The sequence below is a fragment of the Carettochelys insculpta genome, chromosome 1 (assembly GCF_033958435.1).
Source record: "Carettochelys insculpta isolate YL-2023 chromosome 1, ASM3395843v1, whole genome shotgun sequence".
NCBI classification, from domain to species: domain Eukaryota; kingdom Metazoa; phylum Chordata; order Testudines; family Carettochelyidae; genus Carettochelys; species Carettochelys insculpta.
In genome coordinates this window covers 181,559,595-181,703,773 of record NC_134137.1, presented here as the reverse complement: position 1 = coordinate 181,703,773, position 144,179 = coordinate 181,559,595, and the positions used below count along the sequence as shown (strand labels likewise).

General features: G+C 44.7%; 1 protein-coding gene across 1 annotated transcript; it reads left to right on the top strand.

Annotated features, from left to right (window-relative positions):
- The first annotated feature begins 37,941 nt into the window (after nucleotides 1-37,941).
- Nucleotides 37,942-130,242, top strand: HUNK (hormonally up-regulated Neu-associated kinase). The gene is made up of 10 exons (XM_074983447.1): nucleotides 37,942-38,347; nucleotides 67,653-67,945; nucleotides 84,892-84,947; nucleotides 99,587-99,722; nucleotides 101,623-101,750; nucleotides 107,987-108,122; nucleotides 114,265-114,433; nucleotides 115,326-115,409; nucleotides 123,507-123,687; nucleotides 126,122-130,242. The coding sequence occupies exons 1-10, from the start codon at nucleotides 38,090-38,092 to the stop codon at nucleotides 126,787-126,789; spliced, it is 2,109 nt and encodes a 702-aa protein (XP_074839548.1). The 5' UTR covers nucleotides 37,942-38,089; the 3' UTR covers nucleotides 126,790-130,242.
- The last annotated feature ends 13,937 nt before the right edge of the window (nucleotides 130,243-144,179 follow it).

Sequence of the window (144,179 nt, the reverse complement as noted above, 5' to 3'; positions counted from 1 at the left end):
TTTTGGCTGCTGAGCCTGAGTACAAGCCTGAATGAGAGACTCTTTGCTGCCCATCCTGACGAGGGCTGGGGGCAGTCTGTTATTCTGCCCTGATCACTGCCCCACACTCACATCTCCTGTCACCCCACTGATTCCCCATGTCAGGCAACCCCCAGAGACATAGTGATGCAGATTGGCTACTTGGTGGCTCAAAAGTAGAGAGTTCGCTCCCCACAGCAGACTACACCCAGCAATATAAGACTTAGGGGTATATTTTCACCTCAGTGGGTAGGATGTAACTTCAAGTTTCATTAACTGGAAATAGGCATGTCAAAGTGATCGTGTGCTCCTGAGGTGAATTTTTGAATTAGTGATGTAGCCTCTTACAAAATATGCGCAGATGGACTTAACTTTAAATAATACGTATTATGTGCATGTGAATTGACTTGTTCATTCAGGGTGACAGAAAAGACCTTACTATACAATGACAGCCCATATTTTTCCACAGGAAAACTCGAAAATGATCCACAGAAGTTCACACTTCCTTCTAGTGTACCATACATCTCACTTAGAAGGCCTATAAGCACAGGTGAGATGGTAGTCTCTGGGACTTTTGTGAGATTGTCAGTAGGGTGCCAATTATACTGGAATTGTTTTGAGGATAATTTTTTCAAAGCTGCTGGGTCACAAAGGCTACGTCTACACGTGAAGCCTACATCGAAGTAGCGTATTTCGATGTGGCGACATCGAAATAGGCTATTTCGATGAATAACGTCTACACGTCCTCCAGGGCTGGCAACGTCGATGTTGAACATCGACGTTGCGCAGCACCACATCAAAATAGGTGCTTCGAGGAAATGGCTACACGCCAAAGTAGCACACATCGAAATAAGGGTGCCAGGCACAGCTGCAGACAGGGTCACAGGGCGGACTCAACAGCAAGCCGCTCCCTTAAAGGGCCCCTCCCAGACACAGTTGCACTAAACAACACAAGATCCACAGAGCCGACAACTGGTTGCAGATCCTGTGCATGCAGCATGGATCCCCAGCTGCAGCAGCAGCAGCCAGAAGCCCTGGGCTAAGGGCTGCTGCACACGGTGACCATAGAGCCCCGCAGGGGCTGGAGAGAGAGCGTGTCTCAACCCCTCAGCTGATGGCCACCATGGCGGACCCCGCTATTTCGAAGTTGCGAGACGCGCAACGACTACACGGTCCCTACTTCGACGTTGAACGTCGAAGTAGGGCGCTATTCCCATCCCTTCATGGGGTTAGCGGCTTCGACGTCTCGCCGCCTAACGTCGATGTTAACATCGAAATAGCGCCCAACACGTGTAGCCGTGACGGGCGCTATTTCGAAGTTAGTGCCGCTACTTCGAAGTAGTGTGCACGTGTAGACACGGCTATAGGTACCTAAGTTACATTTTCAAAAGAAACATAAGTTCAGATTTTCAAAGCACCTAAAGATGTATTTAAGTGCCAAGTGGAATTTTAAGACGTGCCTTTCAATATGAGCGATGTGTCTAACCTGCTTATTTGCAGTTGAAAATCCCACTAGCCACCTATCTCCATCTTTAGGTACCAAAATGCCTTTGGAGAAACTTTGCTTATAGCACTCAATCCCACTGACTTTCAGTGAGACATGGACTCCTAAGTGCTTAGTGATTTAGAAAGTTTCCTTGAGGACACTTGAAACAAGATCACATGTACCACCAAATAGGCATTAAATAAGTACTAGTTTTTGGTAACTGGTAACTGGGGTCTGATTGAGTATTGCTTATGCTAAACAGATCCCTATATTAAAATACAAATTTTGAATATTCATGAAGTGCAGAACAGGACTCCTGCATTGTATTTGAGCAGGTATTTGGTGGAAGTGAAAGGCTCAATAATTCCTTTTCCTGTCACCTAAAGTATCCAGCTCCCCCGATCCTCCACTTCGGTCTCTAATGAAAATGTAGTCTTAATCTGGATTTTTCAGGATTTTGTTTACATTTTAAAATGAGTAATATTTATATATTTTGTCTTTTTATTTTGCAGTGTTTCGTCTTTTGAGATCTCACTGCAGCGATAGTATAGCAATATTTTGTTTTCTGTACCCACTCTGCAAGTTGCTAGGCAACTAAATACTAATACTAATTTGCATAACCCATTGTTTGGATTGTATTAATATGCAGTCATTACTGTGGTAATGCAGCCAATCACAAATAAGGATGTTATTCTGTACTATGCCCTTTTACTTTAAAATGAAGAAAAAAATTGCGTAGGGTCACTGACTCATAGCAAATGTATGTTTGTACAATATTTGTAAACATGGGGACTTTGCATCTAATGCAAGGAAATTAACTTTCTTTCTGAACTTTGAGTATATAACCCAGGGGTGGCCAACCAGTTAGGGGCAAAAAGCCATGGATAGAGTGCAAAGAGCCACAAGAACTATGTGGATAGAGTCCAAAGAACCATGTATTATCTATCTATTGATCGATCTATCAATGGATAGATAGATAGATAAAAATAAATATATAATAATTGGCTCAATGCTCTTCCCCTCCCCCTGAGCCAGGCACCCCCAGCCTCCTGCTCTAACCTAATCCCCCTCTCCTCAACCAGACCCAAGCAACCTTAGCCCCGCCCCCACTCTAACCCAATCCCACACCCCTCCCGCAAAGCCAGGAACCCCCAGTTCTCCTCCCCTCTCTAACTCGATGCCGGTGACTCATCAGAGCTGCCACTGCTGCTGCCATGTGCTACTCACGCCAAGTGGCGCATGGCTCTGAGGAGGAGTCACGTTTAATGGCTCAAAGAGCCACAGGCGGCTCAAGAAACACAGACTGGCCACCCCCGTGTTACCTGTACAACTTTCTTTATCCCTTCCACACTCAGGGATGCACACACAGCTTTACCTAATCTGTAGGGCTCAAGACATGGCCCTGTTAATTTAAAACCCCACTGTTACCCAATTCCTAGGCCTCAGTGCATAATTCCCTGCGAGTGTGCGGGATCTGTGCCACTGTAAAAGCCTTACATGGTAATATTCTTATTCTCTATTTATTTACAATTACCAAGAAAGCAGATAAGTATCAGGGGGTAGCCGAGTTAGTCTGTATCTTCAAAAACAACAAGAAGTCCTGTGGCACCTTATAGACTGACAGATATTTGGGAACATAAGCTTTTGTGGGCAAAGACCCGCTTCATCAGATGCATGAGTGGGAGCATTCCAGAGGAGAGTTTAAAGAGGGAGACTCAGTCAAGGGGAAGGCCAGAGCTAACAAGGTCTGTTCAGTCATGGAGGATGTGACCCATTATCAGCAGTTAATGTGGAGTTGTGAACATCAAGAGAGAAGAAATCAGGTCAGTTCAGTCAGGGAGGATGTAGCCCATTATCAGTAGCTAATGTGGAGGTGTGAAAGTTGAAGTACATTATTTCCTATGACTCACCTTTGTCCACATGATTGTTGGTAAGCTCAGTTCTAATAAAATTCTAATAGCATGATGAGGCATGATTTCATTTTACAAAAGCCACGTGGGGGCTTTCCACACATATTGTATTCATCTTTATGATTGATATTTCTGTTCTTCGATATCATTTCAATCAATTTGCCCGGTACTAAAGTTGGGCGTAGTGGCGTGTAACTAAGAGAATTGTCTTTTTTAAAAAATCAATTTACAGTTGAAACATCAGTCTGGGACAATTCCTCAGAAATGTCACCTACAAAGAATGGCTTAGGTGTGGCAACATCCCATATAGATTCTGCAGTGAAGACCTGTCAAGAATGAAAGCCTGTAAAGGATTATACCTAGAGATAGTGGGTTCTCTGTTGGCACATGGACAGGTGAGCCAATGGGAAGAGAGAGGGGGGGTTTTGAATTGAAGCGGTTACCTGTTGCTTCTCTGCAACACTCCCTGTGTGCTCTGTTAGCAACTCAATCATTCAGTGGCTCCAGCCACTTTTTGATAGGTTTCCTGCATCTACTGTATTTTCTGAATGCTGCAGACCCGAACTGACTGCTTACTCATTGAATGTGCCTTTAACTGCATTATACTACAGCTCTGCTTTATAATCCGTAGCTCTTCATGCCATGCTATTGTGTATTTCAAAAGCCTTCCCACTCCTTTTTAGAAGCTGTGTGGATAATGTTCAGCCAATTGTTTCTTCTGTAACATCATGGAGCAATTTCTATGACATTTCTTGAGAACTGGTGTTTTCTTTTCTGTGCTGTGCTAGCATTCCTTAACTAGCTGAAAGCAATCTGTTGATGACCAAGGATTTCTTTGCACAGGACTGGGAGAAGTAAATAGTGAACATATAATGATCTTAGCCTTCCTCTTTTCCTGTTCGAACCATGTTACCTCCAACACACACTACCATGCTGGGTTGTGGTATTTTAAGAAAAGAGAAAAGTAGCGGCTATGAACCTGTCATGAGAGAGATCCTAACAGGCCTGAAAGAAAAGCAAATATACTTAAAACTTGAAATTGAAATCTGAACTATGAGTCATTGCAAATGCAAAGCCATCTGATGCAGAATCCTGGAGCGACATTAGTACTGTAATCCAATAAGTGATGTTATTATACAGTGGGTGTGGCTACACTAGGAACTAACTTCGAAGTTAGGCACTACATCGAAGTAGCCAGCAGAGAGTCTACACACATTTTCCCTTACTTCGAAGTTAACTTCAAAGTAGGGAGCCCAACTTCAAAGTCCGTACTCCATTCCCGGGAATAGAGTAGTGCCCTACTTCGAAGATTATCTTTGAAGTGGGGTGTGTGGAGATGCTCAGCTTCAAAGCTGCTTACTTCAAAGTTGTACTTTGAAGTAAGCAACTTCGAAGTTATTTTTGTGGTGTAGACACAGCCAATAAGAGTAGTACATAGAATTCAAGTCTAGGCAACAGGTGTATCTTCTTTATCCTATTATGCACTTTAGGAGCTATATTTCACACCCTCTTAACAAAATCTTTTATTTCCTGTCTAATATTTGTCTTATGCTTAAACTGGAAAAAACTCTATTTCTACTGCACATTAAAATTATTAAAATCAGCACATGTACATGTCCCAAATCCTGCTTACTAGCTTCTTTGCTTTGTAGCTGGTAGCAAGGCTGCATGGTCTACTAAATATCCTTTTGTGCATAATACTGTTTAAGAATATTGGAAGACCTGCATTTATGGCTCAAAGAAATAATTATTTAAAATAGAGGGAAACCTTTTTAAGGGAGTAGGTATGGAACTGGATAACAGATTGTTTAGACTGTAAAAACTTTGGGGCAGAGACTTTTGTGTGTGTGACTGTATATGTGTGTGCTATAGAATTAGTTAGCACACGGAGGTCCTGTTTTTATGTGCTTCCACAGAAGGAAGGAAGAAATAAATAAATAACCCTAGCACCAGAGTGGTCTGTAGCAATAAAAAGCTAACCAGCAGAAAGGAACAGATTGGTTTCAATACAGATGCGAACTATGCAAAAAAAAAAAAATTCCCTGTTCTGGGCTCCCATGTTTCTGCTTCTCCTGCCGAACATGTCACAAGAAAGCCAAACCTGCATGAAAAGTGACCAGGACGCATGGTGCCTCTACTGTTCATGTGACAGTTATTCTGCAGCACGTGTGGATCCCCAAGACCTCTGACCTGAAGGGGAAGGTGGCAGAACCAAGACTTTGCCCTTCCTAAAGGTGTGGTCTGTGTGCTCGCCAGGCTAGAAGAGGGAGTTTACTAAGCGATTTGTGGAACAACCTTATCCTATTCGTAATTAGTGTACATGGGGCTGAGCAGCTCTTGAGTTGCTTTGGCCATTGGTTGTGCCAGAACCAGCTGGTCCTCAGAGGCCCTGAGGTTGGTGGAGGCTCCTTCTTACAGTGATCAAGGTCCTTCTGGCTGAAGGGGTGCAGTGAATGGGAGATATATATAGTGGGAGGGTTGACCCAAGGGTTTTCCAGTTGGGGACCCCACAGGGCAGATACTCAGTGCTATGAGCAACTGAATCAAATTTGAAGGGCAATCTCTGATGAGCCTCTGGCTGAGGAGCATGGGTGAGGCAGGCAGCTCTGAGGCACCCCACGTAGACTGGGCACAAAGTGCCAGCAGGAAAAACCACTGCAGCAGCTCACGTTGATTGGGCAGGTTGGACAGGAGATGGCTCATGCTGATTGGGCGGGAAACTCCCAGGCGGAAAGGGCAGAAGGCTGCTCACATTGATGGGGCAGGAGGTGCTGGGCAGGAAGCACAGGGTGGGTTGGGCAGGAGGTGGCTCATGCTGATTGGTCAGGAGGTGGTAAGTGAGAAGGGCAGGAGCTTATCCTGATTGTCAGGAGGCACTGGGCAGGAAAGGCAGGAGGCAGTTCATGCTGATTGATCAGGAGGCACTGAGTGGGATGGGCAGGACGCAGCTTGTACTGATTAGACAGGAGGTGCTGGGTGGGTAGGCCAGGAGGTGGCTTACACTCACTGGAAAGGTGTTGACAGGTAGGACGGAAGGAGGAGAGGCAGTGGGCTCTTTGGCTAGCAGTGAGTGCCCGGTGAGGGAAAGTGGGACTTGAGATAAGAAGGGCTGTACTAGAACCAGGTGATCCTCAGATCTTCTACTTGCCGAAAAGCGATGCCAGTAGCTCTGATTATGGCTGTTTAGGGTCTCATTACTGGCAAGAGTGCAAAGAATGGTGGAGCATGATGGGGGATGTCAGAGTGATGAGACGACAGTTTTGGTGAGGTCCTGGGACTGAGATGGAGTGCTGGGTGGAGCTGGGCATAACAGCGAATGAGATTCAGGCTGAAACAGTTTGCAGACAGGGGTGTATCCAGTTTGCAGGTGGGGTCCATAATGAGTCCTGGACAAAGACGAAATGGTTAGGCAGGCGCTTGTGAGCTGGACGAGAAAAGCCTCATGAGGCTGGTACTGACAGACCAGAATGTGCTGGGCAGGAGAAGCTCCGGCAGCTGGTGCTGACTGGGCAGGATGTTCTGGATGGTAAAACTGTCTGATGCCTCAAGCTCACTGGACTGGAGGTGCTGGGTGGGAAAAGCCTGAAGGGGCTGGAACTGACTGGGCAGATGGTATTGGGTGGGATGTGGGGGAAGCCTCAGGCAACTGGTGCTTACTGTGAAAGAGGTTTTCGGTAGGAAAAGCCTGGAGTTTGGGGGCTGGCACAGAAAGGACAGGAGGCTCTGGTCAGTAAAACCCTCAGGTACCTTGAGCTCACTGGGCAAGAGGAGCTGGGCAGGAAAAGCCTCTGGGGGGGTATTGCTGACAAGGCAGGAGGTGCTAGGTGGGAAGACCCTCATATGCCTTGAGCTCACTAGGTGGGAGAAGCCTCAGTAGCTGGTGCTGACTGGACAGGAGCTGCTGTGTGGGAAAACCCTCCATAGGATGGTGGTGACTGGGCAAGAGGCACTGGGAGACAAAAGCCTTATACGGCTGGTTCTGACAGCGCAGCAGGTGCCGGACAGGAAAATCTCAGGTGTCTTCTGCTGACAGGGCAGGATATACTGGGTGGGAAAAGCTTCAACCAGCACATGCTGACAGCAGCAGGCTCTGGGCAGGAAAAGCCTCAGGTGGATGGTCTGACTGGGCAGGAGGCGATGGGTGGGAAAAGCCTGAAGTAGCTGTCAGTGAAAGGGCAGGATGCTCTGGACAGTAAACACTGCAGATGCCTCGAGCTCAGTGGACAAGAGGCACTGAGCGGCAAAACCCTCAGATGGCTGGTGCTGATAGCATGAGGCACTGTGAGGGAAAACCCTGAGGGGTCTGGTGCTGACAAGACAGGAGGTTTAGGACAGGAAAAGCCTGATGGGTCTGGTGTTGAAAGGATGCATTTTTATCCCTCAATGCGTCTTTTACATATTGTTCATCCCTGCTACTAGTTTTTGGACAGCTTCTCTGTTTGTTTGTTTTTTTTTGTTCAGTGTAAAGTTAGAGCCTTTATTATGGTATTTTTAAACAAGTTGCCATGCAGCTTTGCAGGCAATTCATAGTCTTGAGACTGTTCTTTTAATTTCCATTTAACTATCTGTAATACAACGGGGTTTCTGGGCACAGCTAGAGAAATCAGTCCAGGGTACCTTTGCTTAAAACCTGGGCTTCTTACAGCCCCAGGCTGGGATTTCGCTCTCATTAAGGCAAATTCAACCAGCCACAACAGCACATCTGCAAGCCTCCTGACCAGCCAGAAGCCACACAAGCAAACCCACAGACTTCCCAGCTGCTGTACCAGCTCAGACCAACATCCCCCAATTTCAGGTGAGAGGCTTTTAAGCCTGTTTCACCTAACCCCACACAGATTCTTTCGGGCTCCAAAGGGTCCAGGTCACTATATACTTGGATCTTACTCAGATCACCACACTCACCAGTCCTTTAGATCTAAATACCTAAAGATTTATTAATAAAAAAATAAAGAACAAGGTTAGAAAGAATTGTTAAAGCAATACTTTACATACATCAATTTCTGTTATTGACTCAGACCAGTGATGTTATTTGCTGATTCTTAAAAGTCTCTGAAAGTCCGTTTTAGGTCACATAGTTTCAGTTACTTGAGCATTGTTGATCCAGCCTGCTGAGATCCACATGCTGGAGACAGGCACAGGAACCAAAAGACAAGAGATGCAAGATTGACGCTGTTAAGTCCACATCACCCTTTGTGTCCAGGGCCCAAGCCCTTTCCCCTTCCCATAATCTCTTGAGGGTCCATCCCCACCTGACTCAGGTGAGCTGTTGCGACAAAATGACATTGGACAAATCCCAGGAGACAGTCTGAAATTTCTGAAATGGGTCTGTTCCTTTGCCTCAGTCCAGGTCACCTGACCAGTGGTCTGCCTTCCATTGACAAGTCCCAAGCCTCTGGGATGTGGATTCAACTGCGCCTTTGTTCGGAGTCCATTCATTCTGGCTGGAGTGGCAATCACACCTCCCATTGTGAACCTTTGCACTAAAGCATTGCTATTACAACTACATGGCTAAAATCTATGACTTTACCTATCAACATGATACAGACATGTGATTAATGTACATAGATTCAAGGCATCATCAGCTTTCGTTAGACACCTCACATGGCCCCCCTAGCCCAATATTTGGTGCCAGTGGAGACACTGGGCACATACAATGGCTTCCATATCCAATATACAAATCCAGTCACTTGACAGTAGCATCCCCATTTTTGTATTTTTCCCCTATTAGAAGTTAAATGCTACTGTGTTAGGTCACCGGTATTTCCCTCTACAGCCACCCACAGGGATGTTAAAAGTAATGACATTGCAAGTACTGTTACTGAATTGTTCAGCAATATTCGTCTCTTGGACCAACTCCTGTGCCAAGTGGGGCCAGACCCTCTCGAGGAGGCACAACATTTCATAAGAGGGGTGCAGCACGACTGGCTGCTTGTTCTCAGGTTCACCCATCTCATTACGAATGTTAAAATACTTTTCTGTTTTTCCGTCTGTATATTCACATTTATTTACTGATTAATTAAGTTTTTACATTCTCCAGACTTACTTTGTTACAGGTACTGGAAGTGGGTTTTTTTCATATGAACCTAACAAAATTTCCATTGGTTTGGATTGCACTAGACAGGTTGGTGAGGGCCTGCTAATTTCAGAGATGTAACAAGTTTGCTCACCCCTGAGTTACAGGGCTAGCTGCTCCAATAGCACTCATTAATAGTTTAAAGTCTCAGGAAGCTGACACCTGACCCTTCTTAGCCCTGTCTTTCAAGATGGAAGCAGTTAATTATGGCAAAATAGTGGCAGGCTCCAGCTTACCTTAATCTCCCTCAGACACCAAGAAATTGTGTATGAAATGAAGTTGGAACTGGAAAATAGTGAAATGGCAATTCAATTAATTTATTTTTAAACACTCACCTTGGGTTTAGCACTGTATATGATTATTTTCTTTTAAATCTAGCCTGCCTTAGACCTTCGAAAGCTCCCCGTCCTCAATGATTGAGCTCACAACTCTGGGTTTACAAGGGCAGTGCTCTAGCCACTGAACTATTCCCTCCCCTTAACCGACACATGACAACTCAGCTTCAGAACTGAAGGCTTTATAATCTAGAGAGAAGCGTGAGAATTAAGAGTAGGAAATGTTTGGCATCTATAGAGTTGGATGAGATTAATAATAAGGAAAGGCCAAATACTAGTCCCCTCTTCTTAAGCAACCATTCATACATGTAGTAAACTGTAATCAGCACAGTCACTTTGGACACATTTTCTTTAGAAAAAGGAGTGATTCTAAAACTTCTCATGTCATGAGAGAGTAGACTGTATTAGAGCCATTACAATATTGGTTGGCCTGATATGCATTATATGTCAGAAATGTAAGGGAAATAGGAAAGTGCCTGCAAAAATGTATGCCATAACCACATTTCTGTGTCCCCGTGTCCACATTCTGTCCATATGGGTAGTGACTCTCATATTCACGTTAAAAGCTTCCTGTTTTTTCACGTTATATTGTTCTTTGTGAAAGGGAGGAGAGTAAAATGCAACCTATTCATTTTTTAAAAAATTAAAAAAACATTGAAAAAATGCTCAGGTGTGAGGACCAGGAAGATAAATGGGGCATCATCAAAGAGAGGGCCACTAGAGAAAAGGCAGTGGGGGCTCGAGTGTTTTGTGGCTGGCTGGGAATGTACTGCTGCCAACAGAATTATTCCTGCAGCCCAACATGCCTACAGCAAAAGCATGTCACTTGATCACTGACAGTGGTCTGCAGAGACCACTGACCAGAGGAAGACTGAAAGCAAGAAAGTGGGGGACACACAAGAAAGCCTTTATATAATCTCTTTTGATATAAACCATACTTCTTGTACATTACCATGATGATTTTTGTTAAATACATTTAAAATAAAATTTAAACAATGTATTTAAATGCAAATCCATTTTTCAGGTATTCAGCAGTGTGGAGCCTGCTGTATGGATGCATATATACCAGGTATATGAGATTGAAATCTTGGAATAGCTGTGTCAGTTGGACCAGTGTTCTGCATATCTCCCCTCTGTAGCTGGGGGCTTAAATCATATATCTTTACCCTACTGCTGGCGGCAAGTCAGAACCAGGCTGTATCTGCTTACTATCCTTAACACATTCTCCAAACCTAATTTTACCAAGCTAGGCCAGGGGTCAACAACCAAAATAGCAAGAAGCCATTTCTTTGCAAATTCAGTAAAAACTCAGTACTTCAAGAGCCGCAGTGCATGTGAATATGAGACGGTCCTTAATAAATAATGTCAAACCATACTTGTTCTAACCCCATTTTAAGAATAGCATGCACCCAATGATTTGTCATGTGATACATGTTTACTGCAGGACGTTCACAAACTTTTTACATATTCTATTTCCTCACACTTTACATGTGCATTGGTAGTGCTATTTTCCTGACTTTCACTCATGAACCTTCTCTCTCTCTCAATCTCTCTCTCTGTCTGGAGCACACTAGATTCTGAACAATTTTGTTTTTGAAATCACTGTGCAGCTGCTCTGATGCTTGGATAAAGCACTCTCATATATTCGCCATCCATGAACAGTTTTCCTCATTTTGCTATTTGTTGAATTGCCACAGAAGTAGCCACAATTATGCTACATGATGATTTCACCCATTTATTGAATGTGTTCTTAGTTTGCTTTGTGTAGCAGCCCCTCCTCGGCTTTTTTTCTGCCATCTCCAGCTGGATACTGTTTGGCAAAAGTAGTTTGTTTTTTTGAGAAAACGCCTCTCAAGGTTGCATTTTTTGTTGTTGGCAAAATTCTCATTGCAAATGAAACATAAAGGGAGCCCAGCTGAACTCGATATAAATGCAAAGGATTGGATCCATTCAGTTTGAAATTCTGTTTTCGTCTTCAGTTTCCCTCTCTTTTGAAGCCATTCCAACTCTACTTTAATTATGCCAATTTTACTTCACGTTTAATTTCAACTTTCTTTTTAAAAATGCATGGTGCCCTTCACAGCAGGAATGCCGCAAGCTTCCTTTTCCTTTTCAAAATTAAGACTTTAATAGCAATAGATTTGGTATCGTATTTCACAATGCCCTGCACATATTAAAGGGGGAGTTATCCAAGGTTTCAAGATCACATATTGTTTGCTATTTAGATATGATTGCACTAGTATGCTTTCAGGCATTCACCACTGATCATCAGGAGGTTTTTTTTTTTTTTTACTTTGTAATTATAACTATGGGACCCACAAAGAAGTCCTTAAAGAGACGCAGGATGCAAACCCCTGAGCTAGGTAAAATGCTAGGTTTCCCCTCCTCCCCCTTCCCGTCCCCCTTTTTAACAAAAAAACTCTCCATATTTTCCTCTCAGCACTCTGCATCAAAACCATTCAAATGATAGATTTGAAGCACAGGTGGTAAACCAGTTAGCGGTCAAGAGCCAAAATAGCTGTGGATAAAATACAAGTATGTACAAATATATTTATTTTTATGTATTTATAGATCTCGCACACAAAATATAGTGATAAAAATAACATTAATGGACATGAACCTGGAGAGGAAACTTTAAGCCTGCTCATCAGCTGGAATTAAGACTCCTCCCAGCCTCACACCCTGGTGATCCTGCACCCATCTGTCCTCAGGACGCACTCAGTCCTTCTGTTCACATGTCCTGCCAGAAGGGCTGCACCACAGACCCACGCAGCATCGCTCCCCCTCCCACAGCCCCCGCGCTGCTGCTCCTGCACTGGTGGAATAGGAAGTGAGGGGTGAGGTAGGGGCAGCAATTGCTGCGTCCCAGGGTGGTGACCCACCAGTGCCCCTCCAGCCCAGACTGCCCTGAGCACTAGCACAGTCACCCCCAGGAAGTGGGAGCCAGGACGGGGCTGGCAGCCTCGGAGCACACTGGGGAACAGCAAACCTCCTTCCACTCTGCACCTCCTTCCTCTCCCAACCTCATCCCTGTAGCTAAGGGGAGGCAGAGACAGCCTCCCCAGTAACAGTACCAGCACCACCATAGTTCCAGTGACTCGCTAGAGCAGCTGCTGCAGCTAGGGCTGCTGGGGCTGGAGGACTGCTTAGGAAGTATGTGGAAGGAGCCAGGCCAGCATGCAACTCCTCTGCTGGTAATGGGGAGAGGGAGATGTTGGTGTGAGGAGAAGAATGGGATAGGATGGGGAGAATGCAAGGGGGAGGCAGAGGACAGGAGTGAGTGATGGGCTGGGAAGGACAGTGCACCGTCATACAGTATGACTTTTCAGATATAAGAGACTTTCAGCATTAACAGGCACCCCTTTCCCCCTGTTATGAAATCCAGAAATCATATAAAAACAAGCCAACATTTATAATTTTAAAAAAACTCATGCTTTTTAAGCTGATCCCATGATTTTGGGAACCCTGGTAATTGTTGAATGCATGTGGCCAGCAGTGCTAGCTAGTGGTAATATGAGGCATCTTGCATGGACTGAGTGGCTGCAACAGAATGCTAAAGGAAGACATGCCACAGAGCAGCATTAGCGAAATATGGGGAAGGGTCCTGGAGGACTTACTGAACCCATCAGTTTTTGGGGTAAGCACCATGGAACTTTAAAGGCTGCTATGACCTCTGACTCAGGTATTTTTTGGGGTTCTTCAATTTCCAGCATTTTTCCATGAGAAGTGGTAAGCTTTTCACACTCTGTTTCGGTAAGGTGGTTTATTTAATGTAATTATCCTACTAGGGCTAAAAACAAAGTGAAAAAGTTTGCCATTAATTGTAGGCCGTGTCTACACGTGCACACTACTTTGAAGTAGCGGCACTAACTTTGAAATAGCGCCCGTCACGGCTACACGTGTTGGGCGCTATTTCGATGTTAACATCGACATTAGGTGGCAAGACGTCGAAGCTGCTAACCCCATGAGGGGATGGGAATAGTGCCCTACTTCGACGTTCAACGTCGAAGTAGGGACCGTGTAGTCGTTGCGCGTCCCGCAACTTTGAAATAGGGGGGTCCGCCATGGCGGCCATCAGCTGAGGGGTTGAGAGACGCTCTCTCTCCAGCCCCTGCGGGGCTCTATGGTCACCGTGTGCAGCAGCCCTTAGCCCAGGGCTTCTGGCTGCTGCTGCTGCAGCTGGGGATCCATGCTGCATGCACAGGGTCTGCAACCAGTTGTCGGCTCTGTGGATCTTGTGTTGTTTAGTGCAACTGTGTCTGGGAGGGGCCCTTTAAGGGAGAGGCTTGCTGTTGAGTCCGCCCTGTGACCCTGTGTGCAGCTGTGCCTGGCACCCTTATTTCGATGTGTGCTCCTTTGGCGTGTAGACGTTCCCTCGCAGCACCTATTTCGATGTGGTGCTGCACAACGTCGATGTTGAACATCGACGTTGCCAGCCCTGGAGGACATGTAGACGTTATTCATCGAAATAGCCTATTTCGATGTCGCCACATCAAAATAGGCTACTTCGATGTAGGCTTCACGTGTAGACGTAGCCGTAGAGTTTGGGCTTTCTGCTCAGGCAGCAGGTGTTCTCTTACCATAAGAGCAGTAGTTATTTCTAGCCTCAACTCTAGTTTGGCTGAGGAAGGATCTGTTAACATAGTTTCCTTCACTTTCCAAGGTGTTGTTTGCCTGCTTGATGCTTCCTCTGCATGGAAATAATTCATGTGAACCATTATCCCACCATAATCACTATTGCACATTCAGGTATCAGGAAGCACCAACACAGCATATGTGGTAAAAAATTTCAAAAGTACCTTAGTCACTTATAAGTCTAAGCCTCATTTTCAAAAGTTAGGTACTTAGGAGCCTCACTCGTATTGATTTTCCATGAGAGCAGATCTGAAGTGCTGATCACTTTTAAAAAGGGGGAATTAGGTGCTTCTGAAATTCTTATCTTATAGTTCCTGGGCTGGCACACAGGGATAGGCTCTAAGCAGATATTTCTGTTTATAAAAACAGCTCAATGCATTTCTTCATTGATGTTTGGAAGTCCAGAGAATAGCAACGGTAACTTCCAAGCCTGGGATACCCTATCACATATGAAGCCTGGTAGATTGCCCCTGTTTAGGTGGCCAGCAAGATACATTAGATAGTACTTATGTCTCTGTAGAATATTTAGCACTACAGCCTGACCTTGGGGCAGCCGCTTGCTGTACCAGCTGTTTTCCATTGTCACTGCTGCTGTACTGCCATCTGCTGAATTGGTTGCTGCTGCTGCAACTATATCGGAGAGGTAGCCGTGTTAGTCTGTATCTTCGAAAACACAAAGACGTCCTGTGGCACCTTATAGACTAACAGGTATTTTGGAGCATAAGCTTTTGTGGGCAAAGACCTGCTTCATCAGATGCAAGAATGTGGGGGGCGGAGCGGGTTTCAGAGGGGTACTTAAAGAGTGGAGTCCCAGTAAAAGGGAGGGCCAGAGCTGACAAGGTCTATTCAGTCAGGGTGGAAATGGCCCATTTTCAGTAGTATGTATCAAAAGAGAAAAAAACAAGTAAGATCAGACAGGTGAATGTCCCCCGTTGCAGCTGTGTACCCAGCCATTGAAGAAATGGTTATTGATTCTGCTGAGTCCAGTTTTCTGCCATCCATTTTAATGTCCATTCAACTTCCATGCTGCTAACACTTGGTGACTCTTTTCTCCTCTCTGCTAAGAGTGTTCAAAGGAAATCCTGCTCTTGTGCCATATGCACGAGAGAGGGCCCAGCAGCTGCATTGGAGACAAAAAGGGAGACGAGGTTAGATCTCTTTCCTGTAAAAAAGAGAGATACTCTAACAAAACGGTGTGAATGGGCTCCTTAGCCAGCAATGGGTAGGGGGGTAGCAACAGTGGCCAAGCATTCTAAATTGCTTATTGTCCCATAGTTTTTAATTTCTAGTGCCATTGGTTTCTCTAAAAACAGAATGGGATAATTACAGTATTTGAGAGTTTCTGGATCTCTGCAGAGAATAACATTCATGGCTACTACTTCAGTGAATATAATAATTTAAAAAAAAACAAAGAGAGATGGAGCACAGATGAGTGTAAATATTCTGCTGAGTAAGCCTCAAAGAGTGATGTTAATGTGTGGTTTTGGCCAGATCGTGCTGTAGTGAAATTCTGAGTAGGTTCACAGTCTTGCTGCTGCCACAGTGTGGCAGTCTTCGTCACTGATGCCAGAAAACTACAGTTAGAGTAGACTGGTGGCTGTATATAAAAGAAAATCATAAAACATTAAAAGATTCCTGTGCAGACCAAAATGTAACTTGACCATTACCAACTCTGAGCAGGATGCCAAGAAGCCCTGGGAAAAAGTGCTTTATACTGTGTTTCTGAGCTATTGTAAAAAAGTGATACATTAAGAAGGATTTCTGTACTGGGGAAAACTTTCAGCTATATCAAGCTTGCATCTAAATGAAGGAACCCAGGAGCACCACTGCATACAGTGCAGAATGCAGATACAATAAAGCCTCAATTTAACAGACCCTGATTTAAAAAACTTTGGAAACAACAGATGCTGTCTACCGCCCCTCCTCCCTACCCCCAAAATGCCAGTGACTCGCTGGAGCAGCTGCTGCAGCTAGGGCTGTCGGGGCTGGAGGACTGCTTAGGAAGTATGTGGAAGGAGCCAGGCCAGCATGCAACTTCTCTGCTGGTAACGGTTGAGAGGGAGATGCTGGTGCGAGGGGAAGAATGGGATAGGATGGGAAGACTGTAAGGGGGAGGCAGAGGACTGGAGTGAATGGTGGGCTGGGAAGGACAGTGTATCGTCATACAGTATGACCTTTCGGATATAAGAGACTTTCAGCATTGACGGGCCCCCCTTTCTCCCTGTTAGTCTGTTAAATCAAGGGTTTACTGTATCTTGTTTATTTAGTAACACTATCCACAGAGAGTACATTATGATTTTCCTCCAAACTGTATTTTGACTTCTTGCTTGGTTCTGGGAGCAATATTGGGTGCTGATTTTGACTGAAGATCCCCTATGTAGTTTGTGTTCTATTTACCTAAGGAACTGTCTCTCCCATTTTGGACAGTCATGACAGCTGAGACCAGTCAGGGTGCTTTTGTTGATGTGCCCGGCATCTGAAAATATGCAGACTGGAAGCAATTCTTTCTTCCTGGGGGATACTCAGCTCTGGAACTTACTTCTCCCATTGATCTCTGGACCACTAGGTCACAGTGTAAGGCCCATCTGTTTTCTCAGGACTTTGCCTAAGGAGCTGGCAGAAATGCTAATATTTAGCTGCTTTTTTGCGGGGAGAGGGGATGTGTTTAAGACCGACTTTGGTCAGTACATTATGTATCTTATTTTTAAACTATGTACATGTCCTCAGGGTGTCTGATAAATATATTTTAAAATAAAATCCTTTCACCTTACAGCTTTTTCACAACCATTTTGGTAGGTATGTTAGTTGTCCTGGTGCTGATTGCAGTTAGCCAAGAATTTTGATTCCTCCTAGAACAGGGGCTTTCAACCTGCAGCTCCAGAGCCACATGCAGCTCTTTAAGGACTTGGTTGTGGCTCCTGATGCTATAATTGCAAAGTAAAATATATTCCTCCTGATGATTTTTGATAGATGGTCAATATCTAAAATCCCAAAATGAAAAACTCATATCTAAATAAGATACAACATTGCCTTTTATCTTCATCACACACCTAGAGAGAGCAATGGACAAGACCAAGGAAGAGGTAGAAGGGATATCAGTGCATGGATGAGAATTAACCTGAGGTTTATGGATGATCTATTTATCATCGAGGAAGATGAAGAGAAGCTAGCAAAAATGGTGCAGGTGATAAACAAGGAAGGGAAGTGATATGGACTCATTATGAACATTGATAAAATGAAAACAATGGTATCTGGAGATAAGGAAATAGGAAGGAAGATCCTTGTAGATGGGATTGAACTAGAGAATATAGAGAAGTTCATGTATCTGCGGAGCAGCGTGACATATGATCTAGACTATAAGAAGTAAACAGTGACTAATGGCAAAAGCGAGAGCGATCTTTAAAGCAATGGATAAGATCGCAAAGCTTAGGAACTTAGGTACAAAGGAACTTAGGAACAAAGTTTAGCATCTTGATAATGTGTGTATTCAGCAGCATGTTGTACAGATGGGAGACATGGATGATAACAAAAGATTTGAAGAGAAAGATATTGATATTCAAGAGGAGTTGTTATACAAACATCCTGAGAATAGGATGGATGTAGAAGGTTACCAACGAGGAATTATATAGGAAGATAACAGCTGAAAGAGAACATACTACAGAAGGTTATAAAAGTTACAGCTATTTGAGCATATCTGCAGAATAAGCAATGAGCTAAAAGACAAGACCCTGGTAGCTGGCATAATGGAAAGTTTGCATAGGAGAGGCAGACCCCACAGAGAGTCAGTAGATGATATAATAGACTGGTGCGGAACTAGTGTACAGAAACTAAGCCACTCGGCACTGGACAGGGAAAAATGGAAGGAAATAGTGAGAGAGCCATCAGACACCAACAGGCACTTAGCCCATGGTTGTTGGTGATGGTGATCTCTAAATAGCAAACCATGGCTATGTCTATACTAGGCCAAAACTTCGAAATGGCCATGCAAATGGCCATTTCGAAGTTTACTAATGAAGCGCTGAAATACATATTCAGTGCCTCATTAGAATGCCGGCAGCTGAGCATATATCTGTGCATATATCAGCAGATAGGAATAAAGAGATTTCGAAGTTGCCGGGGTCCTTTCGAAAAGGAGCCCCATCTGGACAAGCTGCCTGGCAGCGAGCCATGTCAATTTCGAAGTGCCGCAGCTGCTGGCATTCTAATGAGGCGCTCAAATACATATTCAGCACCTCATTAGCATGCGGGAGGCTGCGGCACTTTGAAATTGACGTGGCTCGCCACCGAGTGGCTTGTCTAGACGGGGCTCCTTTTCTAAAGGACCCTGCCTACTTCGAAGTCCCCTTATTCCTATGAGCAGATGGGAATAAGGGGACTTCGAAGTAGGCGGGGTCCTTTCGAAAAGGAGCCCCATCTGTATGAGCTGTGCGGCAGCAAGCCGCATCAATTTCGAAGTGCCGCTGCTGCCCACATGCTAATGAGGCGCTGAATATGTATTTCAGCGCTTCATTAGTAAACTTCGAAATGGCCATTTGCATGGCCATTTCAAAGTTTTTGGCTAGTGTAGACGTAGCCAAAGTCTCTTGGGAATGTGGTGGATAGATTTATGCTCTCCTAACATCTTCAAGAGGAACACCAGATCACTGTGGCCCACCCTGAGAAGCTGTTACACACCCTTGGACATCTCATTTGTTTGCTTCCTCTGCTCTTCTTTTCATGCCTTCTATCATGTGACTAGTAGACACCCTACATGCTCGGCACAGCTTCCTTCCTGTGTGGTGTGTCTCCTTCATCAAACCATTTTTTAAAATATACTGTATTTCCACGGCTGGTCAGCTATGTCTCTGCCTGCTCCTTCTTTCATCCTCTGATGGTTTGCAAAACTACAGGGAATGGAGGCCAAAACTTTCCCCTTCTGCTTGCACAAAACCAGTAAGGATAATCTCGTCAATAAAGAAGTCAGGATATGGCCCCATATTTAACTTTATATTTTCAAAGCACCACGCATTCCTGTGTTATAAAAGTAATTAATAATAGTCCCCCACAATCATGTTTGTTAACTATAATTTATTAGGAACACAAACTGAATAGACCAAATCTCATTTAAATTAAACTATTTTAGCAGTTATATGAAACACATGGAAATGATTTATATTTTAAACTTTCCCTTACATTCTTTGTTAATAAGCCAGTGTCACTTGTAAAATATGGTTTCAAAGTATGCAAAGTCCTATGTGTCTGCAGAAATGTTCACATCTGAAAATCAAATGTGCACTTCATAATTGAATCCTTCTTCTCCAAATTTTTCTTGTTGTTTGAGTAGCTGGGAGAACTGCATTGAAAAATACAAGACTGCAGCAGGTTAACCGTGACTTGCAAATAAGATTGAACAATAATTGTGCGGCAAGTCTATCTGTAGACAAAGGAAGAGGCAGAGAAAATGTATTCGGTTTCAAAGCACCAAAATGAATTATCATATCTTAGAACAAGATTGAGTTTTAATTTCAAGGTCTATAATCTGATTAAAATTATAATGTGACTTTAAATAAGGGCTGGCAAAAAAACAGTCTGTGGGCTGAATCCGGCTCCACCAAGCCACTGGATCCAGCCCATGAACTCCCCCTTCCTCCACTTATTCTCCACATAACCCAAACCCTCTGCCCCACTTCCTGCACCCATACTCCTTCCCTGCACCCAGTCTCCTGCCCCAGGTCACAGCCACTTCCTTCATGCAAACTCCTTCCCAGACACCACACCCCTTCCTGCACCCCGTTGCCTTACTCCAAGCTCCTTTCTGCACCCAATTTACATCACAAACCCTGCATTCACCCCCATTACTATCACGGAAGAGTGCAGTTACCAACCACTTTCCGAATTCTTGGAGTGCTCCTCCCATCAAAAATTATTGCCCAGCCCTGTCCTAAATGCTCACTTAAGCCTGAATTTACTAATAGGATATTGCAGGATGGGGTTCGCTGCATGCCCTGTCTGTGCCCCCTGCACCCCATACGCCCGAGTGTGTGTCCCATAGAGTACTCACCAGAGGGTCCCTCCAAGAGGTCTGGAGATGCCCTGGACATCACCTCACAGGAGGGGCCCAGTGTCGGCGATGACCAGCATGCCCTGGCTGGAATTGGGCTCCAGCTCTGACCCTGGCAGGGTGCGTGGCTGCTCCTGCTTTAGCTCTGGTGGCAGTGGGAGGGGCCTCCTTGGCCACATCAATGGCTGCTGTGCTGAGGGCACTGTCCTCATCCTCCAAGAGCTGGTGGAGCTCAGCATAGAAGGGGAAGGTGGCCAGTCCTGCCCCTGACCTGTGCCATGTGTCCCAGGCCTGGATGTTCCCCTGCCTCAGCTCCTTGACCTTGGCCTGCACTTGCTCCAGGGTGCGGGCAGGATGTCCTCAGTCAGTCAGGGCTGCAGCAAAGCAGGCATACCCCAGAGTGTTGTGCCTCTTTGCAGAGGGGTCGAGGAGAATGGCCTGCTCAGCCCAGAGGCTCAGGAGGTCCTGCAGCTCCGGATGGGTCCAGGATGGGGCCCAGTGTTTGCTGCCCTGGAGTGGGTCCTAGGACTCCTCAGACTGGTCCCCTGAGGGCCCTGGAAGGTCTCAGGGTGGCTGGCTTTTGGCCATTGTGGAAAGCTCAGGTCTCAGTGACTGCAAGGGCGTGCGGGAGTGTAGGTCATGCCTCTGCTGCTTTCACAATCTCCACTTCCTGCCACAACATTTCCAGAGCTCCCTGAGCATTTAAGAGTGGCCAGATACAGAGAGTATAGAGCTGTGAATGTGGTGGATAGGGTTCCCCCTGGCCAGCTGGCCGGTGCCACGGAGAACTTACCTGTTGACAAAAGGCCCATCCTAGAATGTCCATATGGGTTTTGTTGTCAATAAAATCTGTTGAGAAAAGCGTTCTGCCTTGTGGGGAGAGGCAGAAGGCTGTCGACGAAAAGTGCTGCATTCTGTCAATTTACTGTCAACAGAACACATTTTCAGTGTGGTTGCTCCATGAGTTTTGTCAACAAACTCTCTAATGTAGACATAGCTTTGAACAAGGGTATTTCAAACTGACTCTTTATAAATACATCTTAGCAGGCATCAGAGGAACGATACATAAATATCTCAGAGAGCTGGAAGGGACCTCAAGAGGTCACTGAGTCCAGTCGCCTGCACTCACAGCAGGACCTTTCACCATCCCTGACACATTTAAAAAACAAAACCAAAAACCTAACCTGCTTCAGAACCTTTAGAGGGTCCCTCAAGGATTGAATTCATAACCCTGGGTTTACCAACACAATGAGCTAACCTATGAGCTCTCCCTCCCTTGCAGGCATTGCTCTATGATCATACAGTGATTCCATTATCTAATATTGCATGTCACTAAAGTACCAAAAGAGCTAAATTCTACATTTCTGTCTCCTTTAGGCAGAGTATGTGGATCAAAAATAACTCTGGTTCTACACCATGTACTTAGTATGTCACTGAGGAAGTGCCAATAAGTTGAGGAGTCTATCAACTTAAACTTTGACCAGAGATCAGAATTTAAATGCTGTAAAAACAAGGTTTTATAAAACCTAAGCCCAAACAAAAAGAGTTCCAGAACTGTTTTTACAATTCAAGAAAACTGTTGTTCCAAAACAAATAAACATTTCCCCTGCACTGTTTGAAACCCAAACAGTATGGCACTGAGAAGTTGAAAGAAAAATTAAAAAATGTCTTTATTGATTTTCATTGTCTATGCTGAAAAATAGAAGAGAACATAAACAATGACAACTGGACTTGAATTTCTTGCCTCTTTTAATTATATGTTAGCAATTTTAGTAAAAGTTAATTTGACTATGTCTCTAGTGTACTGAGGGGAATTGATGGCAAGTGGAGGATAAACAGATAGTGCATAGAAGAATTGAGAAAGGAAAATGAGCTTGGTATTCTCAGTGATAGAAAGGCTGGAGAAAGAGTAACAAGAAGTCCTGTGGCACCTTATAGACTAACAGATATTTTGGAACATAAGCTTTCGTGGGTAAAGACCCTCTTCGTCAGATGCATCTGACAAAGTGGGTCTTGATGCACGAAAGCTTATGCTCCAAAATATCTATTAGTCTATAAGGTGCCACAGGACTTCTTCTTGTTCTTGAAGATACAGACTAACACAGCTTCCTCTCTGATACTGGAGAAAGAATGTTTCAGGAAGGCTGAACGTACGATTAAAAATGGGAAAACAATGGCCATCAAAGAAAAAGCATGGGAGGAAGAGGGTACACACACACACACACAAACATGCAGGCGCACACACACTCACACACAGAAACACTCATCACATACACGCGTGCGCATGCACACACACACGGAAACACTCTTATCAAGAAAAGTATGAAGAGCAACAAATTGGAACTTCAAGATCTATGACCTCATGCCATGGACTTGAAGGAGTGAAGAAGAACGTGGGTACCTCTGCCCCCTTGTAAATGGGAAAAGGAATCAAGAAATAAAGTGACATGAGTGTCTCTTTAATAATACTTGGGTTAACATCTTAATCCCATTGAGGTCAATGGTTACATTTCTATAGGCCTAGGCAGGATTTTACTGCCTCCACTCCCAGGCTGAGATTCTCAAAGGGATTTAGGTATGTAGTTCCTTCACTCTCAGATCTCAAAGCACATTAGAAAAGGAAGTAAGCGCTATTCATGATATCTTGGGAATGTGAAGGCATATCTACACTGCAGTGTACGCTCAGTGTTAAGGAATTTGAATCTACAGACTGGGGGCTTGAGTGTCCACACTCTTTGGTAACTCTAGGATAGGTATTTTCAAGCCTGCACTCCACAGTGGGGCTTCAGCATCCCCCCAGCAGTATGCAGACCCAAATGTGGCACCATAGCCTGTTGTTTGTGGTTCAATGTGGCAGAACCAACACATTCTATTCCATCATTTTGGGCATGAACATTGCCAGCAACCAGAGCCATCCAGATGGAGGAGTCACCATTTTGAAGAACTTCCCTTCCTTGGGCTTTTGCTGGTTTTGAGAGGTTGGGTTTTTCAAACTACCCCAGGGCAATGGAGGGGATTCATGTGCCCATAGTTTTCCTTCCTCAGGAAGCAAATGAGAACAGTAAACCCTCGACATACATGCAGTCAAGTTGTTCATGTCCTGGTTAATGCAACTGCCCCCTGACAGGAGCAGTTTCCTGGTCTCCAGAGTGGCGGGAAGCTGGGAATCAGGTGGCAGCTTGCAGAGCTAGGAAACTGAGCAGGGCAACAGATCTGGTTTGTTTCCTGGCTCCAAGGAGCAGAGGGGAGCTGGGAGCCAGGCTGCCCCTGGTTCCCAGCTCCCCTCTCCTGGCTGCCATGCTCAGTTTACCCTCTCTGCAAGTGGAGGGGAGCTGGGAGCTAGACTGCTGCCCGATTCCAAGTTCCTTGCCACTTGTGCTGGTCAGTTTCCCAGGTCCTGCAAGCAGCAAGCGGTGGGAAGATGGAACCAAGCTGCCCCTACCACTCTGGAAGCCAGGAAACAGACCAGACCTGTTGGGTGGTCAGTTTCCTGGCTCCTGCAAGACCAATGGAGACAGGAACCAGGCTTCAGCCTGATTCCCATCTCCCCTTGACTTGTACAAAAATTTGAGCTAGGCGAGGGTTACAGAAATGCAACCCCTGCATAATTCGAGGGTTTATTGTACATGAACCACAAAAGGTACTCAATTATCATTCAGGCCATTGTGGATGATTTAAGGATGCTAGAATGGACTGCACTGGAAAGGTTCCTGATGCCTATGTTTTCCCTTGGTTCAAAGTTCACATTCATTGATAGGGTAGGAACATTATTCCCACCAAACAACATGGTCATACATGGAGTTGTTATTCTGAGTATCCCATTTACCCTCTTTTGCCTTTCCCTTTGAAACCACATCCTGATCTCTAAGGCTGTGGCAAAAGAAAGTCTAATTACACTTTCAGCAGGTGTAGAATGGTTGAGTCTATGTTTGGCAGATAGAAATCTCATTGGGATTCCAATGTTAATCAGTACTGTCTGCATTATTTTTGCTTGCTGTGCTCTGTGCAATCTTTGTGAAGCCAAGAATGAGCCATTTGTCCTTGAATTGCGTTATGACACTAGTGAATTGCTGAATCAGTACCTTTCGCCAGAAAGTACACCAATTACAACTGGAACAGGGTGCACCCAGGCAACAGACGTCAGTCCCATCCTATGGATTTGAATGGTCTGATGGAACAGGGAAAATATTATGGTTGTTAATGTTTTTGAACAACCATGTTTACAGAAAATGAGGTATTGGCACATCACACAATGAAATGGGAAGGGAAACTCTCACTGTACATAGTCAATAAGGGGGTACTGACTGTCTTAATTTTTTTATGTTAAATGGTATGACTATTACTGCAATGATGTTGGGGGAACTGTGCACTTACATTATTGACTGATGCACATAGAGGTACTGAGATATTGTGTTTGAGTACAACTCGCTAGTTGTGCCGTTCCTTTGTTTGTTTTCATTATTCAAAATACGTATGATAAGATGTGATGGAGATATGGTAATACATTTTCTTAATAACATAAAAGCTTTTAGTTTTCAAAAATAACCCTATTAATTTATTACCAGGCAGGCCAGCTGCCACTAGAACACTGAAACAAGAGTAAAAAAGCAGCTTTGCTATTTCTATAAAATAAAATACATAAACCAAACAGTGAATAGAGCAAGCAATGCTGTCCACAAATCCCCAAGTTTTGAGTGTGTACTCTTGCATGTTCTTCTTTCCCTTTCTTCTGTGTGTTTAGTGTGCACTTACCACTGCTGCATGGGTGTGGAGGCCTGCAGCAGGGGTCATGGGCTGCACAAGGGAGGGGCTCTGTGCAGGGGTGGATGCATATAGTGAGGAAGGGGGCCCCATAGGGCTAGAAGTAGGTGGGGGGCAGAAATCACTGCAGGAGTAGAAATATCCTGGGAGTAGATATACCCTGTCCTGCTCACGTTAAATCCCAGTGACACGGGCCACCAAAACATGGAACTAACCAAAGGCTTCTGGGCATACATCACAGGGTACTGTGGAGGCAGCTCAGGCTACAGTCAGGTGCAGCTGGAGCCTGTGTAATCCACACACCTAGGGGTGTGGTTCACTGACCCATGTAGTGGCACCTAGATCACTTAGAGAGAGAACAAAGGAGGTTTCTTGCCTTAGCTGAGTGGCTCAGACTGTAGGGGCTCCTGTACTAAGCTCCATAGATCTCAGGGTCAAGTCTGCCTGTGGGTGGTTACACCTGTACTCTTATGTCCATTAGCAAAAACAGCTATTCAACCCAGTCTTTCTGCTGCACTATGTTCTCCCTCAACTGATGTTCCTGCAACAGCAACGTGTGTGTGTCAGTTCCCAATGCTGCAATTCTGTCCTCAGGCTTTGGAGTCTGCCCGCGCCTCTCTACTTGCTTCTCCCCTTGCCATGAACCCTTCTGTTTGGTATTTCACATGTTTGTTGGCCCTATTCAGATTGTCAACCAGAAATACATCATGGAAAGTATTTCTCTTGGATTGGTCCAAAACTGTTTGGAGACCCAGGCTTCATGTATGTGTGATCCTCTGGGTACAATGGGCAGTAGAGCTAGGGGTGCCTGCAAGCAGACATAAAACAGAGCATTACTGTCTCAGTTATTTACAAATGGTTGAGTGCAAGGGCACAGGAAGAAAACCAAACCAAACAAAAAACCAACAACCCAATCCTTGTAGAATCTCAGAAAAAAAAATACTTTGCAAACTGAACTTCAGTGTATTGGGAGCAGAATGCTTCAGAACCCAGGGACACTGTGAACACAACTGGGTTATTCACAATGAAAAGAGAATGCGGAGTTAAATATCACATATTTGTTTAAAAATTGCAAACCACTCTGGGCTCTGGGGTAGGTGGGTGGTTGTGGCGTACTACATAAGCTTTCTCTATTATTTCAGGCATTCCATATGTTTAAGGACACAATTATTGTGGCTCTTGACTGGCAAAGAGAGACTTTATTCCTCAGCTTCTGGTGGCAAGCCAGCCATGTGTGCCACTGAAGTATTCAAACTTCTGGTGACTGAACAGCACAACTGTGAGTGGAGAGCTTTGGTCAGCAACTGCAGTGGCCATGGAGAATACACCCATTCCTAAAATGTGATCACCCATCTGGAGTTCCTGCTAGGGGAATATGTTTGCAGCTGCCAGCAACCAGGATTGGAGTACAATTCCTGGAGGAATCAGCCGGTTGTTCCATTAGCATCAACATGGATCAACTTCTCCCCATGGCTTCTCACAGAGCCTTTTATGACTGCATGCAAACACATGCGCTAATGTAGACTTGCAAAAAAACTCCTCAGCAACACCCCGCCCCCAGCATATTTTTGGGCTATATACAACTCCCCAGCTAATCTTGGACAAATGATTTTGTCATGCCGGGACTCTGTTTAGCTTAAACAATCTACATATATAAATGGACTCGTGTCAACCTCCTCCCTTCCATACCGTTCAGTGTTCACAGCTAGCTCATCGCAGTGTTGTGTTAGTATGGAGTAGCATATTAACAGGGAGGGCAAGATAAGGTTCTTATTTTTTAACTCCTCAGTACATTGTAACAAGAAAGTGCTATTTCTAATAAAAATTTTTACATTTCCCTGTTTCTATTTTGGATTTCATGGGGGTCAGAGGTGGGGGCTGCCAAAGTAACCGGTCATTAGTAGATACCTGCTTCTGCCTGTAGATGTCAGTAACTTGTGCATTGGCGCATAATCTGGAAATCCATCCCATTCCTGTATAATAAAACACACATGGAGCTAGAAATGTACCAGGCTTTGGCACACATGCTGTCTCTTCCTTTTGTGTTCTCAGTTCTGCGGGTGTGATTGTGGGATAGCGTTGTTAGACTTGATTCAGGGGGCATAGGACCAAGCTACATCCACACTGCAAAATAATAGAGTTTGGGCGTTAGTCCTAGCAGAATCCACATTTGGATCTACCCATCCTGCGGTGTGTTGGGGCCTGGACATAAATCAGACAGACCTCTGTGTAGACAGAAGTGGGGAGGTATGGGGTGATGCCTGGCTCTAAGCCTGGGCTTATATTGCAGTGTAGACATAGCCTGAGGCACAGATGGGCTACCTATTTTAGCCCAAGTCATAAAGACCCAATGGTAGGGTTGGAAATAGAATATAGGCATCCAGCTTACTGCTGCAGCCGCTACATAAAAATGCTTTGAATGCTGCTTTATAAGCGTAACAAAAAGAAGTAGCTATGAGATTAACGATAAAACTTTGTGCTGAGGCTGTCATGAGTTTTGACCCTGTAGAGAGGTCTGACCAATGCAGTTCCTTTTGCTGGACCGATGCCCAAATGGCTGACTTGTTCCTAGCTGTTACAAAGATCTCATAGTACTGGCTGAGGCATAGTGAACAGCAAGACTGAGTCTACATTAGCAAGCTCTTTCAGAAAACCAGGCCCTTTTTCAAAAGAACATGCAGCATGTCTACACACAAAATGCGCTTTTTTGATCTGAAATGGAAAGAATGTGGATCTTCTGCTGGAAGCCCTCTTCTGCTCCAGGATCAGAAAGAGTGCCTTCTTTTGAAAGCTTACTTAAACAAAAACATGTGAAGATGCTCCACAAGCCCTTTTTTCGAAAGAGCAGTCCGCATGGCACCGGCTTTTTTGATCCCTAGCCCTTTATTTCGAAAGAGCAGAGGGCTGTATGGACACTCTCTGTTGAAAGAACAGATTGATCTTTCAATCCACTTTTTGTGTGTGGACACGCTCTTTCAAAAGGCTATTTTTGGAAGAGATCTTCTGGAAGCACGTCTTTCGAAAGATTGCTGTAGTGTAGACGTAGCCCAAGACTTTACGATAACAAAGCTGGTGAAGAACAACACTGTCTGACTAAGTGAAGTTCCTTGCATTTGTGGATGAAACCTGGCTCTTACTTATATTTAGTATCTGATTACAGCTTTTTCAACCTCTGACTAGGGTGGTACCTGTGATTCATTAGTAATTTCAACAGTTAATCAGAAAATGTCATTACCTAGGACAACTACAGCTCAGACTGAAGCTCACAGGAGTTGAAGTTAAATTAAAGCACTGACAGAGGTAAATGCAGACTTGGATCCCAGCAATCCCCTTCATTCCTGGCTGCAACCTGATGGGCACTGATAGACAGGATAAAAACCAGAGAGAGGTGAGAGGCTTACCTGCTTAAAAAGAGACTTATGCTCTTTTAAGTCAACCAAGTTTAATAACACTTTGGCACAGTCACCAACCTCTTTCAGGGGTCCTCTCATTGTCTCTGCAACATCCATTTTAAATAAGTATTTTTGAAAGTTTAAATGACTGCATAGATTTAACATCTATTGAACTCTCTATCCACAGTGATCAAAACTACATTTGTGTTAGCTGTCCACATATATCTTTGTGTATATAAACACAGCAGCATGTGCTCCTCCCTCAGAGTGTCCCCCATTGGTCAGATGTGTGCCATCTGTTGAGTTCCTGATTAAGCCTGGGCTAATTTTCTTTTTGGCTGACTTCCCGCACCCCTCAGCCCCTAAATGCAGATTCAGGTAAAATGAAAGAAATACTTTGCAATTGCTTGTTGATTTTAGCAAAATGTTTCAATCAAAACAAGACAAAAATCGGAAATGTTGAGGCATTTCCAAAACAAAATGTTTTGATTTTTTAGGTTAGAGTCACAAGAGATTTAGGTGCCATTTACAGAACTGAGGAAGAATATGCTCTGGCCTAGTACTAAGGATATTCATTTGGTAGGCATAAGATCTAGCTTCTGGTTCCTGCTCTAGCATTGGTCTGTGGTAACTCAGGCAAGTATTCTAACCACTGGGCTAAAAGTCAGGAGGGAGGTTATTTATGCTCCACCAGGTCTGTGTGTGTAGCTCTTCATTGCCTTTGCCTGTGTTAAAATGTCTGAAACATGTACCAAAAAATGCAATTTTTCTGAAATTTCAATTCACTGAACATTCAGAGAGGCTTCAGTTTGACCCAAACTGGACTTGTTTTTTTTTCCCAGAACTGCCTGCAAATCAAACAATCAGTTATTTGGTTGGCTGTACTCCTGAGATATTCAGGTAAGTGGGTAGCTCTCATAATGCCTAGTGTCAGCTGGGAAGCAGTTTCTTAAGGCCACTTCCCTGAAGACAACAAGTCCCAAGGCCTTGTCTAACCTTGGGAACACTAGAGCGCTTTTGCTGGTATAGCTTATAACAGCAGCTCACATAACATGAGTTATGTGCCAAAAGCACTGTGCCAGCATAACCACATCCACACTAAGGCTTTTGCCAATACAAAAATGTCATCACAAAGCAGAGCTCCAGCCAGCATTGCTATACTGCATTAGTGTCTAATGTAGACCTGGCAGGAGTCATGGAAAACATCCCTCCTTCTGACCGACTGTTTCTAATGGTGGAGCAAGCAGGGCTAAACACTTCTAGGCTACGTCTACACGTGCACGCTACATCGAAGTAGCTAATTTCGAAGTAGCGACATCGAAATAGCCTATTTCGATGAATAGCGTCTACACGTCCTCCAGGGCCGGCAACGTCGATGTTCAACTTCGACGTTGCGCAGCCCAACATCGAAATAGGCGCAGCGAGGGAACATCTACATGCCAAAGTAGCACACATCGAAATAGGGATGCCAGGCACAGCTGCAGACAGGGTCACTGGGCGGACTAGCGCTTCCGGGGCAACAGCTAGCCGCTCCCTTAAAGGGCCCCTCCCAGACACACGCAGCCTGCACAGCACGCGGTCTGAGGAGCCATAGGCACACAGACCCCGGGCGCCGCAGTCATGGACCCCCAGCAGCAGCAGCAGCAGCAGCAGCAGCAGCAGCAGCCAGAGGTCCACCCAGCCCTCCCGGCAGGAGCAGGGCTTGCCCTGCTCCATGCCATGCGGGAGGCAGCTGAGCACCTCCTTGCCACACAGAAGGAGATGCCCCCAGGGCAGCAGGGCTCAACCCCTAACCCTGCAGCACCCCGCCCCCGCCCCCCCGCCTCACACGCCGGCGGCTGTGGAGCTACCCCACCAGCACCGACTGGTGGGAGCGGCTGGTGCTTGGGGAGTGGGACGACGACCGCTGGCTCAGGAACTTCAGGATGAGCCGGCAGACATTCCTGGAGCTGTGCCAGTGGCTCACCCCTGCACTCAGGCACCAGGACACTGCCATGCGGCGTGCCCTCACAGTGCAGAAACGGGTCGGCATCGCTGTCTGGAAGCTGGCCACTCCCGACAGCTACCGATCCGTGGGACAGCAGTTTGGTGTCGGCAAGGCCACCATCAGGGCTGTCTTCATGGAGGTAAGAGAACCCGTGGGGGGAGGGCAGGGCAGGGGAGGGGGGCCCGGGCAGAGGAGGGCAGGGGAGGGGAGGGGAGGCCAGGGCAGGGGAGGGCAGAGGAGGGCAGGGCAGGGCAGGGCCACGCACACCCTGCTCACCCCTCATTGGTGCTGTCCCATGTGCTTTCTCTGCAGGTTGTGCGTGCCATCAACGCCATGCTCCTGCACAGGCTCGTGAGGCTGGGGGACCCAGATGCCACCATCGCGGCCTTTGCCACCCTGGGCTTCCCCAACTGCTTCGGGGCTCTGGATGGGACTCACATCCCCATCCGCGCCCCGCATCACAGTGGAGGACGATACCTGAATCGCAAGGGCTACCATTCTGTCATCCTCCAGGCCTTGGTGGACAGCCGGGGACGTTTCCAGGACATTTATGTGGGCTGGCCTGGCAGCACCCACGACGCCCGGGTTTTCCAGAACTCGGGCCTGTGCCGCTGGCTGGAGGCGGAGACCTACATCCCCCAGCTGGAGATCCCTCTGGGGGACACCACCATGCCCTTCTGCGTCATCGCAGATGCGGTGTACCCCCTCCGGCCGTGGCTCATGCACCCCTACACGGGCCATCTCTCTGCTAGCCAGGAGCGCTTCAACGAGCGCCTGAACCATGCGCGCCAGGTGGTGGAGCGCTCATTTGGCTGCCTGAAGGGACACTGGAGATGTCTCCTGACCCGCCTGGATGCAGGCCCCAACAACATCCCCCAGACTGTGGGTGCCAGCTGCGCCCTGCACAATTTGGTGGAGAGCAAGGGGGACACCTTTTTCCAGGGCTGGGCTGCGGAGGCCGGCAGGGCAGACGTCCAGCCACCTGCTGCCCCCAGTCAGAAGGTGGACCCTGAGGGGACCCAGGTCCGGGAGGCCCTGTGGGCCCACTTTGATGAAGAGGCTGCGGGGTGAACTCTGCCCAGGCCCCCTACTGCCCTCCCCTTCCTCCACCACACTCCTGCCCCAACGCCTACACCATGGAGCACCCCACCGCAACCACCTCTCACTTGTCCTGGACAAATGACAGCACGAACTTGTGGCTGAACTTAAACTTCTTTTTTTGTTTCAGAACCTTTTTTTTGGAACCGTAAATATTTGAACCAAAAACAAACTATGTACAAACATGTTGAAAAAAAGTAATATGTACAAAAATAAAACAATACAAAGAAACAATTGTCCTGAATAATAAAAAGAAAACCAGGGAGGATAAAGGGGAGAACTATTTACATGGGGGGACGGGGCAAATGGGGGGCAGCAAATAAATAACAGGGTCCAACTATATACAGGGGGGGGGCCACGTCCTGGGCCCCTCGCCCCTATAGCCCGGCACTGGGCGTTGGTGGCCGGGAGCCCCGCCGCGGTCGCAGCCCTGTCCGGGGCTGGGTGGGGGCGGGCTGGACCGGAAGGTAGGATGGCCGGCGAGTCTCAGGTGGCCCCAGGGGTCCCTCGGCGCTCCGGCCCTCGGCGGTGGGTGGCGGGGCGACGGCGGACGGGACGGCGACGGGTGGAGCAGCTGGTGGTGGGGCTGCTGGAGCAGGCAGGGCGGGCGATGCGGCGGCCGGCGCGGCATGGGGGGCCAGGTAGTCCACCAAGCGGTTAAATGTCTCCATGTAGGCCCCCCATGCCTCCTGGGGCCAGGCCAGCGCCTGCTCCTGCAGCTGCAGGTGCTGCTCCGTGACCTCCAGCTGCCGACGGTGGATGGCCAGCAGCTGGGGGTCCGTCGCCGTCGGCTGTTGGTGGCGCGGGGTCCGCCGTCTAGCCCGCCATGGGGCCGGTCGGTCCTCGGCCGAGGGGCTGCCCTGGAGCGATGATCCCGGAGGGCTCTCCGGGACGACTGATGCCTCGCCGGCTCTCTCTTCCAGTCCTTCTGATGGTGCAGGTGCAGGACATAGGAGAGGAGGGGGGGAAGAAGAATGGAGACAGGCGTTAGTGTGGGCCCTGAGCCGTGGCCTTTGTCCCCCCAGCCCTGTGCTGCAGGTTCCCCATCCCCGTCCCCGGGAGATGCTGCTATGATGGATGGGGTTCAGGAGTCCCCCTGCCCTGCACCCCGTCCCCTGGTGGGAGCGACTCTCACTTCACCCCGCAGGGTCTGACAGCAGGAGAGGTTTCTTAGGCCACAGATGCCCAGTTTCTCCCAGGAGTGACAGCACCAGCTGTCGGAAGAGACAGTCCTTCCAACCCCTCGTAGGGAGAAGACCCCAAGGGGTGCCCCTCTGGGATGCAGCTTTCCCCCTCAGGCTGGCTGCCTTCCAGCTCTCCCTTCCCCTAGCCTCTACCTGTGGCCCCCGCCCTCGCCCCCCAATTCCAAGCCAGCTCGGCTCCTCCCTCCTGTTTGTTCAGGGCAGAGGTGTCACCTGCCAGCTGTAGCCCCAGGATCCTCCTTTGCCCCTGGGAGCTATTCGGCTCTTGTTGTTCATATGTAGCCTGAGTCTCCCTTTTGCACTCCCCCCACTCCATCACATGCTGCTGATGTGGGGTGTCCCACCCCCTCCTCCCGGGGGCCCCTCGAGGTTCCGCTTCCCCCTGGCCTGGGGATGGGGCATGGCACTGTCATGCGGGGTGGGGCGGGGGGCAGGAGCTGATGCAGTGCTGTGAGGGCCATGGCCCTGGTGTCCTTGGGGCCATGGCCATGTGAGCATGTGGGGGGCCCTGGACACATATCTATTACCCCCACCCCTCAAGCCCAGGGGTGTCCACCAGAGGGGGGTACCTACCTGTCGGTCCACTCCCACGGTCCGGAGATCCCTGGAGGGCGGAGGCCCTGCTGCTGCTCCGGGATGGCAGGAGGAGGATCTGCAGCCCGGATTCTGCGGAGGAGGAGCCCCCCTCCTCCTCCTCCTCCTCCTCCTGCCGCGATGTCCCGGGGGTGGCCTCCGGGGGGGGCCCCCGGGGTGCGGGGCTTGCCTCCGGGGCGGACTCCGTCTGCAGGGCCTGCTGGGGCTCGTCGGCCGAGGTGTCAAGGGTGGCCGGAGGGGAGGAGGTGTGCCGGGGGCCTAGGATGTCCCTGAGCTCCCTGTAAAAGGGGCAAGTGACGGGGGTGGCCCCAGATCGGCTGCCCGCATCCCGGGCCCGGGAGTAACCCTGCCGCAGCTCCTTCACCTTACTCCTGACGTGGTCAGGAGTGCGGGCAGGGTGACCCCGGGCAGTCAGGCCGTCGGCCAGCCAAGTGAACGCATCCGCGTTCCGCCTCTTGCTCCCCATTACCTGGAGCACCTCCTCCTCGCTCCAGAGCCCCAGCAGGTCCCGCAGCTCGGCCTCCGTCCAGGAGGGGCCCCGCTGCCGCTTCCCAGCCTGGCTGCCCTTCTGGCTGGGCTGTGAGCCCTGGCTCCCCTTGGGGGGGGTCCCCTGGGGGCGCTGGGGGGGCTGCCGGGCAGCCATCGCAGCTGGGTGGGGGGCTGAGGTAGGTGCAGGCTGGCCGCGTGTGCAGGCTGTTGCCTGCACGATCCCTCAGCTTCCTGCACAGGAAGGGAGGGGGAGGGGACCTTTAAGGGGCCGCTCCATGCGGCCACCAGTGAGCTGAGGGGCTGGAGAGAGCGTCTCTCAACCCCCCAGCTGATGGCCGCCATGGAGGACCCGGCAATTTCGACGTTGCGGGACGCGCAACGACTACACGGTCCCTAATTCGACGTTGAACGTCGAAGTAGGGCGCTATTCCTATCCCCTCATGAGGTTAGCAACTTCGACGTCTCGTCGCCTAACGTCGAAGTTAACTTCGAAATAGCGCCCGACGCGTGTAGCCGCGACGGGCGCTATTTCGAAGTTAGTGCCGCTACTTCGAAGTAGCATGCACGTGTAGACGCGGCTCTAGTGTGAGTAAAGTGGGTGGTCCTCATGCCTTTGTGCTTTCTGCTCCAACACAGGGTTTAACCACAAGATTTGTAGCTGAAGGTTATCTTTGGAGGAGGGCAGGGGAGAGTTTATCAACTCCAAGTGAGTTGCTAGGGCCAGGAGGAACTAGTCCTGGTGGATGGTTTGTTTGAAGGTGGAAATCTGGTGAGGACCAAATTATTTGCATGGTCAAAGAATATCAACCTTTCTGGTTTTTAAAATCCTCCATGAACTTGCTGCTGTCTGTTCCATGGACTTTATCTCTATTCCCTGTCTGCTGATCTTGCACAGGCGCTGTCTGAATTATCACATAGGCCTTGTCTACACATATGGCAAGATCTGCACTGTAGAGATTGATCTCCTTGAGGTCAGTTTAGCAGGTCGAGTAAAGACCTGTTGAACTGACCACTGATGGTGCTTTTGTTGGCTTTGGTACTCCACTGGAACAAGAAGCATAAGGCTTGGTCTACAATTGACAGGTAAGTCGATTGCAGATAAGCAATTCTAGCTATGGCAATTGCAGAGTAGAATTGACTTATCTGCAATTGCCTTACCTGGTCATCCTCACTGAGTAAAGTTGACAGGAGAATTTCTCCCATCAACCTCTCTTACTCCTCGCAATAGTGAGGAGTACAGGGGTCGACTGCCAACCCCTGATAGGTCAATTTTGTGCATTCCTACCAGGCACACAAAATCAAACCCCAGAATATTGACCCTGAGCAGGTTGATCTTTCGCATAATGTGGACATTGCCTAAGGGGAGCCTCTCCCATTAATCTCCTGCAGGGGGAATGCCACAGTAACTCAGTCTAAGGTACGTCAGTTCCAGCTACGCTACTCACATAGCTGGAGGTGTGTACCTTAGTTCAATATTCTGTAGTGTAGACTAACCATAGACTTGCTCCCATTTCATACCACCACAGCTGAGCTAATTGCTACATTCAATATATGGTCTCTCTTGGTTTAAATGAAAGGAGGCAGAAGCAGACTTAATCTTGGTGAAGCATCATCACCAGTGGTATTTCCCTGGTTTAACATGTCAGAGCCTGAAAGTGTTAAACTTCAGGACAAGCTGAAAGAGTCATTTGTTCTCGCAGGCTTTTCCTAGAGGGAAAGATAAAGTTCTGGAAAAGGGGTGGGAGTTGAGAGTTGGTGTGTTATTTGGTTATTTTCTGTTTGGGTGTATTGTAATACTGTACAGAACAGGGCATGAGTGCATATTGTAAAACCAAAAGGAAACCACCAAAATAAGTACTATTGTTGTCAGAGCCTTCTATTCAATTCCCACCCACATTTCCTTTCATTACTTTTCCATCTCATTTGAAATGTCAGCTGAAAACTTACCTTTTCACCAATCATATAATAATATCTGATGCATCCTCTGTTGGGAGGAATGTCTCTACCATGCACAAACAGTGGGAGGACTTTCTTAGTATTCATTATTTCACAGTATTTAATAGTGTGTTAAATTGCCTCAGAGGACAAATATGAAACTGCCCCAAAGAGCTTACAAATCAATTTTAGGCACATAACACAAGGTGTTAGGTAAAGCAGGGTGTAAATGGACTGGAAGAAATGTTGGGGTAACAACAAAAAGGTTATTCAGTTACCTAGTAAGGGTTAGTGTGTACATGGTGGAACCAAATTGTTTTGATTTTTAAACTGTAAAAAGAGAAACATTTTTGACTTCTTTCTTGTGGGTGCCACGGCAGAGGTATATTTTAGGGAGGAATTTCAATGAGAAGCACTTCGTGGTTTTCTGAGCCAGCTCAAGGAAGGGGATTTTATGTATAGGAATTCAGTATCTGAGTGTGATACTCACTAGCATCCTCAATGCCCAAGGAGTTCAATATAAGTTGAGAGATGCTTTGTTTACCATTCAGGACCTCAGTGCATTCATGAGCCACTAGGTCTTTTAAATCCCTAATTCTATGATTCTCCCTTGTGTATGTCCCTGATTGCCTCTATAAATACCTGCACTTTGTATGAAAGAGACTGTGTAGGAGAAGGGAATGGTATGATTTCTTCTCTCTTTGCCTGGCATGAGGAAGATCTGCATTGAAAGGAACATATTTTCAGGGCAAAGGGGCAGTCAGAACCTATACCTCCATTTTTATCTCCCCTCTTTTTATATAATTCTGCAGGAACATTATGAAGCACTTTACATCATTTTAGGATACAGTTGATTTGCAAGAAGTGATACCAAGTAAAGTTACACTGTAAAATGGAATTTGGAAATAATGTAAAAAACAAAACTGGTGTAAAGAACTTAAAAATGGGGAACCCTCTTGTAAATAAAATCATTTGTCCTGAAAGAGTGGTATGTAGAAAAGCTGCACAGGAACTGCATTGCCACTCCCTGGATTTATTAACAGCGTGAGGAGAGGGGGAAAAGGGATTCACCCACTTGCTGGCAGAGCTGGCAGGATCTCAGCTCTGGAGCACATTTCACCAACAAGCAAATGGAAGAGAAATAAAAAACAAAAGCCCCTCCGAAGTGTTCCAAAGCAGAAAGTGGGGGAAAGCAGAGGAGCATCAACATGTTATCAAGCATGACAAAGACCTGAAAAAACAAAACCACACACACCCCTGTCAAAACAAAGCCTCCCTCAGAATGGCTGTATGGGGGGCGGGCGGCGAAGAAATAATTCTTTAGTTTGAACATTGGCCTGCTAAGCACAGGCTTGTGAGTTCAATCCTTGAGGGGGCCATTCAGGGAGCTCGGGCAAATAGATTTAAAAAAAGAAACTGTCGGGTGGTGATAGGTCCTGCTGCAAGGGCAGGGACAGAACTTGATAACCTCTGAAGGTCCTTCCAGCTCTATGAGATCGCTATAGGTGAGCAGGAGATGCAGGGCTGTGGATTTCAGGTGGCTTTTCTCTCCGGTGGAGGAGACTGGGGGGTGGGGGCAAGCTGCGCCCCAGCAGAGGAGGGGCACCCGGGCTTGCAAATATTCACGCGGCCGGGCTAAGGTTCGATCCCAGCTGGCCCCGCCGCGTGCGAGGGGATTAAATGCCCGCCCATTCAAAGGGAGCCAGGCTTGGCCCCCCGCAGCAGAGCGGGCGAGCGAGAGGCACCGCTGGGGGGGCGGTGCGAGGCGCGCGCGCGCAGAGGGGCGGAGGGGAGCGAGAGGCAGCCCAATGGGGAGCCGGGCTGCACGGGGCCCGGAGACAATCGAGCCGCGGGAGCTGGCTCCGGCTCGCGCCTCAACGTGATGCGCCGCGTGTGTCGGCGCCGCCCGCCTCCGGGAGCTGCCGGGCTGGGCGCAAGCCGCGCCCTCCGAAGAGGCTCGTGCGGGACTCGCGGTGCCACCTCCCTGCGGCTCCGGTCCCGGGAACTTTCCTCCCGGCCTGCAGAAGGCGCCTGAGCAGCGCCCCGCCCGCCCGTCCCGCCGCTCCCCATGCTGAGACGAGCTCCCCGGCGGCGGCAGCGGCAGTAGCGGCGGGAGGCCGGGCAGGGCAGGAGGATGCCGGCCGCGGCCGGGGACGGGCTGCTCGGCGAGCCGCCGGCGGCGGGCTTCGGCGCTGGCGGGGAGGCGCGCCCGGCGGCCCCCGGGTCGGAAGGGACGTTCCCGGCTGCCTGGCTCAGCGGGGCGGGGGCCCGGGAGCGGCTGCGCGAGTTCCAGCACACCAAGCGCGTCGGCAGCTACCTGATCGGCAGGAAGCTAGGGGAGGGCTCCTTCGCCAAAGTGCGCGAGGGGCTGCACGTGCTCACCGGAGAGAAGGTATCGACCCCCCTGCGCCCCCTACTCTGCACACTCTACCCCGCATCTCCCCGCCCTGCACCCCAGCGACCCTGCGCTGTACCCAGCATCCACCCCCCCGGCCCTGCTCTGCATCCTCCACCCCTCATCCCCCCGCCCCGCACCCCAGCGACCCTGCTCTGCACCCCGCCTTGCCCCTGCTCTTCACCTTCCACACTGCATCTCCCCGCCCCGCACCCCAGCGCCCTCTACTCTGCACCCTCCACTCCGCATCCCCCAGCCCCGCACTCCGACAGACACCCCAGGTCCCCTTGCCCTGCAGCCCCCGACCGCCTTCCTCCACCATACGCCCCCCCGACCCTGCAGCCTTCCACTCCCGCTATGCACAGCCCCGTCATGCATTCACCGACCCCGCAGCTTCTCCCTCCACCGTGTACCCCCGACCCTTGCCCCCCGCCATGCACCCCTGGACCGGTTCTCCGGGGGTTGCTCCCCCCACTGCTACGCATCCCCCGACCCCGCTCCCCGGGGGCCTCTTCCTCTCTCCGACGACCCCCGCTCCTTTGCCTTGCATACTCTCAGGCTTGTTCCCGCTTCCTTCTCCCTCTGTACGTCCCCTCCCCCCGCGGCCCGCTCCCTCCCCCCATGCACCCCAGCCACACCCACCATGGCCGAGGGGCAGTTCCCTTCTCTGCAGCCCCATTCCGGGGCTTCTGGAACAATTGTTACAGTGGTAGTGCTGAGAGCCATTGAACCAAACTGGAAATCCCGAATATAATGGAAGCTGCTGCAAGCCAGGGGGTGCTGCAGCACCGTCCGGATCTCTCGTTCAGCGCCTGTGTATACCCTCCGTACCCAGCCGGCTCCCCACTATCCACCCCCAATCTCCTAGTGTGCTCCTAGGGGCAGGTCGCTTTAGGAGCAGATCCTTTTTAATCGGATCCCTTGTCTGGCAGGAAGTATTGCTTTACCACTGTAGTTAGGGCCCCAAGGCTCCCATTTACAATTGTGATACTGCAGTGTTACTGCACCTATCTACATTTTACACCCCACCTCCTTGCCCGCTATGCTACCCCTGGATGGTTTTCCCTTGCCACCTTGTGGGCAGCTGTCCCATGAGCACAAAGAGAATGCACTCTTTCATTTGAGTTTGGAGGGCAGCTCTTCTTGTCTCAGTTCACCTTTCTCCCCCGCCCCCGCCTCTTTAAACAATTTCCCCCTCTTTTTTTTCGTTGCTGGCATGTTGCACACAGCTCTCCTGTAGACTGCATTTGTTTCTGAGGGGGTTCCAGGGATCGGTTGCCTCTGAAATTAGTTTTGTGTTGGCAGTCCAGATCAGGGTCTGCCACACTCCCCCCCCCCCCCCCCCACATCCCTGATGTCATAGTTCCTGGCTATCTGAGCAGAGAGATACTCAAACTGGGACTGAAAGTTCTCAGTGATTGAAAAGCCAGCAATTGATTAGAATGTCTTTTCTGCCAGAGGTAGTTCTCCTAACAAGATTGAGACTCACTGGTTAGGCATTATGCCCATGTGCTACCATTTAGATACATGGGTATGTGTTTCTGCAGAGATATTACATGGACATCTTTTATTAATACTGAATGTGCAGAATGAAAAATCATCGTGTTGTGAGGAGAAAATTAACATGATTTTATTGGACAGTATAAAGAAAAATCTGAATTGTAGTATACTGAAGTTTATGACTAATTTGGGTAGCTATGCCAACATTCAGACACAAAAATAGTATTATCAGTTTGTTAATAAACTCAGTTTTTGCTAACTATAAATTTTGTTATTCTCAGTATTGAAATACAGATGACTGCATTCTCTATCTGTCCCCTTTGCTTTTAGTTATAAATGTTCTTTAAACATTGTGGTAAAGAACATAAACTGTGGCATATTAGTCACCCTGTAATATGGTATGTCTGCAAGCAAGATAAACTGATACTATTTGTTTATTGAAAGGAGAGCTTGGGCTTTTGTGGGTTGGCTGTTTCTGATTAGAAGTTGTTGACATTGTCACACACTCAAAGGTGTTGAAAGTGTGACAAATTTCATTTTTGAGCAGACGTTAATAAGACATAAAATCATCTTGCAGAGTCGCTACTGTTTGTTTATCATTGTCTTCTACAGAACCTTTGAGTGCAGTGGTGTCCAACAGTAATTGAAGGATTGCCACATTTGGGGTTGTCATCCTCCTGTATTCACCACAGCTCCCCTTGACTCAGAGCCAGGCACCCACAGCCTCCCCAACAATACCCTCACCCTCTCCCACAGCCTGCCCCTGCTCTAACAGTGCCCTCCCCTAGAGCCAGGTTCCCCTGGCCTACCCCTCACAAATGGAACACAGTGACTCACCAGAGCCGCCACTGCCACCTCAGGAGTCACAGGAGCTGTGGTCACGCTGGGAGGGGCTGTGCTGGCAGGCACCATGCCGGGGCCCAAGCCACGGCCTGAGCTGTGGCCGTGCTGGCAGGAGCTGAGCCACGGCCCAAGCTGGCAGTATCTGCTGCCACTGCTGCCTCCATGTGCTCGCCCCACCAAACAGAGGTATGCGTGCACGTAGCGGGTGGGCGGTACCCATGTGTGTGTCTTGGCGGAGCTGCATTTACAGGCTCCAAGAGCTGCATGCAGCCCCAGAGCCAATCGCCACACTGTAGTGTCCCTGTCGCAAGTGGGGAATGTATGGGACACCAGAGCTGCGTCTACACGTGCACGCTACTTCGAAGTAGCGGCACCAACTTCGAAATAGCGCCCGTTGCGTCTACACGCGTCGGGCGCTATTTCGAAGTTAACTTCGACGTTAGGTGGCAAGACGTCGAAGTCGCTAACCTCATGAGGAGATAGGAATAGCGCCCTACTTCGACGTTCAACGTCGAAGTAGGGACCGTGTAGACGATCCGCATCCCGCAACGTCGAAATTGCTGGGTCCTCCATGGCGGCCATCAGCTGGGGGGTTGAGAGATGCTCTCTCTCCAGCCCCTGCGGGGCTCTATGGTCACCGTGGGCAGCAGCCCTTAGCCCAGGGCTTCTGGCTGCTTCTGCGGCAGCTGGGGATCTATGCTGCAGGCACAGGGTCTGCAACCAGTTGTCAGCTCTGTGTATCTTGTGTTGTTTAGTGCAACTGTGTCTGGGAGGGGCCCTTTAAGGGAGCGGCTGGCTGTTGAGTCTGCCCTGTGACCCTGTCTGCAGCTGTGCCTGGCATCCCTATTTCGATGTGTGCTACTTTGACGTGTAGACGTTCCCTCGCTGCGCCTATTTCGATGTTGGGCTGAGCAACGTCGAAGTTGAACATCGATGTTGCCGGCCCTGGAGGATGTGTAGACGTTATTCATCGAAATAGACTATTTCGATGTTGGCTGCACGTGTAGACGTAGCCCAGGGTTTTAGTGAATTCTTGAAAGGATAAGACCATATGCATGTGTCTCACCAGTGGTGTGTGGACTCTGTGTAGCTCAGTATTCTGTCCTCTGGCTGTGGCTGGGGTTGTGCTTCAGAGTAAGTGAAGAGAACAGGGCAATTATTGAGAGAGAGCCGCCCTCTGTCATCCCGTTCCAGCTCCTTGCAGTCTAAGGTTCAAGAACACCCAAAAGGGCATAAGTGACAACCTAAAGGGGCTGTGCCCCTTTAGGTGCCAGTGGAGGCAAGGGGCTGGCTGGTAGCTGGTGGGGGGAACAGTGTAGGTGCCTGGTGCCTGCCACGGGGCCCCCATCCCCCTCGAACTCATCGCCTGCAGTGAGGCAAGCAAAACAATGTGGCCCTAGCTCACTCTGCTCCTCCATCCACGTTACACGGCGGACGGGCAGGAGTGTCCCTGCCCTCTATTGGTGGGAAGAGGAGTCTTGTGGCAGGGGAAGCAGAGTGGGCTGGATCTGTGTTGCTCTGCTTGCCCCACCACTGCTGGTGAGTGTGGGGGAAGCCACTCGCCGCTTCCCCCACTACTGGTGCAGCTCTCAGCTCCATTGTTCCCCCAGGCTACATTGTTTGGGACAGCAGAAGGAGGTGGATGCTGCTTAAGGGCAGGGCAGAGCGGAGGTGAGGTCTTGTGTTGAGAGGTCGGTGAGGTCTTGTGTTGAGAGGTCGAGCCCTGGCCTTCCTTGGGCTCGGCAGGGGAGTCAGGTGGCTGGTTCCCTCCCTGTTGTACCTTACCAGTTGGTCCTGAGCAGTAGGGTTGAGTTCCTGGCTATATTAGCTAATAGCCACTGATGGGCCGATGCTCTGGGATCTTGTCCAATTCTTTTTTGAACCCGGTTATGGTTTTGGACTTTGCAACATTCTCTGGCAGGAAATTCCACAGGTTGATTGTGTGTTATGTGAAGAAGTACATCCGTTGGTTTGTTTTTAAGCAGGTGGCCTACAAGTTTCATTGGAGGAGCCCTGGTTCTTGTGTTATTTGAAGGCATAAATAACACTTCCATATTTATTTTCTCCACGCTATTCATGACTTTATATGCCTCCATCATGTCTCTCGTTAGTTTTAGCTTTTCCAAGCAGAACAGCACTAGTTTTTTTAAATCTTTTCTCCTAAGGAAGCTGTTCCATATACTGAATAATTTTTATTGCCCTTCTCTGTACTTTTTTCCAATTCCAGTTCCTGCAGCAGTCAAACATGAGGTCACAAATATTAGAAAGAATGGTAACTACTTGGCTAGTCAGTACTAGGAGCATTGGTGGAAGACCAATTAGGGCATGCTGACAAAGAGCAGTGTAATTTCTCTGCCCTTGTTTGAGATAGGGATGTTAATACAGTTAACTGGTTAAACAATAGCACTTAACTGGTTAACTGTTTTAAGCTAGGACCTACCCCCCAGCCTCACCACAGCTGCGGCAGTGAGGTTCTACCAAGGTCCCTGACATTGTCTGTGTCTTGCCAGCCACCCTGCTGCATCTGCGGCTGTGCTGGCCTAGGGGGGCTGGCCCCCAACTGAGTTAACTGGTAAGCCTAATACTTACCAGTTAAAGAAACTGTTAACATCACTAGTTTAAGCCCATAAATTTATGCTTCTTTTCTAGCCAGCTTGTCAGTGGAGAACACCCAGACTGGTCTAATGCAGAGCACTTCATGATTACTAAAACCTCATTGAACCTAATGAACTAAATTAATCCCTGGTGTAATTCCAAGAGACCAAAGGTGTATTGGGCCTTTGCATACAATGAATCTTGATAAAGTGAATATGGTTACAGAAACAACAGTCAGGGAGCTTTGACTCTCTATTGAAATGTTATGCTCTTTTGGGGATAAAACTGTTTTACTACGTTTGAATGGGGCCCAATCTCTCTGGGTGCGTCTTAGTGCTGCAGTAATGCAAACAAATGCAAACAATAATAAAATGAGTGAAAAAAAAATCCAAAAGCGTTTTCTCTACAGTTGTTCAGAACAGGTTTGACAGCTTATTTTAACCAGTCAGATCACGGTAAGCAAGTGACAAAAGTATAATGTACTCTAATTATAGTGGTACTATAAATGCAGCTATCGTTAAGATTTTCATAATTCCATTATAAATGTCTGTACTCAAGTTTTTAACTCTAGCTGTAGAAGAAATTTACGGGCTGAAATTTAATGTGCAATGTTCCTGAAACTCACAAAGGGAACAATAATAGGGTTAGTGATTACTATGTTGTAGGAGTGCAAAAAAGTCCTCCCTTGCTTTCCTCTGTTATCAAGCCTGTGCTTGGGCTTCAGTAACAAATACTTCTAATCCTTTGCTTGAAAAAAAACAAAACAAAACCCTACACTGCATTTCCCTCCCACCTCCCTTTTTCTGGACTGTTAGTACTTCAGTCTGTTAAACAACCCCTTCCCCCCACCCCAAAAAAAGACCCACTGTTGGCCTCCTTGCCTCAGCTTCTAGTCTCACAGTTTCTCTGTTGTCTTGAATAAGAGTACTTATAACAAAAGAAACAAACAGTGAATGTGTAGGAGAACTACCCTTTTCAGTTACCTGGGCTAGTGTCCTCATCTGTGGACAGGCATGTTACTTCCTGAGATCCCCTGCACAGGTGAGCAAGTCATAGATGGGCTGATCCTGCACTATGGAAGTCATTGAGAGTTTTTGTTGCTGACTTCAGCGGTCACAGAGTGAAGCCTGTAGTTTCTAACTGATGATTAGAAGACCTACCTTTCTGCAAGCCTATTTGTTTAACTCCTGTAGCTTCTGGATAAACCACAGCATAGGAAGACATGGTGGTGGTATCTTAAGCATGTTCTGTCCTGTCCCCTAAGGGGCCAAGTATATTCTGTCACAACCTCCCTGTTAATTCCTCCTCACCCTTCTCGAGTATATCAGTGGCCTCCGAATTTTTCCTTTTTTTTTTTTTTTTGCACCTGTCAGGCCTCTACACCTCGAGACTGCAAGTTGTCTTCTGGGACCAGCATCTCTCCTGCAGCCCAAAACTAGACATGAGTTTCTTTTGAGCCAATCAGTGCTGCCTTCGGATTAGACAGAAGTACTGATGTTCAATGTTCACGGTGCATCTTTCTTTAGAGGCTGAGCATTCTGCTCCTCTGGCATTCCGCACCTGGGCTGACTTCTATCAAGGAAGCCTGTAAAGACGCTGTCCAAAAGTCATGTGAACCTTTGCCCAAGTAATTGGAATGTTTGTTCTGGTGAGAATTTGAGTATGTTTTGGAATACTGGAGTTCGAAATACAGGGAAAATTCCTAGGATATTTGTCGTTTCAACTTGTTTCTGGCTGAAATAATAAAATAGTTACCTGAACTTCTCTGGACCAAAAGGCTTAATTTTATCTATGTCAGTTCTTTTATATTTACTGTTTGCCCTGGAAGCAAAAAGCTGCAACAGCGTTCCCTTTCAGGTGCACACATGATGCCAGAACTGAACTTCAGCCCTGGCATGGAGCTGGTGGACGTTCAACTCTCTTGTATGTACTCTACTGAACTTCTGATGTACCTTTCAGCCATCTTACACAGAGCTCACAACAGGCCCTGAAGCCCTGACTAGAGCATGAGGTGGGGAAGACAAACACTTGATTTCCTGGACTCCTTCGTTCTGTGTGTGAGGTTTTGGGAAGGAGGTTAAAGAAAGCACCTGCATGAATGAAATTGGGAGGGCCCTGGGGAGGAGAAATAAGAGTGAAGGGAATAACGCCGAGAGGAATAGGTCAGTAAATAGTGAAGTTTTATATAATAAGTAGTTTCTTATTATGTCAGTGTCCATTCCTATGTGCACTGTAATATACTAGAAGACTGGTTAATTTTTTTCTTTCTAGAAGCCTTAATCCTTTAGGGCTGGACTCTGCCAACTTTATATTGTTTAATTCCTTGGGAATTGTCAATGACTGCAGTGGGACAAGTTGAGGAGTAGTCCTATTCAACATAAGATACCAGAATGTTGCCCTAAATGATTAAGGCTATGTCTACACTAGCTTGGAAGATCGACCTGCTTATAAAATTGACCTCTCAAGGATTGCAGTCAACCCCTGTACTCCTCTCGAGATGTGGGTAGTAAGGGAGGTTGATGGGAGAAACTCTCCCATTGACCTTCTTCAGTAGGGAAGGCCAAGTAAACCAAGTGCGGATGCATTGATTCTAGCTACACACAATTGCCATAGCTAGAATTGTGTGTCTGCAGTTGAATTACTTAGCTTAGTGTAGACATAGCCTAAGGGCTCAGTATTGTACTCCTTACGCAGATCAGCCAGCCAAAGCCACAGTGAAGTTAATAGGAGCTCTCTTTAGGCACGTAAGACTAGCCTTTATGTGACAGTTACTTTCTTGATTTCCCTTTGCCCCTCCAAATTGCATTTCTCATTGCTTAGCAAGAAATGTTTAATAAGCATGACACCTTATTAATTTCATCATACAGCTAAGAGGCAATGTTGAGCTGGGTCTGGAGTCTGGATTCAAATGCAGGTGTTCTGTTTGGCAGCACAGAGCACTCCCACTGAGCCCAAAGACCATTGTGTAACACTTTTTAGCTCATGTAGATTTAAAAAAAATCATGCAGGGCTCAACACACACAGTAAGCTGATCTGTGTGGGCAGACGTGCTTTGCAGGTGGAGTCCCACTGACTTCAGACTGGCTGAATGCTGGACTGAAGGTCTTCCCATGTGGACTAGTTTGCAGGATCGTGGTTTTTGCTGCCTTTTTTTTCTAAACTGATATTTTTCAGGCCTGTTATTCATGATGCCGATTAATGCCTTTATGTATTTTGGAAAAAGAAATTGACAATTAATTTTTGTTTTGTTAAGCAGGCAAGGGCACAGACTTAATTTCAGTAAAAATGCCATACAATGGTGAAGTTTTAGTGCTAGTACTTAGTGGCTGCATTGGCACAACCTGAGCCCATTACACTCATTCAAAATTACAAGTAAATTAAGGTGCCCAAGGAGGTATGATGTGGTAGATCCTAACAACTCTGGAGGAGTTAATACATATTATTGTTTCATAAATTTATGTACTCAGACATTACATTTTTGTATTAATTAGTCCTTAGCTAAACTCAGATGCATTGGGTTTTATAGCATAAGATCAAGGCTATACTGAGTGAGTGCTGTTACCTCTCCTCATTATCACTGGGTGTTTTAGAGATCTTCAGGCAGCCTATCATGTATTGTGTACTTTGGGTCAAATCTTAGTTATCCTATTCCATGGAGTTGTCTTGCTGAAATTAATGGGACTACAGCTGTGAGAGAAATAAACTGGAATTTGTCCCATGCTACTTGCAAATACTTAGGCACAACAGGGTAAATTTAGATTAGATTTTACAGCTTTAGCTGTGAATGTCTTTACTTTTTGAGGGTTTTAGGTCAAATCATTTACCATACTTTTTGTGGTTTAAGATTCCTATATTAATAGGCATGTGATTTCTTTTCTGCTTTTGGGCAAAAAAAGACTGGTTATGCTTAATGCAAATAAATGCGTTTTTGCTGAGTATATGAAACTATTGAATTGATATTTTTTTCCATTGCTGTTAGATGAAAATAATACAGCCTACGGTCTGAAAAGTTTGGGGGAAAGTGTTGATTTGTAAGATTGCTCAGTTTGGATAATCTTAGTTTTGGATTTGAAGGTTAATTTGGATAATCTCAAATTCTCAGTTTGGAGAAAGCAGTCTGTTAGTAGCATGCTCATTTAGATTTATTCTTAAAATTATGGTGATGTAATTGTTAGCTATATTGTAATTCAGTGAATGATGGGAAACTCACATTTTCTCAGGTATTCTCAAATTCAGTAGATTTGCAAAGTTACTATTCTTTATGGCATTACTGTAGACAGAAGAGCTATGCCCCTTTGAAAGTGATTGAGTGAGACTGTACTTTCTATAGATTGAGGAGATTGGATGATCTATTATGTATTCTAATAAATTATATGAAAGCATCTGTATCATATAATAACACTATATTAGGGCTAAATAAGGTTTTGGATTTGAAGGTTATATAAAGAAATTTGAACTGACATTACATTTAATTTCATTCTGGGATAGGTAGGTCTTGGCACTAGTAGTTGAAGAAATTTGAGTGACTTGATTCCTCACCCACTGAAAAATCTATTTATCAGTTTTTTTAGAACAGGGATTCCCAGCCTATGCATCAGGAGCCAAACATGGGTTGCCATTAGATTTTCTACAGGTTTCCAGCTGGGTGGCCCTGAGTCGCATGTAGCTTTTTAAGGAGCCATTTGCAGCTCCTGCCGCTGACTCTTCTGGCTTCCAATCCCTGCCATGCAGTGTTGAACTGGAACTCCATTCAGTTGGCAGGAGGAATCCAGCCATTGAACCAATTAAAATGAGTCCCATTTCAGCAGGGCAGGGCAGGAATCTTCCCATGCTACAGATGGGGGAAGAGAGTAGAAGGGCAGAAGGGAGCTGTGCAGAGGAGGCAAAGGCCTGGAGAAAGAGCAACGGGTGGCAGCAGTGGTGCTCGTGTGAGGTAGGTGGGGGGCATTTTGGGGCTGCGAGGGGTTTAAGCCTGGGGATGGGGGCCAATCAAGATATATTAAAAAAAAAAAAAAAAGTTTCCCAGGGAGAACCTCCTCTCTCCCTCCCTCTCTCCCTCCCCTCCCAGGTTTGGAATTGCCCTGGGTCACAAAGTCTTACTGAATTGTCAAAATGGGCCACTGTCTCAAAAAGTTTGGGAACCACTGCTTTAGAGTTACTGTTGATTGTAAAAGATGCATTTTTAGGTCCTGGTAATCAAGTGTTTTGCATGACAATGCCAACTATTTAGTGGGAAGTAGCTACTAAAAATATAGTGTGCTAGGTTCTGCCATAGAGGTAAAATGACTAATTTTAGAAATAGCCTTTTCACTGGAAGTTCTGTTTTTAGAATACATTTTTGTAGCAAACAGGTGCTAAATTGTGTATTTTAGACTCCTAGAAATGCAGGGGTGGGATACGTGGGAAGAACAAGCACTCTGCGGAGAGCTGGAAATTCCTATTAACCCTCAGCAGGTACTCCTTGAATGAAGCAAGTATTTGCAAAAAGCACCTGCATAGCTGGTCCTGGGGAATTTGTCATCTGTCAGTGACTGATTATTCTGCATACAGTTAACAAAATTACATGCTACTGTAGCAAGTACATTCTCTTTTGAGCTTCATGACCTGCTTTACCTTTTGAAGTGCTTATGAATGATTGAAAAAAGCAAATAGGGAATAGTACAATTCCAAATCATCTTGGTTGGTGGTGAGTCAGAAGCCTTATTTGGCTGCCATAGAGCCGAAATGATATTCGGTCAGAGAGGCAGTTACACTGCAGATTGTGTGGCTGTTCTAGGCCAGACAAGGAAATCATGTGCCAAGAATTTATTGTGACTGAAAAACATAGGTTGCTATATTAACATTCATTTACATTTCAGTGTGTGGGGATACTTAAAATGTAGGGAGATTTAGTATAATGTGAGGGTAAGTCTCTGTCTCATATCACCTACCTGCACCAGCACCCCCGTCCAGTCCTGAACACTTGAAGAGTCTGTATAATGCAGCCAGTCGTTTTCTAGCTGAAACAGACAGAAGAACATAAGAATGACTGTTCTGGGTCTGACCAGTGGTCCATTTAACACAGTATCCTATCTTCCGATAATGACTGGTGTTGGGTGTTTCAGAGGGAATGAACATGACATGGTAAGTACTGAGTGATCCAGCTCCTGTTGTCCACTCCCAGCTTCTGGTAGTCAGAGGTTTAGGACACCCAGAGCATGAAGGTGCGTTTCTGACCAGTATGTCTAATAGCCATCCGTGGCCTATCCTTCTGGAACTTGCCTAATTCTTTTTTTACCCTGTTAATAGTTTTGGCCTTTACATTATTTTCTGGCAGTTATTTCCTCGGTTTGGCCAGGAATTTTGTTAAGAATTATAGAATCATACAATCATAGAATCCTAGGGCTGAAAGGGAACTTCGGAGGTCATCTAATCCAGACCCTGTCTAAAGCAGCATCAACCCCAACTAAATCATCCAGCATGACTCTGTGAAGTTTGGGGACCAGTGCTTTACCTGTTCGTGATGACATTTTTCATGGTGTGTGTCTGCCTGAGGCTAATGTTTTGAGGAGAAATTTTAAGCCAAAATGGTTCATCTGCTTCTGAGGACAGAGCTGGGGGAGAATGTTGTTTTCCCTATTATGACCCTAACAGCATCTCTGTGTCCAGAGGGAACTGCCTCACTGATGTTTGGCAGTGAGCATCACCTGGCCTGACTGCCTACTGTACACTAGCTCACCAGTGGGGGAGAACACAGCACAGCATTTACACCAGGCAGCATGGCATCCACACCCATCCAGGGAAGAACCTGTATCTGGGGAGACATGTCAGAAGAATATACTTCAGAAGTTCACTGAACTATGCAATGGGAGGTGATTCCCTAAGTTATCCTTCACCTGAGAAGACATGGAAAACTAGCACCTTGGGAATCCCTGTGGGGCTCCTGGGTTAAAGCTAGTCAGCCATCTCTGGAAAAGGAAGATTGGTAAGGAAACCAGCTTGAACCAAAGACTGTAGCTTGTTAAGCGTAGGTATTATCCATTAGCAAGTGTATTTTACATTTGTTGGGGTTTTTTTGGTAATCCTTTCTGTCTTTACCGTGTGTATTTGAATTCATTTATAACAACCTCCTTTTTTTTATTCTTGTTCAACTTTTTAACTCGGCCAATCCAGTGCTTGATTGAACTGAGGTGGTTGTTAATTCCAGCCAAGACAACAACTCATAGTTTGCCTCTTTGAAAGACCAGCAAACTTAACCTTTTGTTGTTGCGCTCTCATAAGAGCCCTGCTTTGCTCAGTCCTCTCCGAAGGACTCAAAGGTGGGACAAGTAACAAGCAGTCCTGTAGCATCTTAAAACCTAACAAATTTATTAGGTCATGATCTTTTGTGGGTAAACCCATTTCAGATTATAATCTGAGGAAGTGGGTTTTACCCATGAAAACTCATGACCTAATTCATTTCTTAGGCTTTAAGGTGCTACAGGACTGTTTGTTATTTGTGACACTGCAGAATAACGTCTGTCCCTCTGAGACTATTTACCATCAAAGGCTGGAGTTCATTAATGGTTATCTGCTAGGCAGGGTTTCAGGTGGGAGAGCCATGAAGAGTTTGTTCGTATGGCAGAGAAGTTGGTGTGTCAGGCGGTTCACACATATGTTAGGGGTAGCAAAGCTCCCACTGATGGAGGCTGAGGGAGGTAACACAGTGTCTCTCAACTCCCAGTAGCTTGCCACAGCCATGTTAATAAATTATGGCGAATATTCTTTGAAAAGTGCCCCCCTCTTTGGAGCAGGAACTTGAAATTTGATGGGGGGGATGGCACAGAATTATGTACCTGACATAAATGATTGTGAACCACTCAGATACTACAGTGATGAGCACAACAGAAAAGCCAACGAGGAAATTATTTTTGTTTTCTTCGGAGCAAGATTTGTGGTATTGGGTCACATATACATTAAATTTGAGGTTAAAACAAAATAATGAACAGTTTCTCTTTAAGTGCCATTCTGTGCACAGAATGAAGCAGAGGTCCCGTGGAGCAAATTCTGTGTGATCGTGTAATTTAAGATAATGCAGATGTGCAAGGTGACCAAATTAAGGTTCACTGACAATCTTAATTCTGCTTAGGTTTTTTTAGTGTTCGATTTTACAGTTGTAATATACTTTTAATATTGTTTTCTTGTATGTAATTATTAAGATTATTATACTGCCTATGTAAATGTAACAGCATCATGTAGCACTTTAAAGACTAACAAAATAATTTATTAGGTGATGAACTTCCGTGGGACAGACCCACTTCCTCAAGTCTGGAGATATAACATTTCCAGTACAGGACTGACAGTGTTATAATACAGAGCTCCAAAAAAAAAAATTGAAATAAAAACTGACAAATCAGATACACAGAACTGAAGGGGGGCAGTGTTCTGTGTATCTGATTTGTCAGTTTTTATTTCAATTTTTTTTTTTTTTTTTTTTTGGATCTCTGTATTATAACACTGTCAGTCTCTATGGAAAATATTATATTTCCGGATCTGAGGAAGTGGGTCTGCCCCACGAAAGTTCATCACCTAATAAATTATTTTGTTGGTCTGTATTCTAACAAAGTAAACAAACCAGCAGTCGTGTGGCACTAAAGATTAACACAGCTACTTCTCTTTTACTACGTAAATGTAAAATACTTTATCAAGTAATCTTATTTATAATACAGTTTGAAGGATTTTAAATCAAGGTTGTAGTGACTTCACTAGGAGTTTTGTTTGCATGAGGACTGTAGGATTTGGCATTTCATCAGCACAACGTGGCATAACACATGCTATGGAGCATTTAAGGATTTTAACATAAGGCGGGATAAACGCTATGCTGCTGATGTGCAATCACCTGTTCATTATTTCTTACGTAATTACCTGCTTGCAGTAGATTCATCTGCAATGGATTTAACAGGTTACAAAGGAGTACAAAGTTGAACTCTTCCCTCTAGCCCCCGTTGTTCTGGGTTTCATGTTTGGAATATGTTAAATGGCCTTTAATAGTCAGAGAGGCTGCTCCCTATTCCAATCAGTCTTCCAGGAAACTTGTTTTTAATATTTTTCAGCTGTAGCTCTCACATGTTCTGCAACGATCTGAACTCATGCACATGTGGCAGTTGCTTATCCTATTGAGATAATCTGCTTTCAAGTTTACATTCAGCAGTTTTAGAGGCATTGCTAACAATGCATGTCGGTAGTGCTTGCTTTTCATATATACCATCATAATTTTTGTTATTGGTGGCAAATGGGGCAGAGGGTGGGGAACAGCCAGTGTTTAGATTTAAATTGATACCAGGTGTAAGTTCTTTGTGTGATTCTCACATCTGGGGTCTTGTATGTGTTCTTGAAAGCTTTGTATTTTTAACACTTTTAATGACGTGTAAAGCTGTGTGCCTGCTTTTGGAGGCCTGTGTTCCCTGTAAATGTCTTGTTAATTAAAATGTATCCTGCTTTCTCTGTCTCAGAATAGGCCTTTTTCATCCCTGCCTAGTATATGCTCTTGAAGTTATACTTTTGTTGTTTTTACACTGGTGAGTGGTGGGATGCTACTGTTTATCATCATAAATTTCTGAAGACATAAAACAACTCAGTTACTTCCCTTGCCTTTGTCATTTGAGAGTTGTGTGGTGAGGGTGGATAAAAATCAATGATTTAAAAAAATAAAATCAGATTTTTTTAAATTTATCATTTAAAAATAATGTTTACAATTAAATTTCATCACAAACATGCTATACCTGGACTTAGTCTCTTAAAAATGAATCCGTGGTTCTAGTCTGTCCAGCCTAAATACAAGCTCTTGCTTCTTGAAAGTTCTGGGCTTTCAATTTCTTTTTCTTAGAACACTAAAAAGTAACAAGTACAAAGAAAGAAATAAGCTGGATAGAATTGTTTTTGTTCTGTGCTTATGAGGTGGTAGATCTTGGTCAAACATGACAGAGGAGTCATTTAAGACACTGGAGAATGTCTTCACTACCCAGCATCAGTCTAGTCAGGGTGGATTTTCTGGGGTTGGATTTCGAACGCCTAGTGGGGATGTGCAAAATCGAACTATCAGGGTTCAACAGTTGACCTCTGTACTCCTCAATCTTGCGAGGAGTAAGGGAGGTCAATGGGAGAGTTTCTCTTGTCAACCTCCCTCAGTGAGGACAACCAGGTAAGTCAATTGTAGGTAACTGCACAATTGCTGTAGCTGAAAATGCATATCTACAATCAACTTAAAGGTCTAATACAGACTTAGCCACTCTCTTAAAGACAGAGACAATGTATAGGAAAGATGGAGGCAGCATGGAAAGGAACAGTGGAGTGGGACTGGAAAGAAAAAAAGTATGATTCAGCATATACAGCTTGCTATATTCCCCCCCGTCCTCCTCCCCCGCCTCCTCCAACACACACTTTTGACACAGAAAAGCTGTCATGGCTTCTGGGCATAAGAGACATCCTCTCTAGGAATATTTTGTAGAAATTTGTTCCCTGCATGAAAAAGGAAAATTTGTCGTATGTAAGCAGTGCGAGAAGAAGATTCAGGGTCTAGCTGCAAGAATGAAATATCTTCAGGAAAATTGCTTATTGAGAAAAAATGTGGATGAGGACATGGATGTGGATGAGTGAATCAACGGGTTAGTAACTTTAATTCACTTTTCAATTCTTCAAGACTCTCTCTCTGCCTTAGTATGTGTGATTTTGATAAATTCTCAAGCTGTGCCTTGGATGTAGCTAGAAAAAAAGTTTAGTTTAGCTAATCCTTATGGTTGGTGTAATTAACTAGGTTTATAATCTATAACTTAAGTATACAGAACAGAAAGCTGAATTAAGAGGAATGTAGAGTTGCCAGTTGCCGCTGTCATTTCTTTATTTTATAGTACGTAATAAATACATGCGCTTATTTTGGAACATCATGGCTGCCACAGACCATAATGGTGATGCCATAAATCTATTCCTTATTTTACTTCAGCCTAAATCTGCTTTCCTAAGGGTACACCATTCTGTGTGGCTATGGCTACAATATAGTTCCTATTTCAGGATACAAATGTGTCCCGAAAGAGCAACTCCGCAGCTAAACACTGCACTCGAAATAGCAGCACTATTTTGAGCCCGGTGTTCCAGTTCCAGTACCCCTCATGCGAGAGCTAATGGAAACTTCGAAATAGCCAGTTATTTTGAATTTCAGTTCCATGTGGACGGCACCAAGTTTGAAATAAGTTAATGTGAAATATTTACATAAATTATTTTGAGTTACGGCTACATTGTAGCCATAGCCGACTTGTTTTCTCCAAAAAACAGAAATACCAGTGAGTTCAAGGGGACGTACTCTAAAATTAAACGCAGTGGCCACATCTACATGAGAAGCCTCTGCTGAGAGACGTAACTGTCGGAAGGGATTTCCTGGCAAAACTGTCAACAAATCACATCTACACATAAAAGCAGATCTACAGAGCAAATTGCTCTGTCAACAGAGAGCAGCCAGACTGCCTGGCCCTCTCTTGACAGAACAGCTGACTGGAAGCTCCTTAAACAGGGCTGCTTGGTGATCTGGAAGCCCTCTCTGTCAACACAAGGGCCCCAGAGTGTCTACACAGCTGTTTTGTCAACAGAACACTGTTGAGAAGGGTGTTATACCTGAATGGGGAGAGGTATAACACTGTCAGAGGATGTGCTGGGTTTTGTTGACAAAGTACATTTGCCTTGTAGACGCTCCCCGTTTTTTTCCAGCAAAAGCCTCGTTTTGCTAGGAAAAGCCACTTGTGTAGATGTGGCTAGTCAGTCGTAGCTTTCTAGGTAACTTGATTTAAATCCTTTTTTTTTTTTTTTGGTAATTTAAATCAGTCTGCCATGAGTATGTGGTTATCCCAAATGCAAGGAAGTGGAAGGTAATAGTGTATATCAGAGTTTCCCAAACTTTATATAGTTGGGACCCGTTTTTTTTCAGTACTTTTGTGACCCAAAAATATAAACACATATAGAAAAATGAATAAATTTTCACTGTTTATTGTTTATACACAGTAACAACATATATACATAGTGATAATTTGTATATTTTCTAAGGACCAGTACTCTTTTTCCAAGGACCGGTACTGGGCCATGGACCACACTTTGGGAAATGCTGGTGTACAGCTTTTATCTTCATTATTTGGGGATATGATGTAAAATTTCTAAAGTAGCCACTTTTACCTGTTGTTCCAAACCATCCTGTAACAAGCGAACTGTAATAGTCTGTCTAAAACTGAGTAGTCACTGTGTTATAGAAACAGCAAAATAAAAATGCTGTTCTTTTTTTTAGTATAGAATCAGAAATCTTACTCCTTTGGAAAAGGTCTCCAAATGAAGAGAATAGCAAAGAATAATACACAAGGGGCGCATCTACACTAGGAACTAACGTCAAAGTTAACCTGGAAGCTAAGCACTACTTCGAAGTAGCCAGCAGAGAGGCTACACACGTTCTCCCTTACTTTGAAGTAGGAAGCCCAACTTTGAAGGCCTTACTCCATTCCCAGGAATGGAGTAGTGCCCTACTTTGAAGTTCAACTTCGAAATAGGGTGTGTGTAGATGCTCTTCTTCGAAGGTTTACTTCAAAGTAAGGAACTTTGAAGTTATTTTTGTAGAGTAGATGCACCCTAAGAGTTGCCTGTTGTATTCTTTTCTTATATAAATCTTCCGTGTTCTGTGTGTGGTAACCATGGGCCTCTGAGAGACAAAATATGTAATCATTGCACTGCCCTGAAATACCTCTTCTCTTGGTTCTCAACATCTGTAAATTTACTGTCACTCAAGTTAAAAGCAGAAGCATTTGTTGCTCCAGTAAGTTGAAGTTTTCCTCTAGCAAAACTACAAAGGTACATCAGTATCAAAGCAATTTACATGAAGGACACTGACTTGTCTGCATTCCTAGTTACACATTTCATCACTGAAATGTGAAACTGGGGCAGGTTAATATGTAACAGATTACAAGTTCATGAATGTGGATGTTAGAAGATTAATAAACTGGGACCCTCATTTGAGGGTTTCTGTTAACGGAGCATTATTATCTGGTATCCGTTCTCCCATTTTTGTTTTCCCAGATGTAATCTGAGAGCCTCATCCATCTCACTGTGACAGACAAAATTGTCAGCATTAAAAAGGCAAGTTATATTTTATCAGAAACAGCTGCATAGGGTACGGTTCATTTGTGACCCAGGCATAAATGACGCTTTGCAGTATTTTAGACATAGCTGTTTTATGTTCTTAACAACTTAAAAGGGCCATGTTTAGCTCAGGAAGACCTCTGTTTTGTAAGTGTCACTCTGGCTTTCCCCCGACCAGTCTTGTAGCCACCAGTTTGGTCAGCACAGAATAGGGACCACACTTGCCTTAACAAGTTTTCCGTCTGTCATAGGGATCACATGTCATTCTCCATTCATCTGTGTAACAGCTCCTGAAAATTCCTTTCTTCTGACTTGATTATACTTTATGGCCCAACTAGCTTTCTTGCTGAGTGACAGAGAATATTATAGCAATGTGAGCTTTACGTTCGCTATGTGGGTGGGGGGTGAAATCCTTTGAAAAATATTCAATATCTGGAGAGCTATATTTGATGAACACTTCAAATTGCCTGGCAGATCATGTTGTTTCAGACATTCAAGTATATATTTACTCCTCACTCTACCTGATCCAAACTTTAAGGCTGGTTCTGACTGGCTTGTAAGGATTTCTTGCACAGTCTACACTGTCATTTGTCTTGGTCTCTGGCCTTCTCCCTTCTCTACCTCTGTTCATCTCTGCCTAATCCTGCTTTACTTGTGTATAAAGCCTTAGATATCTGACAGGTAAAAGTTTGCTTGTGCCACTGAAGACACCATTAGTGCCACCGCATTCATTGGTTGACCAGGAGACACTGAGAGGTCGATGGAATTGGCTTCTCTCTGTTTAAGATGGCATGGCTCTTTTCCATAACTGTTGGAGTCGTACTTGTCAGGGGAGAGTCACTTCATGCCTCTCCTACCCAGGTTTGTAGTGTAGCAGTGCAAAATACTGCTTTTTAGTTTACCAGGCCATACACTAGCTATCTGGTACCAAAATGTTGCAACTCAGTGCTCCTGCATTAGATCCACACATTCCAAGATATTTGTTAGTCCATCAGATTGGAGACAAAACAGGCAAGTGTTTATACTTGTGGACAAGTCTGCTTTTGGTGATTGCTATGGGCCTATCTTATCTCTGATTTCCTTGAACAAAACAGCTAGCTTGTCAATAGGGAGAATGAGGAGTTGGCTAGCTTGATACTTCTAAAGAATGTCTGTAATTTCCTCAGCAGTCGTAAAGGGACAGATGCTAAAAACATAAACATGTTTATTAAGGATGCTTGTTAGGGAAGACATGATGCTATGTGTAATGGTTGAAAAATCCCGTAGAAAACTTGAGTAAGGGGATTCACAAAATATTCCACTTTAAAACCTACAGACACAAATAGTCACTAATACTTTATGAACTGGGTGCTATAAACCCCAGCGTATTTGAGCACATGCCTGACTTCAAGTCCAGGCGTGTTCTTACTGATTTCATTGGGTTCACAAAAGCTCATGACCTAATACATTTGTTAGTCCCTATGGTGCCACAGGGATGCTTACTATTTGTGAAGGTACAGACTAACTTGGGCTACTCCTCTGAGGCTTTTTATCTGCTTAAAGTTAGGCATGTCATTAAATACCTTACTGAACTGGGGTCCTGGGGCAAGAAATCTTGCCTTGATACCGCAAGTCTGAATTCCATCTCTTGAGAACAGAGCAGACACAGCCGGATGTACACTGTTGAGATCTTGGCACCTTATCTGAAAGGATTTTTCTTTTTTTATTGAAACATTGGCAATGTTGGTCAATTACAGTAATGGGTTTGTTTGAAAAAACCCTTGAATCTGCATGTCTGCCTTTTCCTCTGAAAGAGGAAACTGAGCAGCACATAACTAAAGACACTTACTGAGCCTAAGCAGTCTGCTAGAACAAATGGCAGATAGTAGAGGTTTAAGATCTAGGAGACCAAGGTCCAATTGCTGCTTCTGATAAGCCATCCAGGCATGCCATGTTACATCTATGTCAGCCCATTTATGTCGTCCCTGAAGTTTCTTCTCTTATGTTGTATTTCTTACTTAGTATCAAATCCTACATTGCCTAATTGGCCCTTACTAAAGTAGGCCTTCTCTTAATTCTGTGGGAGCCCTGGTATAGTAAAAGAGATCAGGATTGGACTTTGATTCTTTCAAATTTATCTTTAGTTTGCAAGGTCCCTGTCCCTCAAAGGCATGTCTGCACTTTTACAGGATCAGGGCCTAAGATGGCACCTGTTTTTTCTTTTGGTAGACTCTCAGGCATCTCATCTCAGGACCCTATCCACTATACTCTGAGCCCAGCTCTATGGCCCGTCCCTCCAAAGATATTGTGTTCCGCAACCAGTGAAGTTTGCTTCTACTGCTGTCAATTATATCTTCCTGTCTGACAATCAAGCCTCGTTTTCCCATATGCTAGTACTGTGTGTTGCTGACCAGCCACTGAAATATTTTATAAGAGGTTCTACTTATTTTTTAGGGAAGAAAGATAGAAGCTATGTCTACACTAGCACCTCCTTTTCGAAAGGGGGATGCTAATGAGACACCGGGATGTTCAGGATAGCATAATGATGTGCACAGCTCCTTTTCACGGGGTCCTTTTCGACATTTCTAAGTGTGCGGGGTCCTCTCGAAAAGGATCCCATGTAGATGAGCCAAGCACGATCAAAAGCGGCACTTTCGAAGTCCTGCGGCTGCCGTTATGCTAATGAGGCACTGCATATTCATTGCAGTGCCTCATTAGCATATTCCAAAGTGTCTCATTAGCACCTCCCTTTCACAAGGGGGGTTCTAGTGTCGACACAGCCAGCATGTCTTAACTCAGCAAGTCTTTGAGGCTTATCATGTAAAATCATCCCAGACAGAGCTTTTGGTGCTAAAAATAGTAGTGACTTCTAGCAATGTTGTTTGTATTTGAAGATCAACTCTGCATTGGCTTGTCTCTTTTAAATACACAAACAAACCCTTTTTTGTTAGCATCCTACTTTGTGATGGCATCCAACATTTAGTTTCCCACCAGCAAGACATTTCAAAGATGCCATGACTCAGATTCTTGTTGAAATAGGGATGTGGTTTAGGCTTAAAGAATACAGATTTGTTTTTTTCTAGCAGCAAGATCCTAGCATCATGTGTTGTGTAGACAGAACTGACCTAAAGAAAAATCCATCTGAAGACTGAATCCCATGTCTAACAGAGCTATTGTGCTTTCATGTTAGCATGGAACAGTAAGGAAAATACCTACCTGCCTCTGTGAATTAGTATTGGCCTAGAAAATATCTGTCTTCCATAATAAAAGCACTAAGTTTGGCACATAAATTTTCCTAATCACTGTTTGATTCAAGAGGAAGGAAGCAAGTAACAGCTGGATATAACAGTGGCTAGTATGCCCAGAAAAGGGGCAGAGGGAATGGCTTCCTCACATGCATCCGGTGAGCACATGGAAATTCCTCTTCTCCAATGCTATATAAAAGCTCTGCTGTTGGGTTGGTGTCAGAGAACAGTACCCTCTCTCTGGGCAGCATGCTTCCCTCCCAGCCCAGGAAATTCTGTGCTGGGATTTCATTCAGGAATCAGAGAGAGTGGCCCAGGATAAGACTCTCTTTTGTTGGACTCTGTACTGGCCCGAGATGAGATGTTCTGATGTAGGGGCAAAACGTTTTGAGCAACTGGGCACTGCATGTGGAATGCCAGAGTAGGGGAGATCAGAGGCCTGTCTGTAGGATAAGGCATTCCCCAGGCATAGCATTTTACCAGGAGCATCTCGCACTGGGGGAGGCTAGGTTGGGAGCAGTGTTTCCCCTAAATGTTTCCATTCAAGGGGTGAGTACATTTTATGCACACCAAGACGTGCAGAAGTGCACCAGCAACAGAGAAACATGCTGCCCATTGTAGGTGGCTTTGGGCTGTGCATTAATCTGCTGGACAGTGCTCGGACCTCTCCTGGGTGGCTGCCCAAGTGCCCAGCTTACAGGGAACACTGGATAGGAGGCAGGAAAGAAAAGCTGCTGCTGCTTTGAGTGTGCAGCATTGGATGCATACGAAGCTGTGAGGTATGGCAGGGTCACGTCAGAGAGCCCCTTCAGGGTGGGAGAACAGCCCAAAGAAGGCGAACAGGCCCACTAAATAGGAAGCGGAAGGCAGAAGGTCAATCAGTAGCAGCTGGGAGGCAGTAGAGGGGCAGATTGAGGCCAGCTGGCTCCACTGCTGGCTTAATGAAGGCCTTTTAAAAAACCCTCCACAGTTGCAATGTAGGTGAGGTGAGAGTGGGAGGATGGGAGGAGAGGGGAAGAGATGGTTGGGGAAGAAATAGGAAGAAGAGCAGAAACCTGAGGGGGAGGCAGACCAACTCCAGCTCAGAAAGAGCAGGGGAGGGAGCCCCAGGGGGAGCTCCCTCCTACAGAGGCCCTTAGCAAAGCCCCAGGGCGTGGGGGAAGGGGGTGAGAGACTGAGCCTAGCTGTGGCCTGGGTAAGAGTGGCCCTTCCATTTAAGACATACTCAGTGCTAGGTTACTGCAACTCTTACACAGTGTACAGCTCTCACCAAGGAGGAGCGTTTCTAACAAAGAACTTTTGGGTCAAGTTTGTCCCTGACATAATTCCATTAAGTTCAATAGAACCAGTTGGGCTAGGGATTAATTTGTCCCCCTCCACTGCCACTACATGCAATCTTCATTCAGTACATGCTCAACACAGTATTTTATTGGCACAATCCAGATAAGCAGAGCTTGCTCATTTGATGTGTCACTGCACCGTACAAACTTCAGGAGAGCAATTGAGCCTAACAGTGTAATTTTGGGAAACTGAACACTAAATATGGTCTGTTACTCATCTCTGTATCTTGAAACTCACAGCAACATAAATCCATTTGTTTATTTACATGGCAAAAATTTAAAGAAAAGAAGTGTGGAATGGCAAGAGCTATTGTTTCTACCAGTTCACTTTAAATTCTCTTGCTTTATTTATTGCAGTTTCTACTGTAGTACAGGCTAAGGACTCTGAGCAGGGCACCATTGTGCGAGGCACTATGCAGAGAACACAGAGAGAATCTCTGTCTTGGAGAGCTTCCAGTATAAGGATTGGGAGAGAAAATAAAATAAAACAAAAAGTCTTGACATGGTTAAATTTTAAAACCTTAAATTTGTTAGATATTTAAGTAATATCTGGGGCAAATGCTTTTTTTGTTGATGATTGGGTGAGGTTTGCAGCGTGGGGATGGAAAATGGATGGCAAATATGCAGTCATATTCTACTTACTTTTACTTCAGTAAAAATGAATTAACCCCATTGTAGCAAATGGGATTGTTCCAGATTCTCCTTCATTTAACTGAGAGCAGAGCTTGGTCCTTCAGTTGTCTTTCACATAGTGCAATATATGGATGGGGCAGGGTTGGAGGAGAGAAACATTTATACTCCTTCTATAAAATATCAAAACACACCCTCATGGGAGGAGATCCTTGCACAGCCCCTGCCCCAATAGGCAGCTTTCTTTCAGGAAATGAGGAAACACAGGAAGGAGAGCAACTCAGGAGAAACGGGCATCATGAAAAGGGGCAATGAAAACAAGGAATGGGCTAGAACTGAATGAGAGATGGAAGAGCTATGACAAACTTGTATAGGAAATAGAGATGTTAACTGGTTAACCAGTCAGCTTTACCCTAGCCCAGTGCTTCCCAAACTTTTTGGCATCACGTTCCCTTTTTGTTTTTTGAGAAACACTCACACCTTCCCCACCTCTTCTTTACCATCATCCAACCCCCCATCAACAACAACAACAAAAAATTAAATTTGTAATTTAAAATAAACACAAAATCTTGGTATAAAATTTTTGTTTCATATTAAAAATAAGCACAAATAGGTTTTCTTGGCCCAAAAATTTATTAAAAATGTAATTTAACATCAGAAGTAGCAAAAACAAAACTAATTTAATGTGAGGGATGATGCTGCATCTTCTTCATGAGTTGGGAAATCCTGGGTTTGAAAGATGAAAGTGCACAATGCAACTTGTTTTTGACATCCAGTCAATTTCTTCATTTCGTTTTTAATGTGACTGAACTTGAAAAGCTTTTTTCACAGAGGTATGTTGATGAAAGTGGAAGACTAATACATAGCAATTCTCCAACTTTTGAGTACATTGGGAAATATTTTATCCAAAATTCCTCCAAGTTTGAGTTTTCAAAATTGTCTTTTGCCCTCGAATCATATTTTATTTCGAGTGCTTGTTCTTGCAATATTTCTGGCAATGAATCAACATCAGCATCGAATGGACTGCATATCAATTTATGAATGGGGTTGCCAGAAAAGGTCTGGAAAATAGCGGATGAATTCATCAGCAAGGCAGTCCAGATGAAACACAGTTTTGTTCTTCACATCCTCTTTACAGTGGTCTTGGAAACCTTCACTTTCAGCGAGTGATGAAAATGTCAGAAAAGACTAAATGTGAGTCTTCTAAGGTTGTGTCTGATGTTTCCAAAGTTGGATTTTTTTTCATAAATGTTTTGATGTCATTTGTGGAGGGAGCACAGTGAACGCGCTTCCAGAGATGCTGGTGCTACCTCCATTTTTGCAGGAGGTAACACCAGCACGGGCTCTTTCTTGGGGTGGGGTGGGGGATTGACGGGGCAGCTGGGTAACTTCGCGCCCCGCCCCCCGAATTTGTTCACGCCCCTGAGTTTGGGAATCTACGCCCTAAACAGAGGAGGTTTACTGGTTACAGTTAATTGGTGCGGGCTGGAGGCTGCCACTGTAAGTGGGGAAACACTTCAGCCTGACCAGAGCAGCTCACATCTGCAGCAGGAGGGGGCGCTGTGGGCTCCCCATTTGATTGCTTAACTGGTTAAACTTAATGTTTAACCAGGTAACTAATTAAATGGGATTTTACATCCATAATAGGAGAATATCCAGATGATGCCAGAGTAGGTGTGTATTTTCATCTTTTATTCTTAAGTGTGTGGAGGCTTATTCAAACACAGCTTTCTGAGTAACCAATATGGTCAGTTCTTTTCTTATTTTTTTCCCTCCCCTCTCTCAGTTGCTGGTTTCATTTCTGCTAATGTTACTTCAGTGAAAGCTAATTCATCCTTATTCTCAATTTATGTCTTTCTCTTTTTCTCTCACCTCTGTGGGGTTATTGCTTAAAGAAAAGTGCTCAATGCCTTTGTCGTCTCCTCTACATCAGCCACGGCTCTTACACTTTTCATCACAGGCCATATACAAGAGGGACAACTAGTGCAGATGGGATGGAGCTGATAGGAATTAAATGTGGAGAAATGTAGCCAGAATGAAGGGCTGAATTTCAAAACAACCCTATTGCTGTTTGGATAGATGGTCTGATCCAGCACCTGCTGAAGGCAGTGGCAAAGGTCCAGTTGACTTTAGTGGTGCAGGATCAGGGCCCGGATTCCTAGATGAAAGTGAAAGGATATAACCAAGTTGGGAATCCCACATTCACATGATTTTCCCTGCCCCCCCACAGCAAATATTGTGAATGTGGGAGAGGTACATGTGCTCAGCAATGTGTCTTTATACAGAATGAATTAGGGATGACTTACTGTTATGGGTGAGAGATGACTCACAATGTGGCTCAGACAATAGATTTATGTTTCACGTGGTTAATACTTTACATCCGTCAATTAAGAAAAATGCAGCATCTTTTCGTTTTCTGCAGATGTTGTTTCTTGTTGGTATGATACAAATCAGCAGATAATCTTTCTATATTCATGAATTTGTTTGTCCTTAGCTGAGTAACTCTCCTAGCTTACTGTTTGAAATAGTTTACAGTAGCGCAGTCTCTGTGTTGTTGCTCTTTTCTCATTAGGTAGAGGATATGCTTATTTCTTAGTGAATCACCACCAGCTTTTAAAAGTAGTTAATAGCCGATTTCCTTGTTACCTTACCATATAATAAAATGAATTTTTCTTTCATTTGACTAGTCAGGAATGTAGCTTCCCAGACATTATTCTTCTCTAAAAATTCAAAGCATGTGTGTATCATAGCACAGATTGAAAACTAAACTACAAGCCATTGTCGTCAAGAAATGGGCTTACAGCTCTTCCTCAATAAGGCAGAGTGTACCAAATTTCTGTTCGTATTTTTTCTTCAGAGTTAAAATAAACACTTATTTTATATCCATCCTTATTATATAGTGTGAAAGCCCCTGTGGTTTCTGCCACATATGTTCTAGTATGCTGAGGAAAAAAAATTGTAACAATAAGGCATTCCTTTTGCAATCATTACAAATAGCTCCCCTTATACCTTACCACCACCCACTCTTAATGTGAAAGTAACGTGTGCTGTGTAATATTTTCTGGAGCTCCAGGCAAGATGCTGTTTGTGCAAGCAAGTGAGAGCAATAGCAAGTAGAAAGCATTTGCTGAAATGTTTGTAACACAATGGCTGTGTTTCTACGTTATCCCAAAACTTCAAAATGGCCATGCAAATGCCCATTTCGAAGTTTACTAATGAAGTGCTGAAAATACATATTCAGCGCCTCATTAGCGTGCCGGCAGCCTCAGCACTTTGCAATTGCCATGGCTCGCAGCCGCGCGGCTCGTCCAGATGGGGCTCCTTTTCAAAAGGACCCCGGCAACTTTGAAATCCCCTTATTCTATCTGCTGTTAGACGTTAGCCATTGTGATGCTTGTTAGGGTGGTCAGGGTTGTGTGAGTCACCTCACTACCACCTGGCCTTCATGTGAGGAGGCCTTGTCTGGTCCTGCTGTGGATCACTTCCTTAACTTCATTGGCCATGGTCAGCACAAGCAAGTGACTCACAGGCCTCTGCAGGCCTACTGTCTCTTTGCAGGTCAACAGTAGGCACATTCCAAGCTCTGAGTCCCCTGACCCTCGAGTGTCAAGTCTTTGATCCCTGGAAGACTCACAATAATCTCTTCAGTAAAAAAAAAAAAAAAAAAGCAAGTCAGGAAACTCTTTTCCACTCAAACTATAAGCCATATGCCAATCCAGAAAAACAAGGTTATACTATATCCTAGGCATTTCTGGACTGTCACATCATTGTACGCGAGAGCCAAATACAGTAATTTAAGTTTTGCATAGTTGTCCGTAATGGACTTTAATTTTTGTCTTTTTCAGGTACAGTAAATATTTCTGATTTGTGCCATCTTGTTGTAATTCCTTGTCTTTGGCTAGTACAGGCACGTCTTTGCATGTCTTTAAACATACTCTTGACAATGGTGGGTCTTTGGCTTATCCGTATCTCTTCCAGCAGTTGGCATCACAAATGAAAACCCTTGACTAAATGTAGTTAGTTTCAGTTCTTGAGACCTTCGCTTTGTTCATGGTGAGCTGGTTAGTTGCCTCATCTCAGAGGAACGCAGCTGTCTAGGTAGCTTGTGAACAGAGAGGTGACTTGAGCGGAGGGCCCGAGCCTGTTTGTCTATTTATACTAGTGCTTTGATTTGACACTGGGAGCAACTAGAGGATATGTTCTTGTCTTTGTTTCCAGTGATTTTATGTGATCTATACATGTTATAGTTTACTTGTTGCCTTAATCATTAGTCCCAGCTTCCATGAGTTACAGTGGTTTAGTTGGCAGGCAGTTCAAAGCATGAATTACTATGGCTAGATCATCATCCAGAAGGAGGGATGGACATAGTTGCTGGTAAGCTGGGGGTGGGAAAAAGATAGTTTTCACTCTTATAACTCTCTGGATTTATGACTGATCCAATAAAACTCAGATACTTATCCTGCATTGATTTTTTTTTTTTTTTATCCTGCTCTTATTGCCTACGTCTACACTAGCAAGTTTTTTTGAAAAAGCTGGGGCTTTTTTGAAAAATCCTGCAGAGCATCTACATGCAAACTGTGTTCTTTTGATACTAAAGCAGAAGAATGCGTGCTTTTTCTGGTGGCCCTCTTGCTCTCCCAGAGGAGGAACAGCACCTGTTTGTGAAAGATTCTTTCAGAAAAAAAGTGTGTAGATGACCCAGGGGCCCTTTTGTACCTCACGGTGCTGGATTTTTGATCCCCAGTCTCTCCTTTTGAAAGAGCACAGGCTGTGTGGACACTGTCTATTGAAAGAGCAGATTAATTTTTTTCAATTTCCTTTGTGTGTGGGCATGCTTTCGAAGGACTGCTGTAGTGTAGACGTAGCCAGTAGGACTACATGAGGCAAGAGTAGTACACATGGAGTTGCTTGTGGCTCAGAGGTAGGGACACAGTAATGCTGTTTGGAGCAGCTGTGTGTGACTCTTTGGTGGTAGAAAGCCACATTCCACATGCCTGCCTGAATTTGGCCCTGTGTAGACAGGAAACTTTTAAGTAAACTACACAAAAAAATGTCATGGAATAACACAACCTCCCCCCCACCCCCCAGTTTCTGGAAAATTGACAAGTGTTGTGACAGCAATGGATAGCGAGCGCCTTGATTTCAGAACATGAGTTAAAAGGACTCGTTGCAGAGGAAGTGTAGAACATGAGGGAAGGACTAAGCATAGCTCTTTGTTGTTCAGTTGACATATGTTGTTTAATCATTGACTGCTGGTACTGATGACTTGGAAATCTGCAGCACCATGTCTAAACGTGAAAGCTTAGGAATTAAATGAATAGCTAAACACACAAGGCAACTAAAGGGATGATTGTGTTTTTACTACAAACTGTTTAATGAACCCGCCAACACAATAAATAGAACCAGTGCCTACCAATGTAAAAACAATGGCATCATAGAAGGAATCGAATGCTTTTGTTTGTGGAAGTAATTGAGGGAGTGGTTTTAGGAGAATATTTTTAAAGAGAATGTCAAGGTTCATCAGAGGCTGGAAGCGGTGCTCTCTCTTACATTTTTTGTAGTAGCTGACCAGTTTTCTTTGGTTAACATTTTTAAGAAACCTGTGCTAGAATTGTGACACCTTGAAACCTAAGCCCGATGCCATAAACATGTCAAGGACACTTATCAAGGTCACATTCATGGTTGCGTCTATATCATCAAAAACTTTTTAGTAAATAGACAAGAAAAAGACTGAAGTACAGTGTGCTCAGACTAAGCAGTCACGTTTCTTTAACAAAGTGCCTTTTCCCCTTTGATAGCCATATCTTAGCAACAGCTTTTGCCTACCTTTCCATTAAAAGGGCTGGGAAAGCAGTTAGGTCTCTCTGGGGGTGTGGGTAGGGGAGACCAGCTATTTATTTCTCTGGGAGGGGCTGCTGTGCCCCAGCCAGCTTATCAGTTTGTACTTATAGCCCTTGAGTTATTTGGAGGTTATTTGCACAAGGTCAGAGCCAATAAATCATCACTATGTCTGAGGTTACCCATGTCTCCTTTGTTTCTTATCAGGTGGCAGTGAAAGTTATTGACAAGAAGAGAGCCAAGAAAGACACCTACGTCACCAAGAATCTGAGACGAGAGGGGCAGATCCAGCAAATGATCCGACATCCCAATATAGCTCAGCTGCTGGACATATTGGAAACTGAAAACAGCTACTACCTGGTCATGGAGCTGTGCCCGGGGGGCAACCTAATGCACAAGATCTATGAGAAAAAAAGACTGGAAGAGCATGAAGCACGTAAATACATCAGGCAGCTTATTCTAGCTGTGGAGCATCTTCATCGTGCTGGGGTCGTTCACAGGTAAGGTAGACAGAGCTGCCTTTTGAGAATTTGTCCAGAAGCATTTAAATGATATTTATTTTTTTACAAAAACCTTTGATATGAAACTTCCTGTTCGGGTATGTGGCTAGACTTGGTTTTCTTCTTACCCTAGACAGTGAACGTCTGTCCACTTGAGACCCAGCAGAGTTCTTAAGTATGGGTGTGTAATTTAAATAATCACAAGTAATCTCATTGGTTTTCACACTGAAAGTTATGCATGTGCATTGGTGAAATTTATCCAGCATTTTGCATCTTCAAAATGCTGAACAAATGTAATTTGCCTTTCAGCCATCCCTGGAGGTATGTAGGGACAGGCTCACTTTAAGATAGGAAAAACTCCCAACGCAGAAGATCGGCTGACTTGCCCAATGTCTCTCCTTGAGCCGGTTGTTAGAACTAAATTAGAGCACGGTAGTTCCTGGTTCCTACTTCTCTGCTCACTCCATTAAATTGGGTTGCTTCCAAGAACTTCCACGTAATTGAGAAGAACAGAACTTTGCACATTTTCATCTGTGTCACATCTCTTCTCAGGAGAGATCCAGAGTTGGCCAGAACATTGCAAAAATTGAGGTGTATTAGCAGAACGCTGTCAGGAAGGTGCTGGGCTTCTCTCGGCAGACATATTAAAAGTTGGTAATTTAAATGAAGCCGTTACAAGGAGATCTTGAGCCTCCTTAGCACAGATCCCAGGACCCGGTCAGTTCCCTGCTGCAAGCCCAGGCAGGAGAGCTCCACCCCAGTATACACTAGACCCCGCCCAAGCCTCCTAGTGGAAAGTGGCTGGCACAGAGGAGCGAGACCAAGGACAAGGCAGTGATGGAAGAAAACAAAGTAACTAGTTTATTAAGATAACGCTATCAAGTAACAGACTATTTGTACTAAAAACTTAACAACTACAGACTTACTATATACATTGTTTCCTTGGCGTGTTTCCTAGATGGATTTATAATTTTTATTTGACCAGAAGGCAAAAAACGGTAAATTATTAAGGAGGGGAAGGTAGAAGGAATAAGGATATTTTAAATCCCTTCCAAAGACTTGATAGGTGGAGCAGGGGTGCTACTCCCCGCTTCCAGCCGGGGGCAGGGTGCTGGCCTGCCCCAAAAGATTGGCCCTGGAGCCGGTCGAGGTTACTCCTCTTAATCTGTGGGAGACCTCCCGTAACTCTCTATGGGTCCAATAGTAATGTGTTCCCGAGAGACCCTTTGGTTCTTCACGGGACACAGAGGGTCAACGGAATATGGGAGGCGGGGAGGCTATGCCTTCACCCACAATTATGTATAGAGAAACATAGGTATAAAAGGTATGGGATAAAACCTGCCTAGTTAGGGAAACTTTCACTAGAAATATATACGTAATAATGCTTAATAATAACAACAATAATAATAATGTTAATTAATTAATGAATTTAGTAATTAAATGTGCCGTGTAGTTTGCCTGGGCAAATAGGCCTGGCCCTGAGGGTCAGGCCCTTGGGTCCTGTACTAACCCCGTCAGGTTTAGCGCACCGTAGGGGCGTGACCCCTGCTCCCCCACTGGGGGCCCTGATGTCCCAGGTGAGTTTGTGTATATGCAGTGTCAGTCCAGGTAGATAAGTTATGTGTCTTGGAGAAAGGTGAGAAGTCCAGTCCGGTGAATGTTGTATCCAGGTAAGTGAAGTAGCTGGTAGTCAATATGGCGGCGCGGGTGACGTAATCGCGGAGGTGTTAAAGAGGGCGGCCTCTGGGTTAGGCAGCCAGATGCACAGTACCCGCCTTGCGGCGGGCCAGTTCGCCACCTGGCCGCCGCCCCACAGAGACCACTTGCCACTGGCGCCTCTTGGGAGTGCTGCAGCTTGTGTGCGCTGGCGCCGCTCAAGCCAGTCAGCGCCGCAGGTGTTGCAACAGCGCTTCAGTGATTTGATCAGCTCCGGGGTGATTCAGCTTTCTTTGCCACTTGGGGCTGACCTAAGGGCTCGGCAGACACTGCAGATAAGCAGCCAACGCCTTCCTATGCAGGGGCACAGAGTCCTTGCCTGCACTCCCCAGGGCCTCAGAATGCCCGGAGGCACCTGCTTATATGCAGGGGCCTCATACATAATTCATCGTTCTATTTGAATATTCATGATTTGTTTCGTGCTTTTCAGTTAGGTCCTCCTGAGCTCAGAAGGTGCTAGAAGGTCTCACCTTCGCCCAATCAGAGGCCTAGAATTCAAATACCTGATTATGAATTATTCATGAGTTCAGGTTACCAGGGGAGCTAACTGACAAAAAGTGAGCTTTGGTAATGCTGCTAAATGGCAGCCTGTGACACTTTAGAATTCATGTGTCTGCACTGATTTTACACAGCCAAAGGCATGTAATCCCTGGCCCACGGGGACGATTATGTCCAAGGATGTTAAAAAATCCTGACAGAAGGAAGGATGATCTTGTTAAATATATACATATAGGGGTTCAATTCGTGGTTGAGTCTCATATCTCCTGTATGACCATGGGCAAGTCACTTAGGTCCAGGTCCTCCAAGGTACATGGGTTCCTACTAGGATTTTTTTGCCCTAGTTTGTCTGTGTCTCAGTTATCCATCAGACCTGTCTGTCCTGTCTCTTTGTGTTGCAGTCTCTTTGGGGCAGGAAGTACCTTCTGGTGTGTGTGTGTGTGTGTGTGTGTGTGTGTGTGTGTGTGTGTGTGTACGTACAGTATTTGGCACAATGGGAGCAGATCTCAGCTGGGGTTTCTAGCACTACTGTAAATAAATAAGTGTGGGGGAAATTACTTTTGCAACTGATTCCATTGCAACAACTAGGTAAAGGGAATGTACTCACTCAAGTTGAAACAGAGCCCTGGCCTACAACATTATCCTCGCCCTTGGGAAAAATGCCTCTAGTGGTCTGGTTCTTACTTTCTTAAAAGCAAAGACCAGAACTGAGGCAGTACAATGTCCCTCAACACTACACTGAGGCCACTGTTGTGCCCTGTAAGGGAAGAAGTCTCGGGTGCGGGTGGTTGGGTGGAGGAAAGCTCAAGAATTTCCTCACTGAGACTCCTGATTCATCTTTTTTTTTTGTGGGGGTCAGGGGGTAATGTGTCCCTCATGTCTTCTCGTCTCCCTTGTGTTCTCCTCCTGCTCCAAAATGTGGCTGATCTCATGCATTCGTAGGAGGCCAATATTGTCCATGCAGAGGCCCTGTGATGGCTCTGGCCTCATCTCTGCTCTCTCAGCTTCTCACCAGTACACATCAGAGAGCGCCAGCCTGCTATGCACTATCTCTCTGCAGTGCCCCAAAAGAAGGGAGATACGACTTGGAGATACTAACTTTTCCACACCAGTTTCAAGAGGCTGGAAAAAGAGGACTCTTCTGCAGCGGGAATGTAAAACAGGGGCTTGGGAAAGTAGGGGAGCTGCACTGGAACCGCTTGAATTCCCATCTACGTCAGCGGCTGAGCTCTGTGCGTTGGTGTGCAGATACTGGTGGGGCCTGATCTGTCCTCTGATACCAGTCTAGTACAGTGGTCCACAACCAGTGTGTCAGGGCACGCTGGTGTGCCACGAAGCAGCGCTTATTGTGCTTCAGAGCCGAGCACCAAGAATGCCATTCACCACTATTTGCATACACCCCGCTGCTTGGTGGGAGAAGCATGTCTCCATAGTGGCAGTGGTGGCAGCAGTGTCGGTGGTTCTGGTGAGTCGCTGGCATCGAGTTAGAGTGGAGGGAGAGGGAAGCGCTGGGGTTGCCTGGCTCTGGGGAAGGTGATTGGGTTATATATATATTGGGTGTACCATGAAATTATAGCGAGTGCTAAAGTGTGCCACAAGGAGATAAAGGTTGCTGAGCACGGGCCTAGTCCGGGGTCAGCAACCTCCAGCGTGGGTGCCAAGAATGACATGCGAGCTGATTTTTCGTTGGCCCATGAGGCAGGAACTCAGCACTGCCCCTCCTGCCCCATGCAACTAGGAGCTTGCTCACAGCCATGCCACCTGTGGTTAACAAAAGACCAGCTAATGACCACCATCTAAACAGTAAACGTCTGCATCTTAGTTTATTTATGAATGAAGCTCTTGTAAGTAGGACTACTAATGACTTTTAGAAGTACCACTGGCACTCAGACCATACACAGAGGTCCAAAGGACAGATTTTGGCACTCTGCCTCAGAAAGGTTTCTGACCCTTGGAATTCTAGTATTTACCTAGAAGTAACTACTTTAGTAGTACCATGATAATGCTGTAACTGTTCCTTGGATTCAGCAGCATATTGTACAGATGTGAGACATGGGTGATAACAAAAGTTTCGAAGAGAAGGATATTGGTGTTCAAGAGGAGTTGTTATACAAAGATCCTGAGAGTAGGATGGATGCAGAAGGTCACCAGCGAGGAATTATATAGGAAGATGTAGCCAAAAGAGAGCAAAGTTAGACCTATTTGGGCACATTTGCAGAATGAACAATGAACGAAAAATAAAGACCCTGGTATTCGGCATAATAGACGGCTCAAATAGGAGAGGCAGACCCCACAGAGAATGGGTCGATGATCTAGTAGATTGGTGTGGAGCTAGTCTACAGAAACTAAGCCACTCGACTCTGGACAGGGAAAGATGAAGGGAAATAGTGAGAGCCATCAGACACCAACGGGCACTGAGCCCATGGTTGATGATGATGAGGATGATGTTTGTTGGAAGTCTCCTATCCAGGTCGTGACCCAAACCTGCTTTACCTATGCAACCTGACAAGACTGCAGTCAGTATAGTTGTTAGTATTTTCTATTGAGGCTTCACCTTTCAATATCTTGTCTTTTGCTATCAGTGTGATATATGGAGTTCCATAAAGTGACAAGAAAATCTACTGGAAGGGTAATTAGAATTTTGTTTAATTGAATCTCTGTTTGCTTAAGAAAGAGAAGTGCTAATAGCTGCCTTTGAGGTTGTCCTTCAGCCTTTTGGATTGTGGGCTATGGAAGTGCTGAAAATAGACTGCTCAGTCAATAGCATAAAAAAGAGAGAATCAGTACAGAAGTCTGATTCATTCTGACCCTGAATGCAATGACAATATTCTCTTGTTGTTATTTTTAAAACTGTTTCAAGAATAACAGTACTCATGTCTATTCTGTGATCTGTGGGTGTTCACATTTCCTGTTTGATAAAGAAAGCACAGCCAGTTGGGTCTAATGTGGGCTGACATTGTTGGTGTCCCTTTCAGAATTGGTTCTCTTGATCATTCATCCCCTTGAATTGAAATGGGTATTTAAAGAAAACAAGTAAATTATTGAATATTCTGTTCTACAAAGTTCACCAAATTTGTCAGCTAAATTAATTCACTGAATAGGCTCACAAATTGTTTTCCCAGTATCATAAACTGGGGGAAAGAGGGGAGGAAGAAGGTGAGCTAAGTAATTTATTTGAAATATTATAATAAAAACCAGCTAAGCTATCTGAGGGTTATTATTTACCCAGCCCTGCTCGTTATGGTAAAGGGTTGGTATGGAAAGAAATCACTCTCATCTTGGGATCAGACCCTGAACTCAAAGGAAATGTTCCTTTTGAGAGTAGGGTGACCTGCAAGCAATTTATAATTCAGCTGAAACTATCCCTCAACTCATGCATCTGATGAAGTGGGTCTTTGCCCCCACAAGCTTATGCTCCAAAATATCTGTTAGTCTATAAGATGCCACAAGACTTTTTGTTTTCGAAGCTACAGACTAACACGGCTACCTCTCTGATACTTACCACAATGCAAGGCATTACATTTAGCCGTAATGAGTGGAAATCCATCAACCTCATGAAAACATTTTCACAGATACAGACAGATATCATCTTCCTCTCCAAATGCAAAGAGAAGAGCATCATACCAAAAGGACTGAAGGTGAAAACCCACTGAAATCAACATACTACACAGATTACAGTGAAAGATTGTGCCACACACTCTCTAAGAAACTGAGGAACCACCTGATCAGTGTCTTGTACAGCAAACAGGAAAACATCAACAAAGAGCTCTCTAATCTGGAAACCCTCATAAATGAACAATCTTCCACACAATCCTCCACATGGCTGGACTTTACTAGAACAAGACAGGAGATTTACAACACACATTTCTCTTCTCTACAGAAGAAAAAGGACTATAAACCATCTAAACTCCTACTTTCCACATGGGGCTACAATAGCAGTACCCCTAACTCACCCAGCAATATTGTCCATCTATCCAACTACACACTCAGCCCGGCAGAAGAATCTGCCCTTTCTGGAGGACTCTCTACCCCACCACCCCCACAAACTTGATACAGTTCTGTGGTGATCTGGAAGCCTTCCTTCGCTGTCTACGACTCAAGGAATACAACATGACACGGAAGAGCTCACTGACCCACAGGTATCCTCCCACCTACGGTACAAGAAAAATAATTCCTCGTGGACTCCCCCGATGGTCAAATGACAAACTGGACCTATACATAGAATGCTTCTGCCAGCGTGCACAGGCAGAAATTGTGGAAAAGCAGCATCACTTACCCCATAAACTCAGCCGTGCACAATGCAACACCATCAACAGCCTCAGAAACAACTCTGACGTTGTCATCCAAGAGGCCGACAAGGGGGGCGCTGTTGTCATCATGAATAGGACAGACTACCAAAAGGAGGCTGCCAGGCAACTCTCCAATACCACATTCTACAGGCCTCTGTCTGAGGATCCCACTGAGGAATACACAAAAACTACAGCATCTGCTCAAGACCCTCCCTACAAAAACACAAGAAGAGATTTACACAAACACACCCCTTGAACCTAAACCAGGTTTGTTCTACCTGCTACCCAGGATCCATAAACCTGGGAATCCCGGACACCCATCATCTCAGGCATTGGCACCCTCACCACAGGATTGTTTGGATATGTGGACTCTCTACTTAGACCCTATGCTACCAGCACCCCCAGCTTTCTTCAAGATACCACCAACTTCCTCAGGAAACTACAATCCATTGGTGACCTTCCTGAAAACACCATCCTGGCCACCAGGGATGTAGAGGCCCTTTACACCAATATCCCACATGAAGATGGACTCCAAGCTGTTAGGAACGTTATCCCTGATGAGACTGAGGCACAAATGGTGGCAGAGCTTTGTGACTTTGTCCTCACCCACAACTATTTCAGATCTGAGGGCAAATTATACCTTCAAATCAGTGGCACTGCTATGGAAACCCGCGTGGCCCCACAGTATAACAACATTTTTATGGCTGACCTGGAACAACGCTTTCTCGGTTCTCATCCCCTAGCGCCCCTCTTCTACCTGCGCTACATTGATGACATCTTCATCATCTGGACCCATGGGAAGGAGGCTCTTGAAGAGTTCCACCGTGATTTCAACAGTTTCCACCCCACCATCAACCTTAGCTTGGACCAGTCCGCACAAGAGATTCACTTCCTGGACACTACTGTGCAGATAAGTGATGGCCGCATAAATAACACCCTATACCAAAAACCCACAGACCGCTATGCTTATCTACACGTGTCCAGCTTCCATCCAGGGCATACTACACGATCCAGTGTTTACAGCCAGGCACTAAGGTACAACCGTATTTACTCTGATACATCAGACAGAGACAAACATCTACAAGACCTTTACCAAGCTTTCCTCAAACTACAATACCCACCTAAGGAAGTGAGGAAACAGATTGATAGAGCCAGATGGGTACCCAGAAGCCACCTGCTACAAGACAGGCCTCGCAAGGAAAAAAGAGAACACCACTGACCATCACATACAGCCCCCACCTAAGGCCTCTCCAACACATCATCAGTGATCTGCAACCCCTCCTGAACAATGATCTTTCACTCTCACAGACCTTGGGAGGCAGGCCTGTCCTCCCCGACAGACAGCCTGCCAACCTTAAACGAATCCTCATCAACCACTACAAATCACAAACCAGTGGCTCTAGGCCTGGAACCAGCCCATGCAACGGTCCTCGCTGCCAACTCTGCTCACATATCTACACCAGTGACATCCTCACAGGACCCAACATCAACCACACCATCAGGGGCTCCTTTACCTGCACATCTACTAATATAATATATGCCATCATGTGCCAGCAATGCCCCACTGCAATTTACATTGGCCAAACTGGACAGTCTCTCCGTAAAAGGATAAAAGGACATAAATCAGACATCAGGAACGGTAATGTACAGAAGCCTGTGGGGGAACACTTCAATCTCCCTGGACACTCAGTGACAGATTTATGGGTGGCAGTCCTGAAACAAAGAAATTTCAAAAATCAAATGGAGAGAAAAATCTCTGAGCTGCAATTTATTTGCAAATTTGACTCCATTAACCAAGGATTAAACAGAGACTGGGAGTGCCTCACAGCTTACAAAGGCAGCTTCTCTGCCCTGGGTGATAAGATCTCCTCATTAGACTCTGACAAAGGCTCACATCCCCTGTCTGATCTGACTTGTTTTTTCCTCTTTTGAATACCTACTATTGATAATGGGACATTTTCACCTCACTGAATAGACCTTGTCAGCTCTGGCCCTCCCTTTTTCTGGGACCCCATTCCTTAAATACCCCTCTGAAACCTCCCCCCCCACTCATGCATCTGATGAAGTGGGTCTTTGCCCACGAAAGCTTATGCTCCAAAATATCTGATAGTCTATAAGGTGCCACAAGACTTCTTGTTGTTCTTGAAGCTACAGACTAACACAGCTACCCCTCTGATACAAGCAGCCTCAATTGTTTTAGAGATATCTAAATGGCTCATGTGTGATCATATGATATACAGTAAACACTTTCATATCAGGCATTCTCTTATCCATAACTCTGAAATAACTGGCATTTTAACCATAAGTAAATTTTAGTTACATTTTCCATAAGTACAGTCTAATGAAAGTAAATACAAATAAATACAGCAAATACAGGATACGTTTACAGTGGACAATAGTAATATTGTTGGTAGATAAAGTACTCTGCATACATTTTTGTTTTGTTTCTTAATATCTCATCTTGCTTTTTTCGAGTATTATGCTTTGCTAGGTACACCTTTCTATTGTCCAGAATATGTGAATATCCAGTAACCTTCCAGTCCTGAGGCTGCTGGATATGAAAGCATGTACTGTATTCTAAGTGACACAATTTGCTCCAGACACATGCCTTCCTACACCCTTCTGAGGCTATGAAGGATAGAAATTGTAAATTCCTGAGTGCAGGGACTATCTTTTCCTGACCGTGTAGCCACCACTGAGAGCACTGTAGCCACAGTGGGATTACAAGGTAAGATAGACCCTAAATATAACTGTTGTAAAAAAAAGAGACGTGGATTGTGTTTATGATGAGGCAAGCTGGTTGGTTGGTAAAATTGTACAAGTAGCAAGCTCAACCATGACTCAGAGAGGAATCTTTACCTTTTGCTCTGACAGAAGAAAACAAACCCAAATGGCAGTAGATTGTGAACCTTTCTCTTTTCAGAGGGTGTTTACACAGGCCTTCATGCTGTCAGAAACCAGGATGAACATTAAGCCCTTTGGGAGTGTAAGGACAACAAAGAAAATGCAGTGAAAGCCTGGGTGCTTGCAACAGCATCCCACAGGAAATTCTCAGCAACCCTTTTAAAGTAATTTTAACAAAATTCAATCCTATTCAGTGCAATTACTGTCAGAATGTCAAAGAAAGGAATTTAAAAATGTACTGGGATCAGAGAAAGTGTTCTGTATCCCTGTTTTTTTCAATCTTTTTTTCTTCATGGAAATATATTCATCCATTCTGTTAGAGTCGTGCAATTAAAAAAATCAGAACTGTTTAAGAAAAGAGAAATGCATATGGATGGAGGTAGAGAAGTTTCTATGTTTAATTCCATCCACTGCCCTCCCAAAAAAGCACATTGAGAAGAATGAAGGTATTGTTGTAGGATTTAGTCATTTAGGACATCATAAGATTCGTGCCTTGACGCCCTGTAATTGATGTGTTAGTTTTGGTAACTTTCATCCTATTAATTTGCAGTGTAAGAAGTCTAGTGGCTGGTTAAGTATTTATGACAGATCTTTGCACGAGAGAAGAATGTCTCCTTTTGAAATGCAAAGCTGGTTTGTCTTTCTATTTTATGAAATATGTCAAAGTTACCATTTGTCATTCTCTGTTGGAGCACAGTGTCACTGACAAACTAAACATTGTTTTAAATTCCCCTTTCACTTGCTTTGATACTGCCATGTTGAGTTCAATGTCACTGGGCCCAGTGGATATTACAGTCCGCCCTCAGTTTAACGGACTCATGGGGGGAAGGGCTGATCGTTAATGCTAAAAGTCCATTTGACCTGAATGGTTATACTGCATGACTATGCACTGACCTTCCCAGCCCAACACTCACTCCTGTCCTCTGCCTCCCTCTTCCCTTCCCTCCGCTTGCCCCATTCTTTGCCTCACTCCCCCATCTCCCTCACCCAATTACTGGGAAGGGAGTTGGCTCCTTCCACCTCTCACGGCTCTTGGTGCGCTCAGTTCAGTGGTCGCTTTGGCAGCTCTGGTGAGTCTCCAGCATTTATTTGGCAGGGGTGGGACACAGCTGTCAGACAGTATCCAATATTTCCAAGGTCTGTTAAATGGGGTTGCATTAAATCAAGGATTTGATAACAAAAATGGCCTCTTTGCAAGGTGCATAAGCATTATAACACACACATCCATGCAATCTGCTGCTTATTTTGCCTCTACTACATCTCGTAGCTATAAAATGGCTCAGGGTTTATGGATTAGTGTTGAATTGGTTGTGATAGAGAATGTAGCGTATGATGCATCCATGATCACTGCTCTTTTCCAGCTGCCTGATAACGAACATTGGCTTCTAGCTAATACATGGACTCCCCTCCCCAAACCTATCGTAAAAATAAAATGCAAAAGAAGCCTGAGTTCTGCTATGTGACATTTGCAATGGCAGTGGATATTTATAAGTTTATTTTAAAAGCAGCCCAGCTCAGGACGTGGACTGCTGGCTAGAATAAGTGTTTCAAAAGTGGGCCCTAAAGTTGTGCATCAAACAAACAAATGGAACAACAGTGTGTCTGTAGTAGTTTCACAGCTTAGGAAAATGCAATAAGAGAGCTTAGGCTGTGCTTGAAAGTCTTATCATTCCTAGACCTTAGTAACTAGCAGTACTGCCAGCACTCAAACCCTTCAAAATCAGAAGATTTTAAAAAAGAATGTTGGGTTCTTTTACTTCATCTCCTGATTTCAGATGCCCCCAATTCATGTTTTCAAGCTTTTCACTCATGAAGGCTGGAAGCTTGCTTTTTTTTTAAAAAAACAAACCAAAACATGAAAACTGATATATTTCTGTAATCTTATGCCATCACTCCAGGATCCTGGACTTTAAGGAATACAGTAAATGGTCTGAAACTCAGGCCAGAATTGCAAGAGTTGTAAAATTTGCAACAGTGACCTAGGACCTGGATCTTGCAAAGTTATGCATGTGTTTAACTTTACACATGCTGGGTGTTTGCATTGATTTCAGTCAGGGCCAGATTGGTTTCTCTGTTTGTGTGTAAGTTGTATATGTGTTATGTGGCTTGACCATTTTAAAAGCAATCTTGGTATGAGTAGATTAAATGTGTTTTTATTTTATTTTCTGTAAAACAAAAGAATAAGTTTTCCTCCTGTCTCTCTTATAAATGAATGATCATGAACTTTCTCAGCTGAAGGTACAATTTGGATGCATGCATTCACTCAAAAGAAGCCAATTACAGCCCAAGCAGTGCAAAAGTTAACAATACAGAAGCTTCAGTGCAACAACAGTTCAATCCTGTTCTTGCACAGTGAGCCCCAGCAAGGCACGAAGGCAGCTCTGATCAAAACGAGACAAATAGAATGCTGTGCAGTGGGTCAACTTCCCCTCTCCCATGGCAGTGACCTGTTCATTCACTAAACATTCTATGATGTAAGTGCTCTGTCTGCTGGGAAAGGGTCCCACACTGGCTGTGTGACTTTTTTTCCTGAAAAATTTTCCATCATTACTAACACTGCTGCAGCTCCATTTGAAGCATCAGAGGTCAAATGCCAGAGACTGCTTGGAGCCTTCAGCACCATGTTATCTAACCCAGCTCAGAGCAGCTCTGTGTGGTATGAATGCTGGCGGGTGCCTTGACCTCTGTTTAATGCTAACATTGATCTAGCATAAGCAATGGTGGGACACTTTCCAGCCAAAGGGATGTAGTGTAGACAAGCCTCCTTGGTGTCACCTGCTTCCTTTTGCAATACATTAGACATAATTTCCTTGATGGGAAACATCTAGCTAATTGGAGGCAAAGTTCACTTGCTGGTAGATAATAAGTTAGATGGTTTTGAGAGGGTCGTTTTGCTGTTGCTTTTAAGTTCATACATGCATTTACTAAGCTTGATCCGCATGTCCTTACATAAAACCCCACTGACTTCAATTCATTATGTGACTGTAGAATCCTCCCTTCCTCCCATTTCCTGAAGGAGTTCTGACCTTAAGGGAGGCAAGGTCTGCTACTAGTTACATGGCTTTTACCCCACTGAGGGCAATAGGGCAGTATCGCTAAGTGAATAATAATCAGCCTCTTAATGTTTATTATTAGTGGTATAGTACAAGTTGAACCTCTCTAGTACGGCGCTCTCAGGATGTGTTAGGTGCCACATGAGGGAATTTGCCAGACCACAGGAGATCAGTATTGTCTAGCAGCATTACCAACACTTCCATGGCTTACCGGGCTCTTGGAAGATATTTAGGGGTAAATTACAGCTAAATAACAGCTCAGAACTCTGAGAGCCAGGACTGGAGGCTGTAAACAAATTTTATGGGACCACAGCGAAATTTGGTCCATAGTAAGTGGTCATAATAAGTGGTCATCTGGCTAACTTCAAACATGCCAGACTACGGTTGTTGCCAGACAAAAGCGTGCTGGATGAGAGAGGTTCAACCTGTAGTAGGGACTTGTGGTGGCCTAGGTATGGGCTGTGTTGCCCAGCAGTGAAGGTGCTGTTTAAATGCCAGAGTGGCTGTGAAGCAAACAGTGGAAATAATGGGACGTCAAATTTGGTTTCTGGTGTGTAATATTTACCACATTCACATAACAAGCAAAAGGAGCACCATTTGAAATGGGGCTGAAAAATTTGAATCTAGGTAGTCAGACTAGATGAGCTACTAGTCCCTTTGCTTTTAAAATCTCTGAATAAAGCAGTGGTTCCCAACCTTTTCAATAATGTGGCACATTTCAATGAGACAAACAATTCTATGGCACACCCATTTTTCCAGCTGAGGGGATGGGGAATTGACGACCTTCACCAGCTGGGGGCTCAAGCAGCAAGGCTGCCCGAGTCCCAGCTGGCGCATCATCCATTTCCCTCTGCAGCCCCTTTGCAAAGCCTCTGTGAGGTGAAATTGACCAACTCCACACCAGCTGGGAATCCAGCAGCCCTGCTAGTGTGGCGTCATCATCTAACTGTGCCGTGATATTTCATCAATTCCTGCCCCCTCTTGGCTTTGCAAAGTGGTGGGGGGAAGGGAAATTGATGACATTTCTGTGGCACACTTAGACAGTTCTCGCGGCACACTGGTTGAAAACCACTGGCGTAAAGGAGCCCCTTGTCAAGGTGCTGTATAAAGAGACTTAGAAAGGTGTTTCTACCTGGACATTGTAATTTAAGGTTTTTCTGTAGTAGAGAATAACAGCTTCATTTTAACTCTTGCCTATGATAGCTTACTGCAGAACCTTGAATTAATTACCAATGATTCAGCCTAACAGAAAACCACAAATGTTTGTGTCTTGTAATACACACTGGTAAAGTGTTTGCCCTATGCCTTACAAATGAGTTTGATACCTTGAGATAACAAGCTATCAAGGAACTCAAGAAGACTTAAGTGTGGAGGCACTTGACTGTTTATAGAGTCTGTGCCAAAAAGAGAGAGTGTGGAGTGTGGAATGTTACACAACTAGATAGAAGTTGAAACTTTTTAAATTCTCGTGAGGGGCCTTTTTTGATTAATGGCTTCCTGCAGAGCTGTGAACCTAGGCAAGATTGTGCTGTTGCCCAATCAAGAGACTTTATGAATGGCCAGAAAGAAAGTAAACACTGGCCTGTCTGTGATCATGGTCTGAACTGAGTAAAACACAAAATCCAAATTAGTTTTCTTTTAAAAAATAAAAAGGTACACTTGTAATAATCTAAAATGGAATATTCATGAAGAAATCCTTTTTGGGAACTGCCCCTTTTGAAATATAAAGAAAGAGGGTTTACCACAGTTACTACCACATTGGCAATGATCCTTTAAAATATTCTTCAAACTGCCCCCTCTCTAGATTTGCTATTTCGTTGTCAAAAGACGGAATTCCTGCATATATGTGTGCACCTCCTGCACACATTTTGAATGGGATCCGTGTACACAGAGTGGGCTTACCCATTCACACACACAGTCCACATCCCTGGAAGTCAAAAGGATGGTGAAAGTATGGCTTGATTTAATTAGGAGCTGGGCGTTGCTTTGGTTTCTTATTTTACCTGTTTTGGTTTTGGTTCTTTATGACAAAGAATGAATAACAAGAAACAGAACCGTTCTCAGGTAGAAAAGAGGCAATAATCATTTCCACTGTCAGATTGCTGAGTTCTTCACTAAATGAGAGCCGCTCTGCTCTAAGCAATTTGTTTGACTCAGCAACGTTACTGAGAGATGTATTTAAGCCGACCTAAGTCCCCATGTAGACTGTGGTAAATGAATAGAAGAATTCTTCCATTGACTTCACAACTACCTCTTGGGGAAGTGGATTTCCTACGGTGACGGGAGAACTCTTATTGTTGGTGTAGAAAGTTGGGAGGGTCTAGACTTGAAACATTAGTGTTGCACAGTGCTTTTTTTCTAGAAAAAAAGGTGATAAAACTCAAGCCCCAACCCCCCTGTGTGGGGCCTAAGCTGCCTCCACCCCAGGTAGCTAAGCCACTCCTTTGCAAGGCCCGAGATGTACCCCACAGGCATCTTAACTGCCTCACATGGGGACTGAACCACCCCTGGTTCCTCAGAGACAGGTACCCCCAGCACCTCCCAACTGAAAGCCCTCCCGGTTCCCCAGAGCCAGCTACCTCCAGCTCCAAATCAAGGCCCTCCCCTAGAACCAGGCCCCTCCCAAGACACCCCCCCAGCTCTATATCAATGACCTCCCTCCACCCCAGAGCCAGGCATCTCCAGAGCCAGGCAGAACCAGGCACCCCCAGCCTCCCTGCCAGCTCTAAGTCAATGCCCTCTTTCTCCCACAGAATTAGGTAACTCCAGTCCACCCCACCCTCTAATTCAACCCAGCTCACCAGAGCTGGTGATGGAGCTGGGGATGAAAACATCACTCCTGGCCTCTGGGGCTGCACCAGGCCTCCTGGGCCGGGCCGAGCCACAGGTGCTGCACCATACCCCAAGGTCTTGCCGGGTCCCTAGGCTGCATCCAGCTGCAGGTGCTGAGGCAGCATGCACTGTGCTGGGCCACAGTGGCAGGTGGCAGGAGCCATGCGGCTCCCAGGTGGAACCGCATATGCGCGAAGCGGGGGGAGGGGCACTCAATATGTGTAGCTCTACTGAGCCGCATTTCGCCACCCACCCCACTGCCCCAAATGGGGAGCATAGCCCAACTGCCTGCCAAAATGGTGGCAATGGGAAAAAAGGGTGCCAGAACGCCAGTGTTCCAGCAGAAAACCCCCTGATGTTTGAGATGTAGAGAAGCCCTAAGTGGAAGCATACTGACCTAGTTCACAGTGTTGCGCTTCTGAAAATTTTCATATTAACCAATCAGTGGTATATATGAACAACTAGATCAGTTATCACTTACTGGTAAATCAGCTGAGAACACAGACATATGGGTAAACAGCATGGATTAATCAGGTCCGACTACTTTCTATGGTACAGCCTGATTACTTTATTTTTCTGTCTCTTTCTGACACTTTATCTGTTTTGATTTTTCTTAAACTTTATTATGTTTGCATGTTTTTAGTTGTATGTATTTTTAGTCTTTCTGTTCTTTCACTCATTTATCTCATTATTCTAATTGCCTTCGTGGCTTTCTTATTCCTTCTGTGGGCGTTGTACCTACTTTTCACTGATTTTCAGCTACCAGCTAATCTACCAATTCTTTCATCTTTTTTAAAAATCTTACCTCTTTCTCAATAATATGGTGTCTTGATCCTAAAGCCTCTTTTTAAGTCCACATCATTTCTCTTCCTGTTTAGAGGTGTAGTATTGTGTAGTACTCATCAGTTCACTTTACTGCTTGAAATTCTGTTTGGTTCTGCTTATTTTATACCAGATCAACTTTTTCTCCTGGTGCTTTGCTCCTGTTAATTCCTATAGGCTACTATTGCCTCAGGGGTCAGCAGCCTTTCTGAGGAGGAGTGCCGAAATTTGAGGTTTCGACGTCTACGTACATTCCGAGTCCCAGTGATTCTAATAGTCCTACTTACAACAGCTTCATTAATAAATAAATTAAGATGCAGAGCTTTACCATTTAAGTGTTGGTTGGTAGCATTAGCTGGTCTTTGGTTAACCCATAGATGACATGGCTTTGAGCAAACTTCTGGCAGCATGGGGGAGGAGGGGTGAGGCTGAGCTCCTGCCTTGCATGCAGATGAAAATCTGTTCCCGTGCCACTCTTCGTACCCATGCCAGGAGTTGCTGGCTGTTGGTCTACCTGGTTGTTAAGTATATGACAGCGTCTCCGAATCTTTGTGTCTACAGGCTATCAGACAGTGAGGAAATGAGATGTAGCTATCTAAGGGTAATGGGCAAGGGTTATAATTGTGGAGAGAAGACGTTGTATTCTTTTATATATAACAAAATGCTTTTATGTGTAAAACTAAGCTCGGGTTTGACCATGGAGCTATGTCCGCTGCTTCCACAATTCATAATATCTGTTATAGTTTCTGAATCTTTTAAAGAAACAGTTGAGAATGACAAAAAGTTGCTTTATCTTTTCAGCTGCTCATTCAGATTATTTTATTTCTTTCAGAGACTTGAAGATAGAAAATCTGTTGCTAGATGAAGACAACAATATCAAACTTATTGGTATGAAACCCTTTTAGTATTTCCAGTCACTGAAATCTGTGCAAGTATATAAAAGGGAGTCTTTGAGTCTTCACCATCTTCCGTGCGACAACACATAATTGTGTTACAGAGAGATGCTGAGAGAGTGCAAATCACATCCAAGCTGTTTCTAAAAGCATCCTGTGAGAAACGTTCCAGGGAATTCAAGATTTATTTGTTAAAGGCCCAATCTTGCAACCTTTCCTTAGGCAAAGCTCATATTTAAATCAGTGGGAGCATTGCCAGAGCAAGGATTGCAAAAATGACCCCACAAAATAATGTGTCTTACCCTATTAGTTCCATATTTATTAAGTGCTGGATTCTGCCCCCCAGATGCACATGCTTCTGCTGAAGTCATCAGGAGCTGTGCACGCACACAGCAGCTGGCAACATGTGGTCATCTGTTTACAGATGGTAAACTCATTTCCATGATCAGATGAGAAATTTGATTTAGAAGCTTGTTTTAAAAAATTAAATCAACAATGGATTCCTGATTGTATTAAGGTACCCATTGCCTGCAGTGCTCAATTCATTCAAATCCTGCAGACATTGTGGATTAATCAGCTCTGAGTATATTCTTCTGACACTGCTTCTGTGTAACTCCTATTAATGTTCGTGTGGGCAGTAAAAGGAAAATATGCCCCTTATTAAAGAACATCTGTTTATATTTATTGCCTACCTACACACTAGTTAGCCGCAGTATCGTGGTTTCCTTCAAAGAGGCTAGATTCTTTCTTTCACTCTCTTTTGACAGAATGGTTTCATCCTGTCATACATGATGAAAAGTGTTGACTAAACTTAGGTCAAAAGGTGAGCTAGTACATCTATACACATCTCTGTGCAAACAAGAAAGTATTGCTAATGTATTCTAAAATATCCAAAATCCACTTAGGAATTGGGAGTATTGAAAAATGCTCATGACTCTTTTGTCTGGAAAGACAATAGCAAAACAAAATGTTGCATTGCCTGAATTGCAGGTTAAGAGGATATTGATATGTTACCATGAATCATTCATCAGTAATGATGGATACCACCCATTATTTCAATTTAGTAGTGAAGTGAGACCAGATGGTCTGTAACACTGTAATGAGAACACTTAATAGATTTAAACAATTTCTCTTTCTTGTTATTCAGTATTTGATTACCTAACAGTGTGTACACTTGACATCCAAATACAGACACAGTCAGATGATTCATAGACAATATAAAAGTGGTGTGCCAAAACAAAACAAAATGTTTCCATACTGTTTCCATAGTCTTAATTACTTCTGTTGTGTAAGTAAGGTCTTTTCACAGTGGGTGGTGTGGGAAGGATAAGGAAGGAGATGTTTAGATCTTTCTTAGACTAGCTAGCTTTAAAATAAATTGTCCTCTAGCCCTCCCAACTGATAGAATCTAACAGAAGCAGATTGTGTTTTTTTATAAGTAATTAAATCCCATTGTCCAACTCTATATGCTACAGAATGTAAAGAACTTAGAAATCAGACTGAAAATAAAAGCAGATTTACAGTCCAAAGAGACACATTTTATCAGAAATCCTCTGAAACCTATTGTTTCAGATTCTCCTATTCTCTAAGGTAATCCTCAGATTAAATTTTCTTAAGAAGGCCACTGTTGGTCAAAGCAATTTAAAACAGATATTCACCAATTTGTTGGCTAATGCATCACCTCTGAACAATGCTTCATATGACATCTGTAGTGGTAGGTCCTGATACCTTGGTGACAGATCACAGTTCTGGTCAACAGCACTCACATTCTGCTCTATGGTCCAGGAAGAGCATTCACTCTCAAACTTCTATCTCTCTGGCTGTTGACTCTCTTGGGTGGAGACATATGTCTCTTCCTCTTGATGAGTGTGTTTCCAGGCTGCTGATTTCTCTGCCTTCACTATGAATTACCCAGCAAAGTCAGGCACCCAAGCCAGACTGTTTTTTTTTCTCTTCTGAGGCAGTAGAGTGTAGTTGCCATGTTTATTTACCACCCAGCTCTTCTAATCAAGCACATTTACACTCCAAGTAAAGGCCCTACAGAGAAAATGAATTAAAAGCAGAAAGATACTTACACACATACTAATAAATGTACCAGAGATCATCCCCTCCCTCCGACAAGGGCTCTGGCTGGTGAACAGTCCTTCAGACCCTACCCAGGGTTTTCCTGTGGTGACCCACTCATAACTCCTTTTAATCAGAACAAGCACTCCCATGAATCTGGGAGTTACTCCTTTATATCTTTTGGGTCTTTTGATCCTGGGAATAGGTGATTTGTAGACAATGGTCCCAGCCCCATGGTGAAACTCAAAAGATCAAGTCAGGAGGTGGGCATTTATTTCCCTCCTCCCAAGTATTTCCTAGGAAACCTACTCAACTAACAGCTCATTGTTGTCTTAATCCATTATTTAAGAGTCCTTTGAAGCTCATAACAGTTCCCAAGGTTTGGATTAGTCCTGTGTCCTAGACCAGTTACTTACAATCTCACAACACATTTTTAGTACTGCAGGCTCCTACAACATGGAAACTTAATTCCACAAGCTTTGCTCTGGATTTTGCAGGAAATTGTCTTACTTGTCACAACACTGAGACAAAATGTTGTTCTGAAATTCCCATGGTAGTTAGTGCTTTTTAACCTGTGGTTTGCAAACCCCTGTGCTAAAGATTTTCAAAGGGATCTGCACCTGCATTGGAAGTTTTTTTTAGGATCCATGAATGGGGGGAGAAGGTTAAGAACAGCTGCCTTATGGCTTTGATATGTCATTGCACTGGAGCTACATTTAGGCAGGGTGGAGAAGGGGGATCCAAGGGGAACTGGAAGCAGCTCCCTCATTCAGGCTTCCCCCGCCCACCCTGATGCAAGTTAGGGCATAGACATACTCTGACTTCCCGCTAGTGGAGGATTGAGTGAAGTGGAGATCTGTGCCTTGCCTCCTCCCGGTTCTGCCCCAGGCATGCCCCCACATTTCCATTAATGGGAGCAGCGGGAAGCCAGCTGTTTCTGCCAGCCTTCTGCAAGCAGAGAACTCTTCCGTGTTGTGGGAAAATTCTCTGCTAGCCATCTTTTGGCTTGTGCAGCACAAGATGGCCTCAGTGGGCCTGTTCCCCTCTCTGCTCCCCTCCAAACTGTTTCATTTGTATTTTATGGGAGAATGAAATATTTTCTCTCTCTCTAAGTCTGAAAGGTCTCTCGGCAGAGGCTGTCATTGTGTGGATGCTTCCCAGCGGTGACTTCTGAGTGGAAGAGAATATGATTTGGAGAATTAACCACTTTGTTGCATGCAGAGATGTTCAGCTACTAAGATAACTTGTATTAAGATATCAAAACAAAAAAGCAGTCCAGTAGCACTTAAAAGACTAACAAAATAATTTCTTCTTCGACTGTCCCCGTGGGTGCTCCACGTTAGGTGTCGGGCTCGCCTCGGCGCCGCAGGTCGGATCTTCCAAGCAGTTTCTGCTGGACCGCGCATGTGCCGGTGCGTGCCACTCCCTTGCGTGCTCCCGGCTATGTGCGCGATCCGGTCCCCGCCAGTTTCTCTTTAACCACCATCAGCTGCAGACAGAATCTGCTCAGGCTACGGCCAGAGTTAGTGTATTTAACGTTTTTAATTGTTTTAAAGTTTCTTCAGTCTTAGATTAAGTTAGTCAGCTGTTGTTTTCAAAAAACAAACAAAAAAAAAAAAAACAAAGAAAGGAAAGGAATTCAAAGCTTCCAATCCTAGTAACAAGCCGAGCACCGGAGGCCGGGAGCCTAGAGCCATTAGCCCTCCTGCCACGGCAGGCTTTATCTGAGAGGGGAACAAGCACAGAGAAGGTGCTAAGTACCCTATTAACAACTCAAAGACTCACCACAATGTCCTCTTCAGGATTCAAGAAGTGTGAGTCGTGCCGCGATGCCAGCGTCTGATGGGCACAGTCAGTGCATAAGGTGCTTGGGGGAATCCCATGTCACTCAGAAATGTTCCTTCTGCGCCAAGTTAACAGCCAGAGCAAGGAAGGACAGGGAAATGCGGCTGAAAATGCTGCTGTTCGACAAGGCCCTCCAGCCAGACGTGCCGGAGCGGCCGCAGCAGGAGGGACCCTCCGGGGCCCATAAAAGGAAAGCCGCGTCCCTAACCCCATCAGCGCAAAAACGGAGGAAAATCTCCCCAACCCAATCCCTGCCAGCAGCAACAGCGAGCGGGACGGGTGGAGCGCACAGCCCCCAGCCGTAGCTACAGCTGATCGGCGGCGGCACGGAGAAGCACGTGGCGGAGGTTGAGCCTCCGATGATCAAACAGCCGCCCCGCACCGAGAGCAGGGTGGCGGCCAAGCAAGCGCCAGAACCGGCGGCACTGCAAACAGCGGCACCGACCCCCGGGGAACCTGCGGTGCAGAGCGCACAGGCACGCGGCCTGCAGGCACTGGGGGAGACCATCCGCGCAGCACCGCTGAGGAGCGTGCCGAGCGCGGTGCAGACTACGGGGGTCGAGATCCCCGACGCGTCAGGGGGCGGAGCCACCCCCACAGGGGAGGGGAAAGGCAGCACAGAAAACACGGCACCGCAGTCCCTCTCCATACAGGGCTGCAGAGCTGCTTTCTCTGAGCCCTCCGCTCGTGCTGCGGACTCCAACAAGAAGGCAGGAGTCACCCCTAGCCTATCCGGAGCCCTCATCTCCATTTCTACAGCCAGCCTCCCCATGGCTTGGACCACCTTCGCCCTTCTTGGGCTTTGAGTCACTTGAGTACTATCACAAATCGGCCTCTCCAGTGTCCCAGGTCTCCAGAAGATCTCGCTCCCCCAGACGTAGGGGGTATGCACCAAGGGAGTGGTCCAGGTCACCATCCCAGGAGCAGTGCCCGTGTTGCCATGGTCGCCCCTATCATGCGGGGCATAGACACCATAGGCATACTACCAGGGAGAGATCCCCACAGACGGTCCCGTATCCCCGAGGGCAATCGCGAACGGGGACAGAGACTCAGATATCTCAGGGGGAGTTGGTTCTGGAACCCCGGGATTTTCCCTCGCAAGCTTCTAGCGAGCGGATGTACCACCGTCAACAGAACCCGGAGGGGTCCAGAGAGGTGTACCCTAGCGGTTCCTCATTGTCCTCCCCGGATGAGGCTACGGCCCCGGGGGACGTCCATCCTCCGGACGATCTCAAACAGTTCCAAGAGCTGTTTTAAAAGGGTGGCCTTCTCGCAAGGCATCCAGACAGCAGAGGTGCAAGAGAAACACCATAAGCTCCTTAAAAATCTGAGTCCTCTGGCCTCCTCTAAAGTAGCCATACCGCTTGACGAAGCAATTTTGGAGTCCACCACCATGATATGGCAGACCCCTGCGACTATTCCGCCTGTCCACAAGAGAGCGGACAAGAAATACTTCGTGCCGGCGAAGGGCATGGAGTTCCTATTCAGCCACCCGCAACCAAATTCTCTGGTGGTAGAATCGTCTCAACAGAGATCAAAAACATCTCAGTTCGAAACAGGGGGAATGGACAAAGATGCCAAGAAATTAGAGCTGTTCGGCAGAAAGGTCTACTCCTCCTCCACCCTACTGTTGAGAGTGGCGAATTACGCAGCGCATCTAGCGAACCACAATTTCGACAACTACTCTAGCTTAACCTCCCTCCTGGACTCGCTTCCAGAGGACAAGAAGCCGGTGCTCAAGGCTATCGTGCAAGAAGGCTATGCGGCCTCGAGGACGGGAGTTCAGATCGCCCTAGTCGTAGTGGATACGGCAGCACAATCAACAGCTACGGCAGTGGTCATGAGCAGGGAGTCCTGGCTCCAGACATCGGGTATCCCGAGGGATATGCAGGCAAAGATCGTTGATCTCCCCTTTGACACGCAGAAGCTGTTTGCAGTATCAACCACAGCGTCCCCAGTACCACAGGGGCTACAAGCAAGGGCGACATCAACAGCACCAACAGTACAGAACTCCCAGGCGACGTTCTCAACAGAGCTGTGCGTCCTCGGGGCAGGGCCAAAGGCCACAAGTTTGACACACAGATCGAGGGCTGCACTATTGCTACCATTGCGCAATGTCATCCGAAGCTACTGTTCCACCATCGCCTCCGACCATTCTACGACCAGTGGCAAAAGATCACCACAGACAAATGCGTACTGGAGATCATGGCCACGGGTTACGCGATTCCCTTCCAGTCGCTCCCACCACCACGACCTCCACCCAGACCCCACCTAAAGGTCGCCTCCCACGAAGCGAGACTCAAGCAGGAGGTAGGCCATCTTATGCTTATAGGGGCAGTGGAAAGAGTGCCGGAGCAACTCCGAGGGAAAGGGTTCTTTTCAAGATACTTCCTCACAGAGAAAAAGACAGGAGGCTGGAGGCCCAGCCTAGATCTTCGAGGCCTCAACCGGTACTTGCGCAAGCAACGCTTTCGGATGATCACAGTCGCCTCTATACTTATGGCACTGGACGATGGAGATTGGTTTGCAGCCCTCGACTTACAAGACGCGTATTTCCACATAACTATTCACCCGGCTCACAGGCGTTTTCTCCAGGTTATGGTAGGCAAAGAACATTTTCAGTACAAGGTTCTGCCGTTCGGCCTCTCCTCGGCCCCCAGAGTCTTCACCAAGACCTTGGCAGTGGTGTCAGCCTACCTGCACAGACAGGGGGTGTTTATATTCCCATATCTGAAAGAAAAAAAAAAAAAGACTGCCTACTGAAAGGGGCCTCAAAGGAGGAGGTACTTCGCATGATACGCGTCACAGCAGACACGTTGTCTTCGCTGGGCCTGGTCATCAATCTGGCAAAATCAAAGATAGACCCCGCACAGGACATGGAGTTCATAGGGGCACATATAAACTCCATCACAGCAAGGGTTTATCTACCAGATGCCTGCTTTCACGCCATTGGTTCCCTCGTGCAAGTCATCACCTTCAGTCCTACGGTGCCGGTTCTGACGTGCTTACAGCTGCTGGGCCACATGGCAGCAGCAACGTTTGTGGTACAGAATGCCCGATTGCATAGGCGCAGCATGCAGCACTGGCTGGCGAGCGTCTACAAACCGGCAGCACACACTGTCCACAGGGTGGTGTCGCCCACGACGGAGGTGTGCAGATCCCTGCAATGGTGGGTGAACCCCAAGAACATGCTAACAGGGGTGCCCTTTCACCAACCACAGATATCTGTTTTTCTCACTACCGACGCCTCCCACATAGGGTGAGGAGCACACAGGGGCGAAAAGGTGATGCAAAGACTGTGGTCCTCCACGGAACAGTCACTGCACATAAATATACTGGAGCTCAGAGCAGTGTTCAACGCCTGCAAACACTTTCGAGACCATATACAAGGCAAGTAGTCGGGATCAGTACAGACAATGGCTACGTCTACACGTGCACCCAACTTCGAAATAGCTTATTTCGATGTTGCGACATTGAAATAGGCTATTTCGATGAATAACGTCTACACGTCCTCCAGGGCTGGCAACGTCGATATTCAACTTCGACGTTGCTCAGCCCAACATCGAAATAGGCACAGCGAGGGAACGTCTACACGGCAAAGTAGCACACATCGAAATAAGGGAGCCAGGCACAGCTGCAGACAGGGTCACGGGGCGGACTCAACAGCAAGTCGCTCCCTTAAAGGGCCCCTCCCAGACACACTTTCATTAAACAGTGCAAGATACACAGAGCCAACAACTAGTTGCAGACCCTGTATATGCAGCACGGACCCCCAGCTGCCGCAGAAGCAGCCAGAAGCCCTGGGCTAAGGGCTGCTGCCCACGGTGACCACAGAGCCCCGCAAGGGCTGGAGAGAGAGTATCTCTCAACCCCCCAGCTGATGGCCGCCATGGAGGACCCCGCTATTTCGATGTTGCGGGACGCGGATCGTCTACACGTCCCTACTTCGATGTTGAACGTCGAAGTAGGGCGCTATTCCCATCCGCTCATGGGGTTAGCAACTTCGACGTCTCGCCGCCTAACGTCGATTTCAACTTCGAAATAGCGCCCAACACGTGTAGACGTGACGGGCGCTATTTCGAAGTTACTGCCGCTACTTCGAAGTAGCGTGCACGTGTAGACGCAGCCAATACCTCCACCATGTTTTATATAAATCGACAAGGAGGAGCTCGGTCCCGTGCCTTATGTGCGTAAGCAGTCTGATTGTGGAACTGGTGCATCGCCAACAATATAACCTTGAAAGCGTCGTATTTACCAGGCGCTCACAAATGTGAAGGCAGACCAGCTGAGCAGGTGCTTCACACTCACACACGAGTGGCAGATCCGTTCCGATCTGCTACGACCGATTTTTTCACGCATGGGGTTTTCCCCAGGTAGACCTGTTTGCCACTCAGCACAACAAGAAGTGCCCACAGTACGGCTCCAGGGCAGGACTGGGACGGGGACCACTGGGGGACGCATTCGCGATGTCGTGGAGGGGCCCCCTGCTCTATGCCTTTACTCCCACAGTGCTTATCCACAAAGTCTTACAGAAAGCCAGGAGAGAGAGAGCCCGAATGATCCCAGTAGTCCCAACGTGGGATCGACAGCAATGGTTCGCCTTACTCCTGCGCATGTCGGACCGTCCACCGATGCCCCTCCCGGTGGCGCCGGATCTGCTCACACAGCCCAGGGGTCCATAGTGCATCCACACCCCCAAGGCCTGCGACTGCAAGCATGGTTAATCCATGGCTCAGCTCCCTAGAGAGCACGCGTACGGAGGGAGTGCAACAAGTCCTAGAAAGTAGCAGGAGGACTTCCACCAGGAAGCCCTATAAGCAAAAATGGGCTCGATTCACTGCATGGTGTTCTACCAAGCAATTAGCCCCCCCTTGCTGCGCATATACCTGTAATACTAGAGTATTTACTTGACCTCAAGAGAGGCGGACTCTCCCTATCCTCGTTGAAGGGTCCACCTTGCCGCTATATCGGCTTTCAGACATGAAGAGGAAGGGCACACGGTGTTTGCTGATCCCATGGTTACCAGGTTCCTCAAAGGGCTGGTAAACCTATACCCACCTTGGAAACCACTTCCACCTTCGTGGAGCTTGGACCTGGTGCTTAATGCGCTAACGGGACCACCGTTTGAACCCTTAGCCACGGTTTCCCTCAGTCTCCTTACAATAAAGACGACCTTCCTTTTTGCAATCACGTCAGCTCGCAGGGTGAGCGAGCTTGCGGCAGTCATGGCAAAGCCACCCTGCACAGTAATTTCCAAGGAGGCGGTAACCTTGTGGCTGCATCCAGCCTTTGTTCCCAAAGTTTCTTCAGAGTTTCATATTAACGAACCTATAGTTTTACTCTCGTTATCCAAAGCCTCATAACTCCAACAAAGAGGCGCGCCTACACCTCCTGGACGTGAGGAGGGCGCTGGCTTTCTATATAGACAGGACTAAGTCCTTCCGGAAAACGGATAGACCCCTAGTCTCTCTCGCTCCCAAATCAAAAGGAGAAGATCTCTCTTCGCAGAGAATCTCGAAGCACATCGTATCCTGCATAAAAATGTGCTACGAACTCAAAAAGACTTCTTTATTGGCCACGCCCAGGGCTCACTCCACTAGGGCGGTGGCGGCATCAACAGCCTTTTTCAAGGGCATTGAGCTAAAAGACATCTGCAGAGCGGCGACATGGTCATCCTATGACACCTTCGCCAAGCATTATGCCCTACACAGGGTATTCCAAGAGGATACCTGTCTCTCGACAGCGGTCCTCTCGGGGACAAGCTGCACATGATCCGATTACCCACCTCCTATTTTGGGTTACTGCTGGGTAGTCACCTAACGTGGAGCACCCACGGGGACACTCGAAGAAGAAAGAGAAGTTACTCACAGTAGTAATAGAGGTTCTTTGAGATGTGTTCCCGTGGGTGCTCCACCACCCGCCCATCCTCCCCGCTTCGGATCCCTGTTTAGTGTTTTGCAGGAGCATCTGAGGCGGTTGGTCAAGGAACTGGCAGGGACCGGATCGCGCACGTGGCCAGGAGTGCTCAAGGGACCGGCCTGCACCGGCGCATGTGCGGTCCAGCAGAAACTGCTTGGAAGATCCAACCTGCGGCGCTGGGGCGAGCCCGACACCTAACATGGAGCACCCACGGGGACACATCTCAAAGAACCACCGTTACTACTGTGAGTAACTTCTCTTTATTAGGTGATAAGCTTTCATGGGACAGACCCCCTTCTTCAGATCATAGCCATACCAGAACAGACTCAATATTTGAGGCACAGAGAACCAAAAATAGTAATCAAGGTTGACAAATCAGAAAAATATTATCAAGGTGAGTAAATCAGAGAGTAGATAAAGCAAAGTATGCAAAAGAGCCCCTATGATGAGCTAGAAAATTCCCATCCTGGTTCAAACCACATGTTAAAGTGTTGAATTTGAATATAAAACAGAGTTCAGCAGCCTCTCCTTCCAAACTGCTGTGAAAATTCCTCTTCAATAAAACATAGACTTTCAGGTCATTAACAGAATGGTCCACACCATTAAAGTGTTGGCTGACCGGTTTGTGGATCAGGAGTGTTTTTTATGTCTGTTTTATGCCCATTAATTCTTTGTCTAAGAGAATATGAAGTCTGTCCAATATACAAAGCATCTGGGCATTGTTGGCACATGATGGCATATATGATGTTGGTTGAGGAACATGAGAATGTGCCCGTGATTCTGTGAATAACCTGGTTAGGTCCAGTGATGGTATCTCCAGAATAGATATGTGGGCAAAGTTGGCAATGGGCCTTGCTGCAAGGAAAAGTTCCAGGATTGGTGTTCTTGTGGTATGGACTGTGGTTGTTCGTGAGAATCTTCATAAGGTTGGGAGGTTGTCTGTAGAAGAGAACAGGCCTGTCACCTAGGGTCTTCTGGAGTGTGGCATCCTGATTAAGGGTAGGTTGTAGGTCTTTAATAGTGTGTTGCAGTGGTTTGAGTTGGGGGCTGTAGGTAATGACCAGTGGTGTTCTGTTCTTGGCTTTTTTGAGCCTATCTTGGAGTAGCTGGTCTCTGGGTATTTGTCTGGCCCTATCAATTTGTTTTTCATTTCTCCTGGTGGGTAATTTGGGTTTATGAATATTTAGTAGAGATCCTGTAGTTTTCAGTTTCTGTCCGTGGGATGAGAGCAAATGCGATTGTACCTAAGGGCTTGACTGTAAACAGTGGATCTAGTTGTGTGTGCAGGATGGAAGCTAGAAGGGTGTGGGTAAGTATAGCGATCCGTGGGTTTCTGGTAGAGTGTGGTACTGATCAGGCCATCCTTGATTTGTGCTGTAGTGTCCAGGAAATGTATCTGTCACATGGAGTAGTCAAGGCATAAGTTGATGGTGGGGTGCAGGTTGTTAAAGTCTCTGTGGAATTCTTCTAGAGTCTCTATACCATGGGTCCAAATCATGAAGATGTCATCAGTGTATCATAAGTAGAGGAGGGGTAATAGGGGACGACAGCTGAGGAATCGTTTTTCCAGGTCAGTCATAAATATATTAGCATATTGTGGGGCCATGCGGGTGCCCATAGCAGTTCCTCTCATCTGGAAGTATAAATTGTCCCCAAATCGTAAGTAATTGTGTGTGAGAACAAAGCTGCAGAGGGCAGACACCAGATTGGCTGTGGTGACATCAGGGATGGCATTCCTGATAGCTTGTAATCCATCTTCATGTGGAATATTAGTGTACACAGAGCCTCTCCATCCATAGTGGCAAGGATGGTGTTGTCAGGATCTTTTCCGATGTTCTGTAATTTCCGCAGGAAGTCAGTGGTATCTCGGAGATAGCTGGGAGTGTTGGTGGAATAGGGCTTGAGAAAGGAGTCCACATAAGTGGATAGTCCAGTGGTAAGTGTGCCAATACTCAAAATGACAGGGCATCCGGGGTTTCCAGGTTTGTGGATTTTGGGAAGTAAATAGAATAATCCAGGCTGCGGCTCTGATGGTGTGTCTGAGTGAATAAGGTCCCGAGTAGCAGCAGGGAGTTCCTTAAGTAGTTGTTTTAATTTCTTTTGGAATTCCAAAGTGGGATCAGAGGAGAAAGGTCTGTAAGGTTTGGTGTTGGAGAGTTGTCTGGCTGCCTCCTGTTCATAGTCTGACTTACTCATGGTAACAACAACACCCACTTTGTCAGCTGGTTTGATTATAATGTCTGGGTTATTTTTGAGACTCTGGACAGTACAGCGTTCAGCATAGTTGAGATTGTGTCTCATTTGGTATTTTTTGCATATAATGTCGGTCTGAGCACGGTTGTGGAAGCATTTTCCTTAGAAATCCAGTCTTTCACTATGACCATTGGGGGAGTCCACACAGAGTTCTCCTTCTTTCGGTGTTGGTAGCAGGGGGTCGAGAGACACTGTTGTTCACAGGTGTGTTGGAAGAATTTCTTTAGACAGAGGCAGCGAAAGAAGGCTTCAAGGTCACCACAGAATTGTATTAAGTTTGTGGAGGAAGTGGGACAGAAGGAGAGACCCCGGGATAAGAGAGACTCTTCTGTATTAAGCTGTTTGGTTTGGGGACTGTGATCTGGTGTGGAATAGGCCTTGGGGGAATTCAGTTCCCGTTGTACTGCATGAGTAAACAAGGAACTTTTTGTGGCTCTTCAATTAACCAAAAAAAAAAAAGTTTTAACTTTGATCAGCCTAAGAATTATATAACGTGCAAGTGTGTTTAGCTTTATACAAAACACAAACAAAGACAGTCCCTGCCCCAAGGAACTTACTACAACTTACCTCTGTGACAGACGCCTCTGCTTATTTGTACATAGAAATGGGATCTTAATTCCAGGAGTCCTGTTCTACCTCAGACTGCCAAAATGATGTTTCCTGACTATGTTGATGCTTTTTTGTGTATCAAGATGATTTTAAAATAAGTTTTTAGTGATTTGTATTAGATTCATTGTTTATGCTTTCTTATATTCATTCCTTTTATTGCATTACATGTCTCTGCTTCCTGCTTCTTGCTAAGACTCAGATCTGAAAACACTTCAGGATTTCTGAGGTCTTTGTGAAACCATGTGCTTCTCTGTAGCCAGCAGCCCTTGATCACAGCTATCTGATAAAGACACAATCATAGTGCTAGTCTTGGGTCTTGGGGCATTTTGGGACAACAGCTTGGCTTTCCGTTCAAGAAATAATGGACCAAACGTACCTCTGGTGTAAGTGGATGCAATTCCACTGAAGTTGCTGCAGCTCTGCCTGCTTGCACAACAGCTCAATTAATCCGTAAGTTTTTATATTACATGTGTAAGAATACTCACGGCCTTGTTAATTAGTAACATTCCCTTCACTATGCTCCTCGTTTAATCAGTACTACATATGCTTGGCTCGGTATTGTGTTCCCAAAGGGTGTTACAGCATAGAAGTGTATTCTGATGGTTCCCTGGTTCAGCATTAACAGAAAGAGTGAGGGAGTTTCCATGTCATAACATTTACTTTTTATCTTTGGTCTTAATTTTGCAATCAGCAAAGGTTACAAAAGATACTGAATAAAGACAGTACCGGCATTACACTTAACCGTGTTAGTGCCAGTAACATTTTCTTATTAAGAGCAAAAGTAAATCTTTATTTAAAAGCCCTCTGCATCTACTGCCAGTATTTTAACAAAGAGCTTCTTCAAAAATATTTTCCTTTAGTCTGGTTCAAGCCATGCACAAAATAATAACAACAAGAAAAAAATGCAGAAGTATTTGTATAAGCTCCAGGGATAAGTGGTCTCTGGCAGGGGTGATTTATCAGTATCCAGACAGAGTAGGAGTCCATCAATGACAAGGAGATATTCCTAACACTGCCTTCAGTTTTAACAATGTGCTCCTGCAGATTCCTTCCAGAACATTTTGGGTGTTCAGATGTACCACTGTGTACATGCCTTTTGTGCTTGTTTTCTTCCACATAGTCAGGTAGAGGGTATCCATATGCCTTCACTAGACACTTCAGCTCACATAGTAATCTGTACAACTTTTATTTTTCCTAGGCACTTTTTAGTTTTCCTGTCTAAACGATTTCATTTAAATCACCCTGACATCCAGATGTCTTTGAATGTTTTCATTTGACTGAGGCTTCTTACAAATTCCCAGAATACATACAAATGGAAATGAAGACTTTACATGGATCCATCAGGCATGGCTGAAGGCTACAGATGCATTACTTCAACCACAGGAAAAGAATTAAAAAAACTAGTAAAAAACCACCCACATTCTTTTCCCTTCCATGTTTTCCCCCATTTGCCATTTCAGAGCCAGAGTGCTGACTCTGTCACCTTCTGCTGATATATTACCACCACAGCCCTAGAAAGCAAAACCTCTTGTTAAGGTTGATGGCACATCGACATGATTTAGGGGAAAAGTTTGGAGCTGTAAATGTAGACTTTGCCTTTTAGCAACATTTTGCAATTATATAAAATATGTGACAGTCTTCAGGTCCTTTTCTGCCCTGTACGCATGCACACACAGACTAAATCCTACTCTCTGCAACACATTGAAATCAAGTGGTTGGTTGCAAGTGTGCACCTGACAACAGAATGTAGCCAAAGTTTTGTTTGTCCAATTAATGAAAAAATTGCGTGACAATCCATAAAAGTAACAAATTCTTGGAAGTTTCTTTTTCCGGGTGATTTCTTATTATGGCACTAGATTACCTAGAAATACTACCTCATTGTCTTTAATTTTTAAGGAAGTCCTGCGTGTGTGTATTTATTTATTATTTCTTTCATATTCACAGACTTTGGCTTGAGCAACTGTGCAGATATCATGGGTTACTCTGATCCATTCAGCACACAGTGTGGCAGCCCTGCCTATGCAGCTCCAGAACTTCTTGCAAGGAAAAAATATGGTCCCAAAATAGACGTTTGGTCCATGTGAGTTATTTAGCTTTTAACAGCTAATTTTTATATTTAGTTTTTTTACCGTAGCTCAGAAACATTAAAGTTTAATATGACTGAGCAAACTCTCTCAGAGCAGCATGACCCACTGCTTTATGGCATGGGGGGGGCGCATCTAGGCTAAAATAAAAGACTCAATTATATTTATTGTTTAGATTTGGAGGAGCTGAAAATACACTAGGAACTTTCCAAATACAGAGGAAAGATGTGGCTTCTACACTGAAGGACATAGAATCTATAGTATGGAGTTCCTTTTGTACCCAAGGATTTCTGAACTCTCCCACTGAATCCCTGTATTATGTACAGTCAGCTCTGGCCTGAAGGCTGGAAGCTACCCTGATCACCATTTAAAGAAAAGGGAGAAGAAATTTCAGCTGAGGAAACTTGGACAAGCTTTTTCCTCATAAAAGAAGTACTGTAAGGTTTTTAATGTCCATGCAGTGCAGACAAAAGACTCCATTAGCTGAGGTAGGGAAATATGAAAGATGTTTTAGAGCAGATGGATGTGTCTGCATTACTGGAGAGGCTTGGACTGCACTCCTCTCAGTGCCCTCCTCTAGGCCCCTATGTGATGTCAGCTGCATATATGGACACTTGTTTCTTTTCCTGGTAGCACATAAACACAGTTGTAATCTAAGAGCAGGAAGGGCAGGGGAGGGGGTGACATAAGATCAAACATGGATAAGGTATTATGTTCCTGAGGGCTAGAAGTCTAGAGTTTTAGTCCTGCTCTGCTACTGACGGGCTGTGCAGCCTCAGGTGAACCATTTACCCTCTCTGGGACTGTCAGTTACCTGGAGATAATAAAACTTACAAGCCTGGCAAGAGAATTGTGAGCATTTACTAGATAACTTTTGATATCCCTTTGAAAAATAAAGTACTATCTAGATATTATTACTGCTAAGAGGAATAGACCATAGATATACATAGCAATAAGAAAAGTCACATGTATGCTTATATACAATGGGTCAGATTAATTTCTTCCACAACTTCATTGACTTCAGTGCAGCACTGCTGAATTTCATCCAGTTCTGTCTCTTTACACCTAACCACTTTTTAGAACCTTACATGATGGAGCCTAATTTGTAGTCTCCGCTCTGAGGAGATGTGAAGCTAATGTGTCAGACAGCTATTTAAAATTTCACTCCGGCAGAGGTTCACCTGTCCACATCAGGGATGATGTTACAAGCACTATGGAATGCAGGGGCTCTTACTGTGACTGGGATGCAGACAATCAGAAGACTGTCATTCTTCTAATCTCTTAACTTTTACCAGCAAAAGTATCCCATGCCAATTTTTTTTAAAGAAATAAATACAGTTACCTCCTAGTCTTCCCTGTATCTGGCCACACTACTATTATGGGGTATGGCACTTTATAATGCACTGACTTTGTTTCTATACTGTGCACGTGAGTTACTGAGATTCCCACCAAAATGGAAAATGTAAATTCTTGAAGGGAATTCAGTTTGAAGGCCCTTTTAGGAGTAAGGAGAAAGAGCAGAAACATAACCAAGTTTTCCTCAGTAAACTGGCCAGCTTTGGGGAGTTCAGGCTAAGAATTATTCAGCTCTTCTTCTATAGCTGCATTACAGGTTTGATCCAAAGTCAATCAAAGTCATTGGGAGACTTTCCACTGGCATCTCTGTGGATTGGCGCCTTTATGTGAAACTCCCCTGACATGAGTGGGCCTTACGCATGCAGAGGTTTTACAGACTCCACAGAAATGGAAGTTGCATGTTATTTTTACTGTTTTCAAACATTGAAGTGCAACTGTGGCAGATTACTGCCAAGTTTATGCTTTCCTACATGCCTTGCCCCACTCCTCATGGCGTACTTTTACTTCCTTAACTGTGTCTTCTCTGCTTCTCTTTTTCAGTGGAGTGAATATGTATGCAATGTTGACTGGGACTTTACCTTTCACTGTGGAGCCATTCAGTCTGAGAGCTTTGTATCAGAAAATGGTGGACAAAGAAATGAATCCTTTCCCTACCCAATTGTCCACAGGTAATCAACAGAGCATCCCCGAATCTGTTCACGTTCAGGTAGAACTATTGCATTTAGCTGTGGATTTCAAGAATTTTCACCAGCATAACTGTTAAAGACATATTTTTCATTATAGTTGAAGAAAGATTTGCATCTGTCACAATACCATATTGCTTTGCTTTTTGAACAAAAGTTAGAGAGGGACAATGTTGCAGTGAACCTGAGGTATGAGCATGTAGTCGTAGATACTGCAAAATTGTGGAGAATTTATGCATTTGCTCTGCTTTTTCTGTTATGTTTGGTTTCTTTTTCATTTTCAAATGATTCAACTGAGTTAGCTTACAAAATGATTTCTAAATATATGATGTTTATTATTATTAAGAATAATAACGGTTTCTGTAGTAAATCATTGCCATTTGCAACAGAATCATTTCTAAACTTCAAGACAAATTTTGTCAGCATGTGTCAAATGCCTGGGGTTTTTTTTATGAGGGGGTGGCTATGTTAGTCTATAAGGTGCCACAGGACTTCTTGTTTTTGAAGATACAGATTAACAAATATTTTGGAGCATAAGCTTTCGTGGGCAAGGACCCGCTTCATGCACTCATGCATCTGACGAAGCGGGTCTTTGCCCACGAAAGCTTATGCTCCAAAATATCTGTTAGTCTGTAAGGTGCCACAGGACGTCTTGTTGTTTTGGGTTTGTGTTTTTTTTAACTTAGGCTTTATTTGCCTGTGCAGAATTTGATCTTTCTTCCTCTTCTCCATACACAGATGTATTCTGAGACAGAATTTTAACTTTTTCAGCCTCCTGTGACCATGAGTTCTGCAGTTTAAATATGCCCTTAATAAAGGCATTTTATCAGTTCTCAATTAACAGCCTTTAAATTTCACTGATGGCCCCCTTGTTCTTGAGATTTCAGAGACAAAGAGGAGGTGCTCCCAACTTGCCTTCTCTGTTTCAGTCATCCTTTTACATATTTGTGTCAGGAGCAGCCCATATTTGGTTGTCAAGGAAGAAGGTGGAGGCTAGGAGGAGTCGCTGACCATTCACCAGCTCTCAACATGGGAATGTTATGGTGGGGGTTGGGAGCGTTGACTTCTAAACTGGGGGATCAGCACTCTGCATGTGGGAGTTAGGACTAGGTAGGGAGAGGTGGTGACCGTACCAAAAGGGAGCAGTACTGGATTGTTGCTGAATAGTGGGTAGTGTGTAAAGATGGGCAGCTGGGAATCGTCAGTGGGTATCAGTTGCTGAGCAAACGTTGGCGTCTGATGCTGCGGCTGGGTGAGGAGGAATCCTGTGCAGGTTATCGGAAGGAGTTTGACTGTAAAAATGGCGAATGGGACAGGAACTCTCTGAATATGCAGAATGTGTGAATGTGTCTTGCTTTTTTGAATGTAGTTGTACTTGTTCCTTCATAGTGTGCAGCTGGTTGTGAACATGAAAACTTCCAGTCAGATACATGTTGGTGAAGGTGTTTATGTGAATTTCACTGAGGCCTGGTCTACACTAGGAAGTTAAATTAGCATAACAACATTGTTCAGGCATGTGAAAAATCCACACCTCTCAGGAAGGTAAACTACCTGCATCCTTGGGAGAAGCCCTGCCATCAGCACAGGTAGTGTCCTGATGGCACATGAAAGCAGCTGTGCCATTACAGTTGGACACAAGTCTTTACTTTGCATTCACAATGGCAATTTAAGGAGTTTTTCTCCTATGGAGATTTCTGTGTGTCTGAAAGAGCCCCGAGAATCCCTCAAACTATTGCTATTTAGTAGAAGTAGTCAACATTATTGCTGTTTACTAATACTAAATCCCTTCCATCCAGGCTTTCCACCCCTAAATCCCAGACTGTGACTTAGGAGAACTAAAGAAGGCTGCCTTTGAAGTCTATCAGAGTTGCTTCTTGTTCATTTAGTACCTGCATGAGGCACTCCTTTTCTTCTGGGGAATCATGTGCTAGTGTTTTACGAGTGACCTGGGATGCCGCACGTCTCTGTAGACATCTGATAAACTTAGTCTTTGTTATTTCCATTCAAGAGCTTTCCTGATAGGTTTCTATGGCGTCAAATTACCATTTTTATCTCCTGGTCCACTTTCAAAAGCTCCACTGAGTATATGTGTTATTACTAAGATTATAATAACTGCTTCATATTGTACTTGCTGAGGTCCCAAATCATGCTCCTCTTGACAACAATGGCAAAACTCTTACTGACCTCAGTGGGACTGAGATTTGGTGTCCACACTGTACAAACCCAGGATTTAGAGATGCCTCGGTCAATACAGGTCTGTTTCTTATTGGGTAGTTTCTACTGTACTTGCACCAATGGGCTTTGCCTATTATTCTTTTTCACTGTAAAGATCATAATTCTTCCAAAAATACATCTTTGTGTAATTTGTAGCTACCTGCTATTATTCTCTATAGCGAAAGTAACATTGTATTTATCCGGGGGAGTTACAGTAGTTTGAGGTTTCAGAGCTAGAAGATTAATGGGACACACTTAAAGCTGTTAGCCTTTGCCCTATTGAACATAAAGGTATGTCTCAGTTCTTGATTTAAGGCAGCGGACCTGCACATTCACTGATTTGGCAAACCCTGATTTAAGATGACATTTGTTCTTGTCACTATTATGCCTTGTGTCAGTAGGCAATAGCTATTTTGCTCCTCTGCTTGGGGAAATTGCTGCATTTGTAAACTCTAGGTAAACAGCCCTTTTTTCTTTAGCCATATAACTGTTTGCCATATTTTTCTGACACACATAGAGGGCTGAGGAGAAATTATTTGCAGAAGATGGTCTTTAACTGTGCCGTATATGTTGTATCAGTATATAATTTCACAAAGTCAGTAATCTCAAACAAGTAGCCACTGCAATTTGTAAAAGAAGTAACAATCTTTTATGCAAAGGATAAAATTTTCAGTGACCCTGAGCACCCAAACCAACTATATGGCAATAATGGGCCAGAATTTGAAGTTGGTGTTCAGGCTTCATTCTAAGAAGCCTTTTTTATTTTGCTGCTCAGACAGCAGAGCCATCCTGCTGCTGTTCTTAGATGAGCAGAGTTTCCATTGGTAAAGAGCTTGACAGCAGCCTCACACTGATTTTGACGCCTATCAAACAGTGTCTCAGGAACGTGCAACCATATGTGCCATTAAGCAACTGCTGTAAAATAGAAAATGAGCTGTTAGAATTGCTAATGAAGTTTTAATAATTGGCTCAATGGCATGAAGTAGCCTTCACTTATTACATACGGTCAGTAGGACAGACAGCCACTCTGTGCATAATCTCACCAGGCAAATACTCACATTTGGGATTCTCTAAAACACAGAAAGCAGATTGAGTCTGACCACTACAAGTAATATGGCTTCTCAGTGCCCAGACAGAAGAATGGTTGTATTCCTTATTCAGGCAGCCTTTCTTAAACAAAGCAGAGTTTATCCAACAGCTGGAATCCAGTCTTGGGAAGTCCTTTGCTTGTCAGAGAGAAGCAAAGCTTAAGTCATAGCCTGAACCAGTGCTCCCTTGAGTCATCCTGCTGGAGGAACAATCAATGTTTCCTTTTCTCTGTTCCTTCTCTGTCAGTCCCAGGTGAGAGCTTCCTGTTTTTCGTCTGGCTCAGGTCCTAACACAGTGCTCCCTTGAGCCATTGTTTGCAGCAATATCCTCCCCCTGGAGAGCCCTGCTGAGTTCACATGTTCCTCCTGCTGGAGCTTCCCACTCTTTGGTTTCAGCTGGTCAGTGGTTGGGATTTCCATTTTCTTTCTGGATCCTACATTGATATGGGTTGGTTCTACTAAGGCCTGAGTGACCTCTTCCTATTACCTGAAATACCTCATGTTCCTCTGGGAGGGACGGGCTAACGGGTGGGTTCACAAAGGAGCAGTGTGATGGGAAGCTGTTTAATCTTGCTCCTTAAATCCTTTAACATTTCCTGGTATGGCAGCATTGCCGTATCCGTGTCCCTTATGTTTTGCTCCCTTTTTAAAATATAGTGCACAGTAGACTCATTCATGTCATACAGTCCAGCAACTAAAGCCTCAGTGCCAGCTTTCCCAGTACCTGTAATTCAATTTTCTGGCTTAATGTCACCATCTGTTTTCCCTTCTTCACCTGTTCACTGCATCACTCGCTTTTCTTTTTGGTGCCATAATGAAGACTGCGTGCAAATAAGTGAAAATGCAGATCTGCAGATGGCGAGGCCTTCCTGTCTATGGCAGAAAATTCCCACTTCCATCACACTTTGCCAACTGATCTGCTCAAGGCACGCATTTCTTCTTTCTGATCCGCCATAGACCATACTTCCTGTTGACTTCCCGAGCTGAGCGTACACGAAGGACCAATGAGTTGCTTAAAGGAGGGGACTGGATAACAACGTACTGAGCCTTTTAAATGTTAGTGCACTTGGTTTTTGGTTAACATTTATGCCCTTTTCAAATTGTTACATCCCAGCCTAGAGAGCAAATATGCTGCTTTCCTTGCACTGGGGAGGGTATGGGAATAAAGAAGTCCTGTCTTTTGTGTTTCTGGATCCTGAGGTGCCCATTGATTACTGTGTAAATAGCTTTCCATGTAGAGCATTTTGGGATGAAAGTGAAGAGAATATGCCATTGCTACTGTAGTTCACAGATTCAGTCGTAAAAGACAAAAATGGCATGAAACAAGTGGGTGGTAGCCAATGCACCAAAACTAACATCTACAGGCAGGGTGAGAGTACATTGCTTTTGGTATTTTTGCTATGGAGTTCATCCAGAATTCTTTTGGCATCTCAGCTGACTATTTTTTCTCATGTGTGCCAACCAAACTATTACATGTGGTGGTTTTTGTTGTGCATAGGACGTGTCTAATTTCTGCACAGGTGAAGCTGACAGCAGCATTTTCATGATCCCATCTGCAAAACCTTAAAAAAAACAAACCCTCCAGGATTAGGTTTCTTTGTAGGTTCTATGAAGAATTGTAGAGAGCTTAGTTAATTCCTTAGGATTGCACAAGCAGAAGGCAGGATTTAGCCATGATGATCTGGAGATTAAAATATAAAACTAGTCAAAACAGAGATAAGTTTCCAGCTCAGATAAGGTTTTCCTGTGCGCCTTGTGCCAGACACGTTATCTCTCCTTGTAGCTAGCCACCTCAGAGGTATGATGTCAATGAATGTTTGTAAAGTGCTTTGAGATTCTTTGATGGAATACTCCACAGGAAAGGAGACAAAACATAAACCCAGTTCTGCACTAAGATACTCCCTTGTCATTCTGTTGCAGTCAATACAGAGGTGCATATGTGCAAACAGAAACGAGCCCCCTAAGTTTACTGCTCTATTTTAATTGGGTCAGAGTGGCCTGTCATTGATTTTGAGCAGGGATGTACCATTTTAATGGAGAAACAGATTTGGTCCTCTGGACCTGATGCTGCAAGATACTGAGTGCTGGTGTTTAATGGGAAGTTAGTGGGAGCTGAGTCTGCTGAGCCCTTCACCAGGAGCTTGAAGTGCTCTTTTTGGATTGCATCTTTCACCTGTGACGCTCTACTTCTGCCGAATTTCTTGAAGAGATGTATAAGGGAGAAATCCTTATGTTGTCAGAGGGGGAGTGTTTAAATAATGAAGAAATGGTGTAACATTAAGGCCTGAGTTCAAGAAGGCACTTAAATGATGTGCTTAGGTCCTATTGAAATAAATAGGACTCAAGTATGTGCTTAAGTGTTTTATTGATCTGGGCCTGTGTCCTCTCGTTATGTTAAATATTGGACCAAAAATTCCTGATGATTTCAATGGGCTTGTGTATATAGCTATTACTGTTTGTCCCAGACAATTTGCTCCTGAAATACATTGCATGGGGAAGTCTTTAAACTACATTCGTTTCAAGCATTTTCCCTCAACCTTTTTAAAAAAGTTAAAATCAGATCCTGGTGCATGTTTTGATCCTCCTGTCTAGAACAGTATTGTCTGGCCTGGGGCTGGGTCTAATTGGAACAAATGCCTTTCATTATGCTGTTTTTCTTTTCCCCTGGAATCATGAAGGTTACCTTCAGAGCACATACAGATAATTTCCCTCTTCTCATTTATGACCAAACATTATTTGTGTCACATGTGGATAAACTTCTTATCAGATCATTTTCTGAGGGACATTAGAGCACATCATAAAGAAAACGGTTGCTTGGTAGTATATTTTTGGCACGGTTACTTACCATAGTAACTCAGTTGCTAAGTTAAGTTGTAAAGCATGTGACGCAGCTATTGTCTTTTCTTAATATCTTCACAGCGGCCATAAACTTTCTACAATCTCTGCTGGAACCAGATCCTGCAAAGAGACCAAACATCCAGCAAGCTTTAGCAAATCGTTGGCTTAATGAGAATTACCCTGGGAAAGCACTGCATAATGTCACATATCCAAACAGGTATTGTAATGGATACAACACTTTGGAAATATGAGAATACATTAAACCATTGAAGGTTTGATCCTGCACATCCTTACTCTTATAGAAAAGTCTCATTGAACTCACTGAGCATATGTACATGAATAAGGGCTGTCTGTGCTTATTTCAGGACTGGGCCTGAAATAAATGAGAGCTGATAAAAGTTTTGAGAATGGTCTTAGTGCAAAATTCAAAATTACTTCCTTAAAATAGCAGAGAGATGCCATGCTTTTGCGTGGAGACCCAAGGTGAAGACTACAGGCTGAAGCTTTCTGATCCATCACACTCTCACCTGGTAATGTCTGTAATCCTGCATGATTTTAGTTAGACAGACGACCATTTATCATGGGGGTGGTCAAGTTTCCCGAGGTCTCATAAAGTTTCTTTAAAGCCATCAGTCCTGGCTCTCTGTATTCTGTGCTGTTTATTTAGCTCTAATTTACCCTAAATGTCTTCTAAGAGCCTAGTAAGCCATGGAAGTGTTGGTAGTGCTGCTAGACAGTACTGACCTCCCCTGGTCTGGTAAATTCTCTTGTTCGGCATCAGTCAGGTCCCGAGGGGGCTGGACTAGAGATGTTCAACCTCTACATGCTTAGTTGGCTCCTCAGTCTCATTAGAATTGATGGGAGCAGCACATTGCTCATCAGTCTTGGGCACCCCTTTGTTTGCCATTGATGTGATGTTACAGTCCCTAGGAAGTTTCTGCCTTTCTAAAACTCCAGATCAGAGTCTGCAATAAATACATTACTGTGGAGAGGATCAAAGTTAGATCATCTTTCTTAGGTGAGTATTGATCTTGAACATCGCAACAGACAGAGAGATCTGTGACCAGGTTCAGCTGGATGGCAGATCTCACGGTTAAGTTTATAAGCAGCCAAGAAAAAAAAAAATGCAATCTTCGGTACACTTAGGGCTAGATCCACTAAGGCATGGCTGCACAAAGTGGGGGATGCGGCCCCTCAGGGCAGGGGGAGAGAGAGAGAGTGTGCGTGTGTGTGTGCGTGTGTGGAATTAATCTGCTTATGCCGTTGGCACCTAATATCCTATGGCACCTAAGTTTCAGCCAGTGAACATGCACAGTACCAGCTATATCTTGACACTGCTGAGTTGCTCACTCGGGCGCTGCTGTGTCTGGCTCTTGCCCAGTTCATATTGGCAAATGCAGTAGCTGTTCTCCAAGGCTGTCTGTCAGATTGGACTCCACGCAAAGCATGAAGTCAGAGGAAGAGTTGGTGGTGTATGTCCCTCCTTCTTTCCCCTTTGCATTGGGCCTTATAGTGCTGTGGTTTATGTGCTTACCCGTAATGAGAGAGCTATAGATTCACAGTCCTGCTCCTCCTGATATGAAACAGGGATTTGAACCTACATCTCTCCCCGCACCTCTCCCTGGTGAGCTTTATGATATTCTGGGGCCGCATGCTCTTGCTTACGTGGTTTGACTTTTATACAAGATACTTAAGCATTCACTGGGTTAGATCTCCTGACCTGGGGGCTGTGAGACCCTGGTTCAAGTCTTTTATTCCAGACCAGGCTGGGGGGGACCAAAGGGAGGTTTGAATCTGGCTCTGTAACAGTCTGAGTGACGGTTACAGCGGGCACCTCCTTATTTTTGTGGAAAAGAGCAGATCTGGTTTAGGGACCAGGAAAGGATCATGGCTAAGAATCCTGAGTAGAGACAGGCATATCCGGCTAACCCACAATTAGGTACCTACCTGCTTTTTGAGGGGTTCAGACCATGTCCTCCTTCTCAGCATTTCCTACTGCCTAGGTTATGCAGCTGAGCATGAGGGCTTTTGTGAATCCCATTGTTAGGTGCATGCATTCTATAGGAAGCTTGGGGCCTTACCTGAGGCCTATGGATTGTTTCATGTGGCAGGGCATCTAAACATTAGGTGTTGTAATCCTGAGTCAAAATCCCCTTTGTGGTTGTAGCCACTCATCAAAATGCAATAGCTTTTGTGTAATACACAATTCAGCACCAACTGTGGACTGTGTACCCAGGGATTGCAAACCTAGAATCACAAAGAGAAGAGCAGCTTTTAGCTCTCAAAATGTGGGAGGAGAGAACTGGAGAGAGAGACACAGGTTCTTTATTCTGGAAAGGAAGTTCATAAGAGAGAGCTGGTGAAACAATGAATCATTAGGCTGGCATACAGGGGAACACAGCCTTGTGGTGCAGGGAAATGTGATTGGCTACATACATGGATGGAATATAAAAAAGGAATATAAGAATGGCTGGTTTACAAGGGATGTGGCAGAGAATGAGTCATTGTCTCCGCATTCTTATTCTGATAGCAAGTCTGAGCTAAAACAAAACACACATTACGGATTTGAGGAATCCTGGTACGTTGGGGCTTTGAACTGTACTGAAGTATGGTACATGTGAACATTTTGTGTTAAAGAAAGGGAAAATAAGGGTAAACTGACTCATTATGCTAATTAAATCACTGTCATGAGTCTCATCAGTCTACTACACTTGACATATGCTAGGCAAATGGAACTGTAACTGAGAACTGTGTGGGTAACTTAATACTCTCACTTCTAGTCTTATCTCTGTTAGAAACAACACAAAGAAGGTTTGAAATTTCATTACAAGCTCTTTTCCATCTGGAGGTGCACTTTTTAAGTGTATAGAAAATTAAAAAAACAAAATACCTGGACAGCACTTGTGTTGCATTTTGTCAGATTGTATCAGAAGTCCACTCGCAACTGGATTTTATGTGTCGTTATTTAGATGTCTTATAAAGGAACCTGGAGTCTAATATGCTAAAGAAAAGAGCAATGTGATGTCCTTTATTTACCAGGAGCCCATTAATCATTCTGTCTTAAAGGCAAAGGATCTCTACCTACCAGAAAAAATGAAAGACAGAGTCCTGAAATATGGAGTGAGATGGGTAGGTAGATGGGGAGGTTGTCTGTTAGAGGAAAATAAGTGTCTTTTACAGCCCTTAAATTTACACGTTTCTTAAGTAAAATCAATGTGGAACTTTCATACTTTAAGGATAATTAGATTTTCTCATCAGATGGTATAATAATAATTTTTAAAATGTAAAGAAAGATTGGAAGAACTAGCAGGTTGTAGAAGTATTCTATATGATCTAGTTTAAAAAGATAACCCTTTTTAAAAAAAGAGTCATCCTTGCAGTAATTATTACAGTAGAGCCTCAGAGATAGGAGCTGACCAGCCATCTCTGTGCCTTATTTGCAATCTGAAGTATGCAATCAGGCAGCCGCAGCAGACACATCCTCCTCCCTCACCCCCGCAAAAAAAAAAAAAAAAAAAAAAAGTAGTAGTAAATACCAAACAGTACTATGTTAAACATAAACTGCAAAGAAAGCAAGAGAGAGAGCACATTTTAATTTTTCATAGTAAAGTTTCAAAGCTGTATTGAGTCAATGTTCAGCTGTAAACTTTTGAAAGAACAGCCGTGTTTTGTTCAGTTACAAATAGCCTCCATTCCCAAGGCATTCATAACTCTGGGGTTCTATTATATGTACAAAATCAAATCTTCTCATCATTTGCCTGCGTGAAAATGAGGAAATTAGACTGCTGTATATTTTTACCCACATTTCATGCTGAGGTCAGCAAAGCTTTATAAGATCAAAGTAATGTAGATTATTGCATTTCTATGTTTGCAGGAGGGGGAGTGGTTTATAGTGCCTTTTGGTTTTTAACTAGCTTAAGTCCCAAACTTGCCCTGCCTACAGTTTGTTATACTATAGTGCAATGAGAAAAATCCTCTTGATATTTAATGTTTAGGGCTGTATTTTGCTGTCATTTAAATTGGTATAAATATGGAGTAACGCATTTAAAGCCAACTTTGAAAGAATTTCTCTGAAAGTATGCCAGCGCGTGTGAGCAGGATATACACCCTAATGTCTTATCCACCATTGAACTGCCAAGAAACCTTCACTGTCATACCAACTGCTATTTTTATGGAACTAGCAAAAATCAGTGTATTACATTCTTGCATACCCCTTCTGCCCTTTTATGGGCATCACTAAAGGCTCTTTAGATTGGGAGCTGGTAGAAAAGTGGAGGGAGGGAGGATATAAAAGTGAGCTTCAGGAGATTTGTGACAAAATCATTTTCCCTGCTATCTTTCATTAAAGAAATTCTCTGGAGACAAAAAATATTGTATTTTACAATACTCCAAACAGCAGTTGCCTGGATTCTCTTTGCTGTTTAGAAGACTGACTGACTGTTACCATACAGCAGATATAATTTGCCTGTTGTCAAAGAGGTAGCTGTATTAGTCTGTATCCACAAAAACAGCGAGGTGTCCTGTGGCACCTTATAGACTAACAGATTTATTGGAGCATAAGCTTTTGTGGGCAAAGCCCCACTTCATCAGATGCATCAAGCATCATTTTACATCTGATGAGGAGGCTGTTTGCCCATGAAAGCTTATGCTCCAATAAATCTGTTAGTGTATAAGGCATCACAGGATTTCTTGTCAAATTTGCCTATTAACTTTCTCTTTTCAAAAGCCTCAGAGCAGTCCCTTGGTAAAAAAGGAATGTTAATAAGCAAATGGAAAAAAGCTAAACATTTGTTAGTCAAGATTTATCAGACTAGCTTTTGAATATTCTGTAGAGTCCTGCTGTGGCCAGCTGCATCTCATGTGCAGTAACTGCTGAATGAAACAGACAGTGAACATAGCAGCACTCGGGAATGAGGTGGGAAATGGGTTGTGTTAGTCTGTAAGGTGCCACAGGACTTCCTGTTGTTCTGGAAGATACAGACTAACACGGCTCCCTCTCTGATATTAAAAATAGAAGTCAGAATTCTTCTAAAAGCTTAGCACCCAGCAGCCCTAAGTTAGGCACCTAAATAAGTGGCTATAATAGCTATCAGGAATAAGGAATATCTCTTCTTTTTGAAAGTGATGGGAGCCACTGAGTGCTGGGCCCATTGGAAGTCTGGCCAGTTCATTTAGAAGCCTAAATGAGCTCTTGGGAAATTTTGGCCTTGTAATGGCCTCTTAAACGCACGGTTATAACCACACAAAACTCCTGCACGTCATTCCCCAACTTCGATAAATCCACTAGTGAGAGTGTGCCCAAGTGCACGCACGCTTCATGTTCAGTTTACCTCTGCACAGCACCTTCCAACTTCCAGTGCTTTTATGTCTTTAACACACTGCCATGGAAATGCTACACACTGCTCGCTTCACCTGCTGTTGAAGTACAACTGTCCATGAGGTGAAACGCTTGGGCTAGCTGCTGAGTGCGAGGAGAGACACCAAGCCAAAATTGTCAGTAGCAGATGAAGAAGAGCACTGCATGTAGTGGAAGGAACAGAAACATGTAGGTGAGTTGAGTGCAGCTAGCGAGTTGGATTGTTAGCCCCTCTTGAAAAGGAGCTGTGTGATGCTTAATGACTATACTGGTCAAAACCTTGGGTTTTATGTCTTAAGCAAACTGTGCTGTCTGCAGCACTGCGGTATCCCTTAACACTGATTCAGAGGAAAGAGTTCCACTTATGTAATTATCAGTGTCGTGCCTACTGTACCTTGTTCCTGACGTGCATACTGTACCTGTTCGTTGGCAGCCTACCGTCCAAGCAGTAACTAGTCTTTACCTTTTTGTAGTCTGTCAGATCTGAAGAGAACTCCGAAAAGGGTGGTAGGCAGTGTTCCCCATAAGCTGAGCCCTTGGGTGGCCACGCAGGGGAGATTCAGGTGCTGCCCAGCTGATCAGCAGAGAGCCCACAGCCTCCCACAGCCGGCAGCGTGTGCTTTTACTGGTGGTGCACCTCCACTCATGCCTTGGTGCACTGGACAAAATTTATGTTGCCCACGGATAAAAAAAAAAAAAATTAGATCACTGTCTGTAGGGCTGGAAGCCACAGAGTAGGCTACACCTGAAATTTTGCGTACAGAAGGTGTGCTGAGTTAAAGTATCCAAAGGTGTTCTTTCTCGCTAAAATAATTTTTGGCTGCTTTTTGAATGGTAGTGACCCACCCAGGAACATAGAGCTAGCCATGTTTGCATTACTTAGCTATGTAATGGCCTTCAGCTCTCTAGTGCATGCTCTGCGGGTGTCCTAGTTGCTAACCTGCACTCTGATGTCTCATCTGGAGGTTTGCATAAATAACTGGTTCTGTCTCTCCTTGCACAGAATTCACCTAGAAGACCTCAGCCAAAGTGTGCTGCTCCATATGACCGAAAAGCTTGGCTACAAGAATAGCGACGTAATCAACACTGTCCTCTCTAACAGGGCAAGCCACACTCTTGCCATCTACTTTCTGCTTAATAAGAAACTAGAGCGCTATTTGTCAGGCCTGAGAGTAAGTATTGCTTGATACAGATTCTTTAAAACAACAACAATTATAATAATAGTGTAAAAAGGGTGCACTACAATACACAAAAGATTTCCCCCACGCTAACATTTGATTGAGTCTTTGAGTGAAGTATAAGTCCTTAGACTCACTGTTCTTATAACATGAATAGTGAAAAGGAGAGAGTGCTGGTAGATAGGTAACATTAATTCAGGTAAAGATTCCCAAGCATGGGAGATAATAGCTTGTCAGATGCACATAAGCAAAGCCGGGATGCAGTTTGCCAGGGTTAGCCCGAGGTGAGCTGCCAGATGCTTCATTTACCTGCATGTCTGCAGGTACAGCTGCATGCTGCTCATGTTGGCCATGGCTTGCCGTTCCCAGCCGATACGAGGCGTGGAAAGCAGCAGCCAGCAAGTCTCTGCAGCCTTCTGTGCTTTCTGCAGCCCGCATGGGCCAGGAACAGCGAGCTGCAGCCAATGGGAGCTGCGGGCGGCTATGTCAGAGGATGCGAGGCAAATAACCTGTCTGGCGGCCTGCCAGGGGCTAACCCTGACAATCTGTATGTGGCCCATGGGCTGCAGGTTGTCCACTGCAGAGCTAGTTTGTTTTATCTCAGATTCCGTGTCTGATGAATGGCTGTGGATCCTTCACTCCTCCTCAGAGCATAGTTATATTAGAGCATTCGTGTGTTTTAACAATGATGTCTTGCTGGCCCTTTGCAGATCAGCCTGAATGATATTTAAATATAATGGGCAAAATCAATCATTGTTGTAAACCGATGCCACTCCGCTGAAAGTCACAGTGAATTTGGCCCAACAGATAGTTAGGGTTTGTTTGTTTTTTTTTATCAGTTTTGTTGATTCTAGTTACCTCACATTATTTTTTTTCTCTTCAACAGAAGTGTGATGTTCATGAAAATGTTTGTTATAAGAACCATCTATACCAGATAGAAAAATACAAGGTGAACCAAGATGCTTATGAGGTAGAAACTTTTTATGATGATACTTTGATACGGGACTGAATTTAAGGATTTCCCACTGATTGGAATTAAAATTGATGGGTTTCTGGCTTTGGGAAGGAAACAGAAATAATTCCAAGCCCAGCGAAATGGGAAAACTTTCTTACAAGAGACAAAACTTACCAAATCATACATTTCAAAAGAATTGCCAGGAAGGGTTGAGCATCTTCGTTAAAAATGAAGAGATCGATCTCCTTACCCAGAACAATTGATCCTTTAAAGGTCAGAATAAAACCCCCAACATGTAAACCTAAATGTGTCTCTGTGACATTGAAAAATTATTAATTGGGGTGCAAATGTTATAGGCAACAAATTGCATTTGTCCAGGGATGTATTGTGAACCCATCACTTTGACTTTAAGAATACTCCTAACATTGATGAGTTTATAACAACTGCTAGTCACAGTAGCTGATATGTTCCTCCTCTATATACATTATGCCATAATACAAACTGCTTGGGGCTCTATGAAATTTTCTCAGGGACAAAACGAAAAAGGAAAGAACACTTCAGCTCTTCTGCCAACTCCTCTGGCTAATTCTCTCCAAGCATTTCACAAGAATTGGTAAATTAAGCCTCTCATTGGTTTTATTTTGTTCTGCAGTCTACTAGCTTTCACCTGTCTGGAAATAGAAGATATGGGTCATGTATACTAGGGTGCTGGCTGATGGGAGTGCCTGCGCTCAGTGGTCCCCCAATCAATAATCATAAAGATACTTTCCATTAATTAGATAGCAGGTGTTGCTTCTTGTATTGCCTGTCTCCATGCTTCTTTCCTGGGCTTTATTATAGAAATCCATTTCAGTTAATGGATGCCCTTTGATTTTAGGATTTCATTTTCTTTTATTTGCCAAAGGGAGGAAATTACAGCTGTGCAAGCTGTGACAGGTTGAATCACAAAAATCCCCTTGGAGTTGTCCCCTTGTGTGCTGATCAAGCCACTGACATTGACCTTCCTAGTCGCTGGGGCTTCCCACCATCACAAGAACAACCTGCTGGGCCAGAAGCTCTGGTCACCCTCAGCAAAGGCACAGAGATGGGCTAACCAACCCACTTTCAGAGCAACACAGATGCCGAACTAGTTCAGCTCTGGGAGGGCTTAGCTATAAGGGCTCAGCACCCAGGAAACCAACCACCAAAAGGGGACAATACTGCAGACAAATCTGTCTTACTCTGTGCAAAAGTTTTACAGAGAGAGAGAGAGAGAGAGAGAGAGCGCTCATAAGGGCAGCCCTCTTTATCAATCAAAGAGAAATATGTACAGGGGTTGCCCCACCTCCAGCAATAATTATTTAGACTAGGCTTGATAATAAACAAAAAATGTTTATATAGGATTTAAGTATAAAAGAGATCAAAGAGAGTTACTTAGTTAAAGTAAAAGAAAGCCAGCTAATTCTGATGTACTACTATACTATAGTTGTTACATGCACATTCTTACCCTAAGCAGTTATTCTGAACATCTTTCACAAGGTAGGCAGCCTCATAGCTTGGGCCTGATCCTTCCTCCAATCAGGGTTAGATGTTTCCAGCAGGCATCTTAGATAATAAGGTGTCTCCTGGCAACTGTTTCTATTGTCTCCTCCCCACAATCCCTTTTGCTCAAGCTGGGAATTCTTTGTGCTTGGTTCAAATGTTTCTCACCTTGAATGAAAAAGCATCAGATGCACAGTGGGCTTCACAATGAGGTGGCCTGGCCACATGTCTTTCTATGACCCAACCACAATCTAGGCTTACAGGACAAACAGGACTATTCACAGGTATTTGACGTGATTGCTAAGCCATTAAGCTTCCAGAGCATCAGTAGTGGCCCTCATTAACACAGTAAGAATTATAAACAGATTTACACTTCATATGTGTAACTTCACATACAAAAATAATACATGCTCAAAAACAGGTTATACACTTCAGCATACAACATGATGTGTTAATGAAGGCTATGTCTACACTACAAAAATGTCTTCAAAGTTGCTTACAACTTCGAAGCTGCATATCTACACACACTGTACTTTCAAGTTAAACTTCGAAGGAAGGCACTATTCCATTCCTGGGAATGGAGTAAGGACTTCAAAGTTGGGCTCCCTACTTAGAAGTTAACTTCAAAGTAAGGGAAAATGTGTGTGGATTCTCTGCTAGCTACTTCAAAGTAGCACCTAACTTAGAAGTTAACTTTGACGTTAGGTCCTAGTGTAGACACCCCTGAAGTGTTTAGTCTAAAGCATCTTTGAGTTATGCAGATTCGTATTCGTAAGCCAGCTTTCTAAAAGCATGGGGCTGGGGAGGTCCAATAATACAAGCATTGTGCAGGTTTCAGCTAATAATCATAAAATAAATTACAGGAGTCCCAAAAGATCACCTCTTTCAAAACAATGCTTTTCAGACCATATTCAATGGCGAGGGTCAGAGTATTATCAAAAAGGGTTTCCAAAGGCAAAATTACATGGGCACATTTATATTGTGGCTGGTTTGGGGTTTTTTTGTTTTATTTTTTAAACACATTTGCGTATTTACTAGACAAGTTGAATTGCAAGCCATATGGCATTCTCAGAGCATTTTATTTATTTAAAGAGTGCATACTTTATTTAAAACATATCAGCTGTCAATAGATTGAGCAATTATATTTGAAGATGTGCCTGCAGGCTCTTTAGAGCCAAATTCTTCTCTATGCACACATGGGTTCTCAGTACAATCACTGAGAGCCACTAGTGTGTTTCTGAGATGGAATTTAGCAGTTAGCTTATTGTGTGTGTGTGTGTGTGTGTGTGTGTGTGTGTGTGTGTGTGTAGTATAATGAATTGTATAAGAATGTACACTTATATTTCTGTACACGTGAAAGAAACTTACTTAGCAAATAGTGCAAAGGTTGAAACACACACGTTGTTTTGTTTGATATTTTTAAAATGGAAGCTCATTTGCTTCTGCTGCCCCAAAAGCCAGCTGCAACCAGCGAATGGATTATAACTTCTATAAGAAACATTAAGAGGGGATGACAATGCTGCAGTGGTTGCCTGTTTTGGTAGTACATCTCTCAAATCTGGTACTCTTTTATCTGGCAACTGGATCAGGGACGTTCCAGGATGAGAGAGTACCTGGCTGGAGATGTCTCCAGTGTGGGAGCCAGAGTGTCCACCTGTGTGCCTCGTGGAGCTGGGGGACAGAACCGAAGCCCTCCCACTTGCCCCAGGGGATGGAGTGAGTGGTGCCCCGCCCCCCCCCCCACCAGCTGCCTGCAGGAGTTTGGGAGCGGGGTTCTCAAGGCAGGGTCTCAGGGCAGAGGGTTGGGGATATGTGGGGTGCAGGAGTCAGGGCAGTGTTTGTGGGAAGCTCCAGGCAGGGACTTTTTTTGAGGGGCCGGGCTGGTAGTGCAGCCACCATGCTGCCTGGCCACCAGATCGCCGAGGTTGGCCAGGGCAGTGGGGATCGTGCTGCCCAGCTGCTAGAACACCGTGGCTGTTCGAGGCCTGAGGGACTGTGCTGCCTGTCCACCAGATCCCCAAAGTTGGCTGGTGTAGCAGACACTGCATTGCCAGATGGCTCAAGCACTGGGGTGGGAGCCTGGGTGTGCTGTGGCTGCACCACGTAGGATGCTGGCAGCGTCTGGAGCCCCACCCCAAGCCAGCTAGTCTCTCACCATAGTGTCACACCTGGACACACCAGCTTACTTTCACCATGCGTATAACTAAACCAGTTTCTGTACATACTCTTAACAAATGCTTCATGATGGAGACATCCTTTGCGTGTCTTCAGATTCTCTGGGAAATCCCCAGTACCCATCCCCCTATCCTCTCGAGAAGGAAAGGTTTACTTACAAACTAACCTGTATTAGGCTGTTTGGGGTCTCCCAATTTGACTGTGTCCTTCCACCAGAGCTGCAAGTATGAGCATCCCTGTGTCTGCCTTTCAGCTCCAAAGAGGAACATGGGCGCACCAGTCCCCAGACAAATGATGTAGCCGTGTTACCATGGAGATGCCAGGCAGACATCTGCTAAGGTTCTGCAGCACCTGGCTGAAATTCTCCTGCATCACTTTAGCATTGTACAAAATGCAAATGGAACCTGACTGTGGTTGTGGCTGCCCTGGAAGTATCATTATAGGACTGTGGCTGTTAGCATGGCAAGTCCCCTTCCCCAAAGGTATCGCAGGAGGGGGAAGTCAGCAGCCTGCTTTGCAGTTGTGTCTCTGACAGTGCTGTGAACTAGTGTGTGAAGAGCTCCTGGGGACAGGTTCCCTACCCATATGGGGTATTTTAAAGGCTTGTTTCATATTCAGACCAGGTGAGCCGGGAAGAAAGAAGAGGTGTTAGGAAGAAGCAGGGTATTGGGAACAATAGCACCAAAGTAAGGGTGCTCCACATGCAGGATCTGTGGAGGCTGGATTAGGTGTGGTGCTGCCCACACAAAGTTGCTGCCAGGATCAGACTCAGGTTTGGAGGGAACTAAAGGAATTCTAGCGCAAAAAGCTGGCGCTGTGGTCCTATCATAACAATAGGCAAAGCCAATATAAACACCAGTTATCTTCCTTTTCAATCTATTGCTGGGATTAGGGTAGATTTGGGGGTTGAGGTCAGGACAGGAAATAGCATAGAATGAGGTAATGCCAAATATTCCCAAGTCTAGTTTACAGATACAGCTCTTTCATTGTGTGAGCTGGATGTACACAGTGTGATGAAGGCTGAACATTTATAGCTCCTCTGCAGGAAATCTTCCTTTCCTTTTCAAATATAATGGCATTTGGCACCCAAGGATTCAGCATTTTTTTCCTTTTAGAGGAAATAGTGTAGTAAATTTTAAAAATAATTAAAAGGCCATTTCCAGCATCTAGCCAGGGAGAAGTAACTCCCTGATAGCACAGGATATGTGGATTTCCTTTTCACAGGGGCACTTGAGTCTGTACAATACAGCTGTGTTACTGCTCCATGAAAACATTATAGCAGCATGAATGTAATATAATGTCAGTGTCACTAGGAATATATTTCAGAGAAGGACAGAGTTCTGGTTTAGCTCTGTGTTTTGTACCACTAGATTAAAAATAATTGTGTTATTGTAATGTTCTCGCTGATATTATATCAACTGAAAGGCACATCCTTTCTTCAAAATACCAAAGAACTGTTTATAATCTCCATGACCTTTTTGTGTTGGTATTTTACCACTCTCTCCTCACAAGTACCTTTTAAAAATGCTTCTGGAAGTCTTAGCGTCAGAGTTGGAGTCTCATGTAGCTATTCAACATATGGAATTAACTGTACGTGGAATTAACTGTCATTGAATTAACTGTACAGCTACCAGTGGCTTTATTTTTATGATCTATTATTTATACAGGGTTTTGTGTGTGCATGGTATTTCGCAGACATGCAGCAGGATATCTGCTTCAAAGGATTGACAGAATGGACAAAATGAGAGCTGGGCAGCTAAAACCACATGAGTTAATCTGATCATTTACACCTACTCCACAGCCTGTGTGTGTGAGAGGTTTTGTTGCTCTGTAGAGATTTCCAAAGATGCTTTAGATACTAAGGAAGATCTCTTTCCCAGCCCTAAAAATGCCTATTATAGGTTTTATAGAAAATCATAAAGCCTAAAGGGTGCTGTTCTTTTGTGGGTCCCTGACGCCCTTCCTCAGGAATATTTAACCTTTCAATGTTCAAAGGGTAGCGAGCACAGGGAAAAATTTTGAGGGTTTCTTCTCATGGTCCATGAATGGCAACAGCGATGTACCTGAGCCATAGGAATTATTAAAATGGACATTGCCCACCTGTTTTCCTAATGTGTTTTCTAGTGTGCTGGTCTCAAAAGTTTTGTTATAAGAGTCCCTAGAGAAGCTTTGAAACTAGCTTCTGTCTCTTGATCCAAACTGATTTTCCTCTGTTACAAGTGTGTACTGATTTGTTACTGTAGGGATAGCAATGAAGAGAGTGGTCGGCTGATACCACTGACTTTTTTTTTTGTAGCAAAATCTTAAGATGGATCATTTTTAGTAAATATTTTATATATCAAAATGTGAATGTAAAGACTTACGGGGGAAAGAGCTCTGAAGCACTTGTGTCAAAAAAAAATTTGCAGTTTCACAGACTTTTCAATGGAATGTGATCAAAAAGCAGTTTACAGCAGTGTGAAGTATGTCACTCTACAAACAGCACACGTCTCTTTTTTTTTTTTCCCCCCAACACCTTCCCCTGCTCCTCTCCAGAAAAAGAACAGACCTGTCCAAAAGTGCACCAGGCACAATCTTCCTAGGAAACTGTAAGATTCTTGCAGTCTAGCAACTCAATCTAAATGTGAATTGCAAATCTGGTGGCTGATTTTCTGAATTAAAATAGAATCTGCAGCTTTGCTAAAATCAAGGGAGTAGAGCTAGTCTGTGCCTTGCAGAATCAAGCCCCTTGCATTTAAAAAAAATACTAATTCATTTGTTTTAAAATAAAACTTTGACTACTAGGGCCTTTTTACTTATCTTCTGGGTCCTAAGCCTCAGTCTGTGCTTTTCTTCCCCACTGTAAGTTGGTGTAAAATCATTTGTTTTAAAGTGTACTAATTTGTCATGTTTAAAGAGCAAAGCTCCAGCCATGCATTGAGCACCAGTCAGGCACAGAGTTTATTGCAGGATTGGCACCTACAGGCTTAATTCTTGACTGTCATTCATCTTGCATAGCAGCTATAAAATGTTGCCAAAATGAATGGCAGTATTTTACATCCTGTTAAACTTGTTTGTTCACAGGTGTATGTCACGTGCAAGACCAGAGAGTATCAGGCTCTGGATCTGCAGGACTGGGTCCATATTCTTGAGGTCTTGGCCCAGACAGAGTATAAATGATTTGGGAGTTTAAACTTCTTTAAAGCCCCGTAGCTCGCCTTTTAAAATGTCAGAGGAAGTATAATTCATGTTGAACCTCCCTGGCCTGGCACCAGCACAACCTGAGCAGTCCCAGGCGAGGGATTATGCTGAGCCAGTGGAGGTCAATGCCCTGAGGGCTACCAGGGGCGCCGGCTTCCATGTCTGCAGATGCTGGCTTCCTGGCCCCAACTGAGGTTTCCTCACCCTGGCAGCCGCAGCCCCACTGCTCCCCAGCCATCTTTGTGGGTAGCTCCCTGGCCACGCTGGCTCCCCAGCTGCACGGTCCACTGCTCCCCCAGTGGCTTTCTGGCGGTTACCCGTCCAGCTGACCCCACCCACCTTCCCTCTGGCTCCACCACTGCCTCTTAGCCCCACGGTTCACTGGCCAAACTTGCGCCAGCTCCACAGCTTCCCAGCCCTGCAAGAATCGGGCTGGCTGCTTGGCAATGCCACTTTCCGGCAGGAGCCCTGCTGCTCATAGCTGTGTCCCCAGCACCGGGGCCCGCTGGCTTCTCCCCGCCCTTCCCCCCTCACCCAGCACTCCTGCAGGGGTATGGAGGGAGTGCTGGGCAGGTAGGACCTTAAGTCAGAGCCCAAGCCCTGTGCTCACTCAGGGTGGCTTTGCCTTCCCTCCCCCTCTGCAGCAAGGCCGGTGGTGACTGCAGCTCTGGCCTGGGCCAGGCTGCCAGCCACTGCTCTGGCCCCAGCCCCTGCCCTGCTAGTGCAGGTCAAGCCTTAGCCCTTGCGCTTTCTCGTTCTGCAACATCCGTGGTCCTGCCCAACAGTGGATGTTGCTGGACGAGCGAGTGCTGGATTTAAGGGGTTGAACCTGTATGTTGAAATCAAAGGTCTTTTTTAGGTTTAAGTTTGGGGGCAAATTTCGGATATGAAAGGGACTAAATCTGCTTGTTCTACTTCAGCAAGTTTTCCCTGGATTGAGTGGCCTGTGAAGGAGGGGTTTTTCTTTTTGTTTGTTTGTAAAAATTTTTGTAGAAGTTTGTAAAAGCAACTTGCACACTGTGAGAGTTTCATCATAGAGGAGAGCCACGAAATCATATGTATCAGATCAGAAGGAAATACCACATGGAGAATTTAGTTATTTCAAATAGCCAGATGCACTCCTGGTTAATCTTTGACTACAGATAAGTAAGTGGTATCTTTATGTCAGTGTTTTCTTTGGACACTTAAACTTTCTAAAATTAACCAAACTATTTGTGTTTGTTTTATAACTTGAAGGACAAAAAGCAAAAAGAACAAGAAAAGAAAGGGGAGCTTCTTCATCGTCCACACCCAAAGAAAACAGAGAAACACTCACCTTCCTACAGACAGCCCTCCTCTTGCCTTATTGCACAGTTACAGAACACCAAGGTGCTGCTGAAAGATCGAAAAATCATTAAGACCAGTGTTCCTGAGAAGGGTTAGTAAAAGAGTCGTGTGAGTTTGTGTGCGTGCTATCTACCACATGCAGAAGATACACATCTTATAGAGCTGGAAGGGACCTCAGGAGGTCAAATTGCGTCCAGTCACCTGCCCTCCTGGCAGGACCAAGGAGGTCCCTGACCCTTTTTTTTTTTTTTAAATCTATTTGCCCCAGACCACTAAATGGCCTCCTCAAGGATTGAACTCATAACCCTGGGTTTAGCAGGCCAGTGCTCAAACCACTGAGGGAAGTTGTAAATAAAAGAGGATTTAAAAAACAAAAACAAAAAAAACCCCATGTCTTAACCACAATTTCCTAAAGGGAGAATGAGAATTTTGGATAATTGTGCATTCTGGGTTTTGTATCTCTTCTAATTTGCCACGTGATAGAGTTGCCATGGCTTTGTTTAAAGCCTTCCTTCCGCTGTGCGCACAGGTGATTTTTCACACATTTACTTTGTACCAGCACTTTAAAAACAACAGCAGCTTCCCCAGCATCCTGCTGGTTTGGTCAGCAGAGGAGTGAACCTGACAAAGAGATTTCTTTCTGCTAAGCCTGAAATACAGTGAAGTAAAAGGGAGAAAGGAAAGCAACCACTGAGACAGGGAGAGAGAGAGAGATTTCTGGTAACCAGGAGCAGCTGCAGAAGACGGGGGAAGCTTGTGTGAGTGCTGAGTCCTGCTGTGGGGGCAGGGAACTGGACTTGATGACCTCACAAGGTTCCTTCCATGTCTAGTGTTCTAGGAGTCTGTGATCTCTATGAGAAAGGAAAAATAAACAGCCAACCAACAGGAAAGGAGAGGGAAAACCCAAATCACAATAAAACCTCCAAACAAAAACAAAGGGAGAAAGCAAAATACCTCTGAACAGAGCTGAAAGCCAGAAACCTATTAGTCATGCTGGAGGGGAGGCGAGCCAGAACTGGTGGGTGGGAGGGGGAGCACTGCAGGCTCTGACAAGACAAAGGAATTGAAGAGAAGAGCAGCAAGTAGGGGAAACGGGATAGTGTGTATGTGAAGTAAAGACTGTGGGGGAGTGGCAGTGAGAGAAGAGAGTGAATAATGTATTTGCGGGAGGTTAGTCCCAGAGGTTTGTGGAGACACACAAATTTAAACCTGCGTTTAGCATACATTTCCCAGTATTCTGATGTTATAGTCATTTGATTATTAAGGTTTCTTGCTTGCTTTCTTAGTCCTGTAAAAGGCTTTGGCAGACCATGGTATTACCTGCCGTTAGGTGACAGTAATCCGTAGGGCTGGTCAGAACTGGGTTTATACTTTCCATGAAACATTTCAAATTTGACTTTTGTTAAAATTTGTAATGGATATTTTTGGCAAATAAAATATTTTCCCATTTTTCTTTTTTTCCCTTTTCCTCTTTTTTGAAATGAACACCTGAAATGTTTTCAAATTTTGACTAGAACGAAAATTTTCTTCTCCCTAGACAAATATTTTGACAACCTTTTGAAAACAGTCTGATTAAAAACCCCTCAGTGCAGCCCAGAGGAATCCAGCTAATGAACATTCTCCACCTACCCACACATCTCAGCTCCTGCCCAGACTTCTTTCTTCCAAAAGTGCCAAGGAAATAGTGATAAGCTTTGCAGTGTGTCCTGGAGGTCAGCAAATATGAACTATTTCACCAAAGATACTTGAAAGCTAGAGAATCCTCAGGAGAGTGCTTTATTGCCAGGCCTCTCTCCTTTAAATCAAGGGGAACCCAGCTAACGAGCCTCTGTGGTTTGCTTTTCGCAAACACACCAAAAATGTGTTTTCTCTTACATTGGTTCTAGTTTCAGTTGGTCTGGTGTAGGGAGATGTGAACATTTTAGAAAAAAACAAGAAGATCATCTGGTTCCACTCCTTTTGCAGGCAAAACTCTCAGTGAAGTCAATGAACAAAAGTGTGCTGCCAGCTGTAATTCTGCAGAACTCTGTATTTACACCTGTGAACTCTAGGACGGATTTTGTCCAATGGGAGTAAATATTTCAAGATTAACTTAGTTTTTATTACATGTATCTCAGGATAAAGTTTTCAGTCCCTGCTAAGAACCATGCAATTCTCTAAAAGATTTAAATAAAGAAACCTTTAAGGAAATAAGGAAATATAAAATTATTAAAGACATCAAAATGTTGTGTATTTCAAGCCCTCTTCTTATGGTTTCAGTACTCTTCCTCGTACTGATTTCACTGGCAGATAGGAAACCCACAGAAAAAAAAAAACCATGGAAGTACAGAACAAAAATCAAAACATTAACTTCTGGATCCCTGCACTGAATATATCTTGCAAGGCCATCTGGTTTCTACACCGCATCCACTGTGCCAGCTAAAACTTCTGTGGAATGTGAGATCAGATACCCTCTGCCGTAGACTACAGCAAGTATCAGAGAATGTCATTCACTTTTATTTTTTATTTTTTGTTTTGCTTTGTAGATTCTACTGGTGGCTTAAGCCCTTACCATGAACCCATGGCAACCAAGACAGGTTGTGTCACCTCCTGCTCTCTGGAATATCTTGAAATCCAGCCGCCTCTTCCAAGGACCCCTAGACTCCTCAAGAGGCAAGATTCTCCTCAGCAAGAGTCTACAGGCAACAGAAGTCAGACAAAGGATGCGCCTTTGGTTCTGAATATTGTGCATTCTTTTGAATCTGTTGATAGAGAGGACCAAATAGACCAGATATCTCCTTCTCATCAGTATAGAATTTTAAGTTCCCCAGTGAACTTTGCTTATAAGAGTTCAAGCGAAAGGACACTATCTCCACTTCTCCAGCCTGGAAGCCCATCTCCTGTAAAAACTCCAGTTCATGGCACTCAACTCTCTTTCACGTATGAAGAAAAGTCAAGTCCCCTGAGTGAAGAAGCCGTGTCTCCTACTCAGCCAACTTCAAATAATCTCTCCAATCCTTTGGGGAGCCCTAACTGTGTTAAAAGCAGAGGCAGATTCCCCATGATGGGGATTGGACAGATGTTACGGAAAAGGAGTCAGACAATGCAGTCAACCACTGACAAACCGCTAGAAACAAGAATCCCTCAGTTGCAACAAATGAATCCGGTGCAGATTTCATTTAACGCAGTTGATGCTGTGAATGGCCAGTGTTAATCTGCTGCTCTTGGCAGCTTGGATTTGCAGTGCTACATTATAGGGCTTCATATGTTATAGAAGAGAAAACTGCAGGCACATTGGTCTCCCTATATATTATAGCAGCCTGCTTGGCAAATCAAAGGTCTGCTTGTAATGTTTTGATGGGTTGTAGTCTTTGACATTGAAAAAAGAAGGCTTCCCTTAAGCTGTTAAGAAAATTTAGCAGTGGTGACATTCATTTGTTGGACTATACAGTGAAATGTCTTAACAGATCTACTGACAAGCTATATAAGGAGATGCTATTACATTACCTTAATATTTTTAGCATCAAAAGAAGAGCAGCATTCACCATTTTTAACGCATTGATAAACTTGCCCTTGTCTTTTTGCTGCCATGACTGCTGGTCCCATCCAGGAACTGTGATGGAGACTACAGTTGGTCTTGTATCATACTGACACAGCTATTGTTCATGTGGCTCAAGAAGAGGAAAAACATTAGTAATTGCGTTGCTGAGAACAAGAGGTATGCTTCTAATTCAAGAACAAGCTTCAGCAAGAGGGAAAAGCAGATCAATGGGAACTTGGAATAAAAGCATGAGTTCTAGACATTCAGAGCAAGTGAAGGCTTTGATTGTCAAAGCAGATTTTAATTTTAATCTTACAAACTAGCTAATAGTTTAATCTTTTTTTTTCTTAAAGAAAATGTTCATTTTATAGAAGATGTTCCAGAAAAGAAACATTATTTTCAAACTTATTTGGTCAAATTGATATTTTCTTGCTCATCTCATAGGACAGGTCTGCAAGGGGATGATGATGAAAACAGTAGTCAGAACTGCAACATGGTCATTTAAATAATGTAGTCATCTCTGATTTTTGTATTCGTATTCTGTGGAAGACATAATGGGAGAATTGCATTAGCCTTTGTTTTAGCAAAATAGCATTGAACATGCAGGAAGGCTTCTCTGAGAAACTGCAGTAAATTTTAGAGTTTGAAAGGACACACCAGTGCCATTTTACACTGGAAGGATGGTAATGCAATTGGTACCAAAAATTTAATTGTATTCTGAGCTGTGAAGATTAACTTTCCAAACAGGCAATGTGGTCTACATTCTGGCATTCCTTTTCTAAGTAAAGAATACACTGAAATAAAGGGGTAACATTTTTGGTTATGTTTTTTCAATCCACTTGCTATAAACTTAGAAGGTTTAACCAAAGACTATTCTGTGGTTTGTCTGTACTGTACTTGAATACAAGTTGTACGAACAAGACTGTTTGATGACTTTTAGCACTAACCTGGGCAGTGGCCGACAGCCACCAGATATGAATGTGCTTCCCCTTCCCCTGCACACCTGTAGTCAATGGGTTCTACAGACTTTTTAAGAGGCCAGGCAGAAAAATAACTGCAAAAACAATTGGCTCAGGGGGTTGGTAATGAAAAGTGGGGACCTGCATCTCAAGATCATCAGTTTGAATCTATGTAATTACAGTCATTTGTATTACTGTAGTGCTATAGTCCCAATAGTTATTTGGACCCATTGTCTTGGACTCTGTCCAAAAGCATAGTAAGAGACATTACCCACTGTGAAGAGCTTTTGGTCTAAATTGAATGGACAAAGGGCGGGAGGGGAAATAGGAGCACAGAGAGGTGAAGTGAGTTGCCCACAGTCACATGGTACCTTCATGACAGAGCCAAGGGTTGAAATCTGATGTCCTGACACCCAACCCAATGCCCTGTTCTCTAGGCCACACTGCCTCCTCAGTTACTACTCCTGCTTGAGGGCCTGTATGACATGAGGTAATGGTTAGTGCAGCTGATGATGAGATAGATTGCCGTTTCCCAATAGTAATCCCCACATTTGGAGCCCTTGCTGGCAATGCCAGCAGAGAAGCAGGACCTGAATGGACATAGAGGAAGATATTCCATATTACCCCTAGGGATGAGACCTTCAGGCACTGCTGAAGTTTTGTGGTAGGTTAGTATAGGGAGCCCAGGTCTGCTGTTCAAGACTCGGGGAGTGTCAGATCAGGACTAGAATATATATAGCTACATAATATTCCCCCAATAGTTCAGATGCTATTTTTAAAAAAACTAAAAGCTTTTTTATCCATTTTGGTGTTTGAGTGCCCTGTTTTATTTGCATGAAGCATCTGTGCATCCTTTGGGTCTATTTTATCACTGCCATTTGTGTAAACCGTTAGGTATCATTCAAAAAATTACACTAAGACCATGGAAATTCTTGCATTCAAGTCCAGCGTAGTGAGAAGAATCCCTTGCAAGATTCAGAGTTGTGCACTAAATACGTTGCAAACACTAACTTGAACTATAAACTCAGGGTTTTCTTGAAACCCAGTAGGAGGTCGGGGAAGGCAGAAAGGAGAAGTGTATTTTTGTGAACTCAGAGTAACTATATGTAAGTATCATAATGAAAACAAAAACGTTAAATCTTCTATTATTTTATTATATTTATACAGAATATATGAGTATTACAATAGTAACCATCAATATATATCTAACTTAGCCAGCAGCTGTTTATCATCAGTCTGCAGTGACCACAAAAGAACGTTAGGCTTACAGTAGTGTAAATTCCAGGGAAAAAAAATTGATCCATTTTCTCACTCTTTAGCAAAAGGTGTATTAGCTGTCATTATTAAACATACGTGCTTTTACATGAGATCTCCCTGGAATTCTGACTTTGTGTGCAAGGCCACTTAGCAGCATATGTATGTAAATGTGCTTACACTACACACACAAAAAATGATGCTATCTAGATGATTATCACATTAGCTTCACCTATCGAAAGCTGTTGCTTTAAGTCCTGCAGCTGACTGATGACAATAGGCCCTGATCCAATTGAGAAGCAGTTAAGCACATGCTTACCTTACAGGGCAGAGGTAGTCTTGATATAAACGTAAACATACGTCAAAATGCTTATTTTCTGGATCAGCATCTACTGTGAGCATGGAGTCATGGATGTCCAGTCAGTGGCACTATTCACATACTTAAAGTTAGCACCAGCTGCCTATTGAACTTTAGCATTATGTTTTGAGTGTTTCTTTGGTGGTTATTCCCACAGTACTTTTGTTGTAGGGCCTGATGCAAAGCCCTTTGAGATCAGCTGAAAACTTGCCTTTGACTTGAAGGGCTTTTTGTCAAGTCTGTAGTGAACTTGTATCATCATAGCTGAAAAAATATGGTAGGGTAACTTTTTGTCCAGATTTGCCTCGTCTATAACAATAAATTTCAGACTTATTCAACAAGGGAGAGAAGGCTGTTTAGCATCTGTTTCTAAGGGACTTGGTCTTCGCTTTCTCCCAGGAATGAGTTCGAATACAATGGAACATAAGTGCTTAAGAAGATGCTGCTGTTAAAGCGAACATGGCTTCCATACATCCACGCTTGGCATTCTGTACTTATGCAATGTGGCATAAGAAAAATCTGCAAGCCAGAGGTTATAGCCCCTGTTCACTACTAAGATAATCTGCATTGGGATTCCCAACAGACAGCTAGGTCTGTGCCTGTGCTTGGTATGGGGGCTCTTTTGTGGTGGAAAAGGGGAGGGAAGAGTCATGGCTGAGGACAGCCTGGGGTGGGCCTGGGAGGAGGGGCACTCCCAACCAGAAGGGGTAGAGGTGGGGGCTAGCATCCCCCCAGCAGCCCATCAGTGCTTCTGGGCACATGCCAGCTGGGCTTGGAGGGCAATTTAAAGGGCCTGGGTCTCCAGCTGTTGCCGTTGCCAATTTGGCAGTGGCAGCTGGGAGCCCTGTGCCCTTTTAAATCATCCAGCCCTGGGTGGCTTCTCCCATCTCACCCTGCTCCCCCATCAGGGGCTCTGGGCAGATCATAGTTCCAGTATGTCAGGCCTCCACTTAACATGGGGACCAATAAAGCCTTATGTCAATGGCACATCTTACTGCTGCTTCCTGGCACATGGGCCAGAGCTGTAAGTTAGGATCAGGGAGGTGTAACTAGCTCTTTGACAAACAAAACCTCCCACGGCCCCTTATTGGCTGTGCTGAATGGAGCTCTGATGTAGGAGCAAATCTTTCTTTCTTTCTTAGCCACAAAACTTTACATATTATGCTGCTCCTAACTAATAAATCTCTGGGCCATATTCAAGAATCAAGCACAATTACATTGATTTCAAATGAGTTACTTTTTCTTAACATCAGTGGTGAATTTGACCATGTGACTTCATTTTCTTCAATATTTGCTTTCCTCTTCTGGTCAGTTTTCCCTCCCCCAACTCCAGAGCACAAAGGAACTGCTGAGTACACCACAAACACCTGTTTTTCTGTGAAAAATGTTACTATAGTTCTTTTGAATAAAATAAATAAGTGTGTGTGTGTGTGTATTTAATAGTATATGGTAATATAACAATGTGTGGCAAATCATAAAGTGACTCCTATGTCCTTTAAACCCCCCTGCTTTTGTTTTCTTTCTTTCACACTGAAGGCTCAGTAAGGATAATTCAGAAGAGTGCAGGGAGCTTGTTCAATTTAATGTTCTCTGCTTTCAGTGAGAGGAACTTGCTCCCTCAGCAGTAAATGAGCATATTATTTGTAACGTTTTTTCTGTGACAGAGCTTCTTAAGCATTTGATTTGACAGACAAATGGGTTATCATTTGCACATCTTTCCATGGACGTGTTTTCATTACACAGAATTGTCTTTATGATGAATGGCAAACTGGGGCTTGGCGGGGGGGAGATGGACTCAAAGCAATCTAATCTTTCACATATTTAGTTTTAAAAAACCTTCTAATTTTATGGATTCAATTATTTAGATACAAACAATCACCACAATGCCGAAGGCTGGAAGGATAGAATGCAGAATATGACTCAGAATTAATTTGCCTCTCTGGTTTGGCTTGCTTGCTTTGGCAATGGTATGCCCCAGACAGAAGGAATAAAGAAAGCTGTCTGGATTAAAGTTGAAGCTGTCAAAGCAATACCAGAATGATTAATTCAAGATATTTTAAAATTTGTATTTGAATGTCAAATTATGAATGAGGCAAGGGTGTTGTGAAAAAATTGGGTGTGGTCATGTAATTAAAGGACTACTGTAATGTATACCAGGGGACTGAGGCAGTACAGGCAGTCTTAATTCTCATTTCCTAACATTTGAGTGCTAGATCTGACAACCTTTATAGCGTTCTTTTAATTCAGGGGCTTGTGTGTGAGTGGGCAGGTAATAATATAGATGGTGCAGCAATGTCCACTTATATGTAAGATGAACAACTTCCTCTCTCTTGGTCCCCCGGACATGTTAAGGGAAAATTGGATATGATCTTTTGCTCGTTTGAGAAGTATGAATTTTCAATTGATTAGATCAAATGGGTTTTCAAATATATTTCTGAGTTGATCTTACTGCATATGATCCAATAACCGCTGCAGTCTATAGATAGACTCCTAAATAGCTTCAGTGGGTGTTGGAAAGAGTTTACTGAGAAGTAACATTTTCATTGGAAGGATCAGTATATTGGTTTGAAGACAATAGGTGCAGTGTCCCTTTAACAGCTCAGGAAATAGAAGCCTGGAATTCTAGCTGTCCCATGAAAAGTATATGGGACTAAACTCTTCCAGAGAACATTTTAATGGACATGGGACAGTCATTGCATACTAGTGTTGTAGTTAGGGCCTTCATCATAACTCACCCAGCTTCTCACTCACTCACGCTTATCCATTGCCACATTCCAAAGACCAAGTTAGAAGAACAATTGTGCAAAACCGTTTTGCAGAAGTGAAATTGTGCATTCGCGCAGTATGCTTTGCTAGCAAGAAGTCAGCCACTCCAAAAAAATTGCTTAAATCACTTGGCCCAGTAGAAGCCACCCATTTGCTGTGATTTATGGATTAATTAGATTTTACTTTGAACCCTGTGGCCACTGCTAAAATCTCCAGGCTTTTTACTCGTGGCTTAAGTCTTAGCTTCTTAATCACAGCACACATGACGTAATCCTTAGTTAGTAACTTAGGCATTCAGCAAATACAAAACAAGCTTTTATTTTAATTTTTTAAGATGATGCGGTTGTAACCAGCATTCTAACTTACACAGCTGTTAGTGTTCTCAACTGCATTCGAAAATGAGAGAAGAAAGTAGTAAGTGTGGGTCTCTCTTCTGTTGTTAGGTGGTTGGTAATGTTAGCTTTTGGCTGACTGGGGGTGGGTTGGTTCTTCAAACAGGCAGAGTTCCTGACTCATTTGAGCTGAAGTTGGAGACTGAACTGGAGGCAAGGTCCAGTTCGTTGTGAGCTGAACGCTATTGGTCTGTTTTGTGGTCATCAGTACTAGAGTTGAGAATATCAGATTAGACCCTAGTCAGAGGTGTCCAATAGGAATTCCAAGATCACCACACTTGTGGTTGTCATCTTTCTACATTTGCTGCATTCCCTGCCTGCCTCTAAATAAATGCCCTCCCCCAGAGCCCGGCTCCCCCAGCCCTTCCATTCTAATATAATGTGGTGACAAACCAGAGCCACTGATGGATTCACTGCCCGGTCCGCCTGTGCCGCCATCACATGGTTCTCCCACCAAGCAGTGGGGTGCATGCATGGAGCAGGCAGACAGCACTCCCCGTGTGTGGCTGTCAGGAGGAGCTGTGTTTAAAGGTCCCAAGAGCAACATGCTGCTCAAGAGCTGTATTTGCCACACCTTGGTGTCCTGTTTGCCACATGTGGTGAGTGGCAAGCGTATTGGACACAGTGGCTATGTGCAGTCACTAAAATAGGCATTGTGGCAAGGAAGTTTCTCATATCTCAATTTTCCATAGGGACTCTGCCTTGTTTACAAGGGCTTTCTTGTAGCCACTCTAAACTCAGGCTGAGAATCTGAAAGCCCAGTTGAATTCTTTCCACTTCCTGCGTTAGCAACGGTAATAATGGCCCCTCAGTCCAAATACATGCAAGAACCCTCTTGACATCAGTGAGCCACACAGTTCCGTGGGGTCTCCCACCGGCTCACACAGTTAGCTGTTAGCTCTGCATGTACAATGGGAATAAAAAATTAATTGTCCATGAAGTCACACCCATGACTCTGAATACACAAAGGAGTCAAGCTGATGAGTAAGAAAGGGCTGTTTTTACAGACTCTTTCTGGAGCAGAACCGTGCTTTCAGCAGATGGCGTAGTGTGTGTGCTCGTCAGTAAGTCACCAAGAGTCACCCCTCATGTTAACAGTATCAGCAGTGCCGGGGGGAGGAAGATGGAGGCCAGTAGAGAAAAGTTAGCAGACATTTGAAGGAGAGGGGGAAAAAAAACCCTTTCATTTATTGCTGAGTGTAAATGACATAAGGATACAACCTGCTGCTCTGCCATCGCTGCTGGCTGATGACTTTATTAGTAAAGGGGAGAAGTAGCTCTTTCTGGTTTGCACTTATTTTCTGTGTGCTAAGTGGAAAAAAATAATTTTAACCCAGTCTATGGCAGGCTTGGTTGTGCCTACATAAATCAAAGGCACAGCTGGATCCATCTTTATGCATATTATAAAACTGTCAGAAGATACAACTTCTGCTTTCACCTGGTTACTAACATGGGGCAAAAGATTGGCGTCTTTAACAGAGAAATCCATTACGTCCACAGCAGCAGAGTCACAACAATAGATGGAAAGAAGGAAAAGAACATTTTATAGGATTTGTCTCTCAAGTTGAGGTTTTCTTGACCGTTAAAAAGTTTGGTTAAGATGGCTCTGCTTTTCCTTTGGGGATTGAACTTTCCCAGTTACTGATCACGTTGTGGATAATGCTCTGTCACTGGGTCATATTGCTCACTTTATTACCAATTGCTCGGTCGTAGGGACAAATCTTGCCTAGCCCTGCCTTGGTGCACAGGGTGCTATAGGCAGCAAAAATATGTGGAGCCACTATTCTGGGAATGCAGAGGCAGCTTGTGCCTTGTCTACTATGAAACAATGCTGAATGGGGCAGGTGGGTGGATTTAGGGCAGGGAAAGGATGTGATCAATGGAGGAGAAATTATGAAGTTCCACCAATGAAAAATCTTCTATGTGTGAGGTGTGGGAGTTTGGATGCCATTAAAATTAAAGGTGTTTTGAGGCTATAATAGAGGTTGGAGAATGACTTGAACTGGGAATTCCATTACCCACAGAGGTCCTCTGTTCAAAATGTGTTTACTTAGGTTGTGCACAAGGGAAGGAATTTGATGTGTAGATGGTGGGAAAAAATTGTGCTTAAAATGAAAGGGTTTGCAGACCTAGTGGAAAAGTCCCCAACAAGCTGGGTCACTGAGTGATGCACTACAGTCACTGCTGCCTCCAGTTTATTACAGACCATGCTACTTTTTAAAGACCACTTTAAGCACAGGAAAAGGATCTACATTATCAAACTGAAACAAATTGCACTGATTGACACATGGTTCAGCTCTACCGTAGCCAGTGGCAATTAGCACAGAATTTAAGCCAACTTCCAATTTGATCATTCTCTTTGTTAAAATTCAGCTAGGTAACATAATTCTATTTGACACCCCAGTATAAGAATAAAGAAAGCCTGAAGGCCCAGAGCCTCAAAGATATTTAGACACCTAATACCTTGAGGATCAGGGCCAAAGTAGTCACAAGCCACGGGCAGGTCTATGCTTGTTCAAAGCCATGCCTCCTGTGGATTAAAAAAAGACCAGCTAATGCCCCCAACCACCACCTAAATGGCAATGCTCTGCATCTTAATTTATTTTTAAATGAAGCTGTTGTAAGTAGGACTAAGAGTTACCTTAAGAAATATCACCAGCACTCAAGCTGCACAGAGGTCAAAAGGTCAAATTTCGGCACACTGCCTTGGAAGGGTTGCTGACCCCTGTTCTAGGAGTTTGGATAAACATCTACATTTTAAGCATTCTTCTGAACCATGAAAGCTTTTGCCAAGTAAAGCCAAAGGGCGAGTTTCATCACTAGATTCCAATTGAGCTTGGTGCAGTCCCAAAAGAGGTAGGAGACAAAGGTTGTTTCATATCCCCTTTACATTTCCTTTAGTAGGTATTGGCTAGTGGCTGATTCAGCTTCCATGCAATTTTGAGAAGCCTTGGAACTGCTCTAACTTGTGCCTGTATGTACATACCCCAATGGGCCTTTCTAGCAACCAGAGTTCAGCAAAGTCAGAGCTCAGCAGTGTTCTCACCATGCCCCTTTACTTGCAAAGCTGTCATGTAGATATAGTGGAGACTGACTCTACTGCAGAAGAATTTCCCCCAGTGGGAAGTTATCCAAGGGTTGTATTCATTGGATGTATAGATCTTTATCTTAACAGAGCCAAAACAAAGGAGCTGCATGAGCTGAATGAGGCCCGGGGTCTTCAGCAGCATAAGGCTAATTCAGTAACGACTTCAATAGTATTTAAACTTTGCATCCTTGAATTTATTTGGACTGGAGTCTTTTGTATCTTTTCACTGGTTGGCTAAATAATCTAATAGCTGACCATGCCGCCAGTTCCAGTGATAAGAACATAAATAGAACATAAGAACGGCCACACTGAGTCAGACCAAAGGTCCATCTCACCCAGTGTCCTTTCTGCTGACAGTGGCCAATGCCAGATGCCTGAGAGGGAGTGAACAAAACAGGTAATCACAGAGTGATCCCTCTCCTGTCATCCATTTTCCACCTTTGACAAACAGAGGCTAGGGACACTGTTCCCACCCATCCTGGCTAACGGCCATTGATTGAATTTATCTAGTTCTTTTCTGAGTCCCGTGGGCTAATTTACATCAGAAACCTCAGGTTATAAAATGTTTGCCTGACGTAGTCATGGAGCCTTTGGATGCGTTTATTCAGCACCCTGACTTTGCCCATTGGCTCTCAGCCCATGGCTACACTAGCCCCCTCCTTTCTGACGGGGCATGCAGATTGCAGGCTGACAGTGTCGATGGGGGCCAAATGGGAAGAAGGGGCTTTCGAAGTCTGGGGTTCCTTTTGAAAGGCCCCTGTCTACACGGGCGGCGTGGGTTTTGACCTTTCAAATTGTGCACAGCCGCCATTATGCTAATGAGGTGCTGCATGTACGGGGCGCCCCATTGGCACCTGCTGAAGTGGCTCTTGAGCATGCCCCTTCAGAAAGGAGGGGGGCAAGTGTAGCTACGGCTTCAGACTGTAGGTGCAGCTGCTCAGAGACTGCTGCAGTGGAGAGCGGATTCATCTGCTTTTCATACACCCTCAGTGCACATCTAGAGCATTCCCACTCCTGCAGGTCATCAGTCAGATTTACTTTTACAGAGGGGGATGGGGCGACATTTGCTCAGGCTGAGGCTGCCAGGAAATAAGTCAATTTGGAAGTTAAATTCTAATCTCGGTTCCTGGCAATACAAAAGTAGGTTCACATCAAGCTTTGGAGTTCAGATTCTTCTCAGGAGAAAACTAAATTCCCTGGCTGCAGGTGGGGAGATGAGAGATGCTACTGCTCTGGCCCGATTTAGTAGGTAGGCTGGCTGGTGCCTGTAGTTATGATTTAGGCAGGGGATGGTGCTTGCTACATAGTTGTGTGTAAATGAGATCAAGGTGACCAGCAGTTTTACGTTGTGTCTATTCTAGCCCCAGAACTTTGAAAGGGGCATGATAATGAACCAAATCGAAAGATGCTAATGAGGTGCTGCCAAGAACATGCAGCGCTGCATTAGCATAATGGCGGCTGTGGCACTTCGAAAGTGCTGCTTTCGATTGTGCGCAGCTTGTCTACACGGGGTCCTTTTCCAAATCGGAATAAAGGGAGTTAGAAGTGCGTGAGGTCCTTTCGAAAAGGACCCCATGTAGACGAGCTGTGTGCGATCGAAAGCGGCGCTTTCGAAGTGCCACTGCTGCCATTATACTAATGAGGTGCTGCAGATTCATGGCAGCACCTCATTAGCATATTTCAATTAGGTTCATTATCATGCCCCTTTCAAAGTTCTGGGGCTAGTGTAGACATGGCCTTAGTGTTACTTTAGGGAAGGCTGTATCCTTGCCTTTTGGATTTCAGACTAGATCTGGGGAAGGACCAGATACCTCCAAAGCCTACTGACTTCAGCACCCTTTGAGATCAGGCCTTGAGTAAACAGCTAATGCTCATATCTTCAACAGGATGGGGAAGGGAAGAAAGAGTTTCTCCCTTCATTTATGCCTATGACAATATTCTCGTTTCCTGAGAACTCATCCAACCTGTATGTAAGCAAGTTGAAGCCTAGTCCACTGTTTGTGAGATTACAGTGACTTGCCATGGAGAGTATTTCAGTGTCACAAACAGAAGATTGTGACTTGGACATGGCAATAAGGAGTAGGTGTAGAACCTTCTACAAGATAAAGGTTGGGAGATGCGTATCCCAGAATCAGGCATAAGGTTCTTTTGGAAACCAGGTTTACCTTCAAAAGAGCTGCATCTACACTGCTTTTCTTCTTTTGAAAGAAGCTCTTATGAAAGAATATGCAAATGATGCACCAGATATGTAAATCTGCCCCCATTTGCATTTTCAATTTCCCTCATTTGCGTGCCTCTTTCGAAAGCACAATGCTTGCGTAGACACAGCCTTTGTGTGGAAAAAACAAATCCTCACTGTACAGCCAGATTATAAAACCAATTAGTTGTGCTTCCCATGTAGAAGTGCAGAGTATACTGTACTCATAGGCCGTGTCTACACGTGTCCCAAACTTTGAAATAGCCACGCAAAAGGCCATTTCGAAGTTTAATAATGAAGCGCTGAAATGCATATTCAGCGCTTCCTTACCATGTGGGTGGCAGCGGTACTTGGAAATTGACGTGGCTTGCCGCCGCGCGTCTCATCCAGACGGGGCTCCTTTTCGAAAGGACCCTGCCTACTTCGAAGTCCCCTTATTCCCATCAGCTCATGGAATAAGGGGACTTCAAAGTAGGTGGGGTCCTTTCAAAAAGGAGCCCCGTCTGGACGAGACGCGCGGCGGCAAGCCACGTCAATTTCGAAGTGCCGCTGCCGCCCCCATGCTAATGAAGCTCTGAATATGCATTTCAGCGCTTCATTATTAAACTTCAAAATGGCCATTTGTGTGGCTATTTCGAAGTTTGGGACACGTGTAGACGTAGCCATAGAAGATTATACTCTGACTCTAATTCAAGGGTCATGGACTTCCTTGAAATACTCTTTAAAATGCTTTATGTGAAGCTTCCTTCTTAATAAATCCTGGAGAATTTTAACTAAATCTGTTTTCAGAGTAAAATCGGTCTCTCCAAAACTATACAGTGAGGATGGAGGGAGGATGTGAACGTGCGTGAGAGAGAGAGATTAAACATAAGAGCAGACTTGCTGGCATCTTGGTCCTTCCTGGGTCCCACATGGCAGCATGTTGGTAGCAGCTATGTTCACATAACTAGGTGGAAGGATAATGTGTATTTGTGTTCTTTCAAAGACAAAGTAATGGATACAGTGGCACTATCGTAAAGTTAATGATGCAAAGGATCTGTGGGCTGTATGGTATTTTTTGGCATGTATTACTGTAATCCGCTAGTGAGAGTGTGCTAATGATCTCCCTGCATGCTGAAGCTAGGGTTTCTAAGTTTGTTTCATCACAGGACAAGCTCTTTAATTAAAGCATAATCTTGAACTCCTAGGCTGTGTCTACACTAAGAGAAATCTTTGAAATGGCCATGCAAACGGCCATTTCCAAGATTAATAACGAGGCGCTGAAATGCATATTCAGCACCTCATTAACATGCCGCCGGCTGTGGCTCTTCAAAATAGCTGCGTTTCGCTGCTGTGTGGCTCATCTGGATGGGGGTTCCTTTTTGAAAGGACCCCGCCAACTTTGAAATCCCCTTATTCCTATCAGCAGATGTTTCTTTTGGGCACCGAATAGGAATAAGGGGGTGTAGGAATAAGGGGATTTCAAAGTTGGTGGGGTCCTTTTGAAAAGGACCCCCATCTGGATGAGCCACGTGGAAGCGAAACATGGCACTTTTGAAGAGCAGTGGCTGTAGGCAGGCTAATGAGGTGCTGAATATGCATTTCAGCACCTCATTAGTGATCTTTGAAATGGCCATTTGCATGGCTATTTTGAAGAGTTCTCTGAGTGAAGATGGAGCCATTATGTTTTTCCCCCATCAGTAGAGACCCTAGGGCTGTGTGTATACTTGCATTTCTCTTTTGAAAGGTATGCAAATGAGGGAAATTTAAAATGCAAATGAGGTATAGATTTACATATCTGGTACCTCATTTGCATATTCTTCTTTCGAAAGAAGAAAAGCAGTGTAGACGCAGCTCTTTTCAAAAGTAAACCCCATCTTCAAAAGAACTCTTCTTCCCCTAAAAATATGGAGGAAGGATTCTTTTGAAGATATGGTTTACTTTTGAAAAAGCTGCGTCTATAGTGCTATTCTTCTTTTGGAAGAAGCTCTTTCAAAAGAAGAACATGCAAATGAGGTGCCAGATATGTAAATCTGCACCTCATTTGCATTTGCAATTTCCCTCATTTGCATACCTCTTTCAAAAGAGGAATGCAAGTGTAGACACAGCCTAGGGTTTATAGTTGCTCTGGGAAAAGTCTCTTTTGAGTTGTGACTTGGAGGAGTGGATGGAAGCATGGCAGAGAGACTAAAGGAAGGGGTCTCAATCACAGAGTCTGTGGCCACACTGGCCTCTCCTTTCAGAGGAACTACGGTAATATGGCACTTTGGGATATGCTAATAAGGCACGGCCGTGAACATGAGGTTCCTCATTAGCATAATACTGGCCATGCGCACTTCGAAACTGCTGGTTTTGAAATGCAGCCACCCATGTAGCTGGGGGAGCCTTTCGAAATGACCCCCTGATTTCAAAAGCCCCTTATTCCCAAAACCAGATAGCAATAAGGGGCTTTCTAAATCAGGGGTCCATTTCAAAAGGCTCCCCCAGCTACACGGGCAGCTGTGTTTTGAAACCAGCAGTTTCGAAGCGCACGTGGCCACTACTCATGCTAAAGAGATGCTGCATATTCATGGCAGTACCTCATTAGCATATCCCAAAGGGCCACATTACCATTGCCCCGCCAAAAGGAGGGGCCAGTGTGGCCACAGCTAGAGAGTTGCATGAGAAGAAAAGAGATAGGGAGGTGAGTTTGTGGAGTGATGGGGTTAGTTCTCTGGCTTGAGTGGAACTAAGACCCTGAGGGTGGTATAACAGTGACAAGGGATAAGAATAAACACTGATGGGAGTTAGTCTGTTCTGGGTTGTAAGGGTGAGGAGTGAGGAACAGTAACTTTAATGCAGAAAGTGGGGATGAAAAATTGCAGTGAGGACCTGGACATTGCTAGGGCAGCACACAAGATTTTAAAGTGTAGCCACTAACCAAGTGTAGCTTCTAACCAAAGATGCACTGCACAGCTGTAATGTCTTTAAGACTGGTGGATGTCATACAAATAAGAACATAGAAAATATAGATATGCAAATGCAGCGAAAATCCTGTTTTTCTGCATGTGACCAGGATAATTGTAAAAAGGGAAGAAAAAATTTCTTGGAAAGGATAAAACACATCTTTCCCCACATACGTTTTTCACAAAGGGCAGATACAGCAGTAGCTCTGTGAGTGTTCCCTGGCCCTCGTCCCCTCAGAGATCTTTTGTGTGGCAGAAAGGATGGGTTTGCCTCATAGTATTGGGCCCAAGAAACATTTGCAATGCATGACTGCTCCTCACTGCCCTTTACATGGGGGCTGGCTGGACATGCATGGAATGGTGATTTCCAACAATCCTCCTTTAAATGACTATGTAAGGGCACAGCATGGGTTTTACTGTGCAATAAAAGTCCATGTGATGCATTACTCTTCTGTCAAGTGTCAGCCCCCACACATCATCAGAGAGGTTACAGGGACCATGCTGGTTTAATGAAGGTGAGTTGCCCTTCCCAAGCAATAACCCCTTTCTCCCAAAAAGTAGAAGAGTCCACGTTCAGGTTGCCACCAGTATTTTGGAACAAGCAGGAGAGCAGGACTCTTCTTTTAGACTGTAGATACATTGCCTCTAGCATTGGGCTTTGGAGGGATTTGTGGTTAGAGCATTAGCCTGTTAAATTCAGTGCTGTGTGCGCAATCCTTGAGGGGGCCTCTCAAGGTTTTGGAGCAGGTTAGATTTAAAACAAAAAACAAAAAACTGGGAGGGATGGTGGTAGGTCCTGCTGTCAGTGCAGGGGACTGGACTTGATGACCTCTCAAGGTCCCTTCCAGCTCTATGAGAAATGTACATCTGCATGTTTGTGATCATTTAAAAAAATTAAAGTAACAACAAGAGATCGTCAGCTGGTGTTGCTCTACTAAAGCGAATGGTATGACCCCCATGTACGCAGGTTGAGATTCTGGCCACAAAATGATGCCCATTATTTCACAAGAGAGTCAGTTACTCTTTCAACTGACTTTGATGGAACAAAGGTGATTTACACCTCAGGATCTACCCATAGAAAGCGGTCTGGATTTCATCATTTGGATTCTGAGTCAGATCAAAATCCAAACTTCTCCAAATTCTGACCTGGCCTGGGCTAAGAGAACCTAATTTTTCCTGCCCCTAAAAAAATAAAACAAGAAACAGACTACAACCTCCCAACCTTGAGGATTCTCACCAACAGCCACAGCCTATACCGCAGGAAGACCAGTCCTAGGACTTTTCCTTGCAACAAAGCCCGCTACCAGCTTTGTCCACATATCTATTCTGGAGATACCATCACTGGACGTAACCAGGTTATTCACAGAATCATGGGCACATTCTCATGTTCCTCAACTAACATCATATCTGCCATCATGTGCCAACAATGCCCAGATGCTTTGTATATTGGACAGACTTCAAACTCCCTTAGACAAAGAGTTAATGGGCACAAAACAAACATAAAAACACTCCTGATCCACAAACCTGTTAGCTGGCATTTTAATGGAGTGGGCCATTCTGTTAATGACTTAAGAGTCTGCGTGTTCCTGAAGAGGAATTTTCACAACACTCTTGAAAGAGAGGCTGCCAAACTCTCTTTTATATTCAAAATTGACACTAACACATGGTTTGAATCGGGATGGGCATGTTCTGAGTCATTATAGGGCTTGTTTGCATACTAGGCTTAATCTAATTCTTTCCTCTCCCCCACCCCCTTCTGCCCCTCTACTCTTTGATTTGCTCACCTTGATCATATTTTTTCTGATTTGTCCACCTTGATTACTGTGCCTTAAATATTGAGTCTGTTCTGGTATGGCTATGGTTTGAAGAAGTGGGTCTGTCCCACGAAAGCTCATCACCTAATAAATTATTTTGTTAGTCTTTAAAGTGCTACTTGACTGCTTTTTTGTTGAGAAGCAGACTAGGTTAAATATAAGAATTAATAGATAACAGACACCTAACTAAACAGATCCAAGGAACTGTGACCATATATAGAATAAAGAATAGTTTTCTCTTTACCCATGTCTTTTGATGTCTCCTTTCCTTCCTTCTCTCCCTTTACCATGGTCACTTGTCATTATTTGATAGTTTATCTGTTTAATATATCTTGTGAAACTCCACTATGAAGCCTCTAGGGGTTCCATGCCAATCTCAAGTCTGAGTGTCTTGAAAACATGTGTATTCAGCAGAAAGTTGTATGGATGTGAGACATGGGTGACAACCAAAGATTTGAAGGGAAGGATATTGGGGTTCAAGAGGAGTTATAGAAAAATCCTGAGAATACAATGGATGAAGAAGGTCACCAACGAGGAACTATATAGGAAGATACAGCCAAAAGAGAACCTACTGAAGAAAGTTACACAACAGAAGTTACAGCTATTCAGCTATATCTGCAGAATGAACAACAAATAAAAAATCAAGACCCTGGTATTCGGCATAATGGAGGGTTTGAATAGAGAGGCAGATCCCACAGAGAATGGGTAGATGATATAATAGATTGATGTGGAGCTAGTCCACAGAAACTAAGCCACTCCACACTGGACAGGAAAAGATGGAAGGAAATAGTGAGGGAGGCATCAGAGGGCATTGAACCCATGGTTGTTGATGGTGATGATATATTGTGAGCTCCTGTAGGGTAGGGTCAGGTCATTGTCCTTGCATATGTCTAAACTACCATGCTAGCTAATGGACCTGCCAAAATCAGCATGAGCAATTTGAGTATCCCAGTGCAATTATATAAAATAAAGACAAATCTTTTTCCTAGCTTATAAAAATGATGTCCAGCTGCTGGGCTGGATGCACTGCACGTATATGGAGGCAGCTATTACTCCTAAAGGCCTGATTGGATTTAGGTGAGGGAGGAGTCCCCTCAGGAATGTTTTTTGCAGATGTTTTTGTAATCTAAAATAAATATAACATAAAGATCTTATGTATTTAATTATTAAAATTTATGAAATTAAAAATTTAGAATTAATAATCCTTAAAAATTCAAACCAAAGATTTCTTTGGTTAAAAAATTTTAAGGCAGTTTATCTAACAGGTTTAAATGTTGGCTGTTGTATTGGAGATAAGGTGGGTATCTTTTA

Excerpts from the sequence above, each read along its gene's own strand:
- HUNK (XM_074983447.1), top strand. The coding sequence starts at position 38,090 with ATGCCGGCCGCGGCCGGGGACGGGCTGCTCGGCGAGCCGCCGGCGGCG. Across the intron at positions 84,948-99,586 it reads CAACAATATCAAACTTATTG|ACTTTGGCTTGAGCAACTGT; the intron begins GTATGAAACCCT and ends TCATATTCACAG. Across the intron at positions 101,751-107,986 it reads CCCTACCCAATTGTCCACAG|CGGCCATAAACTTTCTACAA; the intron begins GTAATCAACAGA and ends ATATCTTCACAG.